General features: G+C 48.3%; 1 protein-coding gene across 4 annotated transcripts; it reads left to right on the top strand.

Annotated features, from left to right (window-relative positions):
• Positions 1-33,764: 33,764 nt before the first annotated feature.
• Positions 33,765-113,525, top strand: POC1B (POC1 centriolar protein B). Of its 4 annotated transcripts, none has more exons than XM_073651641.1 (12): positions 33,767-33,957; positions 40,110-40,190; positions 42,254-42,425; positions 43,397-43,576; positions 45,711-45,818; positions 49,753-49,868; positions 53,577-53,710; positions 53,943-54,011; positions 57,450-57,602; positions 64,938-65,021; positions 97,270-97,467; positions 112,663-113,525. In XM_073651641.1, the coding sequence occupies exons 3-12, from the start codon at positions 42,280-42,282 to the stop codon at positions 112,753-112,755; spliced, it is 1,281 nt and encodes a 426-aa protein (XP_073507742.1). In that variant the 5' UTR covers positions 33,767-33,957; positions 40,110-40,190; positions 42,254-42,279; the 3' UTR covers positions 112,756-113,525. The 4 variants fall into 4 exon arrangements, with proteins under 4 accessions (XP_073507741.1, XP_073507742.1, XP_073507740.1 ...); XM_073651639.1 differs by having other exon boundaries at positions 40,106-40,190; XM_073651640.1 differs by lacking the exon at positions 64,938-65,021 and having other exon boundaries at positions 33,765-33,957; positions 40,106-40,190.
• The last annotated feature ends 30,654 nt before the right edge of the window (positions 113,526-144,179 follow it).

The raw sequence follows: 144,179 nt of genomic DNA, 5'->3' as shown, positions 1-144,179 counted from the left end.
GATTTCTCCCCTCATGTCACCCCAGACACCTGGGAGTTCTCCCCTCATGTCACCCCAGACACCTGGGTGTTCTCCCCTCATGTCACCCCTGACACCTGGGGGTTCACCCCTCATGTCACCCCAGACACCTGGGATTTCTCCCCTCATGTCACCCCAGACACCTGGGATTTCTCCCCTCATGTCACCCCAGACACCTGGGAGTTCTCCCCTCATGTCACCCAAGACACCTGGGAGCTCTCCCCCCTCATGTCACCCCAGACACCTGGGAGCTCTGCCCCCTCATGTCACCCCAGACACCTGGGAGCTCTCCCCCTCATGTCACCCCAGACAACTGGGAGCTCTCCCCTCATGTCACCCCAGACACCAGGGAGCTCTCCCCCCTCATGTCACCCCAGACAACCTGAGAGTTCTCCCCTCATGTCACCCCAGACACCTGGGAGTTCTCCCCTCATGTCACCCCAGACACTTGGGAGTTCTCCCCTCATGTCACCCCTGACACCTGGGAGCTCTCCCCCTCATGTCACCCCAGACACCTGGGAGTTCTCCCCTCATGTCACCCCTGACACCTGTGAGCTCTCCCCCTCATGTCACCCCAGACACCTGTGAGCTCTCCCCCTCATGTCACCCCAGACAACTGTGAGCTCTCCCCCTCATGTCACCCCAGACACTTGGGAGATCTCCCCTCATGTCACCCCTGACACCTGGGAGCTCTCCCCCTCATGTCACCCCAGACACCTGGGAGCTCTCCCCCTCAAGTCACCCCAGACATCTGGGAGTTCACCCCTCATGTCACCACAGACCCCTGGGAGTTCTCCCCTCATGTCACCCCAGACACCTGGGAGCTCTCCCCCCTCATGTCACGCCAGACACCTGGGAGCTCTCCCCATCATGTCACCCCAGACACCTGGGAGCTCTCCCCTCATATCACCCCAGACACCAGGGAGCTCTCCCCCCTCATGTCACCCCAGACAACCTGGGATTTCTCCCCTCATGTCACCCCAGACAACCTGGGAGTTCTCCCCTCATGTCACCCCAGACAACCTGGGAGTTCTCCCCTCATGTCACCCCAGACACTTGGGAGTTCTCCCCTCATGTCACCCCTGACACCTGGGAGCTCTCCCCCTCAAGTCACCCCAGACACCTGGGAGTTCTCCCCTCATGTCACCCCAGACACCTGGGATTTCTCCCCTCATATCACCCCAGACACCTGGGATTTCTTCCCTCATGTCACCCCAGACACCTGGGAGTTCTCCCCTCATGTCACCCCAGACACCCGGGAGTTCTCCCCTTATGTCACCCCAGACACCTGGGAGTTCTCCCCTCATGTCACCCCTGACACCTGGGGGTTCACCCCTCATGTCACCCCAGACACCTGGGATTTCTCCCCTCATGTCACCCTAGACACCAGGGAGTTCTCCCCTCATGTCACCCCAGACACCTGGGAGTTCTACCCCTCATGTCACCCAAGACACCTGGGAGTTCTCCCCCTCATGTCACCCCAGACACCTGGGAAATCTCCCCTCATGTCACCACAGACATCTGGGAGTTCTCCCCTCATGTCACCCCAGACACCTGGGAGCTCTCCCCCCTCATGTCACCCCAGACAATCTGGGAGTTCTCCCCTCATGTCACCACAGACATCTGGGAGCTCTCCCCTCATGTCACCCCAGACATCTGGGAGCTCTCCCCCTCATGTCACCCCTGACACCTGGGGGTTCACCCCTCATGTCACCCCAGACACCTGGGATTTCTCCCCTCATGTCACCCTAGACACCAGGGAGTTCTCCCCTCATGTCACCCCAGACACCTGGGAGTTCTACCCCTCATGTCACCCAAGACACCTGGGAGTTCTCCCCCTCATGTCACCCCAGACACCTGGGAAATCTCCCCTCATGTCACCACAGACATCTGGGAGTTCTCCCCTCATGTCACCCCAGACAACTGGGAGCTCTCCCCCTCATGTCACCCCAGACACCTGGGAGTTCTCCTCTCATGTCACCCCAGACAACTGGGAGCTCTCCCCTCATGTCACCCCAGACATCTGGGAGCTCTCCCCCTCATGTCACCCCAGACACCTGGGAGCTCTCCCCTCATGTCACCCCAGACACCTGGGAGCTCTCCCTCCTCATGTCACACCAGACAACCTGAGAGTTTTCCCCTCATGTCACCCCAGACACCTGGGAGTTCTCCCCTCATGTCACCCCAGACACCTGGGAGTTCTCTCCTCATGTCACCCCAGACACCTGGGAATTCTCTCCTCATGTCACCCCAGACACCTGGGAGTTCTCCCCTCATGTCACCCCAGACACCTGGGAGCTCTCCCCCCTCATGTCACCCCAGACACCTGGGAGCTCTCCCCCTCATGTCACCCAAGACACCTGGGAGCTCTCCCCTCATGTCACCCCAGACACCTGGGAGCTCTCCCCCCTCATGTCACCCCAGACAACCTGGGAGTTCTCCCCTCATGTCACCCCAGACAACCTGGGAGTTCTCCACTCATGTCACCCCAGACAACCTGGGAGTTCTCCCCCTCATGTCACCCCAGACACCTGGGAGCTCTCCCCCCTCATGTCACCCCAGACACCTGGGAGTTCACACCTCATGTCACCCCAGACACCTGGGAGTTCTCCCCTCATGTCACCCCAGACACCTGGGAGCTCTCCCCCCTCATGTCACCCCAGACACCTGGGAGCTCTCCCCCTCATGTCACCCAAGACACCTGGGAGCTCTCCCCTCATGTCACCCCAGACACCTGGGAGCTCTCCCCCCTCATGTCACCCCAGACAACCTGGGAGTTCTCCCCTCATGTCACCCCAGACAACCTGGGAGTTCTCCACTCATGTCACCCCAGACAACCTGGGAGTTCTCCCCTCATGTCACCCCAGAAAACCTGGGAGTTCTCCCCTCATGTCACCCCAGACACCTGGGAGCTCTCCCCCCTCATGTCACCCCAGACACCTGGGAGCTCTCCCCCTCATGTCACCCAAGACACCTGGGAGCTCTCCCCTCATGTCACCCCAGACACCTGGGAGCTCTCCCCACTCATGTCACCCCAGACAACCTGGGAGTTCTCCCCTCATGTCACCCCAGACAACCTGGGAGTTCTCCACTCATGTCACCCCAGACAACCTGGGAGTTCTCCCCCTCATGTCACCCCAGACACCTGGGAGCTCTCCCCCCTCATGTCACCCCAGACACCTGGGAGTTCACACCTCATGTCACCCCAGACACCTGGGAGTTCTCCCCTCATGTCACCCCAGACACCTGGGAGCTCTCCCCCCTCATGTCACCCCAGACACCTGGGAGCTCTCCCCCTCATGTCACCCAAGACACCTGGGAGCTCTCCCCTCATGTCACCCCAGACACCTGGGAGCTCTCCCCCCTCATGTCACCCCAGACAACCTGGGAGTTCTCCCCTCATGTCACCCCAGACAACCTGGGAGTTCTCCACTCATGTCACCCCAGACAACCTGGGAGTTCTCCCCTCATGTCACCCCAGAAAACCTGGGAGTTATCCCCTCATGTCACCCCAGACACTTGGGAGTTCTCCCCTCATGTCACCCCTGACACCTGGGAGCTCTCCCCCTCATGTCACCCCTGACACCTGGGAGCTCTCCCCCTCATGTCACCCCAGACACCTGGGAGTTCTCCCCTCATGTCACCCCAGACACCTGGGAGTTCTCCCCTCATGTCACCCCTGACACCTGGGGGTTCACCCCTCTTGTCACCCCAGACACCTGGGATTTCTCCCCTCATGTCACTCCAGACACCTGGCAGCTCTCCCCTCATGTCACCCCAGACAACAGGGAGCTCTCCCCCCTCATGTCACCCCAGACAACCTGGGTGTTCTCCCCTCATGTCACCCCAGACACCTGGGATTTCTCCCCTCATGTCACCCCAGACACCTGGGATTTCTCTCCTCATGTCACCCCAGACACCTGGGAGTTCTCCCCTCATGTCACCCCAGACACCTGGGAGCTCTCCCCCCTCATGTCACCCCAGACAATCTGGGAGTTCTCCCCTCATGTCACCCCAGACAACCTGGGAGTTCTCCCCTCATGTCACCCCCGACACCTGGGAGTTCTCCCCTCATGTCACCCCAGACACCTGGGAGTTCTCCCCTCATGTCACCCCAGACACCTGGGAGCTCTCCCCTCATGTCACCCCAGACACCTGGGAATTCTCCCCTCATGTCACCCCAGACACCTGGGAGCTCTCCCCTCATGTCACCCCAGACACCTGGGAGCTCTTCCCCCTCATGTCACCCCAGACACCTGGGAGCTCTCCCCCTCATGTCACACCAGACACCTGGGAGCTCTCCCCTCATGTCACCCCAGACACCTGGGAGTTCTCCCCTCATGTCACCCCAGACACCTGGGAGCTCTCCCCCCTCATGTCACCCCAGACAATCTGGGAGTTCTCCCCTCATGTCACCACAGACACCTGGGAGTTCTCCCCCTCAAGTCACCCAAGACACCTGGGAGTTCTCCCCTCATGTCACTCCAGACAGCTGGGATTTCTCCCCTCATATCACCCCAGACACCTGGGAATTCTCCCCTCATGTCACCCCAGACACCTGGGAGTTCTCCCCTCATGTCACCCCAGACACCTGGGAGTTCTCCCCTCATGTCACCCCAGACACCTGGGAGTTCTCCCCTCATGTCACCCCAGACACCTGGGAGTTCTCCCCTCATGTCACCCCAGACACCAGGGAATTCTCCCCTCATGTCACCCCAGACACCTGGGATTTCTACCCTCATGTCACCCTAGACACCAGGGAGTTCTCCCCTCATGTCACCCCAGACACCTGGGAGTTCTACCCCTCATGTCACCCAAGACACCTGGGAGTTCTCCCCCTCATGTCACCCCAGACACCTGGGAAATCTCCCCTCATGTCACCACAGACATCTGGGAGTTCTCCCCTCATGTCACCCCAGACACCTGGGAGCTCTCCCCCTTATGTCACCCCAGACACCTGGGAGTTCTCCCCTCATGTCACCCCAGACACCTGGGAGTTCTCCCCTCATGTCACCCCAGAAACCTGGGAGCTCTCCCCTCATGTCACCCCAGACATCTGGGAGCTCTCCCCCTCATGTCACCCCAGACACCTGGGAGCTCTCCCCTCATGTCACCCCAGACACCTGGGAGCTCTCCCCCCTCATGTCACCCCAGACAACCTGGGAGTTCTCCCCTCATGTCACCCCAGACACCTGGGAGTTCTCCCCTCATGTCATCCCAGACACCTGGGAGTTCTCCCCTCATGTCACCCCAGACACCTGGGAATTCTCCCCTCATGTCACCCCAGACACCTGGGAGTTCTCCCCTCATGTCACCCCAGACACCTGGGAGTTCTCCCCTCATGTCACCCCAGACACCTGGGAGTTCTCCCCTCATGTCACCCCAGACACCTGGGAGCTCTCCCCTCATGTCACCCCAGACACCTGGGAATTCTCCCCTCATGTCACCCCAGACACCTGGGAGCTCTCCCCTCATGTCACCCCAGACACCTGGGAGCTCTCCCCCCTCATGTCACCCCAGACACCTGGGAGCTCTCCCCCTCATGTCACACCAGACACCTGGGAGCTCTCCCCTCTTGTCACCCCAGACACCAGGGAGCTCTCCCCCCTCATGTCACCCCAGACAACCCGGGAGTTCTCCCCTCATGTCACCCCAGACAACCTGGGAGCTCTCCCCTCATGTCACCCCAGACACCTGGGAGTTCTCCCCCTCAAGTCACCCAAGACACCTGGGAGTTCTCCCCTCATGTCACCCCAGACAGCTGGGATTTCTCCCCTCATATCACCCCAGACACCTGGGAATTCTCCCCTCATGTCACCCCAGACACCTGGGAGTTCTCCCCTCATGTCACCCCAGACACCTGGGAGTTCTCCCCTCATGTCACCCCAGACAGTTCTCCCCTCATGTCACCCCAGACACCTGGGAGTTCTCCCCTCATGTCACCCCTGACACCTGGGGGTTCACCCCTCATGTCACCCCAGACACCTGGGATTTCTACCCTCATGTCACCCTAGACACCAGGGAGTTCTCCCCTCATGTCACCCCAGACACCTGGGAGTTCTACCCCTCATGTCACCCCAGACACCTGGGAGCTCTCCCCTCATGTCACCCCAGACATCTGGGAGCTCTCCCCCTCATGTCACCCCAGACACCTGGGAGCTCTCCCCTCATGTCACCCCAGACACCTGGGAGCTCTCCCCCCTCATGTCACCCCAGACAACCTGGGAGTTCTCCCCTCATGTCACCCCAGACACCTGGGAGTTCTCCCCTCATGTCATCCCAGACACCTGGGAGTTCTCCCCTCATGTCACCCCAGACACCTGGGAATTCTCCCCTCATGTCACCCCAGACACCTGGGAGTTCTCCCCTCATGTCACCACAGACACCTGGGAGTTCTCCCCTCATGTCACCCCAGACACCTGGGAGCTCTCCCCTCATGTCACCCCAGACACCAGGGAATTCTCCCCTCATGTCACCCCAGACACCTGGGAGTTCACCCCTCATGTCACCCCAGACACCTGGGAGCTCTCCCCTCAGACACCTAGGAGTTTTCCCCTCATGTCACCCCAGACACCTGGGAGTTCTCCCCTCATGTCACCCCAGACACCTGGGAGCTCTCCCCCTCATGTCACCCCAGACACCTGGGAGTTCTCCCCTCATGTCACCCCTGACACCTGGGGGTTCACCCCTCATGTCACCCCAGACACCTGGGAGTTCTCCCCTCATGTCACCCCTGACACCTGGGAGTTCACCCCTCATGTCACCCCAGACACCTGGGATTTCTCCCCTTATGTCACCCCAGACACCAGGTAGTTCTCCCCCTCATGTCACGCCAGAGACCTGGGAGTTCTCCCCCTCATGTCACCCCAGAGACCTGGGAGTTCTCACCTCATGTCACCCCAGACACCTGGGAGATCTCCCCTCATGTCACCCCAGACACCTTGGAATTCTCCCCTCATGTCACCCCAGACACCTGGGAGTTCTCCCCTCATGTCACCCCAGACACCTGGGAGTTCTCCCCTCATGTCACCCCAGACACCTGGGAGTTCTCCCCTCATGTCACCCCTGACACCTGGGAGTTCACCCCTCATGTCACCCCAGACACCTGGGATTTCTCCCCTCATGTCACCCCAGACACCTGGGAGTTCTCCCCTCATGTCACCCCAGACACCTGGGAGCTCTCCCCTCATGTCACCCCAGACACCTGGGAGTTCTCCCCTCATGTCACCCCAGACACCTGGGAGTTCTCCCCTCATGTCACCCCAGACACCTGGGAGCTCTCCCCCTCATGTCACCCCAGACACCTGGGAGCTCTCCCCCTCATGTCACCCCAGACACCTGGGAGCTCTCCCCCTCATGTCACCCCAGACACCTGGGAGCTCTCCCCCTCATGTCACCCCAGACACCTGGGAGTTCTCCCCTCATGTCACCCCAGACACCTGGGAGCTCTCCCCCCTCATGTCACCCCAGACACCTGGGAGTTCTCACCTCATGTCACCCCAGACACCTGGGAGTTCTCCCCTCATGTCACCCCAGACACCTGGGAGTTCTCCCCTCATGTCAACCCAGACACCTGGAAGCTCTCCACCTCATGTCACCCCAGACACCTGGGAGTTCTCCCCCTCATGTCACCCCAGACACATGGGAGTTCTCCCCTCATGTCACCCCAGACACCTGGGAGTTCTCACCTCATGTCACCCCAGACACCTGGGAGATCTCCCCTCATGTCACCCCAGACACCTGGGAGATCTCCCCTCATGTCACCCCTGACACCTTGGAATTCTCCCCTCATGTCACCCCAGACACCTGGGAGTTCTCCTATCATGTCACCCCATACACCTGGGAGTTCTCCCTTCATGTCACCCCAGACACCTGGGAGTTCTCCCCTCATGTCACCCCTGACACCTGGGGGTTCACCCCTCATGTCACCCCTGACACCTGGGGGTTCACCCCTCATGTCACCCCAGACACCTGGGAATTCTCCCCTCATGTCACCCGAGACACCTGGGAGTTCTCCCCTCATGTCACCCCAGACACCTGGGAGTTCTCCCCTCATGTCACCCCAGACACCTGGGAGCTCTCCCCCTCATGTCACCCCAGACACCTGGGAGCTCTCCCCCTCATGTCACCCCAGACACCTGGGAGTTTTCCCCTCATGTCACCCCAGACACCTGGGAGTTCTCACCTCATGTCACCCCAGACACCTGGGAGATCTCCCCTCATGTCACCCCTGACACCTTGGAATTCTCCCCTTATGTCACCCCAGACACCTGGGAGTTCTCCGCTCATGTCACCCCTGACACCTGGGAGTTCTTCCCTCATGTCACCCTAGACACCTGGGAGTTCTCCCCTCATGTCAACCCAGACACCTGGGAGTTCTCCCCTCATGTCAACCCAGACACCTGGGAGCTCTCCCCCTCATGTCATCCCAGACACCTGGGAGTTCTCCCCCTCATGTCACCCCAGAGACCTGGGAGTTCTCCCCTCATGTCACCCCAGACACCTGGGAGTTCTCACCTCATGTCACCCCAGACACCTGGGAGATCTCCCCTCATGTCACCCCAGACAACCTGGGAGTTCTCCCCTCATGTCACCCCAGACACCTGGGAGCTCTCCCCTCATGTCACCCCAGACACTTGGGAGTTCTCCCCTCATGTCACCCCTGACACCTGGGAGCTCTCCCCCTCATGTCACCCCAGACACCTGGGAGTTCTCCACTCATGTCACCCCAGACACCTGGGATTTCTCCCCTCATGTCACCCCAGACACCTGGGAGTTCTCCCCTCATGTCATCCCTGACACCTGGTGGTTCACCCCTCATGTCACCCCAGACACCTGGGAGTTCTCCCCTCATGTCACCCCAGACACCTGGGAGTTCTCCCCTCATGTCACCCCAGACACCTGGGAGCTCTCCCCCTCATGTCACCCCAGACACCTGGGAGTTCTCCCCTCATGTCACCGCAGACACCTGGGAGTTCTCCCCTCATGTCACCCCAGACAACTGGGAGTTCTCCCCCCATGTCACCCCAGACACCTGGGAGTTCTTCCCTCATGTCACCGCAGACACCTGGGATTTCTCCCCCCATGTCACCCCAGACAACTGGGAGTTCTCCCCCCATATCACCCCAGACACCTGGGAGTTCTCCCCTCATGTCACCCCAGACACCTGGGAGCTCTCCCCTCATGTCACCCCAGACACCTGGGAGTTCTCCCCTCATGTCACCCCAGACACCTGGGAGTTCTCCCCTCATGTCACCCCAGACACCTGGGAGTTCTCCCCTCATGTCATCCCTGACACCTGGTGGTTCACCCCTCATGTCACCCCAGACACCTGGGAGTTCTCCCCTCATGTCACCCCAGACACCTGGGAGTTCTCCCCTCATGTCACCCCAGACACCTGGGAGCTCTCCCCCTCATGTCACCCCAGACACCTGGGAGTTCTCCCCTCATGTCACCGCAGACACCTGGGAGTTCTCCCCTCATGTCACCCCAGACAACTGGGAGTTCTCCCCCCATGTCACCCCAGACACCTGGGAGTTCTTCCCTCATGTCACCGCAGACACCTGGGATTTCTCCCCCCATGTCACCCCAGACAACTGGGAGTTCTCCCCCCATATCACCCCAGACACCTGGGAGTTCTCCCCTCATGTCACCCCAGACACCTGGGAGCTCTCCCCTCATGTCACCCCAGACACCTGGGAGTTCTCCCCTCATGTCACCCCAGACACCTGGGAGTTCTCCCCTCATGTCACCCCAGACACCTGGGAGTTCTCCACTCATGTCACCCCAGACACCTGGGAGCTCTCCCCCTCATGTCACCCCAGACACCTGGGAGCCCTCCCCCTCATGTCACCCCAGACACCTGGGAGCTCTCCCCCTCATGTCACCCCAGACCCCTGGGAGTTCTCCCCTCATGTCACCCCAGACACCTGGGAGCTCTCCCCCCTCATGTCACCCCAGACACCTGTGAGTTCTCTCCCTCATGTCACCCCTGACACCTGGGAGCTTTCCCCCCTCATGTCACCCCAGACACCTGGGGGTTCACCCCTCATGTCACCCCTGACACCTGCGAGTTCTCCCCTCATGTCACCCCAGACACCTGGGAGTTCTCCCCTCATGTCACCCCAGACAACCTGGGAGCTCTCCCCCTCATGTCACCCCAGACACCTGGGGGTTCACCCCTCATGTCACCCCAGACACCTGGGATTTCTCCCCTCATGTCACCCCAGACACCTGGGAGTTCTCCCCTCATGTCACCCCAGACACCTGGGAGTTCTCCCCTCATGTCACCCCAGACACCTGGGAGTTCTCCCCTCATGTCACCCCAGACACCTGGGAGTTCTCCCCTCATGTCACCCCAGACACCTGGGAGCTCTCCCCCTCATGTCACCCCAGACACCTGGGAGCTCTCCCCCTCATGTCACCCCAGACACCTGGGAGTTTTCCCCTCATGTCACCCCAGACACCTGGGAGTTCTCACCTCATGTCACCCCAGACACCTGGGAGATCTCCCCTCATGTCACCCCTGACACCTTGGAATTCTCCCCTCATGTCACCCCAGACACCTGGGAGTTCTCCCCTCATGTCACCCCAGACACCTGGGAGTTCTCCCCTCATGTCACCCCTGACACCTGGGAGTTCTTCCCTCATGTCACCCTAGACACCTGGGAATTCTCCCCTCATGTCAACCCAGACACCTGGGAGTTCTCCCCTTATGTCAACCCAGACACCTGGGAGCTCTCCCCCTCATGTCATCTCAGACACCTGGGAGTTCTCCCCCTCATGTCACCCCAGAGATCTGGGAGTTCTCCCCTCATGTCACCCCAGACACCTGGGAGTTCTCACCTCATGTCACCCCAGACACCTGGGAGATCTCCCCTCATGTCACCCCTGACACCTTGGAATTCTCCCCTCATGTAACCCCAGACACCTGGGAGTTCTCCCCTCATGTCACCACAGACACCTGGGAGTTCTCCCCTCATGTCACCCCAGACACCTGGGAGTTCTCCCCCCATGTCACCACAGACACCTGGGAGCTCTCCCCTCATGTCACCCCAGACACCTGGGAGTTCTCCCCCCATGTCACCCCAGACACCTGGGAGTTCTCCCCTCATGTCACCCCAGACACCTGGGAGTTCTCTCCTCATGTCACCCCAGACACCTGGGAGTTCTCCCCTCATGTCACCCCAGACACCTGGGAGCTCTCCCCTCATGTCACCCCAGACAACTGGGAGTTCTCCCCCCATGTCACCCCAGACACCTGGGAGTTCTCCCCTCATATCACCGCAGACACCTGGGATTTCTCCCCTCATGTCACTCCAGACAACTGGGAGTTCTCCCCCCATGTCACCCCAGACACCTGGGAGTTCTCCCCTCATGTCACCCCAGACACCTGGGAGCTCTCCCCTCATGTCACCCCAGACACCTGGGAGTTCTCCCCTCATGTCACCCCAGACACCTGGGAGTTCTCCCCTCATGTCACCCCAGACACCTGGGAGTTCTCCCCTCATGTCACCCCAGACACCTGGGAGCTCTCCCCCTCATGTCACCAAAGACACCTGGGAGCTCTCCCTCTCATGTCACCCCAGACACCTGGGAGCTCTCCCCCTCATGTCACCCCAGACACCTGGGAGCTCTCCCCCTCATGTCACCCCAGACACCTGGGAGTTCACAACTCATGTCACCCCAGACACCTGGGAGTTCTCCCCTCATGTCACCCCAGACACCTGGGAGCACTCCCCCCTCATGTCACCCCAGACACCTGGGAGCTCTCCCCCTCATGTCACCCCAGACACCTGGGAGCTCTCCCCTCATGTCACCCCAGACACCAGGGAGCTCTCCCCCGTCATGTCACCCCAGACAACCTGGGAGTTCTCCCCTCATGTCACCCCAGACAACCTGGGAGTTCTCCCCTCATGTCACCCCAGACACCTGGGAGTTCTCCCCTCATGTCACCCCAGACACTTGGGAGTTCTCCCCTCATGTCACCCCTGACACCTGGGAGCTCTCCCCCTCATGTCACCCCAGACACCTGGGAGTTCTCCCCTCATGTCACCCCAGACACCTGGGATTTCTCCCCTCATGTCACCCCAGACACCTGGGAGTTCTCCCCTCATGTCATCCCTGACACCTGGTGGTTCACCCCTCATGTCACCCCAGACACCTGGGAGTTCTCCCCTCATGTCACCCCAGACACCTGGGAGTTCTCCCCTCATGTCACCCCAGACACCTGGGAGTTCTCCCCTCATGTCACCCCAGACACCTGGGAGTTCTCCCCCTCATGTCACCCCAGACACCTTGGAATTCTCCCCTCATGTCAAAACAGACACCTGGGAGTTCTCCCCTCATGTCACCACAGACACCTGGGAGTTCTCCCCTCAAGTCACCCCAGACACCTGGGAGTTCTCCCCCCATGTCACCACAGACACCTGGGAGCTCTCCCCTCATGTCACCCCAGACACCTGGGAGTTCTCCCCCCATGTCACCCCAGACACCTGGGAGTTCTCCCCTCATGTCACCCCAGACACCTGGGAGTTCTCCCCTCATGTCACCCCAGACACCTGGGAGTTCTCCCCTCATGTTACCCCAGACACCTGGGAGTTCTCCCCTCATGTCACCCCAGACACCTGGGAGTTCTCCCCCTCATGTCACCCCAAACACCTTGGAATTCTCCCCTCATGTCACCCCAGACACCTGGGAGTTCTCCCCTCATGTCACCACAGACACCTGGGAGTTCTCCCCTCAAGTCACCCCAGACACCTGGGAGTTCTCCCCCCATGTCACCACAGACACCTGGGAGCTCTCCCCTCATGTCACCCCAGACACCTGGGAGTTCTCCCCCCATGTCACCCCAGACACCTGGGAGTTCTCCCCTCATGTCACCCCAGACACCTGGGAGTTCTCCCCTCATGTCACCCCAGACACCTGGGAGTTCTCCCCTCATGTCACCCCAGACACCTGGGAGCTCTCCCCTCATGTCACCCCAGACAACTGGGAGTTCTCCCCCCATGTCACCCCAGACACCTGGGAGTTCTCCCCTCATATCACCGCAGACACCTGGGATTTCTCCCCTCATGTCACTCCAGACAACTGGGAGTTCTCCCCCCATGTCACCCCAGACACCTGGGAGTTCTCCCCTCATGTCACCCCAGACACCTGGGAGCTCTCCCCTCATGTCACCCCAGACACCTGGGAGTTCTCCCCTCATGTCACCCCAGACACCTGGGAGTTCTCCCCTCATGTCACCCCAGACACCTGGGAGTTCTCCCCTCATGTCACCCCAGACACCTGGGATCTCTCCCCCTCATGTCACCCCAGACACCTGGGAGCTCTCCCTCTCATGTCACCCCAGACACCTGGGAGCTCTCCCCCTCATGTCACCCCAGACACCTGGGAGCTCTCCCCCTCATGTCACCCCAGACACCTGGGAGTTCTCCCCTCATGTCACCCCAGACACCAGGGAGTTCTCCCCTCATGTCACCCCAGACACCTGGGAGCTCTCCCCCTCATGTCACCCCAGACACCTGGGAGCTCTCCCCCTCATGTCACCCCAGACACCTGGGAGTTCTCCCCTCATGTCACCGCAGACACCTGGGAGTTCTCCCCTCATGTCACCCCAGACAACTGGGAGTTCTCCCCCCATGTCACCCCAGACACCTGGGAGTTCTCCCCTCATGTCACCGCAGACACCTGGGATTTCTCCCCTCATGTCACCCCAGACAACTGGGAGTTCTCCCCCCATGTCACCCCAGACACCTGGGAGTTCTCCCCTCATGTCACCCCAGACACCTGGGAGCTCTCCCCTCATGTCACCCCAGACACCTGGGAGCTCTCCCCTCATGTCACCCCAGACACCTGGGAGCTCTCCCCCTCGTCACCCCAGACACCTGGGAGCCCTCCCCCTCATGTCACCCCAGACACCTGGGAGCTCTCCCCCTCATGTCACCCCAGACACCTGGGAGCTCTCCCCCTCATGTCACCCCAGACACCTGGGAGTTCTCCCCTCATGTCACCCCAGACACCTGGGAGCTCTCCCCCCTCATGTCACCCCAGACACCTGGGAGTTCTCTCCCTCATGTCACCCCTGACACCTGGGAGCTCTCCCCCCTCATGTCACCCCAGACACCTGGGGGTTCACCCCTCATGTCACCCCTGACACCTGGGAGTTCTCCCCTCATGTCACCCCAGACACCTGGGAGTTCTCCCCTCATGTCACCCCAGACAACCTGGGAGCTCTCCCCCTCATGTCACCCCAGACACCTGGGGGTTCACCCCTCATGTCACCCCAGACACCTGGGATTTCTCCCCTCATGTCACCCCAGACACCTGGGAGTTCTCCCCTCATGTCACCCCAGACACCTGGGAGTTCTCCCCTCATGTCACCCCAGACACCTGGGAGTTCTCCCCTCATGTCACCCCAGACACCTGGGAGCTCTCCCCCTCATGTCACCCCAGACACCTGGGAGCTCTCCCCCTCATGTCACCCCAGACACCTGGGAGTTTTCCCCTCATGTCACCCCAGACACCTGGGAGTTCTCACCTCATGTCACCCCAGACACCTGGGAGATCTCCCCTCATGTCACCCCTGACACCTTGGAATTCTCCCCTCATGTCACCCCAGACACCTGGGAGTTCTCCCCTCATGTCACCCCAGACACCTGGGAGTTCTCCCCTCATGTCACCCCTGACACCTGGGAGTTCTTCCCTCATGTCACCCTAGACACCTGGGAATTCTCCCCTCATGTCAACCCAGACACCTGGGAGTTCTCCCCTTATGTCAACCCAGACACCTGGGAGCTCTCCCCCTCATGTCATCTCAGACACCTGGGAGTTCTCCCCCTCATGTCACCCCAGAGATCTGGGAGTTCTCCCCTCATGTCACCCCAGACACCTGGGAGTTCTCACCTCATGTCACCCCAGACACCTGGGAGATCTCCCCTCATGTCACCCCTGACACCTTGGAATTCTCCCCTCATGTAACCCCAGACACCTGGGAGTTCTCCCCTCATGTCACCACAGACACCTGGGAGTTCTCCCCTCATGTCACCCCAGACACCTGGGAGTTCTCCCCCCATGTCACCACAGACACCTGGGAGCTCTCCCCTCATGTCACCCCAGACACCTGGGAGTTCTCCCCCCATGTCACCCCAGACACCTGGGAGTTCTCCCCTCATGTCACCCCAGACACCTGGTAGTTCTCCCCTCATGTCACCCCAGACACCTGGGAGTTCTCCCCTCATGTCACCCCAGACACCTGGGAGCTCTCCCCTCATGTCACCCCAGACAACTGGGAGTTCTCCCCCCATGTCACCCCAGACACCTGGGAGTTCTCCCCTCATATCACCGCAGACACCTGGGATTTCTCCCCTCATGTCACTCCAGACAACTGGGAGTTCTCCCCCCATGTCACCCCAGACACCTGGGAGTTCTCCCCTCATGTCACCCCAGACACCTGGGAGCTCTCCCCTCATGTCACCCCAGACACCTGGGAGTTCTCCCCTCATGTCACCCCAGACACCTGGGAGTTCTCCCCTCATGTCACCCCAGACACCTGGGAGTTCTCCCCTCATGTCACCCCAGACACCTGGGAGCTCTCCCCCTCATGTCACCAAAGACACCTGGGAGCTCTCCCTCTCATGTCACCCCAGACACCTGGGAGCTCTCCCCCTCATGTCACCCCAGACACCTGGGAGCTCTCCCCCTCATGTCACCCCAGACACCTGGGAGTTCACACCTCATGTCACCCCAGACACCTGGGAGTTCTCCCCTCATGTCACCCCAGACACCTGGGAGCACTCCCCCCTCATGTCACCCCAGACACCTGGGAGCTCTCCCCCTCATGTCACCCCAGACACCTGGGAGCTCTCCCCTCATGTCACCCCAGACACCAGGGAGCTCTCCCCCCTCATGTCACCCCAGACAACCTGGGAGTTCTCCCCTCATGTCACCCCAGACAACCTGGGAGTTCTCCCCTCATGTCACCCCAGACACCTGGGAGTTCTCCCCTCATGTCACCCCAGACACTTGGGAGTTCTCCCCTCATGTCACCCCTGACACCTGGGAGCTCTCCCCCTCATGTCACCCCAGACACCTGGGAGTTCTCCCCTCATGTCACCCCAGACACCTGGGATTTCTCCCCTCATGTCACCCCAGACACCTGGGAGTTCTCCCCTCATGTCATCCCTGACACCTGGTGGTTCACCCCTCATGTCACCCCAGACACCTGGGAGTTCTCCCCTCATGTCACCCCAGACACCTGGGAGTTCTCCCCTCATGTCACCCCAGACACCTGGGAGTTCTCCCCTCATGTCACCCCAGACACCTGGGAGTTCTCCCCCTCATGTCACCCCAGACACCTTGGAATTCTCCCCTCATGTCAAAACAGACACCTGGGAGTTCTCCCCTCATGTCACCACAGACACCTGGGAGTTCTCCCCTCAAGTCACCCCAGACACCTGGGAGTTCTCCCCCCATGTCACCACAGACACCTGGGAGCTCTCCCCTCATGTCACCCCAGACACCTGGGAGTTCTCCCCCCATGTCACCCCAGACACCTGGGAGTTCTCCCCCCATGTCACCCCAGACACCTGGGAGTTCTCCCCTCATGTCACCCCAGACACCTGGGAGTTCTCCCCTCATGTCACCCCAGACACCTGGGAGTTCTCCCCTCATGTTACCCCAGACACCTGGGAGTTCTCCCCTCATGTCACCCCAGACACCTGGGAGTTCTCCCCCTCATGTCACCCCAAACACCTTGGAATTCTCCCCTCATGTCACCCCAGACACCTGGGAGTTCTCCCTCATGTCACCACAGACACCTGGGAGTTCTCCCCTCAAGTCACCCCAGACACCTGGGAGTTCTCCCCCCATGTCACCACAGACACCTGGGAGCTCTCCCCTCATGTCACCCCAGACACCTGGGAGTTCTCCCCCCATGTCACCCCAGACACCTGGGAGTTCTCCCCTCATGTCACCCCAGACACCTGGGAGTTCTCCCCTCATGTCACCCAAGACACCTGGGAGTTCTCCCCTCATGTCACCCCAGACACCTGGGAGCTCTCCCCTCATGTCACCCCAGACAACTGGGAGTTCTCCCCCCATGTCACCCCAGACACCTGGGAGTTCTCCCCTCATATCACCGCAGACACCTGGGATTTCTCCCCTCATGTCACTCCAGACAACTGGGAGTTCTCCCCCCATGTCACCCCAGACACCTGGGAGTTCTCCCCTCATGTCACCCCAGACACCTGGGAGCTCTCCCCTCATGTCACCCCAGACACCTGGGAGTTCTCCCCTCATGTCACCCCAGACACCTGGGAGTTCTCCCCTCATGTCACCCCAGACACCTGGGAGTTCTCCCCTCATGTCACCCCAGACACCTGGGATCTCTCCCCCTCATGTCACCCCAGACACCTGGGAGCTCTCCTTCTCATGTCACCCCAGACACCTGGGAGCTCTCCCCCTCATGTCACCCCAGACACCTGGGAGCTCTCCCCCTCATGTCACCCCAGACACCTGGGAGTTCTCCCCTCATGTCACCCCAGACACCAGGGAGTTCTCCCCTCATGTCACCCCAGACACCTGGGAGCTCTCCCCCTCATGTCACCCCAGACACCTGGGAGCTCTCCCCCTCATGTCACCCCAGACACCTGGGAGTTCTCCCCTCATGTCACCGCAGACACCTGGGAGTTCTCCCCTCATGTCACCCCAGACAACTGGGAGTTCTCCCCCCATGTCACCCCAGACACCTGGGAGTTCTCCCCTCATGTCACCGCAGACACCTGGGATTTCTCCCCTCATGTCACCCCAGACAACTGGGAGTTCTCCCCCCATGTCACCCCAGACACCTGGGAGTTCTCCCCTCATGTCACCCCAGACACCTGGGAGCTCTCCCCTCATGTCACCCCAGACACCTGGGAGCTCTCCCCTCATGTCACCCCAGACACCTGGGAGCTCTCCCCCTCGTCACCCCAGACACCTGGGAGCCCTCCCCCTCATGTCACCCCAGACACCTGGGAGCTCTCCCCCTCATGTCACCCCAGACACCTGGGAGCTCTCCCCCTCATGTCACCCCAGACACCTGGGAGTTCTCCCCTCATGTCACCCCAGACACCTGGGAGCTCTCCCCCCTCATGTCACCCCAGACACCTGGGAGTTCTCTCCCTCATGTCACCCCTGACACCTGGGAGCTCTCCCCCCTCATGTCACCCCAGACACCTGGGGGTTCACCCCTCATGTCACCCCTGACACCTGGGAGTTCTCCCCTCATGTCACCCCAGACACCTGGGAGTTCTCCCCTCATGTCACCCCAGACACCTGGCAGTTCTCCCCTCATGTCACCCCAGACACCTGGGAGCTCTCCCCTCATGTCACCCCAGACACCTGGGAGCTCTCCCCTCATGTCACCCCAAACACCTGGGAGTTCTCCCCTCATGTCACCCCAAACACCTGGGAGTTCTCCCCTCATGTCACCCCAGACACCTGGCAGTTCTCCCCTCATGTCACGCCAGACACCTGGGAGTTCTACTCTCATGTCACCCCAGACACATGGGAGTTCTCCCCTCATGTCACCCCAGACAACCTGGGAGTTCTCCCCTCATGTCACCCCAGACAACCTGGGAGTTCTCCCCTCATGTCACCCCAGACACTTGGGAGTTCTCCCCTCATGTCACCGCTGACACCTGGGAGCTCTCCCCCTCAAGTCACCCCAGACACCTGGGAGTTTTCCCCTCATGTCACCCCAGACACCTGGGAGTTCTCCCCTCATGTCACCCCAGACACTTGGGAGTTCTCCCCTCATGTCACCCCTGACACCTGGGAGCTCTCCCTCTCATGTCACCACAGACACCTGGGAGCTCTCCCCCTCATGTCACCCCAGACACCTGGGAGCTCTCCCCCTCATGTCACCCCAGACACCTGGGAGTTCACACCTCATGTCACCCCAGACACCTGGGAGTTCTCCCCTCATGTCACCCCAGACACCTGGGAGCACTCCCCCCTCATGTCACCCCAGACACCTGGGAGCTCTCCCCCTCATGTCACCCTAGACACCTGGGAGCTCTCCCCTCATGTCACCCCAGACACCAGGGAGCTCTCCCTCCTCATGTCACCCCAGACAACCTGGGAGTTCTCCCCTCATGTCACCCCAGACAACCTGGGAGTTCTCCCCTCATGTCACCCCAGACAACCTGGGAGTTCTCCCCTCATGTCACCCCAGACACCTGGGAGTTCTCCCCTCATGTCACCCCAGACACTTGGGAGTTCTCCCCTCATGTCACCCCTGACACCTGGGAGTTCTCCCCTCATGTCACCCCAGACACCTGGGAGTTCTCCCCCTCATGTCACCCCAAACACCTTGGAATCCTCCCCTCATGTCACCCCAGACACCTGGGAGTTCTCCCCTCATGTCACCACAGACACCTGGGAGTTCTCCCCTCAAGTCACCCCAGACACCTGGGAGTTCTCCCCCCATGTCACCACAGACACCTGGGAGCTCTCCCCTCATGTCACCCCAGACACCTGGGAGTTCTCCCCCCATGTCACCCCAGACACCTGGGAGTTCTCCCCTCATGTCACCCCAGACACCTGGGAGTTCTCCCCTCATGTCACCCCAGACACCTGGGAGTTCTCCCCTCATGTCACCCCAGACACCTGGGAGCTCTCCCCTCATGTCACCCCAGACAACTGGGAGTTCTCCCCCCATGTCACCCCAGACACCTGGGAGTTCTCCCCTCATATCACCGCAGACACCTGGGATTTCTCCCCTCATGTCACTCCAGACAACTGGGAGTTCTCCCCCCATGTCACCCCAGACACCTGGGAGTTCTCCCCTCATGTCACCCCAGACACCTGGGAGCTCTCCCCTCATGTCACCCCAGACACCTGGGAGTTCTCCCCTCATGTCACCCCAGACACCTGGGAGTTCTCCCCTCATGTCACCCCAGACACCTGGGAGTTCTCCCCTCATGTCACCCCAGACACCTGGGATCTCTCCCCCTCATGTCACCCCAGACACCTGGGAGCTCTCCCTCTCATGTCACCCCAGACACCTGGGAGCTCTCCCCCTCATGTCACCCCAGACACCTGGGAGCTCTCCCCCTCATGTCACCCCAGACACCTGGGAGTTCTCCCCTCATGTCACCCCAGACACCAGGGAGTTCTCCCCTCATGTCACCCCAGACACCTGGGAGCTCTCCCCCTCATGTCACCCCAGACACCTGGGAGCTCTCCCCCTCATGTCACCCCAGACACCTGGGAGTTCTCCCCTCATGTCACCGCAGACACCTGGGAGTTCTCCCCTCATGTCACCCCAGACAACTGGGAGTTCTCCCCCCATGTCACCCCAGACACCTGGGAGTTCTCCCCTCATGTCACCGCAGACACCTGGGATTTCTCCCCTCATGTCACCCCAGACAACTGGGAGTTCTCCCCCCATGTCACCCCAGACACCTGGGAGTTCTCCCCTCATGTCACCCCAGACACCTGGGAGCTCTCCCCTCATGTCACCCCAGACACCTGGGAGCTCTCCCCTCATGTCACCCCAGACACCTGGGAGCTCTCCCCCTCGTCACCCCAGACACCTGGGAGCCCTCCCCCTCATGTCACCCCAGACACCTGGGAGCTCTCCCCCTCATGTCACCCCAGACACCTGGGAGCTCTCCCCCTCATGTCACCCCAGACACCTGGGAGTTCTCCCCTCATGTCACCCCAGACACCTGGGAGCTCTCCCCCCTCATGTCACCCCAGACACCTGGGAGTTCTCTCCCTCATGTCACCCCTGACACCTGGGAGCTCTCCCCCCTCATGTCACCCCAGACACCTGGGGGTTCACCCCTCATGTCACCCCTGACACCTGGGAGTTCTCCCCTCATGTCACCCCAGACACCTGGGAGTTCTCCCCTCATGTCACCCCAGACAACCTGGGAGCTCTCCCCCTCATGTCACCCCAGACACCTGGGGGTTCACCCCTCATGTCACCCCAGACACCTGGGAGTTCTCCCCTCATGTCACCCCAGACACCTGGGAGTTCTCCCCTCATGTCACCCCAGACACCTGGGAGTTCTCCCCTCATGTCACCCCAGACACCTGGGAGTTCTCCCCTCATGTCACCCCAGACACCTGGGAGTTCTCCCCTCATGTCACCCCAGACACCTGGGAGCTCTCCCCCTCATGTCACCCCAGACACCTGGGAGCTCTCCCCCTCATGTCACCCCAGACACCTGGGAGTTTTCCCCTCATGTCACCCCAGACACCTGGGAGTTCTCACCTCATGTCACCCCAGACACCTGGGAGATCTCCCCTCATGTCACCCCTGACACCTTGGAATTCTCCCCTCATGTCACCCCAGACACCTGGGAGTTCTCCCCTCATGTCACCACAGACACCTGGGAGTTCTCCCCTCATGTCACCCCTGACACCTGGGAGTTCTTCCCTCATGTCACCCTAGACACCTGGGAATTCTCCCCTCATGTCAACCCAGACACCTGGGAGTTCTCCCCTTATGTCAACCCAGACACCTGGGAGCTCTCCCCCTCATGTCATCTCAGACACCTGGGAGTTCTCCCCCTCATGTCACCCCAGAGATCTGGGAGTTCTCCCCTCATGTCACCCCAGACACCTGGGAGTTCTCACCTCATGTCACCACAGACACCTGGGAGATCTCCCCTCATGTCACCCCTGACACCTTGGAATTCTCCCCTCATGTAACCCCAGACACCTGGGAGTTCTCCCCTCATGTCACCACAGACACCTGGGAGTTCTCCCCTCATGTCACCCCAGACACCTGGGAGTTCTCCCCCCATGTCACCACAGACACCTGGGAGCTCTCCCCTCATGTCACCCCAGACACCTGGGAGTTCTCCCCCCATGTCACCCCAGACACCTGGGAGTTCTCCCCTCATGTCACCCCAGACACCTGGTAGTTCTCCCCTCATGTCACCCCAGACACCTGGGAGTTCTCCCCTCATGTCACCCCAGACACCTGGGAGCTCTCCCCTCATGTCACCCCAGACAACTGGGAGCTCTCCCCCCATGTCACCCCAGACACCTGGGAGTTCTCCCCTCATATCACCGCAGACACCTGGGATTTCTCCCCTCATGTCACTCCAGACAACTGGGAGTTCTCCCCCCATGTCACCCCAGACACCTGGGAGTTCTCCCCTCATGTCACCCCAGACACCTGGGAGCTCTCCCCTCATGTCACCCCAGACACCTGGGAGTTCTCCCCTCATGTCACCCCAGACACCTGGGAGTTCTCCCCTCATGTCACCCCAGACACCTGGGAGTTCTCCCCTCATGTCACCCCAGACACCTGGGAGCTCTCCCCCTCATGTCACCAAAGACACCTGGGAGCTCTCCCTCTCATGTCACCCCAGACACCTGGGAGCTCTCCCCCTCATGTCACCCCAGACACCTGGGAGCTCTCCCCCTCATGTCACCCCAGACACCTGGGAGTTCACACCTCATGTCACCCCAGACACCTGGGAGTTCTCCCCTCATGTCACCCCAGACACCTGGGAGCACTCCCCCCTCATGTCACCCCAGACACCTGGGAGCTCTCCCCCTCATGTCACCCCAGACACCTGGGAGCTCTCCCCTCATGTCACCCCAGACACCAGGGAGCTCTCCCCCCTCATGTCACCCCAGACAACCTGGGAGTTCTCCCCTCATGTCACCCCAGACAACCTGGGAGTTCTCCCCTCATGTCACCCCAGACAACCTGGGAGTTCTCCCCTCATGTCACCCCAGACAACCTGGGAGTTCTCCCCTCATGTCACCCCAGACACTTGGGAGTTCTCCCCTCATGTCACCGCTGACACCTGGGAGCTCTCCCCCTCAAGTCACCCCAGACACCTGGGAGTTTTCCCCTCATGTCACCCCAGACACCTGGGAGTTCTCCCCTCATGTCACCCCAGACACTTGGGAGTTCTCCCCTCATGTCACCCCTGACACCTGGGAGCTCTCCCTCTCATGTCACCACAGACACCTGGGAGCTCTCCCCCTCATGTCACCCCAGACACCTGGGAGCTCTCCCCCTCATGTCACCCCAGACACCTGGGAGTTCACACCTCATGTCACCCCAGACACCTGGGAGTTCTCCCCTCATGTCACCCCAGACACCTGGGAGCACTCCCCCCTCATGTCACCCCAGACACCTGGGAGCTCTCCCCCTCATGTCACCCCAGACACCTGGGAGCTCTCCCCTCATGTCACCCCAGACACCAGGGAGCTCTCCCTCCTCATGTCACCCCAGACAACCTGGGAGTTCTCCCCTCATGTCACCCCAGACAACCTGGGAGTTCTCCCCTCATGTCACCCCAGACAACCTGGGAGTTCTCCCCTCATGTCACCCCAGACACCTGGGAGTTCTCCCCTCATGTCACCCCAGACACTTGGGAGTTCTCCCCTCATGTCACCCCTGACACCTGGGAGTTCTCCCCTCATGTCACCCCAGACACCTGGGAGTTCTCCCCCTCATGTCACCCCAAACACCTTGGAATTCTCCCCTCATGTCACCCCAGACACCTGGGAGTTCTCCCCTCATGTCACCACAGACACCTGGGAGTTCTCCCCTCAAGTCACCCCAGACACCTGGGAGTTCTCCCCCCATGTCACCACAGACACCTGGGAGCTCTCCCCTCATGTCACCCCAGACACCTGGGAGTTCTCCCCCCATGTCACCCCAGACACCTGGGAGTTCTCCCCTCATGTCACCCCAGACACCTGGGAGTTCTCCCCTCATGTCACCCCAGACACCTGGGAGTTCTCCCCTCATGTCACCCCAGACACCTGGGAGCTCTCCCCTCATGTCACCCCAGACAACTGGGAGTTCTCCCCCCATGTCACCCCAGACACCTGGGAGTTCTCCCCTCATATCACCGCAGACACCTGGGATTTCTCCCCTCATGTCACTCCAGACAACTGGGAGTTCTCCCCCCATGTCACCCCAGACACCTGGGAGTTCTCCCCTCATGTCACCCCAGACACCTGGGAGCTCTCCCCTCATGTCACCCCAGACACCTGGGAGTTCTCCCCTCATGTCACCCCAGACACCTGGGAGTTCTCCCCTCATGTCACCCAAGACACCTGGGAGTTCTCCCCTCATGTCACCCCAGACACCTGGGATCTCTCCCCCTCATGTCACCCCAGACACCTGGGAGCTCTCCCTCTCATGTCACCCCAGACACCTGGGAGCTCTCCCCCTCATGTCACCCCAGACACCTGGGAGCTCTCCCCCTCATGTCACCCCAGACACCTGGGAGTTCTCCCCTCATGTCACCCCAGACACCAGGGAGTTCTCCCCTCATGTCACCCCAGACACCTGGGAGCTCTCCCCCTCATGTCACCCCAGACACCTGGGAGCTCTCCCCCTCATGTCACCCCAGACACCTGGGAGTTCTCCCCTCATGTCACCGCAGACACCTGGGAGTTCTCCCCTCATGTCACCCCAGACAACTGGGAGTTCTCCCCCCATGTCACCCCAGACACCTGGGAGTTCTCCCCTCATGTCACCGCAGACACCTGGGATTTCTCCCCTCATGTCACCCCAGACAACTGGGAGTTCTCCCCCCATGTCACCCCAGACACCTGGGAGTTCTCCCCTCATGTCACCCCAGACACCTGGGAGCTCTCCCCTCATGTCACCCCAGACACCTGGGAGCTCTCCCCTCATGTCACCCCAGACACCTGGGAGCTCTCCCCCTCGTCACCCCAGACACCTGGGAGCCCTCCCCCTCATGTCACCCCAGACACCTGGGAGCTCTCCCCCTCATGTCACCCCAGACACCTGGGAGCTCTCCCCCTCATGTCACCCCAGACACCTGGGAGTTCTCCCCTCATGTCACCCCAGACACCTGGGAGCTCTCCCCCCTCATGTCACCCCAGACACCTGGGAGTTCTCTCCCTCATGTCACCCCTGACACCTGGGAGCTCTCCCCCCTCATGTCACCCCAGACACCTGGGGGTTCACCCCTCATGTCACCCCTGACACCTGGGAGTTCTCCCCTCATGTCACCCCAGACACCTGGGAGTTCTCCCCTCATGTCACCCCAGACAACCTGGGAGCTCTCCCCCTCATGTCACCCCAGACACCTGGGGGTTCACCCCTCATGTCACCCCAGACACCTGGGATTTCTCCCCTCATGTCACCCCAGACACCTGGGAGTTCTCCCCTCATGTCACCCCAGACACCTGGGAGTTCTCCCCTCATGTCACCCCAGACACCTGGGAGTTCTCCCCTCATGTCACCCCAGACACCTGGGAGTTCTCCCCTCATGTCACCCCAGACACCTGGGAGCTCTCCCCCTCATGTCACCCCAGACACCTGGGAGCTCTCCCCCTCATGTCACCCCAGACACCTGGGAGTTTTCCCCTCATGTCACCCCAGACACCTGGGAGTTCTCACCTCATGTCACCCCAGACACCTGGGAGATCTCCCCTCATGTCACCCCTGACACCTTGGAATTCTCCCCTCATGTCACCCCAGACACCTGGGAGTTCTCCCCTCATGTCACCACAGACACCTGGGAGTTCTCCCCTCATGTCACCCCTGACACCTGGGAGTTCTTCCCTCATGTCACCCTAGACACCTGGGAATTCTCCCCTCATGTCAACCCAGACACCTGGGAGTTCTCCCCTTATGTCAACCCAGACACCTGGGAGCTCTCCCCCTCATGTCATCTCAGACACCTGGGAGTTCTCCCCCTCATGTCACCCCAGAGATCTGGGAGTTCTCCCCTCATGTCACCCCAGACACCTGGGAGTTCTCACCTCATGTCACCACAGACACCTGGGAGATCTCCCCTCATGTCACCCCTGACACCTTGGAATTCTCCCCTCATGTAACCCCAGACACCTGGGAGTTCTCCCCTCATGTCACCACAGACACCTGGGAGTTCTCCCCTCATGTCACCCCAGACACCTGGGAGTTCTCCCCCCATGTCACCACAGACACCTGGGAGCTCTCCCCTCATGTCACCCCAGACACCTGGGAGTTCTCCCCCCATGTCACCCCAGACACCTGGGAGTTCTCCCCTCATGTCACCCCAGACACCTGGTAGTTCTCCCCTCATGTCACCCCAGACACCTGGGAGTTCTCCCCTCATGTCACCCCAGACACCTGGGAGCTCTCCCCTCATGTCACCCCAGACAACTGGGAGCTCTCCCCCCATGTCACCCCAGACACCTGGGAGTTCTCCCCTCATATCACCGCAGACACCTGGGATTTCTCCCCTCATGTCACTCCAGACAACTGGGAGTTCTCCCCCCATGTCACCCCAGACACCTGGGAGTTCTCCCCTCATGTCACCCCAGACACCTGGGAGCTCTCCCCTCATGTCACCCCAGACACCTGGGAGTTCTCCCCTCATGTCACCCCAGACACCTGGGAGTTCTCCCCTCATGTCACCCCAGACACCTGGGAGTTCTCCCCTCATGTCACCCCAGACACCTGGGAGCTCTCCCCCTCATGTCACCAAAGACACCTGGGAGCTCTCCCTCTCATGTCACCCCAGACACCTGGGAGCTCTCCCCCTCATGTCACCCCAGACACCTGGGAGCTCTCCCCCTCATGTCACCCCAGACACCTGGGAGTTCACACCTCATGTCACCCCAGACACCTGGGAGTTCTCCCCTCATGTCACCCCAGACACCTGGGAGCACTCCCCCCTCATGTCACCCCAGACACCTGGGAGCTCTCCCCCTCATGTCACCCCAGACACCTGGGAGCTCTCCCCTCATGTCACCCCAGACACCAGGGAGCTCTCCCCCCTCATGTCACCCCAGACAACCTGGGAGTTCTCCCCTCATGTCACCCCAGACAACCTGGGAGTTCTCCCCTCATGTCACCCCAGACACCTGGGAGTTCTCCCCTCATGTCACCCCAGACACTTGGGAGTTCTCCCCTCATGTCACCCCTGACACCTGGGAGCTCTCCCCCTCATGTCACCCCAGACACCTGGGAGTTCTCCCCTCATGTCACCCCAGACACCTGGGATTTCTCCCCTCATGTCACCCCAGACACCTGGGAGTTCTCCCCTCATGTCATCCCTGACACCTGGTGGTTCACCCCTCATGTCACCCCAGACACCTGGGAGTTCTCCCCTCATGTCACCCCAGACACCTGGGAGTTCTCCCCTCATGTCACCCCAGACACCTGGGAGTTCTCCCCTCATGTCACCCCAGACACCTGGGAGTTCTCCCCCTCATGTCACCCCAGACACCTTGGAATTCTCCCCTCATGTCAAAACAGACACCTGGGAGTTCTCCCCTCATGTCACCACAGACACCTGGGAGTTCTCCCCTCAAGTCACCCCAGACACCTGGGAGTTCTCCCCCCATGTCACCACAGACACCTGGGAGCTCTCCCCTCATGTCACCCCAGACACCTGGGAGTTCTCCCCCCATGTCACCCCAGACACCTGGGAGTTCTCCCCTCATGTCACCCCAGACACCTGGGAGTTCTCCCCTCATGTCACCCCAGACACCTGGGAGTTCTCCCCTCATGTTACCCCAGACACCTGGGAGTTCTCCCCTCATGTCACCCCAGACACCTGGGAGTTCTCCCCCTCATGTCACCCCAAACACCTTGGAATTCTCCCCTCATGTCACCCCAGACACCTGGGAGTTCTCCCCTCATGTCACCACAGACACCTGGGAGTTCTCCCCTCAAGTCACCCCAGACACCTGGGAGTTCTCCCCCCATGTCACCACAGACACCTGGGAGCTCTCCCCTCATGTCACCCCAGACACCTGGGAGTTCTCCCCCCATGTCACCCCAGACACCTGGGAGTTCTCCCCTCATGTCACCCCAGACACCTGGGAGTTCTCCCCTCATGTCACCCCAGACACCTGGGAGTTCTCCCCTCATGTCACCCCAGACACCTGGGAGCTCTCCCCTCATGTCACCCCAGACAACTGGGAGTTCTCCCCCCATGTCACCCCAGACACCTGGGAGTTCTCCCCTCATATCACCGCAGACACCTGGGATTTCTCCCCTCATGTCACTCCAGACAACTGGGAGTTCTCCCCCCATGTCACCCCAGACACCTGGGAGTTCTCCCCTCATGTCACCCCAGACACCTGGGAGCTCTCCCCTCATGTCACCCCAGACACCTGGGAGTTCTCCCCTCATGTCACCCCAGACACCTGGGAGTTCTCCCCTCATGTCACCCCAGACACCTGGGAGTTCTCCCCTCATGTCACCCCAGACACCTGGGATCTCTCCCCCTCATGTCACCCCAGACACCTGGGAGCTCTCCCTCTCATGTCACCCCAGACACCTGGGAGCTCTCCCCCTCATGTCACCCCAGACACCTGGGAGCTCTCCCCCTCATGTCACCCCAGACACCTGGGAGTTCTCCCCTCATGTCACCCCAGACACCAGGGAGTTCTCCCCTCATGTCACCCCAGACACCTGGGAGCTCTCCCCCTCATGTCACCCCAGACACCTGGGAGCTCTCCCCCTCATGTCACCCCAGACACCTGGGAGTTCTCCCCTCATGTCACCGCAGACACCTGGGAGTTCTCCCCTCATGTCACCCCAGACAACTGGGAGTTCTCCCCTCATGTCACCCCAGACACCTGGGAGTTCTCCCCTCATGTCACCGCAGACACCTGGGATTTCTCCCCTCATGTCACCCCAGACAACTGGGAGTTCTCCCCCCATGTCACCCCAGACACCTGGGAGTTCTCCCCTCATGTCACCCCAGACACCTGGGAGCTCTCCCCTCATGTCACCCCAGACACCTGGGAGCTCTCCCCTCATGTCACCCCAGACACCTGGGAGCTCTCCCCCTCGTCACCCCAGACACCTGGGAGCCCTCCCCCTCATGTCACCCCAGACACCTGGGAGCTCTCCCCCTCATGTCACCCCAGACACCTGGGAGCTCTCCCCCTCATGTCACCCCAGACACCTGGGAGTTCTCCCCTCATGTCACCCCAGACACCTGGGAGCTCTCCCCCCTCATGTCACCCCAGACACCTGGGAGTTCTCTCCCTCATGTCACCCCTGACACCTGGGAGCTCTCCCCCCTCATGTCACCCCAGACACCTGGGGGTTCACCCCTCATGTCACCCCTGACACCTGGGAGTTCTCCCCTCATGTCACCCCAGACACCTGGGAGTTCTCCCCTCATGTCACCCCAGACACCTGGCAGTTCTCCCCTCATGTCACCCCAGACACCTGGGAGCTCTCCCCTCATGTCACCCCAGACACCTGGGAGCTCTCCCCTCATGTCACCCCAAACACCTGGGAGTTCTCCCCTCATGTCACCCCAAACACCTGGGAGTTCTCCCCTCATGTCACCCCAGACACCTGGCAGTTCTCCCCTCATGTCACGCCAGACACCTGGGAGTTCTACTCTCATGTCACCCCAGACACATGGGAGTTCTCCCCTCATGTCACCCCAGACAACCTGGGAGTTCTCCCCTCATGTCACCCCAGACAACCTGGGAGTTCTCCCCTCATGTCACCCCAGACACTTGGGAGTTCTCCCCTCATGTCACCGCTGACACCTGGGAGCTCTCCCCCTCAAGTCACCCCAGACACCTGGGAGTTTTCCCCTCATGTCACCCCAGACACCTGGGAGTTCTCCCCTCATGTCACCCCAGACACTTGGGAGTTCCCCCTCATGTCACCCCTGACACCAGGGAGCTCTCCCTCTCATGTCACCACAGACACCTGGGAGCTCTCCCCCTCATGTCACCCCAGACACCTGGGAGCTCTCCCCCTCATGTCACCCCAGACACCTGGGAGTTCACACCTCATGTCACCCCAGACACCTGGGAGTTCTCCCCTCATGTCACCCCAGACACCTGGGAGCACTCCCCCCTCATGTCACCCCAGACACCTGGGAGCTCTCCCCCTCATGTCACCCCAGACACCTGGGAGCTCTCCCCTCATGTCACCCCAGACACCAGGGAGCTCTCCCTCCTCATGTCACCCCAGACAACCTGGGAGTTCTCCCCTCATGTCACCCCAGACAACCTGGGAGTTCTCCCCTCATGTCACCCCAGACAACCTGGGAGTTCTCCCCTCATGTCACCCCAGACACCTGGGAGTTCTCCCCTCATGTCACCCCAGACACTTGGGAGTTCTCCCCTCATGTCACCCCTGACACCTGGGAGCTCTCCCCCTCATGTCACCCCTGACACCTGGGAGCTCTCCCCCTCATGTCACCCCAGACACCTGGGAGTTCTCCCCTCATGTCACCCCAGACACCTGGGATTTCTCCCCTCATGTCACCCCAGACACCTGGGAGTTCTCCCCTCATGTCACCCCAGACACCTGGGAGTTCTCCCCTCATGTCACCCCAGACACCTGGGAGTTCTCCCCTCATGTCATCCCTGACACCTGGTGGTTCACCCATGTCACCCCAGACACCTGGGAGTTCTCCCCTCATGTCACCCCAGACACCTGGGAGTTCTCCCCTCATGTCACCCCAGACACCTGGGAGTTCTCCCCTCATGTCACCCCAGACACCTGGGAGTTCTCCCCCTCATGTCACCCCAGACACCTGGGATTTCTCCCCTCATGTTACCCCAGACACCTGGGAGTTCTCCCCTCATGTCACCCCAGACACCAGGGTGTTCTCCCCTCATGTCATCGCAGACACCTGGGAGCTCTCCCCCTCATGTCACCCCAGACACCTGGGAGCTCTCCCCCTCATGTCACCCCAGACACCTGGGAGTTCTCCCCTCATGTCACCGCAGACACCTGGGAGTTCTCCCCTCATGTCACCCCAGACAACTGGGAGTTCTCCCCCCATGTCACCCAAGACACCTGGGAGTTCTCCCCTCATGTCACCGCAGACACCTGGGATTTCTCCCCTCATGTCACCCCAGACAACTGGGAGTTCTCCCCTCATGTCACCCCAGACAACTGGGAGTTCTCCCCCCATGTCACCCCAGACACCTGGGAGTTCTCCCCTCATGTCACCCCAGACACCTGGGAGCTCTCCCCTCATGTCACCCCAGACACCTGGGAGCTCTCCCCTCATGTCACCCCAGACACCTGGAAGCTCTCCCCCTCATGTCACCCCAGACACCTGGAAGCTCTCCCCCTCATGTCACCCCAGACACCTGGGAGCCCTCCCCCTCATGTCACCCCAGACACCTGGGAGCTCTCCCCCTCATGTCACCCCAGACACCTGGGAGCTCTCCCCCTCATGTCACCCCAGACACCTGGGAGTTCTCCCCTCATGTCACCCCAGACACCTGGGAGCTCTCCCCCCTCATGTCACCCCAGACACCTGGGAGTTCTCTCCCTCATGTCACCCCTGACACCTGGGAGCTCTCCCCCCTCATGTCACCCTAGACACCTGGGGGTTCACCCCTCATGTCACCCCTGACACCTGCGAGTTCTCCCCTCATGTCACCCCAGACACCTGGGAGTTCTCCCCTCATGTCACCCCAGACACCTGGGAGTTCTCCCCTCATGTCACCCCAGACACCTGGGAGCTCTCCCCTCATGTCACCCCAGACAACCTGGGAGCTCTCCCTTCATGTCACCCCAAACACCTGGGAGCTCTCCCCTCATGTCACCCCAGACACCTGGGAGCTCTCCCCTCATGTCACCCCAGACACCTGGGAGCTCTCCCCTCATGTCACCCCAAACACCTGGGAGCTCTCCCCTCATGTCACCCCAGACACCTGGGAGCTCTCCCCTCATGTCACCCCAGACACCTGGGAGCTCTCCCCTCATGTCACCCCAGACACCTGGGAGCTCTCCCCCTCATGTCACCCCAGACACCTGGGAGCTCTCCCCTCATGTCACCCCAGACAACCTGGGAGTTCTCCCCTCATGTCACCCCAGACACCTGGGAGCTCTCCCCTCATGTCACCCCAGACACCTGGGAGCTCTCCCCTCATGTCACCCCAGACACCTGGGAGTTCTCCCCTCATGTCACCCCAGACACCTGGGAGCTCTCCCCCTCATGTCACCCCAGACACCTGGGAGCTCTCCCCCTCATGTCACCCCAGACACCTGGGAGCTCTTCCCTCATGTCACCCCAGACAACCTGGGAGTTCTCCCCTCATGTCACCCCAGACACCTGGGAGCTCTCCCCTCATGTCACCCCAGACACCTGGGAGCTCTCCCCTCATGTCACCCCAGACACCTGGGAGTTCTCCCCTCATGTCACCGCAGACACCTGGGAGTTCTCCCCTCATGTCACCCCAGACAACTGGGAGTTCTCCCCCCATGTCACCCCAGACACCTGGGAGTTCTCCCCTCATGTCACCGCAGACACCTGGGATTTCTCCCCTCATGTCACCCCAGACAACTGGGAGTTCTCCCCCCATGTCACCCCAGACACCTGGGAGTTCTCCCCTCATGTCACCCCAGACACCTGGGAGCTCTCCCCTCATGTCACCCCAGACACCTGGGAGCTCTCCCCTCATGTCACCCCAGACACCTGGGAGCTCTCCCCCTGATGTCACCCCAGACACCTGGGAGCCCTCCCCCTCATGTCACCCCAGACACCTGGGAGCTCTCCCCCTCATGTCACCCCAGACACCTGGGAGCTCTCCCCTCATGTCACCCCAGACACCTGGGAGCTCTCCCCCCTCATGTCACCCCAGACACCTGGGAGTTCTCCCCTCATGTCACCCCAGACACCTGGGAGCTCTCCCCCCTCATGTCACCCCAGACACCTGGGAGCCCTCCCCCTCATGTCACCCCAGACACCTGGGAGCTCTCCCCCCTCATGTCACCCCAGACACCTGGGAGCCCTCCCCCTCATGTCACCCCAGACACCTGGGAGCTCTCCCCCTCATGTCACCCCAGACACCTGGGAGCTCTCCCCCTCATGTCACCCCAGACACCTGGGAGTTCTCCCCTCATGTCACCCCAGACACCTGGGAGTTCTCCCCTCATGTCACCCCAGACACCTGGGAGTTCACCCCTCATGTCACCCCAGACACCTGGGAGTTCTCTCCCTCATGTCACCCCTGACACCTGGGAGCTCTCCCCCCTCATGTCACCCCAGACACCTGGGAGTTCTCTCCCTCATGTCACCCCTGACACCTGGGAGCTCTCCCCCTCATGTCACCCCAGACACCTGGGAGTTCACCCCTCATGTCACCCCTGACACCTGGGAGTTCTCCCCTCATGTCACCCCAGACACCTGGGAGTTCTCCCCTCATGTCACCCCAGACACCTGGGAGTTCTCCCCTCATGTCACCCCAGACACCTGGGAGTTCTCCCCTCATGTCACCCCAGACACCTGGGAGCTCTCCCCTCATGTCACCCCAGACACCAGGGAGTTCACCCCCTCATGTCACCCCTGACACCTGGGAGTTCTCCCCTCATGTCACCCCAGACACCTGGGAGTTCTCGCCTCCTGTCACCCCAGACACCTGGGAGCTCTCCCCTCATGTCACCCCAGACACCAGGGAGTTCACCCCCTCATGTCACCCCTGACACCTGGGAGTTCTCCCCTCATGTCACCCCAGACACCTGGGAGTTCTCGCCTCATGTCACCCCAGACACCTGGGAGCTCTCCCCTCATGTCACCCCAGACACCTGGGAGTTCTCCCCTCATGTCACCCCAGACACCTGGGAGCTCTCCCCTCATGTCACCCCAGACAACTGGGAGCTCTCCCCTTCATGGCTCCGCTGCTTGCCCAGTACAAGCGCTAAGGGACGAGCATTCAGAGCTGAGTCCGTAACTGCAAATGGACAGCTCCCCTCATGCATCCTCTCCCGTCACTATAACAAGAACACTGCGCATGTCCGCTCCTACACACAATAGGATCGAAAGTAACTCCCCTTCAAACACAACACCTTGGACGCTTCCTAGCTACTAAACCCACAGAAGCCCGCCCGTCCGAGCAGAGAGTAATCAAGAAGTCCGGGACGTCACGCAGCTCTAAGCACATGACTGAGAATTATCCTGGCGATTGGTCGCTTTGAATGTTCTACCCTCCATGGCGTCGGTGCTGGTGAGATTCTGACAGCTGTACTCAGAGTCACCGCTTCCCTGCGCTTCTGACTGTAGCGTCAGTGATGTTTCCTGGGTGGACTCCATAGTGTGACACTGACAAGTAGTGTGGTGGAGATATATCTTCTGTAGAGCGGATCTGTGGGACGCCACCTGTATGTTGTATGTAGAGCGGATCTGTGGGACGCCACCTGTATGTTGTATGTAGAGCGGATCTGTGGGACGCCGCCTGTATGTTGTGTGTAGAGCGGATCTGTGGGACGCCACCTGTATGTTGTATGTAGGGCGAATCTGTGGGACGCCACCTGTATGTTGTATGTGGAGTGGATCTGTGGGACGCCACCTGTATGTTGTATGTGGAGTGGATCTGTGGGACGCCGCCTGTATGTTGTATGTAGAGCGGATCTGTGGGACGCCACCTGTATGTTGTATGTAGAGCGGATCTGTGGGACGCCACCTGTATGTTGTATGTAGAGTGGATCTGTGGGACGCCACCTGTATGTTGTATGTAGAGTGGATCTGTGGGACGCCACCTGTATGTTGTATGTAGAGTGGATCTGTGGGACGCCACCTGTATGTTGTATGTAGAGCGGATCTGTGGGACGCCACCTGTATGTTGTATGTAGAGCGGATCTGTGGGACGCCACCTGTATGTTGTATGTAGAGCGGATCTGTGGGACGCCACCTGTATGTTGTATGTGGAGTGGATCTGTGGGACGCCGCCTGTATGTTGTATGTAGAGCGGATCTGTGGGACGCCACCTGTATGTTGTATGTAGAGCGGATCTGTGGGACGCCACCTGTATGTTGTATGTAGAGTGGATCTGTGGGACGCCACCTGTATGTTGTATGTAGAGTGGATCTGTGGGACGCCACCTGTATGTTGTATGTAGAGTGGATCTGTGGGACGCCACCTGTATGTTGTATGTAGAGTGGATCTGTGGGACGCCACCTGTATGTTGTATGTAGAGTGGATCTGTGGGACGCCACCTGTATGTTGTATGTAGAGTGGATCTGTGGGACGCCACCTGTATGTTGTATGTAGAGCGGATCTGTGGGACGCCACCTGTATGTTGTATGTAGAGTGGATCTGTGGGACGCCACCTGTATGTTGTATGTAGAGTGGATCTGTGGGACGCCACCTGTATGTTGTATGTAGAGTGGATCTGTGGGACGCCACCTGTATGTTGTATGTACAGCGGATCTGTGGGACGCCACCTGTATGTTGTATGTAGAGTGGATCTGTGGGACGCCACCTGTATGTTGTATGTAGAGTGGATCTGTGGGACGCCACCTGTATGTTGTATGTAGAGTGGATCTGTGGGACGCCACCTGTATGTTGTATGTAGAGTGGATCTGTGGGACGCCACCTGTATGTTGTATGTAGAGTGGATCTGTGGGACGCCACCTGTATGTTGTATGTAGAGTGGATCTGTGGGACGCCACCTGTATGTTGTATGTAGAGTGGATCTGTGGGACGCCACCTGTATGTTGTATGTAGAGCGGATCTGTGGGACGCCACCTGTATGTTGTATGTAGAGCGGATCTGTGGGACGCCGCCTGTATGTTGTATGTAGAGCGGATCTGTAGGATGACACCTGTATGTTGTATGTACAGCGGATCTGTGGGACGCCACCTGTATGTTGTATGTAGGGCTTATCTGTAGGATGACACCTGTATGTTGTATGTAGAGCGGATCTGTGGGACGCCACCTGTATGTTGTCTGTAGGGCGGATCTGTGGGACGCCGCCTGTATGTTGTATGTGGAGTGGATCTGTGGGACGCCGCCTGTATGTTGTATGTAGAGCGGATCTGTAGGATGACACCTGTATGTTGTATGTACAGCGGATCTGTGGGACGCCACCTGTATGTTGTATGTAGGGCTTATCTGTAGGATGACACCTGTATGTTGTATGTAGAGCGGATCTGTGGGACGCCACCTGTATGTTGTATGTAGAGCGGATCTGTGGGACGCCGCCTGTATGTTGTATGTAGAGCGGATCTGTAGGATGACACCTGTATGTTGTATGTACAGCGGATCTGTGGGACGCCACCTGTATGTTGTATGTAGGGCTTATCTGTAGGATGACACCTGTATGTTGTATGTAGAGCGGATCTGTGGGACGCCACCTGTATGTTGTCTGTAGGGCGGATCTGTGGGACGCCGCCTGTATGTTGTATGTGGAGTGGATCTGTGGGACGCCGCCTGTATGTTGTATGTAGAGCGGATCTGTAGGATGACACCTGTATGTTGTATGTACAGCGGATCTGTGGGACGCCACCTGTATGTTGTATGTAGGGCGGATCTGTAGAATGACACCTGTATGTTGTATGTAGAGCGGATCTGTGGGACGCCGCCTGTATGTTGTATGTAGAGCGGATCTGTGGGACGCCGACTGTATGTAGAGCGGATCTGTGGGACGCCGACTGTATGTAGAGCGGATCTGTGGGACGCCGACTGTATGTAGAGCGGATCTGTGGGACGCCGACTGTATGTAGAGCGGATCTGTGGGACGCCGACTGTATGTAGAGCGGATCTGTGGGACGCCGACTGTATGTTGTATGTAGAGCGGATCTGTGGGACGCCGACTGTATGTAGAGCGGATCTGTGGGACGCCGACTGTATGTAGAGCGGATCTGTGGGACGCCGACTGTATGTTGTATGTAGAGCGGATCTGTGGGACGCCGACTGTATGTAGAGCGGATCTGTGGGACGCCGACTGTATGTAGAGCGGATCTGTGGGACGCCGACTGTATGTTGTATGTAGAGCGGATCTGTGGGACGCCGCCTGTATGTAGAGCGGATCTGTGGGACGCTGCCTGTATGTTGTGTGTAGAGCGGATCTGTGGGACGCCGCCTGTATGTTGTGTGTAGAGCAGATCTGTGGGACGCCGCCTGTATGTTGTGTGTAGAGCGGATCTGTGGGACACCGCCTGTATGTTGTGTGTAGAGCGGATCTGTGGGACGCCACCTGTATGTTGTATGTAGGGCTTATCTGTAGGATGACACCTGTATGTTGTATGTAGAGCGGATCTGTGGGACGCCACCTGTATGTTGTCTGTAGGGCGGATCTGTGGGACGCCACCTGTATGTTGTATGTGGAGTGGATCTGTGGGACGCCGCCTGTATGTTGTATGTAGAGCGGATCTGTAGGATGACACCTGTATGTTGTATGTAGAGCGGATCTGTGGGACGCCGACTGTATGTTGTATGTAGAGCGGATCTGTGGGACGCCGACTGTATGTAGAGCGGATCTGTGGGACGCCGACTGTATGTTGTATGTAGAGCGGATCTGTGGGACGCCGACTGTATGTAGAGCGGATCTGTGGGACGCCGACTGTATGTAGAGCGGATCTGTGGGACTCCGACTGTATGTTGTATGTAGAGCGGATCTGTGGGACGCCGACTGTATGTAGAGCGGATCTGTGGGACGCCGACTGTATGTAGAGCGGATCTGTGGGACGCCGACTGTATGTTGTATGTAGAGCGGATCTGTGGGACGCCGCCTGTATGTAGAGCGGATCTGTGGGACGCTGCCTGTATGTTGTGTGTAGAGCGGATCTGTGGGACGCCGCCTGTATGTTGTGTGTAGAGCGGATCTGTGGGACACCGCCTGTATGTTGTGTGTAGAGCGGATCTGTGGGACGCCGCCTGTATGTTGTGTGTAGAGCGGATCTGTGGGACGCCGCCTGTATATTGTGTGAACTGAGGTCTAAGATGGCAGACATACAAGAAACAGAGGCATGTTCACACTAGCAAAAAGAAGCAAAACAAAAATATATCTCATACCCTACCATAATTATATATAAATGTAAAGCAAAATTTCATAATAAATATAGGGTACTTAGTGAACTATTTTTGATCAAAAAAAGTATACAAGCCGTCCCACCAGCGGCAAGGTGACCCTAAATTGGGACGGTACCTATACTGCCTATATTAAAAACCTTACTGTATATCAAAGTTGAAGTAATGCATATAAAAGGGTAGACAAATAGGACCGGGTTTTTAATATAGGCAGTATAGGTACCATCCCAATTTAGGGTCACCTTGCCGCTGGTGGGACGGCTTGTATACTTTTTTTGATCAAAAATAGTTCACTAAGTACCCTATATTTATTATGCAATTTTGCTTTACATTTATATATAATTATGGTAGGGTATGAGATATATTTTTGTTTTGCTTCTTTTTGCTAGTGTGAACATGCCTCTGTTTCTTGTATGTCTGCCATCTTAGACCTCAGTTCACATTGTCTGGTTTTTTGACTTGTTTGCATTCTGTGCAATTTAAGGGTGTGGCATGCCCTTTGTTGAGCTGATTGGTATATATGTAGCTTACCACGGGCCTAGGTGGTCTGGAGTTGGGACCCGGTCCTATTTGTCTACCCTTTTATATGCATTACTTCAACTTTGATATACAGTAAGGTTTTTAATATAGGCAGTATAGGTACCGTCCCAATTTAGGGTCACCTTGCCGCTGGTGGGACGGCTTGTATACTTTTTTTGATCAAAAATAGTTCACTAAGTACCCTATATTTATTATGCAATTTTGCTTTACATTTATATATAATTATGGTGGGGTATGAGATATATTTTTGTTTTGCTTCTTTTTGCTAGTGTGAACATGCCTCTGTTTCTTGTATGTCTGCCATCTTAGACCTCAGTTCACATTGTCTGGTTTTTTGACTTGTTTGCATTCTGTGCAATTTAAGGGTGTGGCATGCCCTTTGTTGAGCTGATTGGTATATATGTAGCTTACCACGGGCCTAGGTGGCCTGGAGTTGGGACCCGGTCCTATTTGTCTACCCTTTTATATGCATTACTTCAACTTTGATATACAGTAAGGTTTTTAATATAGGCAGTATAGGTACCGTCCCAATTTAGGGTCACCTTGCCGCTGGTGGGACGGCTTGTATACTTTTTTTGATCAAAAATAGTTCACTAAGTACCGTATATTTATTATGCAATTTTGCTTTACATTTATATATAATTATGGTGGGGTATGAGATATATTTTTGTTTTGCTTCTTTTTGCTAGTGTGAACATGCCTCTGTTTCTTGTATGTCTGCCATCTTAGACCTCAGTTCACATTGTCTGGTTTTTTGACTTGTTTGCATTCTGTGCAATTTAAGGGTGTGGCATGCCCTTTGTTGAGCTGATTGGTATATATGTAGCTTACCACGGGCCTAGGTGGTCTGGAGTTGGGACCCGGTCCTATTTGTCTACCCTTTTATATGCGTTACTTCAACTTTGATATACAGTAAGGTTTTTAATATAGGCAGTATAGGTACCGTCCCAATTTAGGGTCACCTTGCCGCTGGTGGGACGGCTTGTATACTTTTTTTGATCAAAAATAGTTCACTAAGTACCCTATATTTATTATGCAATTTTGCTTTACATTTATATATAATTATGGTAGGGTATGAGATATATTTTTGTTTTGCTTCTTTTTGCCTGTATATTGTGTGTAGAGCGGATCTGTGGGACGCCGCCTGTATGTTGTGTGTAGAGCGGATCTGTAGGACGACGCCTGTATGTTGTCTGTAGAGCGGATCTGTGGGACGCCGCCTGTATGTTGTGTGTAGAGCGGATCTGTAGGATGACACCTGTATGTTGTGTGTAGAGCGGATCTGTTTGGACGCCGCCTGTATGTTGTGTGTAGAGCGGATCTGTGGGACGCCGCCTGTATGTTGTGTGTAGAGCGGATCTGTGGGACGCCGCCTGTATATTGTGTGTAGAGCGGATCTGTGGGATGCCGCCTGTATGTTGTGTGTAGAGCGGATCTGTAGGACGACACCTGTATGTTGTCTGTAGAGCGGATCTGTGGGACGCCACCTGTATGTTGTATGTAGGGCGGATCTGTAGGATGACACCTGTATGTTGTGTGTAGAGCGGATCTGTTTGGACGCCGCCTGTATGTTGTGTGTAGAGTGGATCTGTTTGGACGCCGCCTGTATGTTGTATGTAGAGCGGATCTGTGGGACGCCACCTTCATTATCAAACATCTAAGAAAACACACCCATCATACTATATTTGAGAATGTTGATTTTCAGCACTGAGAGTGAAACTTTCTTTTCTTCAGCCCCACGGTATGTTTTCTTGCTAAATCCATAATTGATATAATTTATTGATGAGGGACTTTTGTTTGAACAGGAAGATCCGGCCCTGAAGCGCAACTTCAAAGGACATAAAGATGCCGTCACCTGTGTTGACTTCAGTTCTGACAACAAACAACTTGGTAATTATCTCATGAATTGTTTGTTTCCAGAAAATCTTAGTCCGGTGGGTTAATGTTTTTTTTTCAAAATGCTCAAAGTGGGCCAAAAAAAAAAAAAAAAACCCATTAATAGTCCCAATGTTCTGATAGTTTAGTTTTGTCTCTGAAGATCAGCAATGACTAACCAGGGGCTGAATTCGGCCTGTGTGCCTGCTCTATGTCATCTCATGTGTCTCCCTCGTGAAATAGAATAACCCCATAGTATCTTCCTGTATGTAGAACTACATTTCCCCTTAATTGTGTAAGTGACCACAGCTCCCCTTTGGTGACAGCAGGGGATCATTCGAATGTATGAGCGTTCAGCTGGGGATATGTTAGTGGGGTGCCCTTTAAATGGTTATTGTTGTTTCATCAAGCGTTGTATTACTAAATAGTATGGTTGAATATAGCAAGTTTTGGAATAAATATTATGTCGTATATACACTGCTCAAAAAAATAAAGGGAACACTCAAATAACACATCCTAGATCTGAATGAATGAAATATTCTCATTGAATACTTTGTTCTGTACAAAGTTGAATGTGCTGACAACAAAATCACACAAAAATCATCAATGGAAATCAAATTTATTAACCAATGGAGGCCTGGATTTGGAGTCACTCCCAAAATTAAAGTGGAAAAACACACTACAGGCTGATCCAACTTTGATGTAATGTCCTTAAAACAAGTCAAAATGAGGCTCAGTATTGTGTGTGGCCTCCACGTGCCTGTATGACCTCCCTACAACGCCTGGGCATGCTCCTGATGAGGTTGCGGATTGTCTCCTGTGGTATCTCCTCCCAGACCTGGACTAAAGCCTCCGCCAACTCCTGGACAGTCTGTGGTGCAACGTGACGTTGGTGGATGGAGCGAGACATGATGTCCCAGATGTGCTCAATCGGATTCAGGTCTGGGGAACGGGCGGGCCAGTCCATAGCTTCAATGCTTTCATCTTGCAGGAACTGCTGACACACTCCAGCCACATGAGGTCTGGCATTGTCCTGCATTAGGAGGAGCCCAGGGCCAACTGCACCAGCTTATGGTCTCACAAGGGGTCTGAGGATCTCATCTCGGTACCTAATGGCAGTTAGGCTATGTCTGGCGATCACATGGAGGGCTGTGCGGCCCTCCAAAGAAATGCCACCCCACACCATTACTGACCACTGCCATACTGGTCATGCTGAAGGATGTTGCAGGCAGCAGATCACTCTCCACGGCGTCTCCAGACTCTGTCACGTCTGTCACATGTGCTCAGTGTGAACCTGCTTTCATCTGTGAAGAGCACAGGGCGCCAGTGGCAACTTTGCCAATCCTGGTGTTCTGTGGCAAATGCCAAGCGTCCTGCATGGTGTTGGGCTGTGAGCACAACCCCCATCTGTGGATGTCAAGCCCTCATACCACCCTCATGGAGTCGGTTTCTAACCGTTTGTGCAGACACATGCACATTTGTGGCCTGCTGGAGGTCATTTTGCAGGGCTCTGGCAGTCCTCCTCCTGTTCCTCCTTGCACAAAGGCGGAGGTAGCAGTCCTGCTGCTGGGTTGTTGCCCTCCTACGGCCCCCTCCATGCCTCCTGCTGTACTAGCCTGTCTCCTGGGTAGCGCCTCCAGCCTCTGGACACTACGCTGACAGACACAGCAAATCTTCTTGCCACAGCTCGCATTGAAGTGCCATCCTGGATGAGCTGCACTACCTGAGCAACTTCTGTGGGATGTAGAGTCCGTCTCATGCTACCACGAGTGCGAAAGCACAACCAACATTCAAAAGTGACCAAAACATCAGCCAGAAAGCATTGGTACTGAGATGTGGTCTGTGGTCCCCACCTGCAGAACCACTCCTTTATTGAGGGTGTCTTGATAATTGCCAATAATTTCCATCTATTGTCTATTCCATTTACACAACAGCATGTGAAATTGATTGTCAATCAGTGTTGCTTCCTAAGTGGACAGTTTGATTTCACAGAAGTTTGATTTACTTGGAGTTATATTCTGTTGTTTAAGTGTTCCCTTTATTTTTTTTGAAAATGTATATTTTCTATATATTTTCAGCGTCCTCCGCTGCAGATGCATGTGTCATGGTCTGGAATTTCAAGCCTCAGTCTCGGGCTTTCAGATTTATCGGGCACCGAGAGGTTGTGACCAGTGTTCAGTTTTCTCCTACTGGACATCTGCTGGCGTCTGCTGCTAAGGACAGGACTGTAAGACTCTGGACCCCTAACATGTAAGTCCTGGACACAAATGGAGAAGAAATGGTATTTTGGGACCTTTTACATTTCTGTTCTTGTATATGCATTGGGCTTGTATACTCAGCGGTATTACATCAGGCAGTTTTCTAAGTACTTTTCCAGTCTAATTGTAATGACTCTTGCATTGTACCTATGGGAAGAAATTGGAGATTTCTTGGAATTCTTCCAGTGGTTTCATTTAGCTTTTCTTACAGTTTTATAGGTTTGCCATTTAATAGCTGTAAATTGAATTCTTAGGGTAAACTCGGTAATACATTAATGTTACCTTACGTTTTCTAGAGGATGGAAATTACATTAAATATAAAAGCAAGGTACAAGTTTCAATTCTTTGTCCAGCCCTTTGCACCTCCTTTTGTGAAATGGGCTCTGTGCTTTCTGCTAAATGGATATTAATTGATAGATAATGTAATAAATATACCATTTTCAAATCATTTTATTGAAAAATTGTCTTCCTTCCAAAAAAATATATTTCCAAAGTACCTTCTACTAAGTCTCTCCCATGTTTTCTGACCTGCTGCCCATTGCCTATTATCACGTGTAATCTGCCTAAAGAGACGCAGAGACAGATTACAGGAGGTGAGTCTGTCTCTCTGCTCCTGCTCTCCCGTCTGTTAAACTTTATACTTGCAAGACTGAGGGTCTGGCCTTTAATACAGGGCAGGCATACCATTGGATAATTGCAGGAGCAATGTTTGCTGGGAAGCAAAGGAAAGGAAGTTCCAACTCTTATAGTGCTGGCAGAATGCTGATAAGAGAAAGCCACCCACTCAAAAAGAAGGCATGACAAGTTAAATAGTATGAAATTAGGACAGTCCCTGGACATATTAGAATGGCATGTGCACCAAAAGTCGTTTCAAATTGTTATGGTGGATGAGGGCAGCAAGACCGGAGGACAAGTGTGATTTCAGCATGTATTCGTATATTTGTTTTAATTTTATTATTTCAGCAAAGGGGAGTCAACCATACTCAGGGCGCACACTGCTTCAGTGCGAAGCGTTGACTTTTCGAATGACGGCCAGTGCATTATCACTGCATCTGACGACAAGTCCATTAAAGCGTGGAGCGTCCATCATCAGCGCTTTCTTTTCTCACTGACCCAACATACAAACTGGGTTCGATGTGCAAGGTATGTAGTTACACATTGCCTGAAATACAGCTTGTTCAGATTCTGTCAGCAAAGGCGTCTAAATCTCTTGGGTTTTTTTGGGCGCAAATGCGAGGTCTTCAGCATTAAAATCCAGAATATCAAGAACTTTAAAAATGTCCTATCCCTGGGATAGGTCACACATATCTAAGTGGTGGGTTTCGGACTCCCGGCACACCCACGATTGCCTGTTTGCACCAGGAATTACCTAGTATACGCCTTTTCGAGACCTTCAGCTCACCCCCATTCACTTCTGTAGAACCTTAGCATCAGCACCTGAGAATGGCTACTACAAAGCGTATATGGAGCTACACTGTTCCGGCTTTGTCCACTATGTAGATTTCGCCTCACCAATATGGTATTGACAACTAAACCTGAATTTACACTGGCTGATTGTTGTGAGCGAGTGTTTCTAGGATCACTCGTTTCATGATAATCAGGCATTGCAAATAGGCTGCCAGTCGCCCAATAAATAAGCAAAATGCTCGTTGGGTGAAAGTATTTTTAAGCTTACTCAAAGATCCTAGTCGGCAGCTCATTGTTCTATGTAACCAGAACATGTGCTCCCAAGAACAATGGTAGTATACCCGCGCAGAGGGAGATATCACTGATCGTTGTCTGCACTTAGGAAATGTGGTCGACCTGTCTCTACAGGCTATTAGACGACCGCCAATCATCAAACAAGTGATGGTATAAAATCATTTTAATGGGAACCTGTCATGTAAAAAAAATTGCTTTTAACCTGCAGATATGGAGTCAATCTACAGGTAACGGCATTCTAAAATAGTGTTACCGCCGCACTGAAAGCACAGCTATCAGGAGAAAATAAACTTTATTTCTCCCTGCAGCCTCCACCTTTCAGTCATACAGGTGCGACCTGAGTGGCCTCAAGCATTGCTCAGTACCCCCTCTGTAATGACTGACAGCCGGTTCTGCTGTGATACATTGCTGAGTCTGCTGTCAGTGCCTTGCTGGTTTTGCCTCCATGACTGAAAGCGTGAATCGGAACAAAGATCACTTCCTCCCGGTAGCCAGGCTTTCAGTGTGTTGGCCGCATAGCTTTAGAACGCTATTAAGTTGCAGATTAATCCACAATCTGAAAGTTGATGGTACTGGACAACCCTTTAAAAGTGGTGTGTAAAATTATACAATATGCTATCCATATGTGATGGATGTGTTTTTCCCGAACTTAGAGGGATTGTTCTGATCCCAGATGGTTCTCTTGATGTTGCTCTTTGTCCCGCTACACCCGGTAGTGTAGTGGAGAGAGGTTGATTTTCAGTTGACGAGGGCACTGGCTAGGGGTATGCCATCGCTTTCAATCAGAAGGGAGGCTGAGGTATGCAAAACCAAATGGGCGGAACAGTGCGCTGAGGTGCTCGGCCACACCAAGGGTGCACCAAACATCCCATATATTAATAAAGTTGTTTTTCTGAAAATTGGAACAAGCTGCAGATAAGTTTAATAAGTTTGTGGCATTTAATCCAGTCTAAGTAAATGTCTATCATTATACCCAGGATAAGTCACATAAAGCCATTTTGTGTTGAAGGACAGATGTTTCTAAAATGTCTTTTGTATTTTTTTTTTAAATTTGCTCAACAACGTTCTGACAAATCAAATTTTGCCCATTGATGATGGGAAGCAGTATCTTATCTACAGGGTTTGCAAACACATATTTAGCACAGTCTTGTCTGATAGCCAGCCATCCCATAGAAGTGAATGCAGTGGTGGATGAGCATGCACAGTACCGCTGCGTTCTCACAGGGGTCTTTTATAGGATCAGTGGAGTCCCTGCTGACAAATGTTGTCCTAATGCCACCAGGGGGCAGCAGTTGCAGGCCTTGGACATGGCACTTGACGCTCTGATAACTAGTCTAATCTTTTCATTCTTACACAGCCCTGTGGTTTCTAATGGCTTCTGAGAGCGTGCACTTGCCTTGTGTACTGGCCAGTGGCGTCCTCCGCTGTGTCTTCCATACGGTATTAGCGCTGCTTTCTTGCTGTTCACTGTCAATGCTTTCACACTGATTTCCTTATTTGTTGGGTATTTAGACAATTTATGTAATTTCTCTCATCCGCGTCCTCTCTAGGGTTCTCTAATCTTTCTTCATTACAGATTCTCCCCAGATGGAAGACTAATCGCTTCATGCAGTGATGATAAAACCGTACGAATCTGGGACACAACAAACAGAGTTTGCATTAACACCTTCATGGACTACAAAGGGTAATTATTAATTATAGGCCAGCCGCTCTCATGAGCCATTATCCCAGCAATCTATGGCATTGATTTGGATCCCACTAAGCTGCAACTTATGTGGTTTATTGTATATTACCAAACCCGGGAACTTTAAAGATCTATGTTCTCCATAATTAATTTGCTCTCTTCTTCATGGAAGAATTGGAAGAAAGCTGTCTCGTTAGTGCCACCTATGGGTAGCTACTCTTTAACAGGACCTTTCACTGGATTTTTTAATTTAAACAGAGTTCCTCCTCCAATTGGTGCTGCATCATTGATTCTGAAACAGATTTTTCTTGTTTGGTGTGCCCCTCCATTCCAAAGTTATACCCCCTTGAAATAAAGATAGAGTTGTCCTTCAACCAACTGGGTGTATACCACAGAACTTCTCTGTTGGTGCGGCAGTGTTTTGATTTGCCAGCCTCAGAGGAGGAAAAAGTAAATGCCCACAGAGTAGTTGTGTTGTATACGCCCAGTTGGTTGAAGGGAAAATTAGCATCTTTATTTCCAGGGGGCATAACTTTGGAATGGAGGGGCACAGAAAAGGAGAAAAACTGTTCAGGAATCAGTGGAGCTTTGGAAATTGGAGGAAGTACTCAACTTAAATGTAAAAAATCCAGTGAAAAGCCTTCTTTAAACCCCTTCCCAAATATGATGCACCAGTATGACCTTTATCGGGTCTCATTTAAAGCAGGCTCAGAAACTGAGCCTGTTTTGTTGCCGGCCGATGATGCCTGTTTTATTCACCGCTGTAAGCCTGTTAGGCTGTGTGCCCACTTTGCGTTTTTGCCGCAGAATTTCCGCAGCGAAAACGCTTAACCCCTTCGCAACCCTGGGATTTTCCGTTTTTGCATTTTCGTTTTTTGCTCCCCTTGTTCCCAGAGCCATAGCATTTTTATTTTTTGGTCGATATGGCCGTGTGAGGGCTTATTTTTTGCGGGACGAGTTGTACTTTTGCGACTTTTTACGAGATTACTGGTTTTACCATATCGTGTACGGGAAAAAAATTCCAAGTGCGGTGAAATTGCAAAAAAAGGGCAATACCACAGATGTTTGTTTTCTTTTCTTTTTTTTTTTTTACCACATTCACTGAATGCTAAAACTGACCTGTCATTCTGATTCTCCAGGTCATTACGAGTTTGTAGACCTCGAACGTGTATATGTTCTTTTTATTTAAGTGGTGAAAAAAAATTCCAAAGTTTGCTTAAAAAAAAAAACAAAAAAAAAAAAGGCGCCATTTTCCAAGACCCATAGCATCTCCATTTTTCAGGCTCTGGGGCCGGGTGAGGGCTTATTTTTTGCGCGCCGAGCTGAAGTTTTTATTGATACCATTTTGGGGTAGATCCGATGTTTTGATCGCCTGTTATTGCATTTTATTGCAATGTTGCGGCGACCAAAAAACGGAATTCTGGCATTTTAGAATTTTTTTTCTCGTTACGCCGTTTACCGATCGGATTAATTCTTTTTTTATGTTGATCGATCGGGTGATTCTGAACGCTGCGATACCAAATATGTGTGTATGTTTTGTTTGTTTTTTATTATTTTATTTTGAATGGGGCGAAAGGGGGGTGATTTAAACTTTTATATTTTATTTTAATTTTTTTAAAAACATTTTTTTTTCACTTTTTGCATGCTTCTATAGTCTCCATAGGAGACTAGAAGTAGCACTTGTCTGATCGCCTCTGCTACATAGAGGTGATGAGTAGATCACCTCTATATAGCAGAAATGCTCCTGTGCTATGAGCACCGACCACTAGGTGGCGCTCATAGCGATCAGCACATGACAACCACTGGGGTCTGCTGCAGACCCAGGGTTATCATGCCCACGCATCGGTGACCCATGATCACGTGACGGGGTCACCGATGGGCGGGGTAAGTGACGCGCTTCCGGCGCGGCGATGTTAAATGTCGCTGTCAGAGATTGACTGCGGCATGTAACATGTTAACAGCCGCGGGTGGATTGCGATTCCACCCGCGGCTGTTTCGAGCTCATGTCAGCTGTAATAATCAGCTGACATGTGCCCGGTTCAGTGTGGGCTCAGCACCGGAGCCCGTGCTGAACAGGGGGTGACAGCCTGGTGCGTACGAATACGCCACAGGCTGTAAAGGGGTTAAAAAAACGCTTGGTAATACGTGCCCCATGGTCCCCAATGATAATCTGCATGTGCTGTGCACATGCTGCGGAAATTTCCGCTGCAGATTATCATTGCGGAAAAATATGCAGCATGTCCATTAATTTTGCGGACACGCAGCGTAATTGCGGCCATTGACTTTCATTGAATCACTTAATATCCGCATGATTACATGTGCACAAGTGGATATTATGCGATTTAATATGCGGATGGTAACTGGGTCTGGAGAAGAGGAGACTCTCCTCCAGACCCGGGTACCATAGTATCTGTTAAAAAAAAGAATTTAAAGTAAAAAATAAAGATTATAGTTACCTTCCGATGTCCCCCGGTGTTTTCTCTGCTACTTTTCTATCTGTTGTATGGGTCGCGGTGGTGTGAAAGGACCTGCCATGACATCATTTAGTCATGTGACAGGTCACCTCAGGTCCTTTCACACCACCGCGACCCATACAACAGTATGGTATAACAGCGGTATAATCTTTATTTTTTACCATTCTTATTCTATTTTTTTAACTAACTTGGTCACACTATATAAATCCATGCCATTTGCATGGATTTATATAGTGTGACCAAGTTGTCAAGCACTTTCCAAGTGATGCTAAAATCGCTTGGAAAAGCGCTTGACAACCCGCATGCGGAAATTCATGCAAAGACGCTTCTACCTGGCAGGAAAAAAAGCATGTAAAATCCGCATGTGTATTTCCTGCCAGGGAGAAGCAGAATTTCTGCATTGTGGGCACTTAGCCTTAACCTACTAAATGCAGCTGTGACAGTGGCATTTATAGCATGCTGTCCAGAGGCGTGCTGATCCACCAGCCCTGTGGCCCCCCACAACGCAATTGCTGGGTGCCGTAAGAGTTGCTTTAATGACTGGGCGTCTGCAGAAGACCCTATGCCTGTTATTATGGCACTTCTGTGAAACTTAGCCTGTGGCTGGCATTCATTAGAGACCGTGAATTTTAGCATATACTGTGATACCACCCCCGCAAATGACGTCACTAGTCTCTGAACAGTGAGTATCCTGACAACGCACTGCACCGACAGGGAGCGCTGCTCTGTTACCGGCTCATTACTACTGATCTGAGCTGGCAACACAGAACGCACTGTGAATGTCCACATTGCACAATAAGTGTGCGAAGACTAGCCCTGCCCTTGAAATGAGCATCACTGATGATGCTTTGTTTCAGGGAGGGTGACAGTGACCACAGCCTCTGCCCCCCCTGATGTCTCTTCGTTTGACCATCCCAGCATGCACTGGGATGCTCAAACGAAGCGTCTAACAAGAAGTAGGGGAAAAAATACAATATCTGTTAGATGGTGTAGTTGGGGGAACAGTAATGAATTTTTAATGCAGTCATATTAGAAATTAGTTTAGATTACGGCACTAAATAGATAGCGATTTAGATGAAAATTTCTTTGACCTTCGGACCCACCCCTTTAAAAATAAACAAAACAAACATCTGGTAGCACTGTATCCATAAAAGTCTAATCTATCAAAATATAAAATTAATTAATATGATCGGTATACAATGTAACAGAGAAAAAAAAATTTAAATGCCATAATTGTGGTTTTTTTTTTTTTGTGGCAATACCGCAAAAAATGCTGCATATTCTAATGGAATTAGAGCACAGCTTGGAGCAGCAGCATAAAACTGCCCCTTGTCCGAACTGTCAATCTTCAGGGCCTCCTATCCCCGGGAGCCGTGCTCTTCTGAAGAAAAGAGGTTTTAAAGAGGTTGTCTGGGTTGTAAAAAGTAAACCCACATTTGCCTGTCTTCCATTTCTTTCAGGCATTCCAATGATGTTCACTTTAATCCATCAGGAACGTGTGTCGCCTCGGCATGGTCTGACAGTACAGTGAAAGTCTGGGATATTCGCATGAATAAATTACTGCAGCATTATCAAGGTAGCACGTTGTAGGTGCATAAAATCTCAGCAACTGATTATTGGATATAAGATGGGAACAAAACTGCTTTATCCCAACAAAGATGCGGAGATCTCTACTGTTGCATGTGCTGGACTCTGATCGCCATGTGAAATGCTGCAGCTCTGGACTGTATCTTTCTGATGTTCTAGCTGTAGTTCAGTTCCTGTGATCTGGTCCACATTCGTTAGTGAAAGGACATCTGATAATTTGGAATTGCCATTGCTAATAGATGGGCTGGCCTTTGAAGGGGGTTAAAAAGCATCGGTCACCAGGTCAAAAGTGGCCATTTTTCTAGTGTTGAGCATGTTTTATTCCCACTGCTCCCCTGTGTATTCCTCTTTTCTCTTTAAATCCACCGTATGATTCCAGAGATGAAAGCTTTTTTCATTGCTTATTATTCTGGTCCTTACAAGTGGGTGTGGTTGTCAGGGTAATAATGTAGAACAACCAAAATATACGCCCCCACAGAACGCTGCGAGTCACGCCCCGGTAATGGCCGTAAGATTTAGCACTTAAGTAAAACATCCAAAATTCTGGAACCGTACGGTGGATTTTTAAAAAAAAAAAAAAAAAAAAAAAAAAAAGCAAAAAAAACTATTATTCAGGGAAGCCGCAGGAGTAAAGTGATTGTACCAATAATGCAGTATTTAATGAACAGTAAGAGAGCAGGATTGAATTGAATCTGTCAGCAGGTATCTGATATGTAATCTGATAGCAACATGATGTAGAGGCATGTGAGACCTAGTCAGGCAATGATAATCTGCTGATAAAACACTGATTCTATTGAAACTACAGCACACAGCCTAGCAAGTGACACATCCCCGGAATCAGCTCACTTGCACTAAATTATGCTTCTCTGAGATTAAATAGCAAAAACCTGCTGAAAGATTACCTGTAATCTGAGCGCAGCAGGTCAGGTAGCTTGGTATTGTACTACTAATACCAGGCTATCGAGCTGTTCTCTCTGAAGGAAGGAGTCACTGCCGTAGGGTAGCTCTGATTGGTGAGAACAGCGCTGCAGAGATGTCTTCTTCCATTAGTGAGAACAGCTAAGTAGCGTGATGATAGCAGTACAATACCAGGCTGCTGGACCTGCGTTCACTGCTGCTGTTGTCGCTTCAGTTTTCAGTCCACAGAAGTGTAATTCTCACACTAATGTGCTGTGAACACTGGCTCTGCTATGTCAGCATAAAGCCTTATTCAGCTGCTTGTAATTCAGACTTGACGATGACCTAGCAGAGCCATGTATGTAATCCCATCCAGCGTAATACACTGCGCTCAGCCCTGCATCTAATCCCATCTTGTGTCGCGCACTCCACTGAGCTCTACATCGGTTCCCATCCTGTGTCGCGCACTCCACTGAGCTCTACATCTGATCCCATCCTGTGTCGCGCACTCCACTGAGCTCTACATCGGATCCCATCCTGTGTCGCGCACTCCACTGAGCTCTACATCGGATCCCATCCTGTGTCGCTTACTCCACTGAGCTCTACATCGGATCCCATCCTGTTTCGCTTACTCCACTGAGCTCTACATCGGATCCCATCCTGTTTCGCTTACTCCACTGAGCTCTACATCGGATCCCATCCTGTTTCGCTTACTCCACTGAGCTCTACATCGGATCCCATCCTGTTTCGCTTACTCCACTGAGCTCTACATCGGATCCCATCCTGTGTCGCGCACTCCACTGAGCTCTACATCGGATCCCATCCTGTGTCGCGCACTCCACTGAGCTCTACATCGGATCCCATCCTGTGTCGCGCACTCCACTGAGCTCTACATCTGATCCCATCCTGTGTCGCGCACTCCACTGAGCTCTACATCGGATCCCATCCTGTTTCGCGCACTCCACTGAGCTCTACATCGGATCCCATCCTGTTTCGCGCACTCCACTGAGCTCTACATCGGATCCCATCCTGTTTCGCGCACTCCACTGAGCTCTACATCGGATCCCATCCTGTTTCGCGCACTCCACTGAGCTCTACATCGGATCCCATCCTGTGTTGCGCACTCCACTGAGCTCTACATCGGATCCCATCCTGTTTCGCTTACTCCACTGAGCTCTACATCGGATCCCATCCTGTGTCGCGCACTCCACTGAGCTCTACATCGGATCCCATCCTGTGTCGCGCACTCCACTGAGCTCTACATCGGTTCCCATCCTGTGTCGCGCACTCCACTGAGCTCTACATCGGATCCCATCCTGTGTCGCGCACTCCACTGAGCTCTACATCGGATCCCATCCTGTGTCGCGCACTCCACTGAGCTCTACATCGGATCCCATCCTGTGTCGCGCACTCCACTGAGCTCTACATCGGATCCCATCCTGTGTCGCGCACTCCAGTGAGCTCTACATCGGATCCCATCCTGTGTCGCGCACTCCAGTGAGCTCTACATCGGATCCCATCCTGTGTCGCGCACTCCAGTGAGCTCTACATCGGATCCCATCCTGTGTCGCGCACTCCACTGAGCTCTACATCGGATCCCATCCTGTGTCGCGCACTCCACTGAGCTCTACATCGGATCCCATCCTGTGTCGCGCACTCCACTGAGCTCTACATCGGATCCCATCCTGTGTCGCGCACTCCACTGAGCTCTACATCGGATCCCATCCTGTGTCGCGCACTCCAGTGAGCTCTACATCGGATCCCATCCTGTGTCGCGCACTCCAGTGAGCTCTACATCGGATCCCATCCTGTGTCGCGCACTCCAGTGAGCTCTACATCGGATCCCATCCTGTTTCGCGCACTCCACTGAGCTCTACATCGGATCCCATCCTGTGTCGCGTACTTAACTGAGCTCTACATGTAATTCCATCCTGTGTAGTGCACTCCACTGAGCTCTACATCTTAGCCCATTCTGTATCACGCACTCTGCTGAGCCCTGCATCTAATACCATCCCATGTCACAGTCTGCTGAGCCATGCATCTAATCCCATTCCGTGTTCACACTCCATTGCACCCTGCATCTGATCATATTCCGTGTCACACACTCTGCTGAGCTCTGCATCTAATCCTATCCCGTGTTGCACACTCCATTGCACCCTGCATCTAATCCCATTCCGTGTCGCGCACTCTGCTGAGCCCTGCATCTAATCCTATCCCGTGTTGCACACTTAATTGAGCCCTGCATCTATTCCCATCCGGCTTTGCACTCTCCACTGTGCCCTGCACATCTTAAAGAGAATCTGTTTCCAGATTTTTGCTACCTCATCTGAGAGAAGCATGATGTAGGGGCAGAGACCCTAATTCCAGCAATGTATCACTTACTACTTGATGCAGTTTTGATAAAATCACCGTTTTATCTGCTGCAGATCTAGCTGTGCTCAGATTGCTGAGCTCTGTATAATGCTGCCCACATCACTTACCGCGTCTGCAAATCGGTTGTGGGTGCGGGATTGTACAGAGCTCATTAATATGGAGGACTAGATGGCAGCAGGTTTACTTGTCCTGTAGTGATGACCTCCTGCTGATAAAACTGTGATTATGTCCAATCTACATCAATCAGCCCAATTAGTGACATATCGCTGGAATCAGGGACTCTGTCTCTACATCATGCTGATCTCCGATTAGTTGCCACAAATCTGGTAACAGAGTCCCTTTAGCATGTCCATTTTTGTGGTGTAGAAGTGCCCTTCTTCAGGCAAGAGCCAATACTCTCTAATATAACGGTGTGAATGTTCCTCAGTCCACAGTGCCGGGGTGAACGGTCTGTCATTCCACCCATCTGGAAAGTTCCTCCTTTCTGCTTCTAATGATGGTACTGTGAAAGTATTGGACCTGCTGGAAGGAAGACTGCTGTACACACTTCATGGACACCAGGTACCAGATTGTCTTTCACCACCAGCCATGGACATAGTTGATGTAGTAGAAATTTGTATTTGCTGTTTATTTTAAGTTGTATGCCAGTTTTTCTATGTAATAGCCTGGGGGTTGTGTCTCTGTCTATAAGAATTAGTGAATATGTTTAATCCTAGCTCATATATTTGCTTTTATGCTTCCCACTTTCCCCCAAAGAAAACTGGAAACCTTGTATTATGTGTTTTATCTGCAGGGCCCCGTGTTGTCTGTGGCTTTCTCAAGAGATGGAGACCAGTTTGCTTCTGGAGGGACAGATGCACAGGTCTGTCACTAAGTTCAGCATACAAGTATATATAGAATGAATAATACTGCCGTTAAATAAATATAATGTATTTAGGTGCCCAGTGATATGCCATTAGCTTTTAAAGGGAATCTGTCACCAGGTTTGTGCCTGAAAGCAGCATAATGTAGAGACAGAGAACCTGATTCCAGTGGTGTGTTATTTGTTGTAGCTTTGATAAAATCACTGTTTTACCAGCAGGAGATTATCACTAGAGGACTAGTAAACCTGCTGCCATGTAGTCATCCATATTTATGAGCTCTGAATAACCGCACCTCAACCACTGATTGGCAGCTTTCTGTGCACGCTGTTCATAGGCAGAAAGCTGCCAATCAGTGGTTGAGGTGCGGTTATTCAGAACTCTGCACTAGAGAACGGTTATAAGTGCAGCATCTAAAACTGATTTTATTAAAACTGCAGCAAGCATCCCAGTAAGTGACACATTGCTGGAATAGATGTCTCTGCTCCTACAGCATGCTGCTCTCAAAAACCTGATTGCCTTTAATAGGATGCATGGGCCATGTATAAAACTAAACTACATAAACTTTACATGCTGACTCCTAATAGTGTGTAATGTAATCACTGTTAGGATTTTGCTGTTCTTGAACTCACGGCAGTCACACAATCGCTCATGTGTGTTATACTTGTGATCATTTTCTCTTCTGCTTCTATCAATGCAGATCATTGAGAGCAGTGGAAGAAAAAGTGGTTGGCTTATAATCGCAAGCGTGCAACTCGTGTGACAACCGCTGTGAGTGTCAAACAGCCCAGACAACCCCTTTTAAAGTATTCCTGTGGTATGAATATATGGAAAAAAACAGGTGCTTTTACATGGATTGGTGTATGTTAAAGTAAGGAGAGTATTAAATGATAAAAATCAGTAAAACCTAACCCATAATATATAAAAGATATAGGCCCTCATCCATCAAGACTGGTATGAATAACATCCGTCTTGATCAAGGGGAGCCTGATGCAGTTGGGTAGAGCCCGGACTTCCCAACACCTATCCATCGGATCAATGGCCAGGTTCGTCTCATTTGAACATTAAAGCAGGTTGTTCAGATGATCGACAAAAGTTGTGTTGCCTGGACCGCCGACGCACTTTGTAGATTTACTTCTCTGATGGTCTCCCAAGAAGCCTGCCTCCTTCACTAGTGTTTCTCCTGGTAGGTTACTGGTCTGAGCTCTTCTACATCCCAGGGGAATCTAATCTTTGTCTTTCCCTATTGCGGCAGGATTTCCCTTCTTCATCTTGGACAGAAGATTTTGAATGTCTGTTAAGCTCAGGATTCTTCAGATTGAGTCCAGAACTCCTGTTCTTCCTTGCAGATGCCCCCGGTACAACTCGTAGATCCAGATAGACCTTTCCCAACAGTTTCCTCCTCTACCCAATTTACTAGCAGGACTGTTGGGTCTGTAGTTTGAAAGGCTTCGGGCCTTTTGAATTAGGTTTGTCTGACTAGGATTAAGGAACAAGGGCCTTAGACGTCATGTTTCTACCATTACATTTAGAATGCCCCTTGTTCTTAGGTGAGAATCTGTGAGCAGCGTTCCTCCTCTTTCATTTTTGCTTGCCTGTCTTGATAAAGGCTTGACTCCTAAGAACTAGTTTTCTGCTTTGGCTTTCCTGGTCCAGCAGAACTTAATCTGTAAACCGTAGGTTAGAACAGCCCAGGCAAGGCTAACTTGGGGATACTGTATAAGCCTCCAAGATCTGGGGGACCTCATTATGGTCTTGGATGCTCTTCAATCCTCTCCTTTCATGCCGACTAGAGGTATATCTCGGGCTGGACTTTCCGGCATGGTTATTTATTTTCCTCTTCATTATCACTTCCATCATGCTAGGCTCTGAGTAGTGGCTCTAGCCTGTCTCTCTCCTTCTCCAGGACAGAGCGGTCTGACATTCGGCTCCCTCTTTTCTCCTTGGGGTGTTCTCTACCTTTCACCTTAATGAAGAGATTGCTCTCCTTTCTTTAGGTACTTTGCCTGTCTCTCACAGTTCCATTTAGACATTTGGTTGCCTTGTGGATCATTCTAGCATGTTCTGGGAGATGTCAGACTGCTTAGACAGCTACCATTGTTCTCTGGTTTTGATCTGCCAATGCAGAAGGTTTGGCGGGCCTGCTAGGGTATGACTCTTCTCACCACAAGGTAGAAGCCTTTTGGGTCCTCCAGGCGTCTGTTCTTTTATTTCATAGGGCCGCTACTTTAATCTTCTGTCCACAACTTTGTGGAGCTGTTAACTTTGCGTCTAGGAATGCAAATCTTAGCAGAAGGATACTACAAGCAGCAGTTGAGGGATTGCTATGCTTCCTTCTGCAGTACTGGTATTAGTTTTCCCACCCCAGAGACTGCTTTAGGGTGTCCCATGGTTCCTGTGTCCCCCTAACAAAGCGACTCAGAAATAATGATTTTTGGTACTCACCGTAGAATCTCTTTTTTGTAGCCTTCATTGTGGGACACAGCACCCTCTCTTCTTTGAGGTGGGGGTGGGGTTCTTGGTTTTGCTCCTGGGTGTCGGCTGCCTAGATGTAGCCAGGTGGGAAGGGGTACGTTTTTTTTTTTAAGATGTATTCTCGGTGTCAGCCTACAGGTGGCAGCGTATGAACCCTTGGTTCCTGTACTCCCCAATGAAGGCAACAAAAAAATAGATTTTACAGTGAGGAACAAAAATCTTTGCATCAGATTTCTTTGATGAATCGGGGCCATTGTCTTGAACATGTGAAGGGCAGCACCTGATAGAAGTCATCTTAAGGTTCCCCTACCCATGTTAGCCCTTCTTCAGTACTCTCTCCTCCACAAGCTATGTGCTCTTATCTCATAAACATGGGTATATCCCTTTATCAGTTAACTTCTTTCCATATGATACTTGGTAACTTGCTGATCGGTTGGGGTCTGACTCTCTGCAAAGCCCCTTCTGAATGAAGCAGTGGGTGGACGTGTGCACCAATGTGCCATTCTTTAAAAGACTGCCAGAAAAAGCTGAGCCCCCACCGATCAGCAAGTTATCACCTTTCCTATGGATAAATGATAACTTCTAAAAAAAAAAAAGGAGCAACCTTTTCATGGAAATATATGCACTGACATAAAGATGTAACTGACATAACATAAATGATATATTCTTAGCCAATGATGGGCATTACCTCTGGACAGTAGGTTGATTTTTATGTTATTAATTGCTCTGTTAATGTGGATGTGGCAGTGACTAATGTGCATTTTTACCTTTTTCTTTTAGATAATCTCCATAATGGACTTTCTGCTGCATGTCCCAGTGTAATAAGTGCTGCCACATGTAATACACTAGGAAAGCTTAGCAGCTTTCCCAGTTGGTAGAGACATAAATAATTCTTAATAAATACTGTAAATAAGTGTCAAAAATGTATAAAAGACATTAGTGACAGTTTTTTATGTGTATTATAGGTTTTAGTCTGGAAAACAAATTTTGACCAATTTGAAAATAAAGAAATGAATAAGACCCAACAGAAGAGGCTGATCCCTGAAGCGCCGCCCCATTTAAATGACATTTATCCGCGCTCTTCTCACTTCCACACCAGCAATGGCCTTTCCATTGAGGTAATATACCAGTCACTGCTTTCTCTTCATGAAATAAAATATTATAGTGTATTGGTCCTGAACAATTCTAGAGTTTCCACTTTACGTACTAGGCAATATCTTGGCTCTTTTCAGCCTGAATCATTGCTTCAGTTTTTACAGTAACTGTGACAGTGATAACAGACCCCATTGACTACTAATGACCCACCAGATTTTCCTAACTTTAAGGAGTTTTCTCATCTCTAAGATCCTATCCCAGTATATAGTAGGTGTAATAATAATAATATTAGGTAATACCTCCAATTAGAAATGTAGTATAGTTCTTCTGATTTGCTATGTCGCTTACCCCATGTGCAGGGCATTGCAGTAGCTTAGCTATCCATGGTTGCGACTATGATCTTACAGATAGGAATACCCCTTTTTAAGCTTATTCTATGATTTTCAATCGCAAAGTAAGTACAGGTGAAGCATGTTTTCTATGGACTTCACCTATATGGGCAGTACGCTGCAAAACACAGTGAGGCTATGTTCACACGACCATATATTTGGGCCAAGTGCTCTCTGTGCAAACAAATGGCCACATAGACAGCACTTGGACCAATGTTATTCAGTAGGGCTGTTTGATGACTGTTTTATTTTTTTTTATATGCACTGAAGGTCCATGTGAACAAAAAAAATCACCTATACAAGTCTGTGTGGTCTAAAATAATTTGATCCCATATGGATTGTCCATATTGTAACCAATTTTATGGATACATTGCTATTAAAGGAATCCGTCATCAGGTTTTTGCTGCGCCATCTTAGTGCAGCATGATAGTAACGTAGGTTGAATAAAGACCTAGGTCCATAAAGTTCAACCTTTCTCCCCTAATTGTACTCCTTACACTAACACTACACTAACTTACTAACTAACTGGGACTAGGCCTCACAAATGTATTATTATTACTATTTTTATTATTGCTGCACTATTACAGTTAAAAATGTACCGTTTCTAATTAAATTTTTTAATCAGTTTTATATTTTGTATTACTCTTGTGATTCCAATAATGGTATTACTAAAATTCCTATGCCTAAATCTGTTGATCCAGAAGAAGCCAAAAAGCTGTTATACTGTCGGCCATTACAACCTCTTGCTGTAGGGCATTCCACAGTCTGACTGTAAAGAACCCCTTCCTGTTTAGGTGCCGGAATCGCCTTTCTTCCACCCGCAATGAGTGCCCCCTGGTCCTTAGTATGGTCTTTGGAAGGAATAAGTCATGTGCTAGTCCTTTGTCCTCCTTTGTCTGGTCCTCTTCCTCTCTGAAGAGACGATTTGCATATTTCCCAGAGGAGCATTGTGGCTTTAAAAGTCTCCTGACTAAACATGCTTAACATGTCGCTCTCTGCAAGGAGAAATGTTACCCCTTAGATACCGGTCTGACTCCTCTCACCCAGCCAAACCAGAACTCACGCTTTGCTCTGACAAGGGGCAGTACCCCGAAACACAGTGTCTGCAAATTGAGTTTCTGGTTCTGGCTTATATCCTAAGTCATGTGATAAGGCTCGTTAAAGGGTCACTATAGTCCTTTGTATTGACCACACATATATTTATACATTTAAATGAGATCTCCTCTGAGGCATTGTTTTTCTAAGCTAAACTAGCTCAAATTCTTCAACCTCTCATCATATGAGAGGCCTTCCATCCCTTCTAGTAATCTAGTTGCCTGCTTTTGAACTGACTCTAACTTCTGAATATCCTTTTTAAAATGTGGAACCCAAAACTGGATCCCATATTCCAGATGTGGCCTCACCAGTGATTTATAAAGGGGTAACAATACGTTGGGATCGCAGGACTGTATTTCTCTTTTTATATATCCTAAAATCTTGTTTGCTTTTGCGGCTGCTGCTTGACATTGAGTACTGCTGCTCAGCTTACTTGTAACCAGAATACCCAAGTCTTTCTCCTGTTCTGTAGTCCCGAGTATACTCACATTTAATGTATATAGAGCAATAGGATTACTCCATCCTAGGTGCATTACTCTACATTTATCTACATTAAAGGGGTATTCCCATCTCCAAGATCCTATTCCAATATGTAGTAGGTGTAATAATAATAATATTAGCAAATGCCTCCAATTAGAAATGTAGTTTAGTTTTTCTGATTTGCTATGTCTTTCCTCATGTGCAGGCATTACAGGACCTTTAGGTATCCATGGTAACGACCACTAACACCTAGCTAACTGTCTCTATATCAGTGGTCATAACCATGGATACTTAAGGTCCTGCAATGCCTAAAAGAGACATAGCGAATCAGAAAAACTATACTACATTTTTTTTCTTCTGGATGAAAATCAAACCATTTTTTATACACTTGCGCGAACTTAGCCATATTTTGGTTTTTACCACAGATTTCTCAGCCGAGCAGCAAAACTACTAATACCATTTAAAAAACATATATTTTTCAATGTTTTGCCAGCTTACGAACACATACAGTATTAAGAATATGCTTAAGGGAAATTCAAGCAAAATGTAGAGAAAGGTGAGACTTGTGGTCTTTTGATCTAATGGGATTAGCATAACCATTAACTGGATACCAATCTTTCAAACTTGGTATTGTTTCCGAGCCTCTTCCTAATATAAAGCAGCAGCCTCTTAAGGAGGACCTGTCACCAAATGTTTCATGTTGGAGGACACATGATGTAATAGTGGCTACAGAGCTGAATAAAATGTTTTTTTTTGTTTTTTTAATTACACCTTTTCTTTGTAGAGAAATTAGCAGTCAAAATATTTAGCACCTTATGAGTTAACGTTTCTTAAGTCCAAATGGATGTTATCAGAGAGTTTTCACTGGGGGCGTGTACTCCATCTCCCTGTATGATGCTGAGCAATCATAAGCAGGCAGCCACACAGCAGAAAAGGAAAGCAGGTTTCTCAGTGTGTGAGATGTCTGACGGACAGCCCAATATCCTGGTCTAATTTATTGTATGATTAGAAAATACACATCATTGAAACCTTTCAGATGAAGTCCCTGTGGGGGAATGGGCCGTGCAGCTGAGCTAAGCTGTGTCACATATAAACCCTTTTAGCAGCTCTCCTCCTCACCTTTACCTCTGCTGTACTACCCGTCCACCACACTGCCTGTCTGGTACGGAGATATCAGTAATCATACTTATATCTGTTGTGCTCAATTTGTAATCACTCTGCAGTGACATCACAGCAGGGTGTGATTATATGCACACAGAAGTACAGAATTGCTGGTTTTTTTTTAGACACAACACTTCCTACAACAAAATGCAATAGAAAGCGACCTAGATATCGTATGTACCTCAAACTGGTACCAATAAAAACTACAACCCCCCCCCCACCACACACACACACACATACAAAAATCAAGCCTCATCCGGGTTCATCAACAAAAAAAAAAGTTGTTGGTTCCAGAAATAGGATGTGTTTTACCTGACCATATACCTTCCCCCTCAGGTGACTGGTCACATGACTGTGACATCACACAGGTCCTGTATGCACAGTAAAGGTCTGTACACATGACTGGGACAGCACACAGAACCTATACACACAGCTGACTGATCACATGACTGTGACATCAGCAAGGTCCTGTCAGTATGTGTGTGTGTGTGTGTGTGTGTGTGCGCACAGGATATATAAACCCTGGTAATTTGAGACAGGTGTGTTCGGTGTGAGGCCTGTGCTCCCTGTGTGTGGGACACCGTTTGTGAGAGGCCTAGGGAGGCCGAGAGTGAAGCCTGGCAGCCTGGAAGGCCGAGCCTGGATCCGGTGCGTGGATGTCAGTGGCCTTTGAGGGAGAGCCGGCTTGGTGCAGAACCCTGAAAGGCGCAGGCTGGATGTCAAGTGTGGAAGACATACCAGTAGCCTATGAGGGGACGACGGCTAGAGACCCCCACCTGGGAAAGCCGCAAGCCACAGTGGTGGAGGAATAAACAGACTGTAGCAGCCAAAACCCGCTAAAGGTAAAACGCTGCGTTATATGGACATTTATGTTGTTGCCTAGCCGAGGGCTATAACGGGAGCCAAGTGGACGTATCTGTCGCTGGAAAGGCTCCCGAGTGTGTTGTGTGTAATATGCCGGTCTGCCACTTGAGAAGCTCCCGGAGGTGATAGGTGTAAACATGCCGGGCGTATACTAAGATGGACTGTGTGATTAGCGGTTTATGACGAAATAATAATCTACATTGTGAAATATCGGAAGGACATTGCTTATGTGCCTTAATTGACCCGGTGCAGCGAGTATCCCCCATTATGATGACTAGCGCTGCCTTATGATAAATACAATTGAAACCAGAAGTTTATATTACTACTACACTATATAAAAGACACATATGCATGTTTTTCTCAATATCTGACATGAAATCAGAATAAACCTTTCCCGCTTTAGGTCAATTAGGATTACCATCAATTTTAATATTTGCCAAATGCCAGAATAATGAGAGAGAGAGAATGTGTTAAGGCAATTTATTACTTACTGCAAAGTCAAAAGTTTACGCATGCAAAAACATGCATATAAAGTGTATGTAAACTTCTGATTTCAACTGTATATATCTCAGGATAATACAGCTCTGAAGAATCAAGTTGAGTCAGTGAGGACCGCCGTAAAAGCCTCAAACTGCAATGTCAATGGAAAAATAAAAAAGTTATGGCACTTGGAAGAATGGGGAGAAAAACAATGAAAACGCAAATGCAAAAAAAAAGACTGCCTCTTAAGAGGTTAAATGTGCCAACAAAATCTGGCCACCATAGTGACACTACGAAGAATGACATGTTACTACACGATTTAATAGAATAGCCCATTTTCTAGAGGAGAGGTTCTGTTACAATGTGCAGACGAGCGTCGTCACAGCAAGGTCCAATATTAAGAAAGCCGCAATAGCTGATATTTGCTGCTTGTCTTCTCCATTGACCAAATCACTTCTGACTGTAAAGCGAATGACACAGATAATCAGAACACAATGTATTATTAAATTTAAGTAACTCAGGGGTGTATTTCTCTCGTTTGCTGGCTGTAGGGAATTTTTTATCAGCGTGACTATCACAAAATTGTTGTTTGGACATTAATGACCTCAGTTTTCTATAGTATTTTTTTTCTGCCACGATTTCACAAAACTGCAGTAAAAAGGTGGAACTTTCCTATACAGTATTTTCATGTTGAACTGTGAAAATTCTATAATTTTACCGTTGCAATACATATAAGTAGACAGCAGGTGGCAGTGTCCTTATTCTATAGAAAGTTACTTGTCTGTTGAACAAGACTTATTCAATTGTGCTTGGTGCACTTTAACTGCTGTGAGATACATTTAATCATTGCTACATGTATATTGTCCTTGAGGGCTGGGATAGACAACTAATTCAGACATTTGAATGTGAATGTATTGGAATATATTAGCCCCATCTCAACCAGGGCAATTTTCAACTTTTGCAGTTTTTTTATGTGGGATAAGTTGTATTTTTGAATGACATCATCCATTTTATCATGTGACATATTGGAAATAAAATTAGTTTCGGGCACCCCTTTAATACCCTGTTTAAACAGAGAGACCGCGATAAATGACTGCCGATCAGAAATGGTTTACAGATTGTTGATTGCTTGGTGCCGCTGGTTTGTTGGTGTAAATATACCCATATACAGTAGCCCTGTACAGAATAAATATGTACAGCCAGTAACTGACGTCTTGTATGATTTCAGCCTTTTTCTTCTTTATCTTGTCAAACCTTCATGTCAATGTCCTAACACCGGACCTCTGTCAGTACAGAGTTTTTCACACTGATCACCGCACCCCTGAGAATAAAAAAAGTCACATATATGTTTACTGAATAAGAAATCCCCCCTGCACTTCACCGCTGAATACAGACATGCACCCACCATTAATATATAATTGGCTATTATGCAACCCACCATTAAATATGTAAATAGATAATCCACCACTGCGCCCCCACAAACTATAATTTGCCACTTTTACCCACCCAATAAATTTATAAATTAATTAGTCCCTGCACTCTTTATCCCAATTACCAGTCACTCTCCTGTAGCCTGAGTGCCCTCCCCCACTGTGCACCTCCTACTCCCCCCGATTCATTATAATTACATGCCTCTTCCCCTCAATTCTTTGTCATGTCCTCTCTCCCACACCCAATTCATTATATGTACATGTCCATTTCCCCCAATTCATAATGTCATGTGCGCTCTCCCACCTCCAAATCCTCAATTTGTTATAATTTCCTCTGTAACCCCCCCCACCCTCAATTCATTATAATTTCCTCTCTCTAACCCCCCACCCTCAAGTCATTATAATTTCCTCTCTAACCCCCCACCCTCAAGTCATTATAATTTCCTCTCTAACCCCCCACCCTCAAGTCATTATAATTTCCTCTCTCTAACCCCCCACCCTCAAGTCATTATAATTTCCTCTCTCTAACCCTCCACCCTCAAGTCATTATAATTTCCTCTCTCTAACCCTCCACCCTCAAGTCATTATAATTTCCTCTCTCTAACCCCCCACCCTCAAGTCATTATAATTTCCTCTCTCTAACCCCCCACCCTCAAGTCATTATAATTTCCTCTCTCTAACCCCCCACCCTCAAGTCATTATAATTTCCTCTCTACCCCCCCACCCTCTATTCATTTTAATTTCCTTTCCCCCACCCTCATTTCATTCATTTTATTGACAAAAAAAAATTCCCTTTGTGATGTGATGGTGACCATGGCGCACAAAACATTATAATGAAGGCAATCTGGCCATGGGCCCCTCCGAACCCCTCATTATATTCCGCCTATAACTCCAGTGAAGGAAGATTTTTAATACTTAACATTTTGGACAGTTGTAGCTTTCAACTTTGTGGGAAGAGTTTGGGGAAGGCCCTTTTCTGTTTCTTATGACTGGGTCCCAATGCTCAAAGCAAGATCCATAAAGACATAGTTGGGAAAGTTTGGTGTGGAAGAGCATGAATGACTGCACAGAGCCCTGACTTCATGCCATCAAACACCTTTTGGGATAAAACTAGACTGTGAGCTTGGCCCTCTACTCCAACATGAGTGTGTGACCTCCCAAATAATCTTCTGTATTAATACGCAAAAATTCCCACAAACACACTCCAGATCCTTGTAGAAAACCTTCTCTGAAGGTTGAAAGTTGCCTATTACTGCCGATGGATTTAGATTGGTAGACCACAACAGCTCCTATAATATGTGTGCACCCCAATACATTTTTTGACCATACAGTCTGCATTGTTTATTTTTCATATATATAAAATCTCTTTTTGACTGGAGTTTTCGACTTGTTCTGTTAGGTTCACATGAATGTCTGTATTATTGGTCACTGTAAAAACCCATTCTTTTATATTCTGCAGATAAATCCTATGTTTGAGGTGGCAGATACACAAACCTTCAATCCTCCTATTATAGATGTTCGAAACATTGCTTCCAATGAACAGGTACTAATACTCATTATAAAAATGTCAATTTGTAGGAAAAATGAATGTTAAATTTACAGTAAAAAGCGCAGACATAAAGTGCATCATTCACAGACAGATTGCTAGTTCTGTTTTGGGTTTTCCACTACTTTTCAAAAACTTCCCAGAGCATAGGGATAATTATGAAATATAGAAATGTGTTACTTACATCTGAAATTCGCAGAGACATCATCATTTTTTGGTAAGGTGACATCCAGTTCATCAGGCACCTAACTACTCCCAGCCAATCAGTGGCCTCAGCAGTCAGGTGAAGGATGGGATGCCAGCACTTCTAGTCTTAGTAGAAACTACCAGTGCACGGATGCTGCAGCAGGGGATTTCAATACTGACTTACGCTTATTTTTTTATTTTATAGCGATCCCTGAAAACTCAATTAAAAGAGAAATCCTGTAAAAAAAAAAAAAAAAAAATATATATATATATATATATATATATATATATATATATATATATATATATATATATATATATATATATATATATATATATATATATATATATATATATATATCTTGCTAGTTTTTAGAAATATGATACATTTTTCCCAACATGACAATGATCCAAAACACATATATAAGACCACTACTGCATTTCTGAAGAAGAACAGGGTGAAAGTGATTCAGTGGCCAAGTACAGTTAGGTCCAGAAATATTTAGACGGTGACACAGGTTTTGGCATTTTAGCTGTTTACCAAAACATATTCAAGATACAGTTATATAATCAATATGGGCTTAACGTGCAGACTCTCCGCTTTAATTTCGGGGTATTCACATCCTAATTGAAGTAAAGGTTTAGAAATTCCAGCTCCTTAATGTGTAGCTGCCTCTTTTTAAAAGGACTAAAGGTAATTGGACAATTATCTCAAAAGCTCTTTAATGAGCTGCATGGGCTATTCCCTCATTAATCCATCATCAGGTAAAAAGTCTGGCGCTGATTCCAGGTGTGGCATTTGCATTTGGAAGCTGTTGCTGTGAACCCACAACATGTGGTCAAAGAATCTCTCAATGGAAGTGAAACAGTCCATCAGAATATTGGGCCCCACACAGTCCTCCGTACAGAATATTGGGCCCCACACAGTCCTCCGTACAGAATATTGGGCCCCACACAGTCCTCCGTACAGAATATTGGGCCCCACACAGTCCTCCGTACAGAATATTGGGCCCCACACAGTCCTCCGTACAGAATATTGGGCCCCACACAGTCCTCCGTACAGAATATTGGGCCCCACACAGTCCTCCGTACAGAATATTGGGCCCCACACAGTCCTCCGTACAGAATATTGGGCCCCACACAGTCCTCCGTACAGAATATTGGGCCCCACACAGTCCTCCGTACAGAATATTGGGCCCCACACAGTCCTCCATACAGAATAATGGGCTCCACGTAGTCTTTAATACAGAATAATGAGCCCCGCATAGTCCTCCGTACAGAATAATGAGCCCCGCATAGTCCTCCGTACAGAATAATGAGCCCCGCATAGTCCTCCGTGCAGAATAATGAGCCCAGCATAGTCCTCCGTACAGAATAATGAGCCCCGCGTAGTCCTCCGTACAGAATAATGAGCCCCGCGTAGTCCTCCGTACAGAATAATGAGCCCCGCATAGTCCTCCGTACAGTATAATGGCCACACAATAGCTTTCCATACAGTATAATGGGCATCCACAAAGTTCTCCATGCAAAATAATGGCCCCCACATAGGTGTGGTGGTTTTGGTGTCGTGGGCCAAATATAGTTAACCTGCGGTGCCACATTTGGCCCACGTGCTAGAGTTTAACACTTATGGTCTAAGTCTACCATACAGAGAAGACATCATGAGAGCAAACCATTAATCCAATCTTAAAAATGCAAAGGCCAGATTAGACTTTGCCAAAAAAACTTCTAAAGATGCCAGCCCAGTTCTGGAAAAGCATATAATATATAATGTTTGTCTTCTTTTCCTCACCCTTCAACTTATATTAGTGATCGTATATCCACAAACCTCCTACCTAAACATGATACTTGCTTTTCAGAGTATGGCACTACCTAGGCTCCTAAGCTGCACATTCTCCTTACTGGGGTCTTGTTCAGATACTTATCCACTATTGAATTACCTGGATGCTTATGTGGCGTGCAACTCCAAAGACATTTCTAGAATCTTCTAGTTTGTTTTTTTTCAGTATGTAAAAAAAAAAACAATCTTGCTACTCTGATTTGTCTTGATTACTATAACTCATTGTTAAGGACATTTAGGTCACCGGAAGCTGAATGACATGAGACCTTGATTTCTGAAATTTGATGTCTTATTCCAAAGATATCCACGGTTTTCTTATATGTAAATGACCTCTTCCAGACTATGGGCCGGACACTGATCTACACCATCCATTTTATCATGTGACATACTGGAAATTGGGAATAAAATTAGTTTGAGACACCCCTTTTATTGCCTGTTTAAACAGACAGACTGCAATAAATGACTGCTGATTAGTAATGGTTTACAGATTGGTGATCGCTTGGTGCCACAGGTTTATCCGTGTAAATGTACCCATTGTGAAAGATCAGCTCTGGCTAAACGCAGGTTCACACAGGGATGCAGTCCACAGGTTCAAAAACAAACTGGTGGTTTATTAAGCGTCCATAAACCAGTCAGGAAAACAAAACATAACAGCCTCTTCCTGGCACGAAAAGGTATAACTGAACAAAAACTCAAAATAACCAGTCCATGCAGCACGGCCTCAGCCGTTTAAATAAAGTGCTTTTCTCTGCCTCCAGCAGAGTCTGAGCAGCACATGCAAGGTCTGCTCACCTTGCACCACACACAGCACACTGAGACAGGAACAGCTGTCTTAAATCAGGCCTTCCAAGACCTGGACTGGAGGTAAGTGAGCAGCTTATCCCCCTCCCCCCACCAGCTCTTTCAGCTGCTCGTTAAACCCAGCCTAACAATCCGGATTCATTAAACACCTCTCGGCACTATGTGTGCTGGAGCCTACTTTTCCGAGTCCTACATCACCAAGGCTTGGCACCTTGGGAACACATACCTCCCGTCCGGCTTCAACCTTACACCATATACAGTAGCCCTATACAGAATAAATACAGCCAGTAACTCACAACTGTTGTCTCCTCTGATTTCAGCCTTTTTCTTCTTTATCTTGTCAAACCTTCATGTCAATGTCCTATCTCCAGAACTCGATCACTACAGAGTTTTCACACTGATCACCGCACTATTGAAAATAAAAAAAAAAGGTAACATATATGTACATACCGTTGTGCTCAAAAGTTTACATACCGTGGCAGAATTTTTCCTTTCTTGGCCTTGTTTCAGAGAATATGAATGATAACAAAAACTTTTTTTCCACTCATTGTTATTGGTTGGGTGAAGATATTTTTTTTGTATCCCTTTCCTGTGTTATACAGTTCAACTACCTTTTCCCATAGTTCCGTTGACAATTCTTTTGCCTTCCCCATGACTCACAATCCAGAAACGTCAGTGGCTGGATGAAAGATGCAAGAGTCTGTCTGGATCCCAGAAACTCACTCAGCTTTTATGCACACACACTGATTACTAGCAAACAGGTCACAGGGGAGGATGTTACCTTTAGTAGCCATTCAAACCCATTTGTGTCAAATTTTGTGCATGTTATCAGACCAAAATCACCAGGGTATGTGAACTTTTGATCAGGGTCATTTGGATGTTTTTGGTTGTCATTAAGATTTAAAAAGAGAAAACACATTAGTTTGACAATAAATGGCTTCACCCAACCAATAACCATGAGTGGAGAAAAAGTTTTTTTGTTAACATTCATATTCTCTGAAACAAGGCCAAGAAAGGAAAAATTCTGCTGGGGTATGTAAACTTTTGAGCACAACTGTATGTACAGCAGAACCCCCCTTCCTTCATAAGTGATCCCGTTTACAAACTACACCCCCCAATGAATTTATGTAGAGGTGCAGTGAGCATGTTGACACCACATGTGCCTCACAGAATTTTATACCATTGGGCGGTGAAGAAAAAAAGAATTACATTTTGACCACACAAATTCAGTTTTAGCCCCAAATTTTACATTTTCTCAAGGGGAAATGAGTAAAAATGTCACCAAAATTTGTCACACAATTTCTGCTGAACGTGGCAATACTCCATTTGTGGCTGTGCAGTATTGTTAGCCATACTGCAAGACTCAGGAGGGACAGATAGCTATTTGCCCCCCTGGTGCGCAGATTTTCCTAGAATAGTTTGCGGACTCCATTGCTAGTAGAGCATTATTCCCTCTCTAGTGACCCCATTTTGGAGATTACACCTCTAGAAATTTATCTACAGGTGTAGTGACTATTTTCACTCCATGGGTGTTTTCTAGGAGCAATCTGCAGTGGATGTTGCCAAGTGAAAATTGCAAATCTGCAAGTGTAGTGCTCATACATTATGCCCAGCTTGTGCTTCTGGAGACATGCACCTGTAAATTAAGCAGGCTTTCATCACTACAGAAATGCCAAAAATATGGACACAAAATATGATTTAGGCACACTGTGGATCTCTGTAGGGAGAGGAGCATTTGGATTTGGAAACGCAGAATTCGCTGGATTTCTTTTGGAGGCCGAGGAGCCATGGCGCTTTTCTAGAGCCTTTGTACTACCAGTAACGTGGAAGCCCTCTATACAGTAGGAAGAAAAAAAAAAAAAATATATATATATACACACAGTACAGACCAAAAGTTTGGACACACCTCATTTAAAGATTTTTCTGTGTTTTCATGACTATGAAAATTGTACATTCACACTAAAGGCATCAAAACTATGAATTAACACATGTGGAATTATATACTTAACAAAAAATACCATTTCCGGTGACTACCTCTTGAAGCTCATCAAGAGAATGCCAAGAGTGTGCAAAGCAGTCATCAAAGCAAAAGGTGGCTACTTTGAAGAACCTAGAATATAAGACATATTTTCAGTTGTTTCACACTTTTTTGTTAAGTATATAATTCCACATGTGTTAATTCATAGTTTTGATGCCTTCAGTATGAATGTACAATTTTCATAGTCATGAAAATACAGAAAAATCTTTAAATGAGAAGGTGTGTCCAAACTTTTGGTCTGTACTGTGTATATATGTGTATATATAATTTTCAAAATTCTCAGTTCTGAGGTAAAATGTGTATTCTGTGAAGACAGACTTTCCCATTACTGAGATAGGAGATGGCAGCTGCTACGGATACAATCCTATGTAGACAGGAGGAACTAAAAGCAGAGCTCCTCCCTCCTCCTCTCCCTTCTATTTAGACAGGACCGTTGCTAATAATACAATTCTCTCTCAGTAATGGGAAAGTCTGTCTTCACTGAATACAGATTTTACCTCAGAATGTAGAATTTTCATACTGACTGATCAATTTTGGAAGAGAAAGAAGCAGATTTCTCTGATATAATATTACAAAGTTGGATATTTTCATGTGTACTATTGCTTTATGGAATAAAAATTAAAAGAACGGTTGTGCTTTAACTTTTCGGTTTTTGATGAGCTAGTGGGTGTAGACTAGTTGTGAGGATGGCTCCTTTAAATTATACACATAGAAAAGAAAGGATACTGCTTTCCTTGCTCTAAGAAGCAGCTTCAGCAGCACGGAGGACATTAATTTGAAACACTGAGCATTGTATCTGTGACTCCAGTGCTTGAGTGAGCAAACACTAAAACATTTGCACCCTCTTTATGTCTGTCTCTCTCCAGAAAATGACCCAAAAGACAACTGCAGAATTCTAACTCCTCATTTTATGGACTTAATCAGCCTAGTCAGTGAACAGAGTAGAGAAGGGACTTTTAAGTGGAACATGTGGTAGTTTTAGATAATAGATATATTACAAAGTTTCATATTTTAACTTTTACTGTTGTGGTTTTTTTAAAAAAAAAAGTTGTTACTTTTTAATAATTCTATCCCCTCTCCCCTCAGCCAGACTCCTCCTTTATGTCCTAATGTTATGCTGCTGTTCTCCACAATGTGGTACCTCCCTAAATCCCCCCCCCCCTCACATCTTGCTATCACCTTACATTTGCTTTTTGCACTATGTGTACTTGGCTTTCTCCATCAGTCCCATAGACAATAATTGGAGTGAAGTCTGAACATATGCTCCCCCATTTCATTCAAGATGAGTTTTGCAAAGCTCTTTTCTCAGAATCCCGAGTCCCATTCTCCGGATCGTTAGAGGACCCAGCAGTCTAGCCCCCACTAACCATAGGTTATCCCATAAACAGGGGATGCCTGGAATACCCCTTTAAGCTGTGATGACATAAATCGATCTATCCATGAAAGTAATGTCAACATATGCATCATATGATTTAGCTAAAAAATAGTAGAAAAAAGCTAGTAGAGGCTGTTAGGTGATGTGCATGACTCCCTTAAGATTAACGCTATGGAGGGTGAGGCAATGAAAAGCTAGACTTCCGCAGGGCTGATATTAATAGCAACATCACTAGTGTTGGTTTTCTTCCAGTTATTCCCCACTAGTCCTCTGCGGCTGAAAATAGTTCCGCTCAAAGTGACATCGTTACTGTCATCGGAGGCATGATCCCCCTCTCATGGGAAGCCGTCAAGTTTAAAGCTTGTCTTTTGGAGATTAATTTAGAGTTTTTGTGCAGTAGTATACGACTGGCACAGTTCAAACCCCCAAATGCATTCGACAACCTGCTGTGGCAGCATAATAATCCTGGTCTAAACACCTTTTACAAATGAAAAGTTACATAATAATGGCTTGCCCTGGTGGATGTATAGTTTTAAGCCACTAAATGGAATGAATAGAATTTTGCATACATTGACGTTTCTCTAGTTGTATCATAGGTAAATCTAAAATGTTACATTGTGGCGTTAATTTTTATATTACTGATTGTTTTAACCAAATCTAAATGCAGTTTTCCTATTTGAGGAATTAAAAAATGACAAGTATTTTTCTTAGTAAACACCAAGGTGTGATGGCACATTGTATCCTATGATAGGAGCAAAGGAAGTAGATACATAATTTGCCTAATTACTGGTTTATACTTCACTTCAGGTGGAGAAAGGCTGCATAGTCTTAGAAAATAGTTTATGGCTATATGTATATTGTTAGGATGTATCCTTGTCACAACTTTTTCCAATACTGGAATCCATCGCACCCCTATCTCTTGCCAAAAAACATCAAAGTGCAGTTTATAAATTAGGACAGCTCACATTTGGCCCTAGGAGCCTTGTCTGCAAATGATGATCATGTACACTGCTCAAAAAAATAAAGGGAACACTTAAACAACAGAATATAGCTCCAAGTAAATCAAACTTCTGTGAAATCAAACTGTGCACTTAGGAAGCAAAACTGATTGACCATCAATTTCACATGCTGTTGTGCAAATGGAATAGACAATAGATGGAAATTATTGGCAATTATCAAGACACCCTCAATAAAGAAGTGGTTCTGCAGGTGGGGACCACAGACCACATGTCAGTACCAATGCTTTCTGGCTGATGTTTTGGTCACTTTTGAATGTTGGTTGTGCTTTCGCACTCGTGGTAGCACGAGACGGACTCTACAACCCACAGAAGTTGCTCAGGTAGTGCAGCTCATCCAGGATAGCACATCAATGCGAACTGTGGCAAGAAGGTTTGCTGTGTCTGTCAGCGTAGTGTCCAGAGGCTGGAGGTGCTACCAGGAGACAGGCCAGTACACCAGGAGACGTGGAGGGGGCTGTAGGAGGGAAACGACCCAGTAGCAGGACCGCTACCTCCGCCTTTGTGCAAGGAGGAATAGGAGGAGGACTGCCAGAACCCTGCAAAATGACCTCCAGCAGGCCACAAATGTGCATGTGTCTGCACAAACTGTTAGAAACCGACTCCATGAGGGTGGTATGAGGGCCCGACGTCCACTGATGGGGGTTGTGCTCACTGCCCAACACCGTGCAGGACGCTTAGCATTTGCCACAGAACACCAGGATTGGCAAAGTCGCCACTGGCACCCTGTGCTCTTCACAGATGAAAGCTGGTTCACACTGAGCACACGTGACAGAGTCTGGAGACGCCGTGAAGAAAGATCTGCTGCCTGCAACATCCTTCAGAATGACCGGTTTGGCAGTGGGTCAGTAATGGTGTGGGGTGGCATTTCTTTGGAGGGCCGCACAGCCCTCCATGTGCTCGCCAGAGGTAGCCTGACTGCCATTAGGTGCCGAGATGAGATCCTCCAGACCCCTTGTGAGACCATATGCTGGTGCGGTTGGCCCTGGGTTCCTCCTAATGCAGGACAATGCCAGACCTCATGTGGCTGGAATGTGTAAGCAGTTCCTGTAAGATGAAGGCATTGAAGCTATGGACTGGCCCGCACTTTCCCCAGACCTGAATCCGATTGAGCATATCTGGGACACCATGTCTTGCTCCATCCACCAACGTCACGTTGCACCACAGACTGTCCAGGAGTTGGCGGATACTTTAGTCCAGGTCTGGGAGGAGATCCCACAGGAGACCATCCGCAACCTCATCAGGAGCACGCCCAGGTGTTGTAGGGAGGTCATACAGGCACGTGGAGGCCACACACAATACATTTTGACTTGTTTTAAGGACATTACATCAAAGTTGGATCAGCCTGTAGTGTGTTTTTCCACTATAATTTTGGGGGTGACTCCAAATCCAGGCCTCCATTGGCTAATAAATGTGATTTCCATTGATGATTTTTGTGTGATTTTGTTGTCGGCACATTCAACTTTGTACAGAACAAAGTATTCAATGAGAATATTTCATTCATTCAGATCTAGGATGTGGTATTTGAGTGTTCCCTTTATTTTTTTGAGCAGTGTATAATCCACCTAAGGCTACTCTGTGCACTATATGTTATGGAGTACTGTATATCACATGCAAAGTACCATACTTTTGAAATGTTTACTTGGGACACTGCCATAATTTTGTAGCCTGATTGCTCTCCCAGGAGGCTTATATTTTGCAAAATTGTGCTGCTAATGTGGATTAAATTGTCAGAGAATATTATATGAACAATTTGTATAAACAAAGGTTCGACCTCATTTAGACGTCCCATTATAACCTACGTGTTCTATACGTGTCTTTCACTTATAGAAGACATACCTAACATATTCTACTCCATGCGGCTGCTCTCGTGGCACTTTTTTTTTTTTCGTGTCTGCAAAAAAAATATTTTTTTTTTCCTCTGATCCAAGTCGCAGATTACACTTGCCAGTGAATGTCTGAGTCCATGAAGAATTCAGATGGCATTCTAGTGTGGTCTGTTTTTCACTGACTGTTAGGAAACACAACTGATGGAGGTTCCTCAAGCTTCTACTGTTTGTTTGCGTTTTTGCATATGAGAAAATCTTTATGAAATTGTGATGGTAAAAACTAATACACTGATGAAAATCTGATCCAAAACACTGATGAAAATGGGTTCATTTTTCCCATCTACATACACCTGTTTTGGAATACTTGATGCAGCTTTGGGGGGGGGACGACCGTATTAGCTCTTATTATGGCGACAAATTCTGCATGAAGTCTTAGGCTGTGTGCCCACGATGCGTTTTTTAAGCGTTTCCGCAGCAGCAATTCCGCTACAGAAACGCTTAAAAAACGGTTGGTAGAATGTCTGTTGCCCAATGAAAATCCGCAGCACTACCAATTATTTTGCATAATCGCTGCGTTTTCGCCGCCATTTACTTGCATTGAATCACTTAATATCCGCATGACTACATGTGCACATGCGGATATTAAGCGATTCAATGTGCAGATGGTACCCCGATATGGAGAAGAGGAGACTCTCCTCCAGACCCGGGTACCATGGTACCTGTAAAAAAAAAAGAAAAAAAAAAAAATACATTATACTCACCTTCTGATGGCCCCCGGTCTCCATAGTGATGCATCCTGGCTTCCTGGCGACTCTCGATGGTCTCAAAGGACCTTCCATGACGTCATTTAGTCATGTGACAGGTCATGCGGCCACTTGACCTGTCACATGACTAAATGACGTCATGGAAGGTCCTTTTAGACCACCGCGAGCCGCCCAACACACCGGACAAGACCGGGAGCCATCGGAAGGTGAGTATAATGTTCATTTTTTACCATTCTTTTATTATAACTTGGTCACACTATTTAAAGCCATGCGGTTTGCATGGATTTATATAGTGTGACCAAGTTGTCAAGCACTTTCCAAGTGATGCTAAAATCGCTTGGAAAGAGCTTGTCAACCCGCATGTGAAAAACGCTTCTACCTGGCAGGAAAAACGCATGTACAATCCGCATGTACAATCCACATGTACAATCCGCATGCGTTTTTCCTGCCAGGGAGATGCAGAAACGCTCAAGAAAAATCCGGAGCATTTCTGCTTCGTGGGCACATAGCCTTACTAGTAATGCTCCTTGGTGAAGAAAACATAGTTTTTGACTCTCAGGGAGAAATTAATTTCTATCTAGCTGGTTCCACTGGTGGAAGTAACACTACCCTATAAGTTAATGTATGACCTTTTTAACGAGGCTTACAGATTCACCAGGGATATTAGTGAACCCAGACCCCTATCTGCAAGTAGCTGTTTTAAGATTATCTACACTACAATAGGAGCCATACACCAATTAAAGCTCCCAGTGTATCCAAAAAAAATGTATCTATAGACTTCCATTTATCCAACACCATTGCCATTTGGCCTGCATAAGGCTGGTATAATTTATACGGACGGTGGGCAATTAATTTTCCCAAGGAACCAAGAGAGAGACCATGACTGTTATGGAGGGCCAAACCAACAGATCAAGCTTAAAAATTAATATAATTAATAATTCTGATTATTATTGTTAATGTTGAGAAGAATTAAGTCTGTTTACTAGCTGCTCCTGTTGCATGTTACGATAAGATTTATTGCAATGTATTTTTTTGTAGTCGCTAATCAAAACCATAGAATTTACTGTTTTTATGAAGTTTATAATCATACTGCTATTGTTATTTAGCCATGAGTATATACAAGTATAGATGTAAATTGATCAACAGCTCCCCCCACACAGAATATGATGCCCACAGTAACCTCCTATAGATTGATGTCCCACAATCCTCCACACAAATGGTATAATGCCCCCCACTGTTTCCTACAAGGACTGGCTTACAATTAGGCTATGTTCACACATCAGCCATTTTTTTTCTGCAGCGAAACCAGGAGGTTATTCAGGATTTTTGTTGCTGTTTTCTTTTTTTTTGGTGCGTTTTTTCAGCGTTTTTTTTCACTGTCCTTTTGTCTCTGTTATACATGTACATAAAGTTCAGTGAAAAAAAAATCTCATTCTGTTTTAGGCACAAAAAACGCTGAAAAAAACAGAAAACTTGACACCTGCATTTATTTCAGCGTTTTTTTTCACCACCCATTACTTCCAATGGGTGAACAAACGCTGTAAAAACTCTGAAAGAAGTGACATGCTCTATTTTGCAAAAAACATGCAAAGCACAAAATCCTGAACAAAAAAAACCTATGATGTGTGAACAGAGAATTCTGAAATCTCATAGATTTTGCTGGTACTAGAAAACGCAGCTGCAAATTTGCATAAAAAATTGCATCAAAAAATGCTGAAAAAAACGTGTGAACATAGCCTTAAAGTAAAAATATAAATCTACTTACCAAACCCCGTTCCACTGATGTGCTTCTCCACAGTGTGTGGATGCAATCTAGTGACCTCATCGCATCTGCTTTACTGCCAACAGCTCCCTATTCTATTCAATGGAGTCTGCATCCTTAGGATGTCAGTACTGGTCACATTTAGATTTCTGATGAGGAGGTGGCTCTTTGGTCTTGGCCATGGTGGAGAGGTTGGAGTGTGATTGAGTGTGTGGAAATGTGTCTTTTATACAGGTAACGAGTTCAAACAGGTGCAATTAATACAGGTAATGAGTGCAGAGCTTCTTAAAGAAAAACTAACAGGTCTGTGAGAGCCAGAATTCTTGCTGGTTGGTAGGTGATCAAATACGTATTTCATGCAATAAAATGCAATGTAATTATTTAAATATCATACAATGTGATTTTCTTGGTTTTATTTTTAGATTTTGTCTCTCACAGTTGAAGTGTACCTACGATAAAATTACAGACCTCTCCATTCTTTGTAGGTGGGAAAACTGGCAGTGTATCAAATACCGTATTTTTCGGGTCATAAGACGCACTTTTTTCCCCCAATATTTGGGAGGAAAATGGGGGGTGCGTCTTATGGTCCGAACGGTACCTGCGGTGGTGGTAGCGGCGGTGTCAGCGGCAGCAGAGGTGAGCGGCTGGGGCTGGCAACTGTGCCTGGCCGGTGCTGGGGCCGGTGTCGGGCTGTGAGCGGCGTGCGGCATGCACAGGTTTCCGGTGTGCGTGGCCATCTTCCTAGAGCTGTGAGCTACAGGAAAATGGCCGCCCGAGCCGGCACATGCGCTGACTAGTAGCTCCGACGGCCATTTTCCTGTAGATCACAGCTCTAGGAAGATGGCCGCGCACACCGGAAACCTGCGCAGGCCGCACTGCTTTGCCACTCACAGCCCGGCACCGACCGCAGCCCGGTACAGGCCCCGGCCAGAAGCCTCGGCGTTGGCTTCAGCCCCAGCCAGAGGCCTCGGCCCCAGCCCCAGCCAGAGGCCTCCGCACAGGAACCAGCCAGGCTAAGGGCCTCAGCCAGGCCTCGGCACAGGCTCCACATCATCTGACCAAGATGCTGCAGCCGCCGACTTCCTGAGGGTCCCTGCCTCCTGTCACCCTCGCTGCACTGCCCCCCAGGTAAGATACCGTACCTATTCAGACTATAAGATGGACCCCCATCTTATAAAAAATATTTTTTCTATTTTCCACCCCAAAATTTGCGTCTTATGGTCCGGTGCGTCTTATAGTCCGAAAAATATGGTACTTATTTTCCCCACTGTATCTCCAAAGTAGATTTTAAGTGATACTTCAAACCTCGGCTTTTTCATAAGAGACCATTGTTCATTGTGGCCAAATATGATAGCTATAGAAACAATATAATTAAACTAAATTTAGTCTTTGGAATTAACAGCAGGACTCTTGAACAATTTGAACTTCTATACCCAAACAAGAACAATACATTTGGAAGCCCTATTGATCATTTGTTTCCAGCAGTTACTAAACTGAGCTATAAAAGTATTGCCCACTGATGGTAAACCCCTTTTGAATGTACCTAATGTACTGTATAAAACAAAAAAAAAAATTGTACTTCTCTCCTGAACTGGTACCACTCCTCGGCTCTGAGCCATGCGTCTCCTGACGATCTTGTGACACATACACTGTCATGTGAGTGCTGAAGCCTTAGCTGTTCCGTTAGAGAGGACATCCACTGAAATGGAAATGTGAAGGCTGCAGCCAATCAGCGGCCACTGATAGGCTGCAGCGCTCGTTGTTTATGTCCTGAAATAGTCAGGAGACATAGGGGTAAGGGTGGCCGAGCGCCGCCATTTTGGAAGACAGACAGGAGTCATTTATAAGCATAAGGAATTGACCAGTAGTAGCTGGCACTACATATTAGATGTGTATCAAGCAAATCCACATATTTCAGCAGGACAGCTGACAAATCTAGAATTTAACTGCAAAAAATAACATATTATATATATATATATATATATATATATATATATATATATATATATATATATATATATATATATATATATATATATATATATATATATATATATATATATATATATATATATATATATATAAAATATTATGGTATTCACTGTGGACAAACAATAACTGAGCTCTGTATGTGCTTGACAGCATAATGTCTTTTTCTTGATTTCACAGCCATAGCTGTTAACTAATTTAATCTCCTGTTTTATCTGTAAATGTACATTACTGCATTGAGTAAGCTGATAAATCTAGTGTTCTGAAAATACTAAGAGAAACATACCACGGTCACTAAGGTATACATTTTCCTAGCTACTCAGGGGATTTATGACCTTGTGAATCAGCTTAAACAGTTGTGTAATCAAAGGCGAGCTGAGTTTTATCAGCGCCACTTTTATGGTGTCCATTAGGTTGGATTTCAAGATGTTAGGCTAATCCCCCTGTGAACAGTTAGGAGTAAAGTGCATGCCGCTGACCCTGAGCAGTAGATTTATATGTTGATGGCTCGATATCCCTAGCCTTTATGGAGTTAATCCAATTATAACATCCGTAAGAATGCTCTTGTGAAATAGTAATCCTGAGCAGATCCATAAATCCCCAAGAAGCATATTTCGGAGCAAGCATGTGCCCAGTAGAAGACCCTTTCGTATAGCCTTCACTACACCAGGAGAGTGCTTTGTGGACTGTACTCTGAAATAATAATGGTTAGTGTTTCGACATTCATAGCATTCAGTACCTGTATGAAAATTTATGGCCGTTCCATTAAATCCGTACTCTCCATCAATTCATTAGGATCCAAGGACATGACTAAAGCGTGACATATTTGCAGCATATAAAACATGCTGCTAATAGTTTGATTGAATTCTTACGAATCTCAAAGCTACTTTTTCTGTATTTTTTACAGTGTTGATTTAAAATCTGACTTTCGACTAACAATGTGCAACATTAGCCTTACAAGTCAAAGTAGTTCCATTAAAATTAGCCTCCAGGAGATTCTTCTTTTTAATATATTCCTATTGCTATCTTTAGACCTGGAGGCTGAATACATCAGAGTATAAATAATTTTTACATGGAAATGCCCTTTCGGCTGTTAATAGTACAGGAACTCCCTCAAGTGAGTCACTCAATGCAGAAGACACCGGCTCTTCCATAATTAAATTATCCAAGACATCCGCTTTCATATTTTCGGTTACAGATAAGCTCTAACAGGGTGTCACTATTTGCTTATGTAACCTTTTAATAAATGTTACACAAGTGATAAATGCATATTATGTCTGATGTAGGGCAGGGATGCAAGGGAAGAATTTAAAAATGTTTAAAAATGTCGGCATTGAGTGACATTGTTACCATTTCGGTGTATGTCAATTGCATCTGATAGACTTGTAGATGCAGAATAGTTTTTATACAGAGAAGGGTGCCCTTTTCATAAACGACACGGCAATTGTATCCTGGAGCCTATTGCTCACTCCAGTCTCTAAAATTAGCCATGCAGATTAGTCTAAAGTCGTTAAAAATGACCAATTTCAATCAAAATAATTGTGCAGCGGGTGAAAATTGAACCGACAGTTTAATCAAACATTGCTACGTTATCATTGCCAAGAAAAAGGCAGACGTGTGAAGAAGTTTCATCTGATGGTCACAAAGAAATGAAGGAAAGAAAAAAAGATATCTCTGAAAAGAACTTTCCCGGAGATTGTTCGTCCATTGACCTGTGTTATTGAACATGTATGGTCAGTTTAAACAAATGTATTCAGCCAATTTGGACTAAAACTTGCATAGCTGAGACAAAGTGATTGCTCACTAGGCAATCATTAGCAGAGCTGTATTTCCTCTTCTACGGCTCTCTCTCACTAGCGTATAACACGTTTTATCGAGTAGCACTTGGACCATTGTTATACTATGGGGCACTGCCAACCAACCGACCGATTCGGTTTGAGAAAACAATCGCAGCATGCTGCAAATACATCCAATAATCAGATCATGCACACTCATAAAAGTCTGAGTGCGTGTTAAACATCAGATTGCACTCAGATGTCATCCAAGTGCAGTCCGATTACCGCGGACAGAGAATGGAGAAGATTGAGACATTAAGTTCTCCGTCTTCTCCGCACCTATGATACGATTCTCTCATAGGAGAGAATCGGATCACACGAAGATGACACTCGGCTCATACCCTGGCAAAGTTTGACCCTAGTGCTATTAACATAATCTGTCAGATTCTCGCCTGAGAAAATGTGACCCCAGCCTTATGCAAAGACTTGGAAGCAAGTGGCTGTCTGTGATTAGAGATTCTCAGAACGGCACCACGATGTTCACAGGTTGTGTGTAGCGTTGTAGCGAAGTCCCATTCACTTTGATGGAGCAAAACTAAAAACATGTGAACAAGTGGCTCTGTTTTTGGAAGAAAGTAGTCTCGGTGTTTCTGGAGGCAGTCTAAAAAAAATTGACAACTGTATTAAAAGACTAAAGCCTTCTAATATAAATTTAAAGCATTCTGGGCTACTCCTAAAATAAAATGTACCGTATGTCTGCAATGAGCGGGCATACTTTTGCTCCAAAATTCACACCATTTTCTGAATTTTTGCCAGGCACTTTTCTAAACTTACAAGTGCTCACAAACAACATGTCATCATTTTTAGCTCAGTTTAAACTTGTGTAAATGCAACAACCCCCACCGCTCCTACAATCAGCAGAAATAAGGGTTGGTTGGGCACCATAACAATTTAAAACCGTAACTTACAAAGGCACTCTATTCAAGTGGCTATCGCCAGACACGGCGAGCACAGTTGCTCCTTTTTTCTACTGAATGCACTAGAAACCAGATTTTTTTTACGGAGAGACCTTTTAAAAGAGTTAGCTACTCTATCGTTAACGTGACAAATTTTTTGAAAGCCGTACTAAAAGCAACCCAGTTATGTGGTGTTATCAGAACATCTGTGCCAATGTCCTCTTCTGACAAGTGCCACCCCTAGTCTTATTCAGTGACCGTATGACGTGTCTGTCCAGAACATGGCAATTAATGGAGGGCCATGTAACCAGACCCATCTAGAAGTGTCTACCATTGAGTAACGCTGTGCACCGCCTTGGGAAAATATTGCGCGAACAGTGTAATTCGAAACGGTTATTCATTGGAGGTTGCTGATGGTCAGATCTGGTAATGTGCTGCTCCATTAACAGCCATGTTCCAGATGGGAGTGCCGTACGGTCAGTAGAGAAGATTTATGGGCCCTTTACACATTAGATGACTGTTGACTAAACGATGGTTCAGCTGATCATTTGGCCGGTTGCTATCTCTTCCGATTCCTCTATACACAGGAGCACTGTGTATGTGGGACTTTACAGTAGTTTGACACCCTTTAGTTATTTAACATACATTTGAAAAATGAACAAAGACCACGTACAGGTTAATGATCTGTCAATATCCTGCTAAAGAATCAATGGCTACATACAGTCCTGGCCAAAAGTTTTGAAACAGATAGAATTTTTTTTTTTCATAGTTTGCTGCTTCAGTGTTTTTAGCTCTTTTAGTCATATGTTTCTGTGGTTACTGAAGTACAGTTAGAAGCATTTCATACTTTTTCATACATATACCGACAAATACATCAAGTAAATGCAAAGACTCAATATTTGCAGTGTTGACCCTTATTTTGGAAGGCTTCTGTAATTCCCCCTGCCATTCTGGATATCCGCTCTTGGGCCAAATCCTGACTGATGGCAACCCAATCTTGTCTAATCAGTGTTTGGAGTTTATTACAATTTCTGTGTTTTTTGTTTGTCAATTGCTTTTTGAGGATTGGTCATAGGTTCTCAATGGGATTGAGATCTGTGGAGTTTTCTGGCCATGGACTCTGAATTTCAATGTTTTGTCCACCAAGCCACTTATCACTTTTGTCTTGTGAAATTGTGCTCCAACATGCTGGAAAAATTGATCGAAATTGCTTCTGCATCGTCAGGAGAAGTTGCTCTTGGAGGATAATTACATACCATTCTTTATTCATGCCGGCTTTCTTAGGCAAAACCATGAGTGAGCACAGTCCCTTGGATGAAAAACAACCCCACACACGAATGGTTTCAGTATGCTTTACTGTTGACATAACACAAGACTCATAGTAGTGTTCGCCTTTTCTTCTCTGATCAATCGTTCTTCCAGATGTCCCAGTTTGAAGGTGGCTTCATAAGGGAATATAACTTTACCCCAGGTCTCTGCAGTCCAATCCCTCTAATTCCTGCAGAATGTCAGTCTTTGCTTTATGGTTTCCCAGGAAAAAGTGGCTTCTTGACACCAGACCAGCCTCCAAAAGCCTTCACCTGAATGTGTGTGTACGCGCACCTGTGTGTACGTTCATGTGTGTGTGTAGATGCACTGTCACTTGCCTGCTGCCATTCCTGATCAAGCACCTCACCAGTGTTGAATAGCTGAGTCCTCTTTTGGAGACTGTCTTAGCACATGGTGTACTTTCTTGAGCGCTCTGAAGCCTTCTTCACAGCAATTGAATCTCTCTCCTTGACGTTATTTATGATCCAATATATGGTTGATCTAGAGGCATTCTTACAAGCATGTCTGTAAAGCCATTTTGATGCAAAGCAATTATGAATGCACTGGTTTCCTTAGATGTAACCATGGTTAACAGATGAAGACAATAGTATCGATACATCAAGGTATTTATGCCAGTTTTCCAGCATAAGGCTGAGTGGCCACGATGCGGAAATGCTGCGGAGCGTTTCTGCATCTACCTGGCAGAAAAAACGCATGTGGATTTTACATTCGTTTTTTCTGCCAAGTAGAAGCGTTTGTGAAGCATTTTTAATATTCGATTTATCATGCGGGTTGTCAATCGCTTTTCCAAAAGATTTTAGCATCGCTTGAAAAAGTGATTGACAACTTGGTCACACTATATAAATCCATGCAACCGGCATGGATTTATGTTGTGTGACCAAGTTACGATGCTGCAAATGCAGCATCAATAGTAAAAAAAATAAAATAAAAATGTTGAATTTCTTTTTTTTCAAAAAAACATTAGACTCACCTTCCGATGGCCCCCAGTCTCCACTATGGTGCGTCCGTTGACTTCGACGGCTCACGGTGCTCTAAAAAGGACCTTCCATGACGTAATTTCGTCATGTGACAGGTCACGCGACCGCCGACGTCAGCGGTAGTGTGACCTGTCACATGACGAAATGACGTCATGTAAGTACTTTTTAGAGCACCGTGAGCAGCCGAAGGGCCAGCAGTGCCGCCGGGAGCAGACAGGGGGACATCAGAAGGTAAGTATATGTTTTTGTTTTGTTTTTTAATTCTTTTTTACCTGCATGTACTATGGTACCTGGGTCCGGATGAGAGTCTCCTCTTCTCCAGAACCGGGTACCATCCGCACATTGAATCGCATAATATCCGCATGTGTATGTGTAGTCATGCGGATGTTATGTGGTTCAATGCAAGTCAATGGCGGCAATTTCGCTGAGATTCCGCAAAGTTAATGGTTGTGCTGCGGATTTTTACGCAATGATAATCCGCAGCGGAAATTTCCGCAGCATGTGCACAGCACATGCGGATTATCATTGGGAAACATGGCAAACAACTTAACAGGCGTTTTTAATGCGTTTTCGTGGCGGAAATGGCGTCGCGGAAACGCATTACATCCGCATCGTGGGCATGCAGCCTAAAACATCTTGAAGTGTAAAAAAAAATGTGCAAAAATGTTGTTACATGTGTTATTTTTATGCCAGTCCTGGCCAGATTCGCCAAAGTGGGTCTAGACAAGGTGCTCCAAGGCTCACTCATTTAGTTTATCCAAATTTACTCCACTTAAGTGGTGTAAATGTCGCTAGAATTGTACTCCAGAAATAACACCTCTGGCGAGATGCATGCAAGTTGTAAGGTGCACTAAATTGATTAAGTGTCACGTGGCTCTCATTGATTGATTTAGGCGCATCTTACTCCAGCGGGCTTTTTAGACTGGCGTGCAAAATGCAGGTCTTGATATATTGGGCCCATTGATTTCAAGCACCAGCCAGTCCCCTTTTATTTCAACCAGTCTGCTCTTATAATTCAATCAGCATGACCGCATGATATCAGATGCCTTGTTCTTGTTACCACTTTCTCCTGAGCTAACGAGATCACTGAAATTTATGTAAGCAGGACACTCTTTGGGTGGCAAGGCTGAGTGGAAATGGGCTATTTGTGATTAAGTTAATTTTCATTACAATGAATGCTATGGCAATTTTTTGCAATTCATCTAATCACTCATAACAAACTAGAGTTGATGCAAACTGCCGCTATAAAAACTGAAGCAGCAAAGTTTGTGAAAAGCCAAAATTTGTGTCTGTCTCCAAACTTTTGGCCACTACTCTACATTGAATGGAAACGAAGGAGTCTTTGCGGCTACGCTTGCAGGTCATTGGTTGGGCGTGTGTACATTTCTTCCATTAAAGAGCTGTTTTTTTTTCTTACTTATTGAACATTGGTAGCAAGGCAACAAAGCATAGATGTCATTAAAAGGCTTAAGTAACGTTTATGTCAACATGATTTATTCTTCTTTGCCTAGTCTAAGATTAAATGAGCAATTTCCTGGCAGTTGGAGGTTTAGACGTTCCAGGTGTTATTTCTGTCTCCGAGCTTCCTGAGATCACTGTACTTGTAAACCGTGACCCTGTCTTTACAGCCAGTCATTTGATTTTTTTTTCCCTCACTGGGCTGGGAACTTGAGCTCTAGCCATCACTCTCACAGCTGATACTGCGGCATGCAAAAAATGCCCGACAGCTATCAACCCACACATCTTGCAACAACTGGTTCCTTCCTCTCTTCCTGTGGAAGAGTAACATCCTCTTAGAAGAAATCTACCCTGAGGAATGCCGCTCTAACAGGAGGGCTTTCACACAGGAAATTATTCATGTGCCACTTACAGAAAAGTGCTTCTGTAGCTTGGATTGTCAACTCATAATGAGCTTCCTGCTGACCTAGAACATGCGGGAGCTCTCGCTGGCTCCACACTAAATACCACTTTGTTTTGCGCACCTTTGCAAACATCTCACTACTCTGTCGGGCAACTTTTGGTAATTGTTTATGCTGGGATAAGTCATTACATTTTTACTCTTGTTAATCACCCTCTTCCCTTATTAAGGGTTAGGCGACTCGTGGAGGTGTTGACTTTATCTTCTGCTGCCGCGAAAAAAAACTGCTTTATTCTGTGGTTTTCACTTAAAACATGGCCGGCTTCACAAAAGTATAGTTTTTCAAATTTTTGATTCTCGTTACAAAGGAGAGTAAAATTATTAATACTACTGGTGAGGGTGGAGGGTAGGTGGGTAAAATCAAAGACTGTATTTTTCTAGTTTTTTTTTGTATATATAATTTAACTTAGAAATAGTAATATTCTCTTGGTGCTTTAGTGGGTTCTGGGCAAGGCCACTACACAGTGTAAGGAGCTGTGGTGTTGCAGGACCTTACACGGTTTAGTCTTGACTACCGGCTAATCTGTATGGGTGGTATTAATGAGCTATACTAAGAATATCTGTGAGCCCTCGCGGGCAGGGTCCTCTTTGCTCCTGTACCAGTCGGTGACTTGTATTGTTCAAGATTATTGTACTTTTTTTTTTTAAATGGCGCTATAATAAGTTTTGGACAAAGCCTACTGCCAGGAAATGGTACAATTTTTGGATAAAACTTACTGCTCATAGTAACTGACTTTAGGCCTTACCAAATGCTCCTAGCTGATGAAATGCTTTTTTTTCTACTTTGTTAGAAGCATACCACTTCCTAGTCTCCCGGCTTGCTCGGGAGCGGTATGTTCCTGCTTGATTAACCTGCGATATCTTTGTGCCGATGGCCCAAACTACAATTTCTAATGCCTCTATTTGAGGCCGTATTTCCTATATGAGGAGCGCAGTCTACTACATCTGGGTATCCGACTCCAGTAGTCATACGCGCTCGAAAATGATGCACGGCAGAGCGAACGTGCACTCTGCCGGCACCATTATAGTCTACGGCCTCATCGGCACATACGTCTGAATCCCGTTTTTGCAGGAGGTTCGGACTTAAGTCCCGACGGGGCCACCAAACAGGTGCCTGAACGCAATGAGAAAGCACCCTTATCTTACAAGTGTATACATAGCACTTCAATACAATGTCCCACCGCTATTTCCAATGCATCTTCTGTGTTTAATGCTGTAGGCTCTGAGCGCTTTCCTTCTCTGATTGCACAGGTCACATTGTTATTTTTAGCGCTTACCGTGTGCCTCCATGTTTTTGTAATTTATGTAAGTGCTGGAGTGTTATCCTTCCTGGGCTGTTAAATTTAGACTTGGCTGTCTGCTGAGGAATTTCTCACCTTTAGAGATCTCCAGCCTTACAATTGCTTCAGTCAGCACTCGCAGCTTTACTGCATAGTAAGAAACTTTAACGTTACATTTTTTATTGCATTAAACTTTAGAATTTTTTTTTTTTACGTGTTTAGACCTACTGATTTAAACCTCTTTGTATGCCCTAGAATTTATTTTTATAATTACGACATGTTGCACCATAGCATAAATGTAGTCACTGTCTGATCCTTGTCTTCATTTTCTTCAGTTAATCAAACGATCTTTCTCTTTCAATGAACAAAAGATCTGTTAGCGGAACAAATCAAACATGGCCGACCTCTCTTTAAACAGTGATAGGTCAACTAAAACAATTATTCTTCCTTAAAGCACAGCTCCAGCGTGTTTTTTTTATTATTTTAGCTGTTCCTGGCACCGTTTCTGTTCATCTCCAGCACTTTGTGACCTGCCAGATCGCTCCAGTGTTTGGCGATCCAGAAGTCACTCCTCAATGTGAGTTTATGAGAGCCAGAATGAGGCCCTCATAGACTTAAATTAAGATATTGTGACCATTACCTCTGACTACCTGTCCGTCAGAAGTTGCGGCCACAAGATGGCGGAGCGGCGTCAGAAACATCTGAAGACTGGCTGGTAAGTATAAGACTAGACTTACGAGTTTCACCACTCCAGTGTTGAAAAAAAAAGCTGGAGTGGTGCTATAACCTGCAAAACAATCAATTCTGGTTAAAATTTTCTCCAACTTTAATCTAATATGTGAAAATGCTGCAAATATATTAATAGGTCTTGTAAGGGGAACCTGACAGTACATTTGTACTGACTGAACCACAGGAAGCATGAATCAGACATTGCCTGCCTTAATGCAACCGTGAATGTCTAGGCTGCGACGTTTCAGAGAAAGCATCCGCACACTGGTCCCTTATCGCTTAGATTCACCCCACTCCCTAAGCTTTCTGTTTACACGCTCATAGAGAGACCTAGTGGTCTAGGGGAGCAGGGCTGCGAGAAGCCATCCGAGACATATGGTCCAGGTTGGCTTTTGCAAAGTATGTTTTCTCTGAACACGTGTCTGATTAAAACATACACGGCTACAATAATGTAGCCAGTATCTGTCTAATAAATTAAAACAACATTGCTAAAATCTAATTAATAGTTGTTGGTGAAATAAGCCATAAGTATTTAAAGGGAACCGGTCACTAGATTCATGCTTCCCGAACTACAGGCAGCATAGGTCAGAGCCTTGCTTGGTGATTGCAGCTGAGTGTGTTTTACTCTTAAACACCGCAGCTTTTCAGAGAAAATATATTTTGAAAAGTCCTGCGGGGACTATATGGAGATAAGTAACTAGTCTGGCGCAGCCGCCGGTCTGCTTCTCTTTGCCCCATTCCAGGTGATTGACAGATCTCTCCCTATGTACTCACGTGTAAGTGACATATCAGTAAACTGGATCTGGGAGAAGAAGGCCACGTTGGATTAGTTAAAGGGGTTGTCCTGTCAAAAGGGATAAGTCTGCAGTCACTCTGTGTGACTGCAGACTTATGCATCCCCCCACGCACTGTGTGATGCAGGGATTCGCCGGTTTCAGACGAGGGAACGGAGGGTATGTTTGAGTTATACATATTCCCGGCTAGTGGACGTGGCCTTGCTCTCCATACATTTGTATGGTATGAAATTTGCACCATTATTACTGGAGGGAGGGGGCAAAACTTTGGAACACAAGGGCACAAAAGAGAAACTTCCATAATCAGTGAAGCCGCACCAATTTGAGGAGGTACTCTGCTTAACTCCTTAGTGACCAGGTCAAATTTTCAACTCTGATGTGTCACTTTATGTGGTAATAACACTGAAATGCTTCTACACATGCCAGAGATCCTGAGATTGTTTTTTTTCTCGTGACACATTGTACTTTACTGGTAAATTTAGGTCTATATGTTTTGTGTTTATCTCTGAATATATTGGAAATTTGACAAATTTAAAACAGTTTTGCAATTTTTAAACTTTGAATATTTATATCCTTAAACCAGATAGTTGTACCACACAAAATAGGTAATAAATAACATTTTGTTATATACATACACTACCGTTCAAAAGTTTGGGGTCACTCAGACAATTTTGTGTTTTCCATGAAAACTCATACTTTTATTTATCAAATGAGTTGCAAAATGTTTAGAAAATATAGTCCAGACATTGACAAGGTTAGAAATAATGATTTTTATTAGAAAGAATAATTTTCTCCTTCAAACTTTGCTTTCGTCAAAGAATGCTCCCTTTGCAGCAATTACAGCATTGCTGACCTTTGGCATTCTAGCTGTTAATTTGCTGAGGTAATCTTGAGAAATTTCACCCCATGCTTCCTGAAGCCCCTCCCACAAGTTGGATTGGCTTGATGGGCACTTTTTGCGTACCATACGGTCAAGCTGATCCCACAACAGCTCAATGGGGTTGAGATCTGGTGACTGTACTGGCTACTCCATTACAGATAGAATACCAGCTGCCTGCTTCTTCCCTAAATAGTTCATGCATAATTTGGAGGTGTGCTTGGGTCATTGTCATGTTGTAGGATGAAATTGGCTCCAATCAAGCGCTGTCCACAGGGTATGGCATGGCGTTACAAAATGGAGTGATAGCCTTCCTTATTCAAAATCCCATTTACCTTGTACAAATCTCCCACTTTACCAGCACCAAAGCAACCCCAGACCATCACATTACCTCCACCATGCTTGACAGATGGCGTCAGGCACTCTTCCAGCATCTTTTCAGTTGTTCTGTGTCTCATAAATGTTCTTCTGTGTGATCCAGACACCTCAAACTTTGATTCGTCTGTCCATAAAACTTCTTTCCAATCTTCCTCTGTCCAATGTCTGTGTTCTTTTGCCCATATTAATTTTTTCCTTTTATTAGCCGGTCTCCGATATGGCTTTTTCTTTGCCACTTTGCCCTGAAGGCCAGCATCCCGGAGTTGCCTCTTCACTGTAGACGTTGACACTGGCATTTTGTGTGTACCATTTAATGAAGCTGCCAGTTGAGGAGCTGTGAGGCGTCGATTTTTCAAACTAGAGACTCTAATGTACTTGTCTTGTTGCTCAGTTGTGCAGCAGGACCTCCCACTTCTCTTTCTACTCTGGTTAGAGCCTGTTTGTGCTCTCCTCTGAAGGGAGTAGTACACACCGTTGTAGGAAATCTTCAGTTTCTTGGCAATCTCTCGCATGGAATAGCCTTCATTTCTAAGAACAAGAATAGACTGTCGAGTTTCACATTAAAGTTCTCTTTTTCTGGCCATTTTGAGAGTTTCATAGAACAAACAATGCTCCAGATTCTCAACTAGCTCAAAGGAAGGTCAATTTTATAGCTTCTCAAATCAGCCAAACCGTTTTCAGCTGGGCTAACATACTTGTGCAAGGGTTTTCTAGAGTTTTCTAAACATCCATTAGCCTTCTTACACAGTTAGCAAACACAATGTACCATTAAAACACTGGAGTGGTGGTTGTTGGAAATGGGCCTCTATACACCTATGTAGATATTGCAATAAAAACAAGAAGTTCGCAGCTAGAATAGTCATTTACCACATTAACAATGTATAGAGTGTATTTCTGATTCATTTAATGTTAGCTTCATTCAAAAATAATGTGCTTTTCTTTCAAAAATAATGAAATTTCTAAATGACCCCAAACTTTTGAACGGTAGTGTATGTCTACCTTAAGTCTACCTTGTTAGGATTTTAGAAGGGTTACAATTTTAGCAGTAATTTTACATTTAAAGGAAATTTTTCAAACTTATATTTTTTTAGAGACCGATTCAGTTTTGAAGGGACTTAGAGGGGCATGTATAATGGACAACCTCCACAAAATTTATACCATTTTAAAAACCGCACTCCCTCGAAGTTTTGGAAACTGCTGTCAGGTAGTTTGTTTAACTCTTCAGGTGCTTCACAGTATTTAATGCAAAGTGGAATAAAGTTATATTGTTCCCACTAAAACATTACTGACATACGAAAAGACCACCATAGCTGATAGAGCCTCTGCCCCCAACCTGAAACACATTGTAAGGAGAGGACCTGGCGAACAATGACCAGCCCCGGCCTCACAAGTAACATAGTAACATACTGTAGGTTGAAAAAAGACCTAGGTCCATCAAGTTCAACCTTCCTCCCCCAATTGTACTCCTTACACTAACACTACACTAACTTACTAACTAACTGGGACTAGACCTCACAAATGTATTACTATTTTTATTATTGCTGCACTATTACAGTTAAAAATGTACCCGTTTCTAATTAAATTTTTTAATTAGTTTTATATTTTGTATTACTCTTGTGATTCTAATAATGGTATTACTAAAATTCCTATGCCTAAATCTGTTGATCCAGAAGAAGGCAAAAACCCCAGGACACATTCAGCCAATTTGTGTCAGAGGGGGAAAATGCCTTCTTGACCTTGAGAAAGGCGATCAGTCCTAGAACCCTGTAATGTACTACTATAGGTGTAATATTTTATCTAATTTAACTGCAACCCACAATGTTATGTGTATCGAGGAAATCATCTAGCCCTTTTTTTGAAAGCTGTTCTAGTGTCGGCCATTACTACCTCTTGTGGTAGGGCATTCCACAGTCTGACTGTAAAGAACCCTTTCCTGTTTAGGTGCCAGCATCTCCTTTCTTCCACCTGTAATGAGTACCCCCTGGTCCTTAGTATGGACTTTGGAAGGAATAAATCTGTCCTTTGTACTGATCACACATGTATTTATACTTGTAAATGAGATCACCTTTGAGGTGTCGTTTTTCTAAGCTAAACAAGCTCAACTTTTCCAACCTCTCATCATATGAGAGGCCTTCCATCCCTTGTAGTAATCTAGTTGCCCACCTTTGAACTGACACTAACCTCTGAATATCCTTTTTAAAATCTGGAGCCCAAAACTGGATCCCATATTCCTGATGTGGCCTCACCAGTGATTTATTAAGGGGCTATAGTACGTTGAGATCGCTGGATTTTATTTCTCTTTTTATACATCCTAAAATCTTGTTTGCTTCTGTGGCTGCTGCTTGACATTCAGTACTGCTGCTCAGCTTACTTGTAACCAGAATACCCAAGTCCTTCTCCTCTTCTGTAGTCCAGAGTATACTCCCATTTAAAGCGCACCTGTCAGCCAGACTATTTTACCTAGCCCAGTACTGCTAGATGCATTATATAAAATAGGAGGCAGGTCAGTGAAGGCACAGTGAGCTGTCCTAAGAACATACAAATGAATATGTAAGCAGAGCACCAGATAGAGCCCAACCCACAGGCCGCCCCGAAGCACGAGCATATCATTATCTCCAAACTGAAAGTAAAGATTACACAAGAACCACAGGATGGATTTCATCAACCAAGGAATCATATTAATCAGTGTAATGTCACCCACCTGACAGTGTATGTAGTTTACGGAGCACAATCCTGCTGACAAGTGCGCTTTAATGTATATGCAGCAATAGGATTACTCCGTCCTAGGTGTATTACTCTACATTCATCTACATTAAACCTCATCTGCCAAGTGTTTGCCCATTCAGTCATCTTATCCAGATCGTTCTGCAATATCGTAATGTCAGAGGAGGGCTGGTTTTATTTTTCCTGCTCGTCAGTTAATCTACTTACAATGCAGAGTGACAGTGCGCTCTGTTGCCAAGTCAGAACTTCTTATCAGAGCCGGCGAAGTATCACACTGTCACTGTGCATTAAAAAGAATATTGCACATTGACAAGATCCTAATGAGCATATGTCGGAATTGACAACCGACGCATACTCAGTAGAGTAGGTACTAACCCAGCCCCTGAAATAGGAGTGACTGGTGATGCATCGTTTCTAGTGATGAGCGCAGGTGCTCATTACTCAAGTTTGACTAGGGTGCTTGGGTATGCACCGAGTATCGCGGGTGCTTGAGTGACATGTCACTCAAGCAACCGCGATACTCGGTGCATACTCTTTAAATACATATTGCTAGTTTTTACTACTAGAATATTAATTGTACTTTTAGGAGTGTTCTTTCAATTTACTGAGGCAAACTCTGGACTGTCAACCGTATCCCAGCCATATGACTGTATTAAACAGGTTTAACTGTTATTGCATAGAAACCCTAATGTAGATGAGGAGAGTAAGTTCTGTATCCTGTGCTCAGCTGCTCCTGCAGTTTATAGCTTTTTTTGGTGTGGTCTTTGCTGTCTTTGAGATGTTTTATACCAGTAGTGTTGTTTTCTGCAGTTTTTTCATGATAATGGTGGATTCCTGATAAAAACAAATTGTAATCTCACCAGTGAAAATGTCACTCTGCTATTCGTATAATAAACCAAATATATTTTTGAATTTGCAGGAAGGGGTAAATGTGAAGCTCCATTCATCTGGAAAGCAGAAGTGTTCTGTCAGATCAATGCTTCCTCATTTCCCAGTGATGTTCCCAATGTAAAAATGCTGCCTCTGAAGATTAATGTGGTTTACATACATTTAGCAACTCCAGATACATAAATGCAACACACTGGTATTACATTAGCCGAAGTGATGTTAATGACTCAATTTCCTGCTTGGGGCCTATTTTTAGAGGCCTCACAAGACTTAGAGATGTCTCACCATGACAATCATATTTCATCTTAAAGATGTGACTGGCCATTTCCCCAGAAGTGGCCTTTGTATTCAAGTGAGTGGTTAGCCGAAACAATGCTGTCTGTCAATGGCTCCCCATTCAGATTCATGCAGGTGGAAAACGGAGAAAAAGGTTAATTGTTCTCTAAATCAGTATATTCATCATACATCATATATACACAAACAAACTGTGAGGGAAGAGCTAGTTCTCCTTAAAGAAACCAGCGGAGTATGGTGTCTTATAGTCAATCACAGCGAGCCAGACTCTTGTCTACACTGAATGGCGGAAAATGCCCCAAAGCCGGTTGATTGAAGAGAAGTGTCTGGTCAGGTTCCAAGGCACGTAAAGCGGTTGGACATTGGCTTGTTGCGTAGCTCTCTCTCCTAGGTGATACTTGTGAGAGTTGTTCATTTCGCAAAGGAGATACTTTGCATACACAAATTCACAGCAGTTTCTCACTAACCTATTGGTGATGTGCTATTTAGGCAGACTTCCATTTGTGACATTAGAAATTGTTTCTTAGGCCGGTGGCTTTGGCAACCAATATATGGTACTTCATACAGGTGTCTCTAGACAGGATCATTTTTGAATTGAATGATAGAAGGAAGACTATTTTATTTCCCGGGGACACTGCTAGACCTAACCTTCTGACAAAATCTTCAGGACTCGTCATAAAAGTGTCAATTGTTTTACTCAATGAAGTTCACCTCTGGACAGGAGCCTTCATTCGATTCAACATCATACACCTGATGAAGACTCCCATTCAGAAACGTGTTACACAATTTTCCAGAACAAAATAGAAATGTAATCCTTTGCTACAAGTCCTGAAGATTCTGTTTTTGGGTGTAATGCTCCTGGGTTTGAACCCTTGAGCCTGTGTTTTGTTATCGGGGTCTCTGTCCTCCGAACCACAGCAGACAAACCTTTTCTCCGGGTGTTTAGGTTCTGTTATTCTGGCTGCAGTCTGTTTGGCATAACACAGGTATTTTGTCTGCCCTATCACCTTCTGGTGTAGCTTTATATTCTGTCCCCTGCTGGCATTACAGCCATTCTGCTGTAGCTTAAAGCCAGTCAGTTAAATTTCAGCTAGAGTTTTTCTCCTTGCTGTTTCTGTTCTTTATTCTGCACCTACCTTCTGTTTCTTTTTAGCATATTTTATAACAGTATGTACTTTTATACTTTATTTTGTATTTCATGGTTTATTTTATTCACTCTGGCATCTTTTTCTTTTTTCAGCACATTTTGCCTATTGTAGGTAATTCACACTCTGCACTGCCCTTCTTTAGGAGGAAACGTGATGTGCTTGATGGCCTTTTAGGCAGCATAGGACTGAGTTGCCATCTTCTAGTCTGTGTTTAGGGTGATCTCTGCTCACGCAGGTACCACTAAGGACTACGGGGTCATAACATCAGCAAAATGCCCCTTTTCTTAGTGTTCAGCTTCCTAGAAACAAGCATTTTTCCTGATTTTTAAAATTTTCAGTTCCTCCTGATTAAATAAAAACAATTGATACAAGTTTAGCTTCATAATTTCTGTATCAAAATGTAATTCGAAGAAAATATTCCTTTTAATGTGGAAAATGGATGGTTATTATCTTAAACCGAATGCATAAAAATATCCCACAAATACTTTTACGGCATATAATTTAATTGTGTCCTCAGGGGTTTGCATAGAAGTAAAGGTGCTTATGGACACTCACTTTATGGTCTGTCAACTCTAATAAATGGAAAACTTTGAGTAGTTCTTTGTCATGTCAAAACACGTTGCAGTAGTCAGACGTTCATGACTATGTAGAGAATTGCAGCACAACGATTTTTTTTTTTATGAGAAAAGGAAGCTGAAGCGACCCTTTGTTATCTCTGTGGTAGAGCTAAATAGTAAGAGGATGTGGTCCGGGGGTGACACTGTTGCACATCCAGGATGTGGTGTACTGTGCTATGTAGCAATGCAAAGTGTGTTTCCCATGTTCCCTAGTAAATAAATCAGTTGTTGCTATAGCATATGAACATCGATCACGAAAATAAGTTGCATCTTCTTCATATATTTGTTACTCCTGAAGCAATTAGTAGCTGAGGGGTTAAAGCTGTACAATACAATATCTGTCTTCCTATACTATTTATGTGACTTTTTTATTCTAAAGCGTTTTTTGTATCAACGAGGCCATCGGTGGATTTATCTTCTTGCAACCTAGTGTAAAATGGAGTCTTCTCATCACTGTGGACCATGACCCAGGGGCAGGTCCATACAGGGTTAAACCACTGGATATAGGAATTTTTTTTAATTGATAGTTGGAAAATGGTGAGGAATTGAGACTATTGGTATCTTGCGCAAATGAGCAGAACTTCTTCTCATTGTGCACTGATTTACGTGAAACTGCTTACCCTATTAGACTTGACAACGTCTTCCCAGTAATCTGATATCCAGGTTGCTTGAAGGTGATTTTTAGGATCTTTATATTAATAGCCACCGGAAATGGCTCATCTGTCCACTATTCAGATGTTGCATTAATTTCAATGGGCACAGGGTATTGCTGCGTTTCTCACATAGCCTAAAAGTCCATTCCAATTTTTACAAAAACTATGTTCACAAGTTGCGTTTTTTGCAGTGTTTTTCTTTTCTGCAGGCAAAAACTGCTCTTGGCAGCAAATAAGCTGCTTACAAAAAGCTGGTTTTGCTGCTTTTTAGTGTGTATTATATGTGCCATTTGTCTAGAGTACATGTTTAATAAAGTCAGTTTTATTACCAAAAAAAAACAGCAGAACCGCATGGTTGCATTTCTATTGCTGCGTTTTTGCACTCTCATTGCTTTCTGTGGGTGAAAAAAACGCTGCAAAATGCTGAAAGAAGTGACATGCTGCAGTTTTCCAATTTGGTTAGGGAAAAAAAACGAGCGTGTGCATGAGATTTCTGAAATCTTTGGTTTTGGTTGCTGGTGTTTAAAAGCTCACTTTACTCTAAATTAAAGGGGTTGTCCAGGACTTTTATATTGATGGCCTATCCTATTCAAATCTATAGGGGGCTGATATTCAGTACCCGACTGCAGCCACAATCTGTAAATGGTCCTGTGTTGTGCAGCTCTGCAACTCGGCACATCAATATAAAAGTCTCAGACAACCCCTTCAACGTCATGCTGGAATAGACCATAACCTTAAATCGAGTTATCTGGTCATGTACTATCGATAAACTATCCTTAGGATAGGTCATCAATGTCAGATCAATGGACTTTTGACAGGGCTGTGGAGTCGGAGTCGGTATAAAATGGACCAACTCAGACTCCAAAAATATATAATAAATTGGGTGCAGTAGTTAAATGCAGTTTGTGGGGAATATTTTTTCATAAGCATTTGGGAAAGTTATGAAATGTCCTATAAATATCTGTCCTATTCCTGATCTAAGGGTCTAGACTTTTAGCTGAGATGAATCTGTGCTACAGTAAATGTATCACTTAAACATGAGCCATGTATGAGGGAGTCGGAGTCATGGAAATTGAGGAGTCGGAGGTTTGGCTTCCAGACTCCACAGCCCTGGTTATGACACCTGACACCCCAACTGATCAGCCATTATAGGCTCCAGTGGTTAGTCAGATGTAAGCATTGTACAGTATAGCTCCAATCAATGCGTAGCAGCCGCTACCGCATAGCAGCTTTTAATCAAGGGGCAGCTAGACTGACATATCACTCCCTTATATGCTTACATTATTGGGTTTTTGTGAAACCACACAGATACATCAGTTGCACAGCATTGGTGAGAATCTTGGAAGGAGTGACAGCGTGCCTTATAACACTTCACCAGCACTGTCTTCTGCCATGAAGAAAAAAGGACACAAAGATGAACATGTGGCAGATGTGCAACCATTTCTCCAATCTTCACTCAGCAGCACCTTGGAGCAAATTCTGGACCAACTAAGTATCTTGACTCAGGTATGTTCAATGCACATGAGAAACTGTATACTCTCTGTGATGAAAGCCGGCCGGTGGGTGCAGCTCTCTGGCGCCCCCTTACCTCTCAGGTCAGTCAAGGTACTGCACCTAGAGAAAGTAGTGCCAGGAAGCTGCAACCAGCGCAGGGAACACGGTAGTGTGTTATCCCTTCAACGTCACTAAACCGTAACGTCACTACACAGCACAACTCGCTAGCGCCCTCTTAGCCTCAGGTCAGTCAAGGAACTGCACCTAGGATAAGCGGTCGCCAGGGAGACTGTCCTGTAACCTACTGGGTATCGGGGCCCTCTGTAGTGAGGGCGGTATATATATCTTCCTTGGCCGCGCCAGGAATATATATATCTGAACCTCCGACCGTCACTACCAGCCTTCCCCAATCCCCAGTTGGTATGCTGCCACCAGTCCCTATTTTAGATATACGCCCAGTCCGTGAATGGGCCTATATCGGGTCAGGAACCAACCCTGGGTAGCGTTTTTGGCTTGAGCCGAGCTCACACGGACGTGCGTTCGTTATGCAGAATAAAAGGCAGGCCCACAATTACTTGAGGTAATTGATTATAATAATACACTAGATACACGATATACAACTAAATATACACAGGTATAAGGTCAGGCTAAACTATACAACAATGGAATACAACACACAGAATCACCACAGCATATCAGTTACCGGTTTCTTGATTTTCTTGTGACGCAGGGAGAGGATTCTGCGGTCGCAGGCACGGTTCTTTGTTACAGGCTGAGGCCTACCACCGCATGGTCAAACTGCTCCTCCCCTTGGTGGCCTCAGCTGGTGCTCAGATGTTCAGCACACCACTCTTGGGTCAAAAACTGACTTGTCTCTTGTCTGTCCTGCTATCTTACCTGCCCCGTCCCGCCCACTGCTGGTGAGGTCAGCTGGCTCAGTCTCCACCCTCAGGTCTAACTTCGATCAGAAGCCCAAATTCTATGGAACCCAATAACTTCTTCTGGGATGGTCTCATGATACCCCCAGGGGTTCCCATGGATTCGGGCCGCCGTAACCGACCTTTTGATATCAATTATGATACCATACGGTCCTCAGGAATGGCTCCGCGCTATATCTTGGCTTCCAGAGCACGTACAAACGTCTACCGCGGAGGCTTGTGTGCGCAATGGCTCCGGGACGCCGTGATATTTTTTTATTGGCCCATCCCACGCAACATGCGTGTATTATTCATGTTTCTATATCTTATGCCTCCATGCTTGTGACAGACAAAGAAACTAGTCCTATGGGACAAATGGTCAGGTACAGATAGACGAAGCACCCCCCCCTGCTGGCTGTGTTTCCTCTCGAAGTCTTTGAAGCTCCTAGCATTCAAGTGTTAAGTAGGCTTCTTATCTTACAGGAGCCTGGATGGGGGGAAACTATCTAGTTGACGTTTTAACAGAAGGTCCCAAGGGTGGGGGCTGCTGAAGTGTGGCCATCCCTGGATATGATTTATCATTACCAAGATGGCGGCTACAGGTTCATCACACCTCCCCCTATACGAGGGCGCGAGGGGGTAGCACATTCCTGTGTTCCCCCGTGCGTCCTTCTGCACCCTCCCCTTGCCGGGATAACCCGTCAGCGTTACCGTGGTCACGGCCTCTTCTGTGGCGAATGGAGAAGTGGTACTGCTGGAGAGCGAGGCTCCAGCGTAGCAACCTGCCATTCGACCCAGAATTAACCCGTCAGCGTTACCGTGGTCACGGCCTCTTCTGTGGCGAATGGAGAAGTGGTACTGCTGGAGAGCGAGGCTCCAGCGTAGCAACCTGCCATTCGACCCAGAGACCGTGTGTAACCAGCTGAGGGGGTTGTGGTCCGTCTCCACGGTGAAATGGCTCCCGTACAAGTAGGGCTGCAGACGCTGCAGGGCCCATACAATTGCCAGGCATTCTTTTTCCACCGTGGAGTAAGCCACCTCCCGGGGCAGTAGCTTCCTGCTCAGGTACAAGACAGGATGTTCCTGGCCTGTCGTGTTGACCTGACTTAGCACAGCACCGAGGCCAAAGTCACTGGCGTCGGTCTGTACCACAAACGGCCGGTCGAAGTCGGCAGCTTGCAGTACAGGGGAGCTACTTAGGGCGGCCTTGAGTGCCCCGAAAGCTGTCTCGCAGGCGACTGTCCAGTCGACTGCGACGGGCAGCTTCTTCTTGGTGAGGTCCGTCAGGGGCTTGGCCAGGGTGCTATAGTGTGGGACGAACCTCCTATAGTACCCGGCGGTCCCCAAGAAGGACATCACCTGCTTTTTGGTCCTAGGAGTGGGCCAGGATGCGATGGCATCCACTTTCCCCGGTTCTGGCTTCAGAACCCCCCCGCCTACCCGGTGACCCAGGTAGAGGACCTCACTCATGCCCAGCTGGCACTTTTCCGGCTTGATGGTCAAGCCTGCCCGGTGGATCCGACCGAGCACCTGCCGCAGGTGCTCTAGGTGATCCTCCCAAGTGGGACTGAAGACTGCAATATCGTCCAAGTACGCAGCCGCGTACCCTTCAAGTCCCTCAAGCAGCGTATTGACCATCCGCTGAAAAGTGGCAGGGGCATTCTTCATGCCGAATGGCATCACTGTGGACTCGTACAGTCCAAAAGGGGTGATAAAGGCAGAGCGTTCCCTTGCCGCGGGGGTCAGAGGAATCTGCCAGTACCCCCGGCTCAGATCCATGATGGTCAGGTACTTAGCCCCGGCCATCCGATCGAGCAGGTCATCGATGCGTGGTATGGGGAACGCATCGGTGGCCGTTACAGCGTTGAGCCCCCGGTAGTCCACGCAGAACCGTGTAGTTCGGTCCTTCTTTGGTACGAGGACTACAGGCGAGGCCCACGCGCTGCTGGATGCCTGGATCACCCCCAGCTTCAGCATCTCGTCTATCTCTTGGCGCATGTTTCCCTGCACCTCGAAAGAGACCCGATATGCTGAACGCCGGATCGGCGGGTGATCGCCAGTGTCCACGTCGTGGACAGCCATCTCAGTCCTTCCGGGCAGGCTGCTGAACAGCCCCCGGAAGGGGTGCAGGGTGGTCCCCAGCTGGGACCGTTGGTCCTCCGTGAGCTGGTGGCCAACCCCCACATCCTCGATGGACCCACCCGCCTTGGCTTGGGTGAGCAGATCCAGGAGGGTTTCTACCTCTCCTTCCTCGGGAAGGTTGCACACTGGGTGGGCAGTCGCTTCCCGCTCATGATGAGCCTTCATCATGTTCACGTGGAAGGCCTTCCTCCTTCCACGGGCGTGATCCAGGGTGACCAGATAGGTGACGGCATTGAGTTTCTGGTGCACGAAGTAGGGACCTTCCCAGGCTGCCTGAAGCTTGTTCTGTGGTACGGGGACCAGTACCCACACCTTTTGACCCACCTGGTAGGTCCTCTCACAAGCATTCTGGTCGTACCACCGCTTCTGGTCGGCCTGGGCCTGGGCCATATTGTCCTGCACCAGCTTTGCCAAGGCCATCATCCTGTCCCGGTGGCGCACGACATACTCGATGACCGACACCTCGGGGGTGGCCAAATCCCCTTCCCATGCTTCCTTCACCAGAGCCAGGGGGCCCCGTACCCGTCGCCCGTACAGGAGCTCAAAGGGGGAGAACCCCGTTGAGGCCTGCGGAACCTCCCGGTAAGCAAATAGGAGGTGTGGGAGGTAACGCTCCCAGTCTCTCCCGTGGGAGTCGACCAACATCTTAAGCATCTGCTTTAAGGTGCCATTGAACCGCTCACACAGGCCATTAGTCTGTGGGTGATACGGGCTGGCCACCAGATGTTGCACCTGCATTTGCTTACAGAGGGACTCCATCAGCCGCGACATGAACTGGGTCCCTCGGTCGGTGAGCATTTCTTGGGGGAAACCCACTCTGGAGAAGATCTCCAGTAAGGCGGTAGCCACCTTGTCGGCCCGAATGGACGACAAAGCTACCGCTTCCGGGTACCGGGTGGCATAGTCCACTACCGTGAGTATGAAGCATTTCCCGGAGTGGCTGGGAGTGGACAGAGGTCCAATAAGATCCACAGCGACCCTCGAGAAAGGCTCTTCGATGATTGGCAGAGTTACCAGTGGGGCTTTGGGGCGCGGCCCCGCCTTCCCCACCCTCTGACAGGTGTCACACGAACGGCAGTAGGCACCCACCGCGGCTCCCATCCCAGGCCAGTAGAAATGCTGAGCTATCCTGGCCTTGGTTTTAGCGATCCCTAGGTGTCCGGCCATCGGAATCTCGTGTGCGATCCGCAACAATTCCGCCCTGAACGGATAGGGTACCACTAACTGTCGGTCCCTGGGCCACGCCTCCGGTGAACCCTGCTGGACCGTTACCCGGTACAGCCGTCCCTGGTCCCAGACCACACGCTCGCAGTCTGACTCCATGGGAGGCTGTGCCGCCTGTTCCTTGAGAGCTTTCAGGCTGTCGTCTGCTTCCAACGCAGCCTGAAATTCCTGACTTGATGTGGCCAGAATCGACGAAACTGCCACATCCTCCGTCAGCCCCTCCGGGCATGTCACCTGGCCGCTGTCTGACCCGGCAGACACTTGGTCAGAAGTGGGGAAGCCGTCGGACCTCTGCAAGGCTCCTTGGGCTCCGGCGCTCCCACTCCTGGTGACAGCGGCTATGACCGCTGTGACCGTGGGTAGTGCCTGCTTCCCCTCTGTTTCTGACCAAGCCGCCCGATCAGGCAGGCTTCCTAGGCCTTTGGACATCTCGGATGTGGGGAACTCCTGCCCTGGGGTCTTACCTGGCGGCTCCTCTCTTGGGACACCCCCACCTCCCATGGCCTGTTCCTCCCCCTGCAGTGGGCCTATACTCAGCAGCCTGGATACCCCTGGGAGCCCTACACTGCCGGTAGCTGCCCCCCTCTCCATCCCTGAGCTTCCCTCTACAGAATCCTGCCCGCCCCCTCCCTCACCGGAGGACAAGAGGTCACGGCACGCCGGCTGAGCACCTCTGCGGGCATCCCCACACTCCCCACCTGCTTTCACTAACCCTGTTTGTGTTGTGTCTGTGCAGGTGTTACCCTCAGGTTTCACTCCCTCCTCCTCAGCAGGACACACACTACATACAACATGGTTGGCATTAGCAGCAGACAAATCAATACACTCTTGGGGGGCCGAACTTGGGGGTTCAGAGGGTACATACTGCGATACTAGACGCCCCAAGTCGGTCCCTAATAAAACATTTGCGGGAATATTTGGCGTTACTCCCACCTCCCGCATCCCCCTTCCGGCACCCCAGTCCAAATACACCATGGCAACGGGAAGTGCCGGCTCCACGCCTCCAACCCCGGAGACGGAAAGAGTCTTTCCTGGTACCAAGTCCTGGGGGGACACCACCTCAGGCCGTACCAGTGTTCGTTCAGCGCCCGTGTCCCGCAGTCCCATGACCGCAGAACGGCCTATGGTGACGGGTTGGATGTTGTCCAGGGACCTACCACCACCCCCTCCCACACACAAAACATTGGGCGCTCTCTGGGACTGGGATGGGGTCTTTTGGCGCTGGGGACACTCAGCCCTAAAGTGTCTTGGTTTGTTGCATAGATGACAACGTCTTACGTCTGGTCCTTGCCTGGAGAGGGCAACAGGGGGATACACCCCTTGTGTTCTAGGGGCCGGGGAAACAGGGGCATGACTGGGCTTACCCCCTCTCCAGGTGCTGCTGGCAGACTTCTTCAGCTCAGGCGCCCTGTTATTGGCATACTCGTCTGCCAGGGCGGCTGTAGCAGAAGCCCCTGTTGGTTTTCGGTCACGGAGGAACTGTCGGAGGTCCTCTGGGCAGTTCCACAAGAACTGCTCCGTGACGAACAGTTCCTGGACCTCCTGGCGGGTAGTAAGCGCTAGACCCGAGGTCCAGTGCTCTGCGGCTCTCAACAGCGCCCGCATATGATCGGTCCAGGTGTCCTTGGGGCCACGCAGCAGGCTCCGGAACTTCTGGCGGTACGACTCGGGAGTGAGGTTGTACTGCCGGATCAGGGCCCGCTTGATGCAGTCGTAGTTCTGTACCTCCCCGGCAGGTAAGTCCCCCAAGGCATCCAGGGACTTACCCCTCAAACGGGGGGTCAGGTATCTGGCCCACTGATCCCGGGCCAGATGGTGCTGAAGACAGGTCCGTTCAAATGCCACCAGAAAGGAGTCCAGGTCCCCATCCTTCTCCAGTAGAGGGAAGTCCTCAGCTCGGACTTTGGACGACTTGGTCTCCTGATGGGTTGGTTGCTCTAGCGGAAGCCCCCGCTGGGCCAGGTCCAGTTGGTGCTGGCGCTCCGCAGCTCGCTCTGCACGCTCCGCAACCTCCCGGCGCTCTGCAGCTTCACGCTCCGCAGCCCGCTCCGCAGCCCGCTCCGCAGCCCGCTCTGCACGCTCCTCCTCCGCTGCCTTCTCTGATGCTGCCAGGAGGGTTTTGTAGACGGCATCGCCATGAGACTGGAGACTTGCCATAGCCGCTTGTAAAAGGGCTTGTGATCTGGACAGGCTGGGCTGGGTAGGTGGTGGGCAGCCCACTGCGGGACCGTATACTGGGGACTGGCTCCCTGAGGTGCCCGGGCTGGACTCCTCCTCGCCATGAGTAACAATGTCCTCCCCTCCTGCCACACGGACCGTAGCATTAGACTCCTGCAGGGTCTTGCTCCTGGTGCCGTCTGCCATCTTGGTAACCGACACCGCTGCAACCCTGAGTTTGCACACACCTTGTTATACTTTTAGCCTGACCGTCTAACGTTGGGCTGACCTTAAGACTCCAGCAGTGGAAGTTACCACTGGCAGTCTTTAGTGCCTGGGAGTAGGGGTCCCACAACACTATTATTCTGCAATCCCACCGCTCTGCCACCAATGTGACGAAAGCCGGCCGGTGGGTGCAGCTCTCTGGCGCCCCCTTACCTCTCAGGTCAGTCAAGGTACTGCACCTAGAGAAAGTAGTGCCAGGAAGCTGCAACCAGCGCAGGGAACACGGTAGTGTGTTATCCCTTCAACGTCACTAAACCGTAACGTCACTACACAGCACAACTCGCTAGCGCCCTCTTAGCCTCAGGTCAGTCAAGGAACTGCACCTAGGATAAGCGGTCGCCAGGGAGACTGTCCTGTAACCTACTGGGTATCGGGGCCCTCTGTAGTGAGGGCGGTATATATATCTTCCTTGGCTGCGCCAGGAATATATATATCTGAACCTCCGACCGTCACTACCAGCCTTCCCCAATCCCCAGTTGGTATGCTGCCACCAGTCCCTATTTTAGATATACGCCCAGTCCGTGAATGGGCCTATATCGGGTCAGGAACCAACCCTGGGTAGCGTTTTTGGCTTGAGCCGAGCTCACACGGACGTGCGTTCGTTATGCAGAATAAAAGGCAGGCCCACAATTACTTGAGGTAATTGATTATAATAATACACTAGATACACGATATACAACTAAATATACACAGGTATAAGGTCAGGCTAAACTATACAACAATGGAATACAACACACAGAATCACCACAGCATATCAGTTACCGGTTTCTTGATTTTCTTGTGACGCAGGGAGAGGATTCTGCGGTCGCAGGCACGGTTCTTTGTTACAGGCTGAGGCCTACCACCGCATGGTCAAACTGCTCCTCCCCTTGGTGGCCTCAGCTGGTGCTCAGATGTTCAGCACACCACTCTTGGGTCAAAAACTGACTTGTCTCTTGTCTGTCCTGCTATCTTACCTGCCCCGTCCCGCCCACTGCTGGTGAGGTCAGCTGGCTCAGTCTCCACCCTCAGGTCTAACTTCGATCAGAAGCCCAAATTCTATGGAACCCAATAACTTCTTCTGGGATGGTCTCATGATACCCCCAGGGGTTCCCATGGATTCGGGCCGCCGTAACCGACCTTTTGATATCAATTATGATACCATACGGTCCTCAGGAATGGCTCCGCGCTATATCTTGGCTTCCAGAGCACGTACAAACGTCTACCGCGGAGGCTTGTGTGCGCAATGGCTCCGGGACGCCGTGATATTTTTTTATTGGCCCATCCCACGCAACATGCGTGTACTATTCATGTTTCTATATCTTATGCCTCCATGCTTGTGACAGACAAAGAAACTAGTCCTATGGGACAAATGGTCAGGTACAGATAGACGAAGCACCCCCCCCTGCTGGCTGTGTTTCCTCTCGAAGTCTTTGAAGCTCCTAGCATTCAAGTGTTAAGTAGGCTTCTTATCTTACAGGAGCCTGGATGGGGGGAAACTATCTAGTTGACGTTTTAACAGAAGGTCCCAAGGGTGGGGGCTGCTGAAGTGTGGCCATCCCTGGATATGATTTATCATTACCAAGATGGCGGCTACAGGTTCATCACACTCTCTTTTCCCACAATTTTTTTTAACAAGTTTTGGAATTCATTAAAAAATACTCAAGTCATCTTGAAAGATCTGTGTACATTAATAATTCATGCCGAGTATGTATGTATATATGTATGTATGCAAGTAGGAAATTATTAAAGTAGCTCTCCAGGTTTTTTCAATCATACTGTCACTAGTCCCCTCACGATATACACTGCTCAAAAAAATAAAGGGAACACTTAAACAACAGAATATAACTCCAAGTAAATCAAACTTCTGTGAAATCAAACTGTCCACTTAGGAAGCAACACTGATTGACAATCAATTTCACATGCTGTTGTGCAAATGGAATAGACAATAGATGGAAATTATTGGCAATTATCAAGACACCCTCAATAAAGGAGTGGTTCTGCAGGTGGGGACCACAGACCACATCTCAGTACCAATGCTTTCTGGCTGATGTTTTGGTCACTTTTGAATGTTGGTTGTGCTTTCACACTCGTGGTAGCATGAGACGGACTCTACAACCCACAGAAGTTGCTCAGGTAGTGCAGCTCATCCAAGATGGCACATCAATGCGAGCTGTGGGAAGAAGGTTTGCTGTGTCTGTCAGCATAGTGGCTGGAGGCGCTACCAGGAGACAGGCCAGTACACCAGGAGACGTGGAGGGGTCCGTAGGAGGGCAACAACCCAGCAGCAGGACTGCTACCTCTGCCTTTGGGCAAGGAGGAACAGGAGGAGCACTGCCAGAACCCAGCAAAATGACCTCCAGCAGGCCACAAATGTGCATGTGTCTGCACAAATGGTTAGAAACCGACTCCATGAGGGTGGTATGAGGGCCCGACGTCCACAGATGGGGGTTGTGCTCACAGCCCAACACCGTGCAGGACGCTTGGCATTTGCCACAGAACACCAGGATTGGCAAAGTCGCCACTGGCACCCAGTGCTCTTCACAGATGAAAGCTGGTTCACACTGAGCCCATGTGACAGAGTCTGGAGACGCCGTGGAGAGCGATCTGCTGCCTGCAACATCCTTCAACATGACCGGTTTGGCAGTGGGTCAGTGATGGTGTGGGGTGGCATTTCTTTGGAGGGCTGCACAGCCCTCCATGTGCTCGCCAGAGGTAGCCTAACTGCCATTAGGTACCGAGATGAGAGCCTCAGACCCCTTGTGAGACCATATGCTGGTGCGGTTGGCCCTGGGTTCCTCCTAATGGTGGACAATGCCAGACCTCATGTGGCTGGAGTGTGTCAGCAGTTCCTGCAAGATGAAGGCATTGAAGCTATGGACTGGCCCGCCCGTTCCCCAGACCTGAATCCGATTGAGCACATCTGGGACATCATGTCTCGCTCCATCCACCAACGTCGCGTTGCACCACAGACTGTCCAGGAGTTGGCGGATGCTTTAGTCCAGGTCTGGGAGGAGGTCCCACAGAAGACCATCCGCAACCTCATCAGGAGCATGCCCAGGCGTTGTAGGGAGGTCATACAGGCACGTGGAGGCCACACACAATACTGAGCCTCATTTTGACTTGTTTTAAGGACATTACATCAAAGTTGGATCAGCCTGTAGCGTGTTTTTCCACTTTAATTTTGGAGGTGACTCCAAATCCAGGCCTCCATTGGTTAATAAATTTGATTTCCATTGATGATTTTTGTGTGATTTTGTTGTCAGCACATTCAACTTTGTACAGAACAAAGTATTCAATGAGAATATTTCATTCATTCAGATCTAGGATGTGTTATTTGAGTGTCCCCTTTATTTTTTTGAGCAGTGTATATAGTTGTCCCGTTCTATCTGGGAATTCATGGTATACTTCTTTTCAGTTAAATTATCACATAGTGAACCCCTGAGAATTATGACTTTATATTGTGTGAAAGGGGTCACCATTTTAGTAACTAGAACTGTCCGTAAGATGCAATTGCATGGGGTGTAGCACTGACGTTCTCCACAACAGAAGCTGTTATCAAAGATGATGATGACTGCACAGCACCTTTAACACAATTATAATGCAGGGGATCACAGTTCAGCTTTCCTGACTGTATTTGTATAATCTATTAGCTCATTCAGGAGATTATAGAGGGAAGCAAAATCAGTGTCCTCCCAGCCAACAGAGATGTGACTGGCTCTAACTTCCCATGTGATGCTGTAGTGATGCATCATGAGATTGATAGCAGAACATGGAGGAAGGACATCAAGAATGAAAGCTAGGAATCAAGATGGAGGCTGAAGGGAATAAAACATGTGGCTGAACTGCATAGAAGTAAACACACTATGTACAGTTATATGAAAAAGTTTGGGCACCCCTATTAATCTTAAGCTTAATGTTTTATAAAAATTGGTGTTTTTGCAACAGCTATTTCAGTTTGATATATGTAATAACTGTTGGACACAGTAATGTTTATGCCTTGAAATGAGGTTTATTGTACTAACAGAAAATGAGCAATCTGCATTCAAACAAAATTTGACAGGTGCATAAGTATGGGCACCTCACCAGAAAAGTGACATTAATATTTAGTAGATCCTCCTTTTGCAAAAATAACAGCCTCTAGTCGCTTCCTGTAGCTTTTAATGATTTCCTGGATCCTGGATGAAAGTATTTTTGACCATTCCTCTTTACAAAACAATTCTAGTTCAGTTAAGTTTGATGGTCGCCGAGCATGGACAGCCCTCTTCAAATGATCCCACAGATGTTTAATGATATTCAGGTCTGGGGACTGGGATGGCCATTCCAGAACATTGTAATTGTTCCTCTGCATGAATGCCTGAGTAGATTTGGAGCGGTGTTTTGGATCATTGTCTTGCTGAAAGATCCATCCCCTGCGTAACGTCAACTTTGTCACTGATTCTTGAACATTATTGTCAAGAATCTGCTGATACTGAGTGGAATCCATGCGTCCCTCAACTTTAACAAGATTCCCGGTGCCGGCATTGGCCACACAGCCCCAAAGCATGATGGAACCTCCACCAAATTTTACTGTGGGTAGCAAGTGTTTTTCTTGGAATGCTGTGTTTTTTTGCCGCCATGCATAACACCTTTTTGTATGACCAAACAACTCAATCTTGGTTTCATCAGTCCACAGGACTTTCTTCCAAAAAGAAATTGGCTTCTCCAAATGTGCTTTTGCATACCTCAGCCGACTCTGTTTGTGGCGCGCTTGCAGAAACGGCTTCTTTCGCATCACTCTCCCATACAGCTTCTCCTTGTGCAAAGTGCGTTGTATAGTTGACCGATGCACAGTGACACCATCTGCTGCAAGTTGATGCTGCAGCTCTCTGGAGGTGGTCTGAGGATTGTCCTTGACTGATCTCACCATTCTTCTTCTCTACCTTTCTGATGTTTTTCTTGGCCTGCCACTTCTGGCCTTAACAAGAACTGTCCCTGTGTTCTTCCATTTCCTTACTGTGTTCCTCACAGTGGAAACTGACAGGTTAAATCTCTGACACAGCTTTTTGTATCCTTCCCCTGAACAGCTATGTTGAATAATCTTTGTTTTCAGATCATTTGACAGTTGTTTTGAGGAGCCCATGATGCCACTCTTCAGAGGAGATTCAAACAGGAGAACAACTTGCAAGTGGCCACTTAAAGTAGCTTTTCTGATAATTTCATACACCTGGCTATGAAGTTCAAAGCTCAATGAGGTTACAAAACCAAAAAAGTGCTTTAGTAAGTCAGTAAAAAGTAGGTAGGAGTATTTAAAACAAGAAAATGATCAGGGTGCCCATACTTATGCACCTGTCAAATTTTGTTTGAATGCAGATTGAACATTTTCTGTTAGTACAATAAACCTCATTTCAAGGCAGAAATAATACTGTGTCCAACGGTTATTACATATATCCAACTAAAATAGCTGTTGCAAAAACACCAATTTTGATAAAACATTAAGCTTAAGATTAACAGGGGTGCCCAAACTTTTTCATAAAACTGTATAAGAGAAGTGCAGAGTGTGATAGACAATTGGGTGAGTGGTGCAGTTATAGAAGAAATTAACTGGGAGTGCTTCTTTAAATATATAAAATTTACAAGATAAAGCAAACCAATAATTTGAACCGCATACACCGCTTAGCCATACCATTAAAAGCACCTGCCTAATAGTGCTGAAGCAGCTCCAACCTATTAAGGTGCGCGATGATGTTTTGCACAAATACATTAGCAGCAGATCCTTTAAGTCCTGTAAGTTGTGAGGAGGGCCTACTATGGGTTGGATTTGTTTTTCTAGTACATTTCACGGATCCTTGATTAAATCAAGATCTGGACAATTTAGGGACCAAGTCAAAACCTGGAACTCTGTCAAGTTCCTCAAACGATTCCTGAACAATTGTTGGCAGGGAGCATTATCAATTATTCTGCTGAAAGAGGTCCCTGCCATGAAGGTGTGTACTTGGTTTGCAACAATGTTTAGGTAATTGCTATGTGTCGCTGTAACATCCAACCAAGGTTTCCCAACAGAACCTTGCCCTTGGCATCACGCTGCCTTTACCTGGTTGACTTATTCTGATAATGCATCCTCTTAGGTAATGCAGACACATGTGTTGTCGACATGTAAAAGAACACAATTTATAATACCAGGTGAAAAGTCTATTATTATTTCATAGTCTAATTGTGATGCTCTCCTGCAAATTGTTGGTGCTTTCTGAAGTGAGCACACTGACCTGACTACTTTCTACCATAGCCGGCATTGACTTTTTCAGCACCTCTACTACAGTATCCTTTCTGTGAGATTGATCTAGACATGTTCGCCTTCATACCTAACATAGGAGCTGGGGAGTCCATTATCCTGTTGTCGATTCACCAGTTATCTTTCGTTGGGCCACTTCCGGGTACAAACCACTGCATACTGGAAATGCCCCACGAGACTTACAGTTTTGAACATGCTAAGACCCAGTCATCTAGCCATCAGAATTTGGCTTTCATTAAAGTTGCTTAGGTCCGTATTCTTGCCAGTTTTCCTGCTTCCAACATGAACTTCAAGGACTGACTGTTTCATTGTTGCCTAATACACTACAGTGGCTTGCGATAGTATTCACCCCCCTTGACATTTTTCATGTTTTGCTACCTCACAACCTGGAATTTCACTGTTTGTTTTTGTAGGGTTTGCATCAGTTAATGTAAAGAACATGCCTACAACTGTGAACATTTGGTTTTCTTTTTATTGTGAAGCAAACAACAAATAGGACAAAATAGCTGAAAACTTCAGTGTGCATAACTATTCACCCCCACAACCCCAAAGTCAGTAATTTGTAGACCCTCCTTATGCAAAAATTACAGCTGCAAGTCACTGTGCATAAGTCTCTATGAGCTGTCCACATCTTGCCACTGGTATTTTTGCCCATTCCTCAAGACAAAACTCCAGTTTCTTCAAGTTACACTGTAGATGGTTTCCAATGGTGAGCAGCAATCTTCAAATCTGACCACAGATTCTCAATTGGATTAAGGTCTGGGCTTTGACTAGGCCACTCCAAAACATTTACATGTTTCCCCTTAAACCACTCGAGTGTTGCTTTAGCAGTATGCTTTGGGTCATTGTCTTGTTGGAAGGTGAACCTCCATCCCAGTCTCAAATCACTGACAGACTGAAACAGGTTTTGCACAAGAGTATCCGTGTATTTCGCATCCTTCATCTTCCCCTTGACTTGGACCATTTTCCCTGTCCCTGCTGCCTAAAAGCATCAACACTACATGATGCTGCTACTACCATGTTTCACTATGGGGATGGTGTTCTTGGGGTGATGAGCTGTGTTGGTTTGGCGCCAGACCATGGCATTTACCTTGGTGGCCGAAAAGTTAAATTTTGGTCGCCTCTTACCACAGCACCTTCCTCCATACATTTGGGGAGTCTCCCACAAGTCTTCTGGCAAACTCAAAATGAGCCTTACAATTTTTGTGTGTAAGTGAAGGCTTTTTTTCTGCCCACTCTTCCTTCAAGGCCACCTCTATGGAGTGTACAGCTTATTGTGGTTGTATGTACAGATACTCCAGTCTCTCCTAAGAAACTCTGCAGCTCCTTCATGGTTATCTTTGATCTCTGTGCTGCCTCTGTGATTAATTCCCTCCAGGCTGAGAGTTTTGGTGGGCAGCCCTCTCTTGGCAGGATTGTTGTGGTACCATGTTCTTTATTTCACGATAATGGATTTGATGGTGATCTGGGGGATCGTCAGAGATTGGGATATTTTTTTATAACCCAACCCTGACTTCTCAACAACTTTGTCCCTGACTTGTTTGGAGATCTCCATGCTTTTCATGTTTGGTTAGTGGTACCTCTTGCATTAATGGTGTTGCAGCCTCTGTGGCCTTTCGCAAAAGGTGTATATATACTGACAGATCATGTGACACTTAGATTGCACACAGGTGGACTTCCTTTCACTAAGCATGTGACTTATGAAGGCAATTGCCTGCACCAGAATTTTTTAGAGGCTTCATCGCGAAAGGGGTGAATACATATGCACATGCCAATTTTTAGTTATTTGATCCCATACATTTTATTTATGACTATATTTTTCTCACTTCACCAACTTAGACTATGTAGTGTTGATGCATCACACACAAATCGGATTTCAAAAATTCCAAAAATATTTAAACACAGATTGTAATGTAACAAAACAGGTAAACAGCCAAGGGGGGTGAGTACTTTCGCAAGCCACTGTATATTCTACCCCTTGACAGGTCCTGTTGTTACAAGATATGTGTCATTTATTTTACCTGTTTTATTGTCATGGCTCATTGGTGTATCTCCTATTGTAAGATTAATTACAGAATATATATGCAAAGTTGTTTGTTTTTGGAAAAGGGAAATGTCTAAGATTGTTAAAAAAAAAAAAAAAAAATTCAGTTTAGGCTTTAGAAAGAATGTGCTATTGTAGAAAGGAAAGAGCTGCAAATACAACTTTCTGAGCAATATATTTTTTGGCAGACTGTTTCTATACTGGAGCAACGACTTACATTGACAGAAGATAAACTCAAGGAATGCCTTAAAAATCAGCAGAGGAACTCCGAATCAGACTGATCAATGTGTGATCCCCCAACAGCAAGATATTCTGCTATGAATGTTTTTAAATTAAATATTATTTATTGTTTCTTTATGTAATTTATGTTTCCTGATATTGTAAGTTGGATTTTACATCTGCTCTAAAGGACACTGCTATTCCTGTTATGTGATTCTGAAAGTGTATGTCTACATTGACAATCATTACTTCACTCCATCTACACTCCTCAATAATGAAATTCCAACACTTATAAGGAAATGTCATGGAATTATGGAAATAACAGGATCAATGGACCTGATAATGATATGCAAATGATGAAATTATTTTTTAAAACATCTTGATCTATTTAGTAAGAGGGTCACGTGCAGAAATACACGCACTTACACGCCTTGGCTGCCATCAATGAGGTTATTAATGGTTGTCTGAGGAAAGTTCTGCCACGCTAAATGCACTTGGGCACACAAATTATCAAGATCCACTGCTGGCAGCTCCCATTGCAATTGGCGACTGATGATGTCACAAATGTGCTCGTTGGGAGAAAAGTCCATAGAAGCATCAGATCATGGTATCCTGTTTAGGCCATGCAGGCTGCTCACTGGCAACCAACATGCGGCCCAATATTGACATGTTGAAAAACAGCACCTGGGACACTTTTGAGAAATTGCCATACCATTGGTTCTACGACCAAATCAATGTAAAACTGAGCTGTTCATGTATATGGGATGAAGACTAGATAGGTCCAGTTAAAGAGGTTGTCCACTACAATGTGTAGTGGGCAGGTCGATTTAAACCTTGGAAATAAGGTTTTCTGAAAATACCTTGCAATTCCAAATGTGCCTGTGAGCGGCGCTCTGTCTGTCCGCTCATCCCCATCACGTGACCCGCAGCTGCCTCTGATGTCCAGTGATGTGACGTTAACTTCTGGAATTGAAAGTTGACCCCGCATCACCGAAGCGGGACACAGTCTCCCTGAGTGACTGGGCTGTGGGCGAAGCTTCACCGCACGTCACAGCCCAGCATCTCGCGGGCTTGCGGCGCTCCGTTAAAGCAGTGCAGGAGAGAGCACGCATGGTGCTGGACTGTGACGTGCGGTGAAACTCTGCCCACAGCCCAGTCACTCAGGGAGACTGGATCCTGCCTCGATGATGCCATGTCTGCTTCCAATTCTGGAAGTGGATGTGACATCACCGGACATCAGAGGCAGTTGCAACTGGTGATCATGTGATGGGAATGAGTGGACAGCGAGAGCGCCACTCGCAGGCACCTTTGGAAACTCAAGGTATTTGAAGAAAGCCTTATTTCCAAGGTTTGAATTGATCTGCCCACTACACATTGTAGTGGACATCCACTTTAACGTACATTACAACACCCCACACCATGATCTCAGGAGTCGGACTAGTGGTATTCCTTTTGTGAAAGCCTGTTCATGCCATTGCTTGTGATCTCCAGGTACACTAACAACTGAGCGTTAGGCCTCGCTCACACCACTGTAATTTCAGTCTGAGTGCAATCCGTAAAAACATCGGATTGCACTCGGACTAATGTTATTTTATGGGGCCACTCACATGTTGACTTTTTTCCTCGGACCGAGCCAGTCCAAGGAAAAAAAATCAGTTTGTCCAAGTTTAATCCGATGTTTGGATCGTACTCGGCCATGCAAATACATGAGTGCATGCGTGGAAATCATCGGACTGCACTCTGATGCCATCTAAGTTTTGTCTAATTTCTGTGCATTGGCACATTGGAGAAGATGAAGAAATTTTGTTCTCCCTCTTATGCTCACAGTGTGCTCCGATTCTCTCATCCGAGAGAATCAGATGACACTATGCTGACTATTTGATCAGAGTGTAATTTGCATAATTGGTCTGAATCTCTCAGATGAGAGAATCTACAGCCGTCTGATCCCTAGCCTGAAAATGATTACATCATGGAACCAATACTACGGCCATTTCTCCAAAGTGTTCCAAGAGCTGTTTTTCAACACTATAAAGTCAGGCCTCATGTTGCTTGTGCTACTGTGAGCTGCCTGTGTGACCTAAACGTGCTATCATGACCAGCAGTGTCTCCGGACTTGTCGCCCATCAAGCACATCTGGAATTTCATTGGTCAGAAATCACAAAGGCAACTGCCAGCAGTGGATCTTGATGATTTGTGTGCCCAAGTGCATTCAATGTGACAGAACATTCCCCAGACAACCATTAATATCCTGATGGGATGGGAGCCAAGGTGCGTAAGTGCAGGTATTTCTGCATGTGATGCTTATAGTTTTATACTTAATAAATTCAGATGTTTTGAATATTTTGCATTAAATTTTACCAACCTTTACATATCATTAACATGTCTATCCTTTCTGTGATTTCCAGAATTTGATGACTTTTCCTTCTTGGTGTTGCAATTTCAATGTTTAGGAGTGTAGAATGGAAAATGAAGCAAATCTGGACCTAGTCGGTGTTTACAGAGGACTTTTCTCTCCATGGTTACACATTATAAATATAATGTGTAGTCTGATCCTGCAGTCATAATCTCACCTGTTCCCCGCTTCTTCCTAACATACATTTGGTAGGTAACAAGACGTTACCAAATAAATGGCAAGATGAATGCAGGATTAAAGCACAGAGTATATAATCTGTTACCATGGAAACCCATAGGTCAGTTTAGTCATTGTAGACCTAAAACGGCAGGAGACTTTTAATCAAGACTGGTTGCAAAATTGCTTTTTTTTTTATTATTTCAGAAGCATTGAAGTAATAAACAAAAAAATGTCAGACTATGTTGACCTTCCTTTTAAAGTTATTATACGTAATATTGAAAATAACTATTGTATGTTTTTGGAGGCTTTTTTTGTTTTGGTTCCTTTTTCAATATACAGGGTAATATGTTATTGGATAAGATCATAATTTTAGTCTTTTTAATTGTTAGCAAATGATGTCATGATACCAGATTGAAATATTGCTTGACAATATGAATCTGTGGTTTGTAGGAGAATGTGGAGATTGTTACAGATGACCTTTTTTATCCAGATCATATAAGTAATATGAAATGTGCGCAGATCACTGCTGAAAGAATACAAGTCTCTACAAAAGTAATGATTGGGGACATTGAGAGACTGCCACCTCACTTACTGTGATCATGCCTTAGTAGGAGATAGAAGATATTCTAATGTGGAATACTGAGGTCAGCAATGTCAGAATACAGGCTGGAAATACAGTCCACACTTCAGCAAAAAAATATAATCAAAACTTTACATTGGGTTGTTTGGATCTTGATTTAAAGGGGTAAGAAGCTAAATTTTCCCAGGAACTTTGATCTGTAAAATATGAACTAATTGATTGTCATCTACCGGTAACCACCTGGATCCACCGCAGTCCGCTCCACCCCAAGAGGAGACGTCACAGTTCCACCAGCAGCAGGACCACTGCGGCTTGTGATTGACTGCAGCAATCAGGTGACTTGAGCATCATCGGATGTTTTTCTGATGACGTGCTGCTCATGTATCCTGATGCTGGTGGAACGGTGACGTGTCCTCTTCAGAACGGTCCACAGAGCTGACTGCGCTGGATCCAGATGGTTACCTGTAGAGGAGTATCACTTAGTCCTATATTTTATACAGATCCAAGCCCTTAGGAGACTTTTTTTTCTTTTTGCCTTTTTAAGTCCAATGTTTAGCCTGTGCAGCAGTTATGGATCCTTATATATGCAGCTTTAGGCAATATATTGCTCTTTGTCCATGCTTTATTGACTATGCTTTTTTAATTATTTCATGTTTTGTGGTGTGAACACTGCTTTACTTATTTAAACTTAATTGTACTTGTGTAGACTTAAAACTAGCAAACTGTAAGGGCACATTCAGAGGCCCGTGTCAGTCGGTCCAAGCATGGACCGCTAATGCAAGAACTGGCCGCGACTCTCCTGACCAGAGAGTGACCGCTTCATATATTTCTATGGGTCGGGAGACCCGTGATCAGTCCATGCATTGCAATTCTTTATCGGACCGAAATCTTCGGACTTGTGCATGAGCCCTAAGTATGACTCTGGGCTGTTCCAATGCGTTAAGTGTAAATCATTATCATACTTGTCATTGGTTAAAGGGAACCTACTGGGGAAGAGTCGGGAGACCCCAATCCAATTTGCACTGTCTGCCAACTTTAGTCTATTGTGTTTGAGGGCCTTTGTTTTGGAAGTTTCACTCAAAACCCAATCTCATTGCAGCTGGCACTGTAGGTGTTACATTGGGTCTTCTTTTTCACCCCGTAGACATTTTGCAACATTTTTTTTTTTTTCATTATTCTTTTTAAATATATAATTTAAAAAAAAGTCAGAGGCTCAACCACTTCTGCGATGCAGAGGGACAGTAATTATCTGTTTGGAAAGTCACTTTATTCACATTCTTCTGTACAAGATAAGTAATTCAGTAAGAAATTTTGGAAGACGTTTGCACTGAATGAAGCAGAGTACACGTCCAGGTTATAATAGGAACTATAACTCAAGATCAGTACAAAATAAATACTATGTATTCACAAGTTTTACAAAGTAACTCAATTTCTATATGCAAACTGTAAAATGATGCCCTAGGTGCATACACCCTCTAAAGCTTTATATTCGGAATCCTATTAAATGTTATCTGGATTAACTTGGGTTTAATTTTCAATAATATCTTTTTGTCATCTAGAGAATAGAACTAAAAGCCTCACTAGTAAACGCATGTCCTGCTGACATCCTTCTTTTAGCTGTTCATCATTGCGGATGTGGAAGTAAACCCGCTCTGATCTACAAGGGACCATCATCAATCTGCATCAAGTCGATGTGCCTTATATTTATTTAAAGACTTATTCCAGTGTCCGCTATTCATGAATTCTATATGTGCCTTTTATAATAAACCTATGCAATATTTTATTATTTTTTGCCTTCAGTGTATTTATTGATTTTTTTTTTTATAGGTCATTTTTGATGTTCCATGCATAATATACAGTATGTGTGAATGATTTATTGTTGGTCGGATCCTTTTGAGATTAAAAGGATACTATCTGCCTCTTTTTCAAGAGTTCTAGTCAGAGTTGCGAAAGGGGAAGCAATATTTCTTCCGATTTTTGTTGTTTTAAGATTTGTCTCCTCTGCCTGACATCTGTTTTTACTATCTAAACTACCCAACTGCATTAGCAGACCCCCTCTTCTGCTGCCATCCAGCCATAAAAAGATCTTGTTTTGTGCATAAACAAACAAAAAAATAATTGGGATCAAAGATGAGAAAAGATTAACCATGCAAAATTACTTGACCCAGTATTTTATACATCCTTTTTGATCAGTCTTGGTCAGAGGTCACCACATCTCTGTACTTTGTAAGGTTAAGACTTATTCCCAATAGGCTATAGTCTTATTGCATCAATGACATTTACAGCAAGATGCGTAGCATATGCCTTACAGGAGGTACAACGTCTCCTCGAGGAGATCCAGCTAGCAGGAAGACTAAGGAATTGAAATCTTGAGAAAGAATTAGAAAATGTTTTGCTCTAGAAGAATTAAAACTCTTTTGGCTCCGATTCATCATTTGCATTTTTTAAAGTCACTCCTTTTTGTCTTGTTATTAGTTGCCATTTTTGGCACCAAGTTCATCAAAATGGCGCACGCGATTCATGAATTTGACACAAACTTAGAAAAAAGGGCTTTGTTCCTGTATCTTAAAGGGGTTGTCCACTACTTGGACAACCCCTTCTTGAACTAAATGTTTGGCCCCAATAAAATGAAAAAGCTTATGCTCGTCTCCCATGCTGCCACTGTGCCAATGGTGTCCGCACTTGCGGTCCCGGGGCCGCCATGCCGTTGTTGTGACACGTGACCCCGGTGCCCAATCAGCGCTGCCGTCACGGTCTCCGCCTTCGGACAAATCGAACATGAAGAGGAAGTTCCGGCATGTTCAGTTCGACAAGAGGCAGTGACAGTGACACCAGAGCTGATTGGACGCCGGGGTCACATGTCACAACAACAGCACGAGAGCCCCGGGTAGAGCGAGTGACGATACCGCAGGAACGGTGCTGGCATGGGAGGAGAGTATAAGCTTTTTTTATTTTATCAGCGCCAAACATTTAGTTCAAGAAGGGGTTGTCCTAGTAGTGGACAACCCCTTTAAACAGTTTTTTGTGACTTTTGGTGCCAAAAGTAAAAAAAAAAGAAAAATATATATGCAAAAATATATCGGGGGGTATTGGAGTGAACTTGAGCCAGATTTTGCTATTTTTTAAGATTGATGAATCAGGCTAAAATATCTGGAAGTGCAAGACTCCACCCACAAAGCTGGATAAATATAAATATAAAATAGACTTAAAAAAAGGCGCAAATACCATAGTAAATTGGGTGCAAATAAAAAAAGGCACAGAACTAGACCAAAAACAGGCACAAAGGCAATGATAAATCAGGGCCATCATTTACTGCTACGTATAGGCATTTAGCATGTCAAATTTAGGGGGTGCATTTGTTTTGAAGGGAATCTGTCAGTAGCATCATCCCTCCTAAGCCATCTATATAGGCATGCAGGTATTTAAAGTTGAAAGAAATGATACCTTGATATCTGTGATCTGATGTCCTATTCCAGAGAAATCCACATTTTTCTTAATATGTAAGTGAACTGTTAAGATCTATGGGCCAGACAAATCTCCCTGAGAATCTGCCTCCAGAGCTTCTTTTAACCACTTCGCGCCAGAGCCTGTTTTTGCCTTCGTGACCGGGCCAATTTTTTCAATTCTGACCACTGTCACTTTAGGAGGTAATTACTCTGGAACGCTTCAACGGATCCCCCTGATTCTGAGAATGTTTTTTGTGACATATTGTACTTCATGATAGTGGCAAAATTTCTTCGATATCACTTGCGTTTATTTGTGAAAAAAACGGAAATTTGGCGAAAATTTAGAAAATTTTGCAATTTTCAAACTTTGAATTTTCATGCACTTTAATCAGAGAGATATGTCACACAAAATAGTTAATAAATAACATTTCCCACATGTCTACTTCACATCAGCACAATTTTGGAACACAAATTTTTTTTTTGTTAGGAAGCTATAAGGGTTAAAAGTTGACCAGTGATTTCTCATTTTTACAACAAAATTTACAAAAACATTTTTTTTAGGGACCACATCTTATTTGAAGTGACTTTGAGGGGCCTTTATGACAGAAAATACCCAAAAGTGACACCATTCTAAAAACTGCACACCTCAAGGTGCTCAAAATCACATTCAAGAAGTTTATTAACCCTTCAGGTGCTTCACAGGAATTTTTGGAATGTGGAAGAAAACAATGAACATTTAACTTTTTTTCACAAAACTGCTACTTTAACCTCAAATTTTTAATTTTCACAAGGGCAGCCAGAAAAAATGGACCCCAAAATGTGTTGTGCAATTTCTCCTGAGCACGCTGATACCCCATATGTGGTGCAAAACCACTGTTTGGGCGCACGGCATGGCTCGGAAGGTAAGGAGCGCCATTTGACTTTTGGAATGGAAATTTGACTGGAATGGATAGCGGACTCCATGTTGCATTTGGAGAGCCCCTGAGGTGCCTAAACAGAGGAAACCCACAACAAGTGACCGAATTTTACAATCTACTCCTCTGTATAAATTAATCAAGTGGTGGGAAAATAAGTAGATAGGTAAATGGTCACTAAACCCATAGATGAATTCCCACAGAGGTGTCATTTCCATAATGGGGTCACTTCAGGGGGGATTATGCTGTTCTGGCACTTTTCAGAGTACCAGAGCTAAAGAATCCCCCCTGAAGTGACCCCATTTTGGAAATGACACCCCTCTGGGAATTCATCTATGGGTTTAGTGACCATTTTAACTCAATGGATGATTTCCAGAAACAAGCACGCAATGGAAGGTTTAGATTCTGGAGAACCCCCCCCCCCTGGAAATTAAGTGAGCTCTACTCGAATGTGTCATTCACTAAATGAACCAAATGTTTGAATGACAAAATGGGATACATTTTTACAGTTTAAAAACGTGGTTCTGTGTGGAAGATTTTAAAGCAGTCAGTGACGCATAAGGTTGGCAATGATGGGCATTGTGGGCAATAGTAGCGGGTACCACGCCTCATTCCTCTCTTAGTACATACACGACATCTTTGCTGGGGGTTCCTTCTTGTTTCCGTTGCTGGAATAAGTGCAATAAAATGTCACTCAGTGAGTCTTTTCACATCCTCAGATTCTAATGGTTGAGCGGGGCTAACACTTTGAAAGACAAGATTTTCAATTACCTTTTCTTGATAATCAAGAAAAGGATCTGAATTTCCTGCTTTTTTGTACAACACAAAAGAATTGTATGTGGCCACCTGAAACAAATAAATAACCAACTTTTTATACCAGGTATAGGACTTTCTTGATACCTGGTATGGATGTAGAACCTGGTCTGCAAGGTCCACACCCCCCATGTGTTTGTTGTAGTCAATGACTGACACAGGTTTTTGCTTCGGAGTGGTGGATCCTAGTTCTACAGTGGCCCTTGTGGCATCTGTGTGGATTGAGCTGAGGACAAAAATATCCCTCTTATCCCTATATTTCAGGGCAAGCAGCTCTCCGTTGCGTACAGCCCCTGACTGCCCCTTTTGAAACTTTTGGTTGACCAATGGTTGTGGAAACCCCTGACGATTTTTACGGATGGTCCCACAAGCCCCGATGTTGTGTTCAACCAGACTTTTAAATAGGGGTATGCTGGTGTAATAATTGTCCACATATAGATTGTAGCCTTTTTGAAAAAATGGACTTATCAGCTCCCAAACTATTTTTCCAGATGTCCCCAGATAAGTAGGGCATCCTGGTGGGTTTAGTTGGCTATCTTCCCCTCATATATGCGAAAAGCGGATGTGTATCCGGTTGAACTTTCGCACATTTTATAGAGCTTTATTCCAAACCTTGCCCTTTTAGATGGTATAAATTGCTTGAGGTGCAGTCTTCCTTTGAATTTTACAAGGGACTCATCTATAGAAATATTTTGTGCTGGGGTGTAGAGGCTTAAGAATTTTTCTGACAAATTTTCAATGATGGGTCTAATTTTATATAACCTGTCATGTTCTGGGGCATTTCTGGGCAGGCATTGACTATTGTCGTTAAAATGCCAAAACCGCATGAGCATTTCATAACTGGTCTTAGGCAGAACGACTGAAAACATAGGGGTGGCTTGAACAGGGTGGTTGGACCAGTAGGATCGAATGCTCGGTTTTTTAACAAGCCCCATGGCAAATGTAAGTCCTAACATTTTTTTTATTTCCGGGACATTAGTTGGTGTCCATAAATTTGCCCTAGCATAGTAAAATCGGGGATTCTGGCTTATGAATTGGGATGCATATAAATTTGTTTGCACGACAATATGCTCTAGCAAGCTGTCTGTAAAAAAACAAATTAAAAAAATGAATTGGTCCAAAATCTTCCACCTCCACATTTATACCAGGAATGGCGTTGAAATCAGGGCTGAATGGAGCAGCCGAATCCGAAGCCTCCCATCTGGGAAATGCTAGATCATGTGGCAAAGCCCCTTGTACACTGGGGTGCGCCAATTCACTAGTAGCAGGGACAGCGCTTGTACTGGGCAGTGTTCCCTGATTTGGAGACGTTTCTCCAGTAGCGCTATTTGCCCCTATTGCTGTACTGGTCCTTGGGCTTGAGGATGGAACAGAATCACTGCTCATTTCTGAGCTCTCAGTGTCGCCGCTACTAAAGCCCTCAAAATCCATATCTCCATCTGAGATTGCACTGTCATCAGTGTCCGAACATAGCAGGGCATACACCTCTTCTGCGGTATAAGTCTGACGGGCCATTTTATTTTTATATTTTTGGACCGGACTGGACTGACCGGACCGGACTGACCGATCTGACGGGACTGACCGATCTGACGGGACTGACCGATCTGACGGGACTGACTGACTGATCTGACAGCCACAAAATGTCCCAATGGTATCCATGGGTTTATGAAGTATCATATCCAACTCGAGGGCAATATATCCAACATTTGTATAGGGGATGACCCATCCACACACAAAACTGAAGAGTATTAGAGATATATTAAAATATTAAATTTTATTGAGATAAAATTAAAACAAAATAAAAAACCCAACTTCAGAAAAATAGGGAGCAATCCCCAGAGTGTTCAATACAAAAACAAATGAATTGAATCTACATACCAAATAATGACATAGTATGCCGGCAACAAGTAAGCCCATAATAGCAATGAAATAACATGTATAAATTACACAAGTCCCATTATAGCATAATAAAGCACGGCAATGCTCAGTAGGTACAAATTGCAAATCACGGCAATGTTCAATGGGTACAAATTGCAAATCACATTCCAATGCTGATAAAAGAGCTTTACCTGAGGCAGGGCTATTAAAATGAACACAGGGGGGCTCCCAGAAACGCTCCGACGCACGTTTCGTTCCTTCTTTATCAAGGAGCGTAGTAAGTGATATGTGTCGTATGTTATATATATGTGTATGTGGGTATAATTAATCAATGATCCTGTGCAGCCGCGCTACCGGACTTGCAGATACTTGCGGCGCGCATGCGTGATGGCCACTTCCTGTAGGCCTCACTTCCGTTCGCGGCGGGTGACACGCAGGCTCCAGGTTGCTATGCAACCTGCGTTCCAGGAGTCACATGATCCGCGTCAGGAAGGGGCGGAAGCACTGTCAATCCTGCATGCGCGACCGAACTGCAATATTGGAGTAACTATTGAGATGCCGATGGAAATGGTGAGTCAAAAGGCAAAGGGATATACAAAGGGGAGGAAAATGTGAAAATCAGTTATAAAATGTCATATTAGATATGGTACAATGAATGAATAAACCAATGAGAGATGACTGAATATGAAAATAAGAATGGAAGTACATAAAGATGAAAATAAAAATGAGAATGAGAAGAGCGGATTATGAGAGTGCATAAATATAGTGATGAAACATAAAACCATAATAAAAACAAAAAGAACAGGAATAACTGTGATGGGTGAGACATGTTTAAGCAATGTGCAGTGTTACAGAATTGTGAGGGACAAGAATGTGTACATATATAATAAATACATAAACACAATATAATATTACAGTGATATAGGTGATAAAAATGTGTATATGTTCATAATAAATACATGTAAAAATTCATGTGTAAAATCACAAATATTATAAAAGAATTATACAGACCATAATCCAATTAATAAATTAACATGCAAAATAAAAAGAAATAACTGTGATGAGTGAGACATGTTTAAACAATGTGCAGTGTTGCAAAGGTGTGAGGGACAAGAATGTGTACATTTATAAATAAATACATAAACACAATATAATATTACAGTGATATAAGTGATAAAAATATGTATATGTTTATAATAAATACATATAAAAATTCATGTGTAGAATCACAAATATTATAAAAGAATTATACAGACCATAATCTAATTAATAAATTAACATGCAAAAAATTATCCCAGTTGCAGAATTAGGATAAATAACAAATTAATCATATTCCTTTCTTTGAATATGAATTAAAAATAAAAAATATGACTGATAAGAATAAAACAAAAAACATACATAATACTGATGAATTCCCCCAAATAATATCATCCAAAAGCAGACAAAAAGAAGAACCCCGCCAGGAGTAGGCCGCACTAAGGACGCACGACAAGGCACGGCCATCTCACAGACATCACAGAACGACGGGACCAAAAGATGACCAGGCAGCAACAACATCCACCAGGCATGATAAGTAGGACGTACAAGCACTAGATATAAAAACACATTGAGTTAAAAACAAATACAAAAACACATTAAAATACACAAAGATACATTATAACAGGACTTACATTATAACAGCGCCACTTGTCCCTCTAAGAAGCTGGACGCGGACCGCGGGGGGTCGCGTAGCTAGTTAGCATGCCGGAGTCTCGTTCGTTATCGGAATTAACCAGACAAATCGCTCCACCAACTAAGAACGGCCATGCACCACCACCCACAGAATCGAGAAAGAGCTTTCAATCTGTCAATCCTTTCCGTGTCCGGGCCGGGTGAGGTACAAGTGGCGCTCAGCTACGCGAGATCGAGCAATAACAGGTCTGTGATGCCCTTAGATGTCCGGGGCTGCACGCGCGCTACACTGAACGGACCAGCATGTGTCTACCCTTCGCCGACAGGTGCGGGTAACCCGCTGAACCCCGTTCGTGATGGGGATCGGGGATTGCAATTCTTCCCCGAGAACGAGGAATTCCCAGTAAGTGCGGGTCATAAGCTCGCGTTGATTAAGTCCCTGCCCTTTGTACACACCGCCCGTCGCTACTACCGATTGGATAGTTTAGTGAGGTCCTTGGATCGGCCCCGCCGGGATCCGCCAAGACCCTGGCGGAGAGCCGAGAAGACGATCGAACTTGACTATCTAGAGGAAGTAAAAGTCGTAAGAAGGTCTGACTGACTGACAGATCTGACAGGACTGACTGACTGACAGATCTGACAGACTGACTGATCTGACAGGACTGACTGACTAACTGATCTGACAGGACTGACTGACTGATCTGACAGATCTGACAGGACTGACTGATCTGACAGGACTGACTGACTGATCTGACAGATCTGACAGGACTGACTGACTGACAGGATTGACTGATCTAACTGGACTGACTGATCTGACAGGACTGACTGATCTGACAGATCTGACAGGACTGACTGACTGACAGAACTGACAGATCTGACAGGACTGACTGATCTGACAGGACTGACTGATCTGACTGACTGATCTGACAGGACTGACTGACTGACAGATCTGACAGGACTGACTGACAGGACTGACTGACTGACAGATCTGACAGGACTGACTGACTGGGCTGATCTGAAGGACTGACTGATCTGACGGGACTGACTGACTGACTGATCTGACAGGACTGGCTGACTGACAGATCTGACAGGACTGACTGACAGATCTGACAGGACTGACTGACTGACAGATCTGACAGAACTGACTGACTGGACTGATCTGACAGGACTGACTGATCTGACAGGACTGACTGACTGACAGATCTGACAGAACTGACTGACTGGACTGATCTGACAGGACTGACTGATCTGACAGGACTGACTGACTGATCTGACAGGACTGACTGATCTGACAGGACTGACTGACTGACAGATCTGACAGGACTGACTGACTGACAGATCTGACAGGACTGACTGACTGACAGGACTGACTGATCTGACAGGACTGACTGACTGACAGATCTGACAGGACTGACTGACTGATCTGACAGGACTGACTGACTGACAGATCTGACAGGACTGACTGACTGACAGATCTGACAGGACTGACTGACAGATCTGACAGGACTGACTAACAGATCTGACAGGACTGACAGATCTGACAGGACTGACTGATCTGACAGGACTGACTGACTGATCTGACAGGACTGACTGACTGACAGATCTGACAGGACTGACTGACTGATCTGACAGGACTGACTGATCTGACAGGACTGACTGACTGATCTGACTGATCTGACAGATCTGACTGGACTGACTGACTGACAGATCTGACAGGACTGACATGACTGACTGATCTGACAGGACTGACTGATCTGACAGGACTGACTGACAGATCTGATAGGACTGACTGATCTGACAGGACTGACTGACTGATCTGACAGGACTGACTGACTGACTGACTGATCTGACAGGACTGACTGACAGATCTGACAGGACTGACTGACTGATCTGACAGGACTGACTGACAGATCTGACAGGACTGACTGATCTGACAGGACTGACTGACTGACAGATCTGACAGGACTGACTGACTGACTGACAGATCTGACAGGACTGACTGACTGACAGGACTGACTGATCTGACAGGACTGACTGACTGACAGATCTGACAAGACTGACTGATCTGACAGGACTGACTGACTGACAGATCTGACAGGACTGACTGACAGATCTGACAGGACTGACTGACAGATCTGACAGGACTGACAGATCTGACAGGACTGACTGATCTGACAGGACTGACTGACTGATCTGACAGGACTGACTGACTGACAGATCTGACAGGACTGACTGACTGATCTGACAGGACTGACTGATCTGACAGGACTGACTGACTGATCTGACAGATCTGATTGGACTGACTGACTGACAGATCTGACAGGACTGACTGACAGATCTGACAGGACTGACTGATCTGACAGGACTGACTGACTGACTGATCTGACAGGACTGACTGACTGACTGATCTGACAGGACTGACTGACAGATCTGACAGGACTGACTGACTGACTGATCTGACAGGACTGACTGACAGATCTGACAGGACTGACTGACTGACAGATCTGACAGGACTGACTGATCTGACAGGACTGACTGACTGATCTGACAGGACTGACTGACTGATCTGACAGATCTGACTGGACTGACTGACTGACAGATCTGACAGGACTGACATGACTGACTGATCTGACAGGACTGACTGATCTGACAGGACTGACTGACAGATCTGACAGGACTGACTGATCTGACAGGACTGACTGACTGACTGATCTGACAGGACTGACTGACTGACTGACTGATCTGACAGGACTGACTGACAGATCTGACAGGACTGACTGACAGATCTGACAGATCTGACAGGACTGACTGACTGACTGATCTGACACGACTGACTGATCTGACAGGACTGACTGATCTGACAGGACTGACAGATCTGACAGGACTGACTGATCTGACAGATCTGACTGGACTGACTGACTGATAGATCTGACAGGACTGACTGATCTGACAGGACTGACTCATTTGACAGATCTGACAGGACTGACTGACAGATCTGACAGGACTGACTGATCTGACAGGACTGACTGACAGATCTGACAGGACTGACTGACTGACTGATCTGACAGGACTGACTGACAGATCTGACAGGACTGACTGATCTGACAGATCTGACAGGACTGACTGATCTGACAGGACTGACTGACTGACTAATCTGACAGGACTGACTGATCTGACAGGACTGACTGACTGATCTGACAGGACTGACTGACTGACAGATCTGACAGGACTGACAGATCTGACAGGACTGACTGACTGACAGATCTGACAGGACTGACTGATCTGACAGGACTGACTGACTGACAGATCTGACAGGACTGACTGACTGACAGATCTGACAGGACTGACTGACTGACTGACTGATCTGACAGGACTGACTGACTGACAGATCTGACAGGACTGACTGACAGGACTGACAGATCTGACAGGACTGACTGACTGACAGATCTGACAGGACTGACTGATCTGACAGGACTGACTGACTGACAGATCTGACAGGACTGACTGACTGACAGATCTGACAGGACTGACTGACTGACTGACTGATCTGACAGGACTGACTGACTGACAGATCTGACAGGACTGACTGACAGATCTGACAGGACTGACAGATCTGACAGGACTGACTGATCTGACAGGACTGACTGACTGATCTGACAAGACTGACGGACTGACTGACTGACAGATCTGACAGGACTGACTGACTGACTGATATGACAGGACTGACTGACTGACAGATCTGACAGGACTGACTGACTGGACTGATCTGACAGGACTAACTGATCTGACAGGACTGACTGACTGATCTGACAGGACTGACTGATCTGACAGGACTGACTGACTGACAGATCTGACAGGACTGACTGACTGGACTGATCTGACAGGACTAACTGATCTGACAGGACTGACTAACTGATCTGACAGGACTGACTGACTGATCTGACAGGACTGACTGATCTGACAGGACTGACTGATCTGACAGATCTGACAGGACTGACTGACAGATCTGACAGGACTGACTGACTGGACTGATCTGACAGGACTAACTGATCTGACAGGACTGACTGACTGATCTGACAGGACTGACTGATCTGACAGGACTGACTGACTGACAGATCTGACAGGACTGACTGACTGATCTGACAGGACTGACTGACTGACAGATCTGACAGGACTGACTGACTGGACTGATCTGACAGGACTAACTGATCTGACAGGACTGACTGACTGATCTGACAGGACTGACTGATCTGACAGGACTGACTGACTGACAGATCTGACAGGACTGACTGACTGACAGATCTGACAGGACTGACTGACTGGACTGATCTGACAGGACTAACTGATCTGACAGGACTGACTAACTGATCTGACAGGACTGACTGACTGATCTGACAGGACTGACTGATCTGACAGGACTGACTGACTGATCTGACAGGACTGACTGACTGACAGATCTGACAGGACTGACTGACAGATCTGACAGGACTGACTGACTGATCTGACAGGACTGACTGACTGACTGATCTGACAGGACTGACTGACTGACAGATCTGACAGGACTGATCTGACAGGACTGACTGACTGACAGATCTGACAGGACTGACTGACTGGACTGATCTGACAGGACTGACAGATCTGACAGGACTGACTGACTGATCTGACAGGACTGACTGACTGATCTGACAGGACTGACTGATCTGACAGATCTGACAGGACTGACTGATCTGACTGATCTGACAGGACTGACTGACTGACTGGACTGACTGACTGACAGATCTGACAGGACTGACTGATCTGACAGATCTGACAGGACTGACTGATCTGACAGGACTGACTGACTGACAGGACTGACTGACTAACTGATCTGACTGGACTGACTGACAGATCTGACAGGACTGACTGACTGACTGATCTGACAGGACTGACTGACAGATCTGACAGGACTGACTGACTGACAGATCTGACAGGACTGACTGATCTGACAGGACTGACTGACTGACTGACTGATCTGACAGTACTGACTGACAGATCTGACAGGACTGACTGATCTGACAGGACTGACTGACTGATTGATCTGACAGGACTGACTGACTGACTGATCTGACTGGACTGACTGACAGATCTGACAGGACTGACTGACTGATCTGACAGGACTGACTGACTGACAGATCTGACAGGACTGACTGACTGACAGATCTGACAGGACTGACTGACTGACAGATCTGACAGGACTGACTGATCTGACAGGACTGACTGACTGACTGATCTGACAGGACTGACTGACTGACTGATCTGACAGGACTGACTGACTGACAGATCTGACAGGACTGACTGATCTGACAGGACTGACTGACTGATTGATCTGACAGGACTGACTGACTGATCTGACAGGACTGACTGACTGACTGATCTGACAGGACTGACTGACTGACAGATCTGACAGGACTGACTGACTGACAGATCTGACAGGACTGACTGATCTGACAGGACTGACTGATCTGACAGGACTGACTGACTGACAGATCTGACAGGACTGACTGACTGACAGATCTGACAGAACTGACTGACTGGACTGATCTGACAGGACTGACTGATCTGACAGGACTGACTGACTGATCTGACAGGACTGACTGACTGACAGAACTGACTGACTGGACTGATCTGACAGGACTGACTGATCTGACAGGACTGACTGACTGATCTGACAGGACTGACTGATCCGACAGGACTGACTGACTGACAGATCTGACAGGACTGACTGACTGACAGATCTGACAGGACTGACTGACTGACAGGACTGACTGATCTGACAGGACTGACTGACAGATCTGACAGGACTGACTGACAGATCTGACAGGACTGACTGACTGATCTGACAGGACTGACTGACTGACAGATCTGACAGGACTGACTGACTGACAGATCTGACAGGACTGACTGACAGATCTGACAGGACTGACTGACAGATCTGACAGGACTGACAGATCTGACAGGACTGACTGATCTGACAGGACTGACTGACTGATCTGACAGGACTGACTGACTGATCTGACAGGACTGACTGACTGACAGATCTGACAGGACTGACTGACTGATCTGACAGGACTGATTGATCTGACAGGACTGACTGACTGATCTGACTGATCTGACAGATCTGACTGGACTGACTGACTGACAGATCTGACAGGACTGACATGACTGACTGATCTGACAGGACTGACTGATCTGACAGGACTGACTGACAGATCTGACAGGACTGACTGATCTGACAGGACTGACTGACTGACTGATCTGACAGGACTGACTGACAGATCTGACAGGACTGACTGACTGACAGATCTGACAGGACTGACTGACTGATCTGACAGGACTGACTGATCTGACAGGACTGACTGACTGATCTGACAGGACTGACTGACTGATCTGACAGATCTGACTGACTGACAGATCTGACAGGACTGACATGACTGACTGATCTGACAGGACTGACTGATCTGACAGGACTGACTGACCGATCTGACAGGACTGACTGATCTGACAGGACTGACTGACTGACTGATCTGACAAGACTGACTGACTGACTGACTGATCTGACAGGACTGACTGACAGATCTGACAGGACTGACTGACTGACTGATCTGACAGGACTGACTGACAGATCTGACAGGACTGACTGACTGACAGATCTGACAGGACTGACTGATCTGACAGGACTGACTGATCTGACAGGACTGACTGACTGATCTGACAGATCTGACTGGACTGACTGGACTGACTGACTGACAGATCTGACAGGACTGACATGACTGATCTGACAGGACTGACTGATCTGACAGGACTGACTGACAGATCTGACAGGACTGACTGATCTGACAGGACTGACTGACTGACTGATCTGACAGGACTGACTGACTGACTGATCTGACAGGACTGACTGACAGATCTGACAGGACTGACTGACAGATCTGACAGATCTGACAGGACTGACTGACTGACTGATCTGACACGACTGACTGATCTGACAGGACTGACTGATCTGACAGGACTGACAGATCTGACAGGACTGACTGATCTGACAGATCTGACTGGACTGACTGACTGATAGATCTGACAGGACTGACTGATCTGACAGGACTGACTGATTTGACAGATCTGACAGGACTGACTGACAGATCTGACAGGACTGACTGATCTGACAGGACTGACTGACAGATCTGACAGGACTGACTGACTGACTGATCTGACAGGACTGACTGACAGATCTGACAGGACTGACTGACAGATCTGACAGGACTGACTGACTGACAGATCTGAAAGGACTGACTGATCTGACAGGACTGACTGACTGATCTGACAGGACTGACTGATCTGACAGATCTGACAGGACTGACTGATCTGACAGGACTGACTGACTGACTAATCTGACAGGACTGACTGATCTGACAGGACTGACTGACTGATCTGACAGGACTGACTGACTGACAGATCTGACAGGACTGACAGATCTGACAGGACTGACTGACTGACAGATCTGACAGGACTGACTGATCTGACATTACTGACTGACTGATCTGACAGGACTGACTGACTGACAGATCTGACAGGACTGACTGACTGACTGACTGATCTGACAGGACTGACTGACTGACAGATCTGACAGGACTGACTGACAGATCTGACAGGACTGACAGATCTGACAGGACTGACTGATCTGACAGGACTAACTGACTGATCTGACAAGACTGACGGACTGACTGACTGACAGATCTGACAGGACTGACTGACTGACTGATATGACAGGACTGACTGACAGATCTGACAGGACTGACTGACTGGACTGATCTGACAGGACTAACTGATCTGACAGGACTGACTGACTGATCTGACAGGACTGACTGATCTGACAGGACTGACTGATCTGACAGATCTGACAGGACTGACTGACTGACAGATCTGACAGGACTGACTGACTGGACTGATCTGACAGGACTAACTGATCTGACAGGACTGACTAACTGATCTGACAGGACTGACTGACTGATCTGACAGGACTGACTGATCTGACAGGACTGACTGACAGATCTGACAGGACTGACTGACTGATCTGACAGGACTGACTGACTGACAGATCTGACAGGACTGACTGACTGGACTGATCTGACAGGACTAACTGATCTGACAGGACTGACTGACTGATCTGACAGGACTGACTGATCTGACAGGACTGACTGACTGACAGATCTGACAGGACTGACTGACTGACAGATCTGACAGGACTGACTGACTGGACTGATCTGACAGGACTAACTGATCTGACAGGACTGACTAACTGATCTGACAGGACTGACTGACTGATCTGACAGGACTGACTGATCTGACAGGACTGACTGACTGATCTGACAGGACTGACTGACTGACAGATCTGACAGGACTGACTGACTGACAGATCTGACAGGACTGACTGACTGATCTGACAGAACTGACTGACTGACTGATCTGACAGGACTGACTGACTGACAGATCTGACAGGACTGATCTGACAGGACTGACTGACTGACAGATCTGACAGGACTGACTGACTGGACTGACAGATCTGACAGGACTGACTGACTGATCTGACAGGACTGACTGACTGATCTGACAGGACTGACTGATCTGACAGATCTGACAGGACTGACTGATCTGACTGATCTGACAGGACTGACTGACTGACTGGACTGACTGACTGACAGATCTGACAGGACTGACTGATCTGACAGGACTGACTGATCTGACAGGACTGACTGACTGACAGGACTGACTGACTAACTGATCTGACTGGACTGACTGACAGATCTGACAGGACTGACTGACTGACTGATCTGACAGGACTGACTGACAGATCTGACAGGACTGACTGACTGACAGATCTGACAGGACTGACTGATCTGACAGGACTGACTGACTGACTGACTGATCTGACAGTACTGACTGACTGACAGATCTGACAGGACTGACTGATCTGACAGGACTGACTGACTGATTGATCTGACAGGACTGACTGACTGACTGATCTGACTGGACTGACTGACAGATCTGACAGGACTGACTGACTGATCTGACAGGACTGACTGACTGACAGATCTGACAGGACTGACTGACTGACAGATCTGACAGGACTGACTGACTGACAGATCTGACAGGACTGACTGATCTGACAGGACTGACTGACTGACTGATCTGACAGGACTGACTGACTGACTGATCTGACAGGACTGACTGACTGACAGATCTGACAGGACTGACTGATCTGACAGGACTGACTGACTGATTGATCTGACAGGACTGACTGACTGATCTGACAGGACTGACTGACTGACAGATCTGACAGGACTGACTGACTGACAGATCTGACAGGACTGACTGACTGACAGATCTGACAGGACTGACTGATCTGACAGGACTGACTGACTGACAGATCTGACAGGACTGACTGACTGACAGATCTGACAGAACTGACTGACTGGACTGATCTGACAGGACTGACTGATCTGACAGGACTGACTGACTGATCTGACAGGACTGACTGACTGACAGATCTGACAGAACTGACTGACTGGACTGATCTGACAGGACTGACTGATCTGACAGGACTGACTGACTGATCTGACAGGACTGACTGATCTGACAGGACTGACTGACTGACAGATCTGACAGGACTGACTGACTGACAGATCTGACAGGACTGACTGACTGACAGGACTGACTGATCTGACAGGACTGACTGACTGACAGATCTGACAGGACTGACTGACTGATCTGACAGGACTGACTGACTGACAGATCTGACAGGACTGACTGACTGACAGATCTGACAGGACTGACTGACAGATCTGACAGGACTGACAGATCTGAGAGGACTGACTGATCTGACAGGACTGACTGACTGATCTGACAGGACTGACTGACTGACAGATCTGACAGGACTGACTGACTGATCTGACAGGACTGACTGATCTGAGAGGACTGACTGACTGATCTGACTGATCTGACAGATCTGACTGGACTGACTGACTGACAGATCTGACAGGACTGACATGACTGACTGATCTGACAGGACTGACTGATCTGACAGGACTGACTGACAGATCTGACAGGACTGACTGATCTGACAGGACTGACTGACTGACTGATCTGACAGGACTGACTGACTGACTGATCTGACAGGACTGACTGACAGATCTGACAGGACTGACTGACTGACTGATCTGACAGGACTGACTGACAGATCTGACAGGACTGACTGATCTGACAGGACTGACTGACTGACAGATCTGACAGGACTGACTGACTGACAGATCTGACAGGACTGACTGACTGACAGGACTGACTGATCTGACAGGACTGACTGACTGACAGATCTGACAGGACTGACTGACTGATCTGACAGGACTGACTGACTGACAGATCTGACAGGACTGACTGACTGACAGATCTGACAGGACTGACTGACAGATCTGACAGGACTGACTGACAGATCTGACAGGACTGACAGATCTGACAGGACTGACTGATCTGACAGGACTGACTGACTGATCTGACAGGACTGACTGACTGACAGATCTGACAGGACTGACTGACTGATCTGACAGGACTGACTGATCTGACAGGACTGACTGACTGATCTGACAGGACTGACTGACTGATCTGACAGATCTGACTGGACTGACTGACTGACAGATCTGACAGGACTGACATGACTGACTGATCTGACAGGACTGACTGATCTGACAGGACTGACTGACAGATCTGACAGGACTGACTGATCTGACAGGACTGACTGACTGACTGATCTGACAGGACTGACTGACTGACTGACTGATCTGACAGGACTGACTGACAGATCTGACAGGACTGACTGACTGATCTGACAGGACTGACTGACAGATCTGACAGGACTGACTGACTGACAGATCTGACAGGACTGACTGATCTGACAGGACTGACTGACTGATCTGACAGGACTGACTGACTGATCTGACAGATCTGACTGGACTGACTGGACTGACTGACTGACAGATCTGACAGGACTGACATGACTGACTGATCTGACAGGACTGACTGATCTGTCAGGACTGACTGACAGATCTGACAGGACTGACTGATCTGACAGGACTGACTGACTGACTGATCTGACAGGACTGACTGACTGACTGATCTGACAGGACTGACTGACTGACTGATCTGACAGGACTGACTGACAGATCTGACAGGACTGACTGACAGATCTGACAGATCTGACAGGACTGACTGACTGACTGATCTGACAGGACTGACTGATCTGACAGGACTGACAGATCTGACAGGACTGACTGATCTGACAGATCTGACAGGACTGACTGATCTGACAGATCTGACTGGACTGACTGACTGACAGATCTGACAGGACTGACTGATCTGACAGGACTGACTGATCTGACAGATCTGACAGGACTGACTGACAGATCTGACAGGACTGACTGATCTGACAGGACTGACTGACAGATCTGACAGGACTGACTGACTGACTGATCTGACAGGACTGACTGACAGATCTGACAGGACTGACTGACAGATCTGACAGGACTGACTGACTGACAGATCTGAAAGGACTGACTGATCTGACAGGACTGACTGACTGATCTGACAGGACTGACTGATCTGACAGATCTGACAGGACTGACTGATCTGACAGGACTGACTGACTGACTAATCTGACAGGACTGACTGATCTGACAGGACTGACTGACTGATCTGACAGGACTGACAGGACTGACAGATCTGACAGGACTGACTGACAGGACTGACAGATCTGACAGGACTGACTGACTGACAGATCTGACAGGACTGACTGATCTGACAGGACTGACTGACTGATCTGACAGGACTGACTGACTGACAGATCTGACAGGACTGACTGACTGACTGACTGATCTGACAGGACTGACTGACTGACAGATCTGACAGGACTGACTGACAGATCTGACAGGACTGACAGATCTGACAGGACTGACTGATCTGACAGGACTGACTGACTGATCTGACAAGACTGACGGACTGACTGACTGACAGATCTGACAGGACTGACTGACTGACTGATATGACAGGACTGACTGACTGACAGATCTGACAGGACTGACTGACTGGACTGATCTGACAGGACTAACTGATCTGACAGGACTGACTGACTGATCTGACAGGACTGACTGATCTGACAGGACTGACTGACAGATCTGACAGGACTGACTGACTGACAGATCTGACAGGACTGACTGACTGGACTGATCTGACAGGACTAACTGATCTGACAGGACTGACTAACTGATCTGACAGGACTGACTGACTGATCTGACAGGACTGACTGATCTGACAGGACTGACTGACTGATCTGACAGGACTGACTGATCTGACAGGACTGACTGACTGATCTGACAGGACTGACTGACTGACAGATCTGACAGGACTGACTGATCTGACAGGACTGACTGACAGATCTGACAGGACTGACTGACTGACAGATCTGACAGGACTGACTGACTGGACTGATCTGACAGGACTAACTGATCTGACAGGACTGACTAACTGATCTGACAGGACTGACTGATCTGACAGGACTGACTGACTGACAGATCTGACAGGACTGACTGACTGATCTGACAGGACTGACTGACTGACAGATCTGACAGGACTGACTGACTGGACTGATCTGACAGGACTAACTGATCTGACAGGACTGACTGACTGATCTGACAGGACTGACTGATCTGACAGGACTGACTGACTGACAGATCTGACAGGACTGACTGACTGACAGATCTGACAGGACTGACTGACTGGACTGATCTGACAGGACTAACTGATCTGACAGGACTGACTAACTGATCTGACAGGACTGACTGACTGATCTGACAGGACTGACTGATCTGACAGGACTGACTGACTGATCTGACAGGACTGACTGACTGACAGATCTGACAGGACTGACTGACTGACAGATCTGACAGGACTGACTGACTGACAGGACTGACTGACTGACAGATCTGACAGGACTGATCTGACAGGACTGACTGACTGACAGATCTGACAGGACTGACTGACTGAACTGATCTGACAGGACTGACAGATCTGACAGGACTGACTGACTGATCTGACAGGACTGACTGACTGATCTGACAGGACTGACTGATCTGACAGGACTGACTGATCTGACTGATCTGACAGGACTGACTGACTGACTGGACTGACTGACTGACAGATCTGACAGGACTGACTGATCTGACAGATCTGACAGGACTGACTGATCTGACAGGACTGACTGACTGACAGGACTGACTGACTAACTGATCTGACTGGACTGACTGACAGATCTGACAGGACTGACTGACTGATCTGACAGGACTGACTGACAGATCTGACAGGACTGACTGACTGACAGATCTGACAGGACTGACTGATCTGACAGGACTGACTGACTGACTGACTGATCTGACAGTACTGACTGACTGACTGATCTGACAGGACTGACTGACAGATCTGACAGGACTGACTGATCTGACAGGACTGACTGACTGATTGATCTGACAGGACTGACTGACTGACTGATCTGACTGGACTGACTGACAGATCTGACAGGACTGACTGACTGACTGATCTGACAGGACTGACTGTCTGACAGATCTGACAGGACTGACTGACTGACAGATCTGACAGGACTGACTGACAGATCTGACAGGACTGACTGATCTGACAGGACTGACTGACTGACTGATCTGACAGGACTGACTGACTGACTGATCTGACAGGACTGACTGACTGACAGATCTGACAGGACTGACTGATCTGACAGGACTGACTGACTGATCTGACAGGACTGACTGACTGATCTGACAGGACTGACTGACTGACTGATCTGACACGACTGACTGATCTGACAGGACTGACTGACTGATCTGACTGATCTGACAGATCTGACTGGACTGACTGACTGACAGATCTGACAGGACTAACATGACTGACTGATCTGACAGGACTGACTGATCTGACAGGACTGACTGACAGATCTGACAGGACTGACTGATCTGACAGGACTGACTGACTGACTGATCTGACAGGACTGACTGACAGATCTGACAGGACTGACTGACTGACAGATCTGACAGGACTGACTGACTGATCTGACAGGACTGACTGATCTGACAGGACTGACTGACTGATCTGACAGGACTGACTGACTGATCTGACAGATCTGACTGACTGACAGATCTGACAGGACTGACATGACTGACTGATCTGACAGGACTGACTGATCTGACAGGACTGACTGACCGATCTGACAGGACTGACTGATCTGACAGGACTGACTGACTGACTGATCTGACAAGACTGACTGACTGACTGACTGATCTGACAGGACTGACTGACAGATCTGACAGGACTGACTGACTGACTGATCTGACAGGACTGACTGACAGATCTGACAGGACTGACTGACTGACAGATCTGACAGGACTGACTGATCTGACAGGAGTGACTGATCTGACAGGACTAACTGACTGATCTGACAGATCTGACTGGACTGACTGGACTGACTGACTGACAGATCTGACAGGACTGACATGACTGACTGATCTGACAGGACTGACTGATCTGACAGGACTGACTGACAGATCTGACAGGACTGACTGATCTGACAGGACTGACTGACTGACTGATCTGACAGGACTGACTGACTGACTGACTGATCTGACAGGACTGACTGACAGATCTGACAGGACTGACTGACAGATCTGACAGATCTGACAGGACTGACTGACTGACTGATCTGACACGACTGACTGATCTGACAGGACTGACTGATCTGACAGGACTGACAGATCTGACAGGACTGACTGATCTGACAGATCTGACTGGACTGACTGACTGATAGATCTGACAGGACTGACTGATCTGACAGGACTGACTGATTTGACAGATCTGACAGGACTGACTGACAGATCTGACAGGACTGACTGATCTGACAGGACTGACTGACAGATCTGACAGGACTGACTGACTGACTGATCTGACAGGACTGACTGACAGATCTGACAGGACTGACTGACAGATCTGACAGGACTGACTGACTGACAGATCTGAAAGGACTGACTGATCTGACAGGACTGACTGACTGATCTGACAGGACTGACTGATCTGACAGATCTGACAGGACTGACTGATCTGACAGGACTGACTGACTGACTAATCTGACAGGACTGACTGATCTGACAGGACTGACTGACTGATCTGACAGGACTGACTGACTGACAGATCTGACAGGACTGACTGACTGACAGATCTGACAGGACTGACTGATCTGACAGGACTGACTGACTGATCTGACAGGACTGACTGACTGACAGATCTGACAGGACTGACTGACTGACTGACTGATCTGACAGGACTGACTGACTGACAGATCTGACAGGACTGACTGACAGATCTGACAGGACTGACAGATCTGACAGGACTGACTGATCTGACAGGACTGACTGACTGATCTGACAAGACTGACGGACTGACTGACTGACAGATCTGACAGGACTGACTGACTGACTGATATGACAGGACTGACTGACTGACAGATCTGACAGGACTGACTGACTGGACTGATCTGACAGGACTAACTGATCTGACAGGACTGACTGACTGATCTGACAGGACTGACTGATCTGACAGGACTGACTGACAGATCTGACAGGACTGACTGACTGACAGATCTGACAGGACTGACTGACTGGACTGATCTGACAGGACTAACTGATCTGACAGGACTGACTAACTGATCTGACAGGACTGACTGACTGATCTGACAGGACTGACTGATCTGACAGGACTGACTGACTGATCTGACAGGACTGACTGATCTGACAGGACTGACTGACTGATCTGACAGGACTGACTGACTGACAGATCTGACAGGACTGACTGATCTGACAGGACTGACTGACAGATCTGACAGGACTGACTGACTCACAGATCTGACAGGACTGACTGACTGGACTGATCTGACAGGACTAACTGATCTGACAGGACTGACTAACTGATCTGACAGGACTGACTGATCTGACAGGACTGACTGACTGACAGATCTGACAGGACTGACTGACTGATCTGACAGGACTGACTGACTGACAGATCTGACAGGACTGACTGACTGGACTGATCTGACAGGACTAACTGATCTGACAGGACTGACTGACTGATCTGACAGGACTGACTGATCTGACAGGACTGACTGACTGACAGATCTGACAGGACTGACTGACTGACAGATCTGACAGGACTGACTGACTGGACTGATCTGACAGGACTAACTGATCTGACAGGACTGACTAACTGATCTGACAGGACTGACTGACTGATCTGACAGGACTGACTGATCTGACAGGACTGACTGACTGATCTGACAGGACTGACTGACTGACAGATCTGACAGGACTGACTGACTGACAGATCTGACAGGACTGACTGACTGACAGGACTGACTGACTGACAGATCTGACAGGACTGATCTGACAGGACTGACTGACTGACAGATCTGACAGGACTGACTGACTGAACTGATCTGACAGGACTGACAGATCTGACAGGACTGACTGACTGATCTGACAGGACTGACTGACTGATCTGACAGGACTGACTGATCTGACAGGACTGACTGATCTGACTGATCTGACAGGACTGACTGACTGACTGGACTGACTGACTGACAGATCTGACAGGACTGACTGATCTGACAGATCTGACAGGACTGACTGATCTGACAGGACTGACTGACTGACAGGACTGACTGACTAACTGATCTGACTGGACTGACTGACAGATCTGACAGGACTGACTGACTGATCTGACAGGACTGACTGACAGATCTGACAGGACTGACTGACTGACAGATCTGACAGGACTGACTGATCTGACAGGACTGACTGACTGACTGACTGATCTGACAGTACTGACTGACTGACTGATCTGACAGGACTGACTGACAGATCTGACAGGACTGACTGATCTGACAGGACTGACTGACTGATTGATCTGACAGGACTGACTGACTGACTGATCTGACTGGACTGACTGACAGATCTGACAGGACTGACTGACTGACTGATCTGACAGGACTGACTGACTGACAGATCTGACAGGACTGACTGACTGACAGATCTGACAGGACTGACTGACAGATCTGACAGGACTGACTGATCTGACAGGACTGACTGACTGACTGATCTGACAGGACTGACTGACTGACTGATCTGACAGGACTGACTGACTGACAGATCTGACAGGACTGACTGATCTGACAGGACTGACTGACTGATTGATCTGACAGGACTGACTGACTGATCTGACAGGACTGACTGACTGACTGATCTGACAGGACTGACTGATCTGACAGGACTGACTGACTGATCTGACTGATCTGACAGATCTGACTGGACTGACTGACTGACAGATCTGACAGGACTAACATGACTGACTGATCTGACAGGACTGACTGATCTGACAGGACTGACTGACAGATCTGACAGGACTGACTGATCTGACAGGACTGACTGACTGACTGATCTGACAGGACTGACTGACAGATCTGACAGGACTGACTGACTGACAGATCTGACAGGACTGACTGACTGATCTGACAGGACTGACTGATCTGACAGGACTGACTGACTGATCTGACAGGACTGACTGACTGATCTGACAGATCTGACTGACTGACAGATCTGACAGGACTGACATGACTGACTGATCTGACAGGACTGACTGATCTGACAGGACTGACTGACCGATCTGACAGGACTGACTGATCTGACAGGACTGACTGACTGACTGATCTGACAAGACTGACTGACTGACTGACTGATCTGACAGGACTGACTGACAGATCTGACAGGACTGACTGACTGACTGATCTGACAGGACTGACTGACAGATCTGACAGGACTGACTGACTGACAGATCTGACAGGACTGACTGATCTGACAGGAGTGACTGATCTGACAGGACTAACTGACTGATCTGACAGATCTGACTGGACTGACTGGACTGACTGACTGACAGATCTGACAGGACTGACATGACTGACTGATCTGACAGGACTGACTGATCTGACAGGACTGACTGACAGATCTGACAGGACTGACTGATCTGACAGGACTGACTGACTGACTGATCTGACAGGACTGACTGACTGACTGATCTGACAGGACTGACTGACAGATCTGACAGGACTGACTGACAGATCTGACAGATCTGACAGGACTGACTGACTGACTGATCTGACACGACTGACTGATCTGACAGGACTGACTGATCTGACAGGACTGACAGATCTGACAGGACTGACTGATCTGACAGATCTGACTGGACTGACTGACTGATAGATCTGACAGGACTGACTGATCTGACAGGACTGACTGATTTGACAGATCTGAAAGGACTGACTGACAGATCTGACAGGACTGACTGACAGATCTGACAGGACTGACTGACTGACAGTTCTGAAAGGACTGACTGATCTGACAGGACTGACTGACTGATCTGACAGGACTGACTGATCTGACAGATCTGACAGGACTGACTGATCTGACAGGACTGACTGACTGATCTGACAGGACTGACTGACTGACAGATCTGACAGGACTGACTGACAGGACTGACAGATCTGACAGGACTGACTGACTGACAGATCTGACAGGACTGACTGATCTGACATTACTGACTGACTGATCTGACAGGACTGACTGACTGACAGATCTGACAGGACTGACTGACTGACTGACTGATCTGACAGGACTGACTGACTGACAGATCTGACAGGACTGACTGACAGATCTGACAGGACTTACAGATCTGACAGGACTGACTGATCTGACAGGACTGACTGACTGATCTGACAAGACTGACGGACTGACTGACAGATCTGACAGGACTGACTGACTGACTGATATGACAGGACTGACTGACTGACAGATCTGACAGGACTGACTGACTGGACTGATCTGACAGGACTAACTGATCTGACAGGACTGACTGACTGATCTGACAGGACTGACTGATCTGACAGGACTGACTGACAGATCTGACAGGACTGACTGACTGACAGATCTGACAGGACTGACTGACTGGACTGATCTGACAGGACTAACTGATCTGACAGGACTGACTGATCTGACAGGACTGACTGATCTGACAGATCTGACAGGACTGACTGACTGACAGATCTGACAGGACTGACTGACTGGACTGATCTGACAGGACTAACTGATCTGACAGGACTGACTAACTGATCTGACAGGACTGACTGACTGATCTGACAGGACTGACTGATCTGACAGGACTGACTGACTGACAGATCTGACAGGACTGACTGACTGATCTGACAGGACTGACTGACTGACAGATCTGACAGGACTGACTGACTGGACTGATCTGACAGGACTAACTGATCTGACAGGACTGACTGACTGATCTGACAGGACTGACTGATCTGACAGGACTGACTGACTGACAGATCTGACAGGACTGACTGACTGACAGATCTGACAGGACT

This window comes from Phyllobates terribilis, unplaced genomic scaffold (assembly GCF_046119375.1).
Source record: "Phyllobates terribilis strain yellow unplaced genomic scaffold, ASM4611937v1 Scaffold_11__3_contigs__length_659146591, whole genome shotgun sequence".
Classification (NCBI taxonomy): domain Eukaryota; kingdom Metazoa; phylum Chordata; class Amphibia; order Anura; family Dendrobatidae; genus Phyllobates; species Phyllobates terribilis.
This window is presented reverse-complemented; position numbering and strand designations above follow the sequence as displayed.

Excerpts from the sequence above, each read along its gene's own strand:
- POC1B (XM_073651639.1), top strand. Across the intron at positions 40,191-42,253 it reads TTCTGACAACAAACAACTTG|CGTCCTCCGCTGCAGATGCA; the intron begins GTAATTATCTCA and ends ATATATTTTCAG. Across the intron at positions 57,603-64,937 it reads GCAATGGCCTTTCCATTGAG|ATAAATCCTATGTTTGAGGT; the intron begins GTAATATACCAG and ends TATATTCTGCAG.